The 115,477-nt window shown below is 43.0% G+C and overlaps 1 protein-coding gene across 1 annotated transcript; it reads right to left on the bottom strand.

The window, feature by feature from the left end:
* Positions 1-27,740: 27,740 nt before the first annotated feature.
* CLIC6 (chloride intracellular channel 6) lies at positions 27,741-81,610 on the bottom strand. The gene is made up of 6 exons (XM_065414120.1): positions 80,366-81,610; positions 48,679-48,788; positions 48,002-48,127; positions 40,205-40,311; positions 30,531-30,712; positions 27,741-27,902 (listed from the first exon to the last, which is right to left on the bottom strand). The coding sequence occupies exons 1-6, from the start codon at positions 81,608-81,610 to the stop codon at positions 27,741-27,743; spliced, it is 1,932 nt and encodes a 643-aa protein (XP_065270192.1).
* Between the last annotated feature and the right edge of the window lie 33,867 nt (positions 81,611-115,477).

Raw genomic sequence — 115,477 nt, 5'->3', positions numbered from 1 at the left:
GGTCACAAGAGCTAAGGAGGACACTGAATTAGCTCCTCCCTAAATGGCTGATGCCACTAGAATTCTGGCTACATTTAAGTGCCAATCTGTAATCCCTAGGGAGAGTTCTGGTGACACTGCTGTCCTTATATGGGCTGAATCCCTGAGTGGTTTATCAGGCGCAGAGAGATTTCAGCTTGTAACAGCTTTTCTGAAGCTGGCCAGGAATCTATAGTTCCAATCTTGCACACGCTTACACACATGCTCAACGTTCAGCCGGTGAGCAGTCCTATTGACTTCAGTGAGATTACTCACATGCTTAAAGATGAGTGAGTGCATGTTTGCATGATCAGGGCCTTTAAAAAGAAGTCATTTAATACATTTGTTATAAAACAAGGGCATTTTCCCAACTCTTCATAGGAGAGAGTATATTTTTCTTGCAGAAAAATAAAAAGCCACAATTTAAATACATGGCTATTTAGGAAATTACATTTCTATCTGTCTAAGCTACTTATAGGGCCTCAATCCCTGTCGTATCTGAACTCCTCAATCTTTGATGTATTTAGCCTCCCAACACCCTGGCGAGGTAGGGAAATGTTTTCAGCCCCAAGGGGAATTCAGACACTAAATAGCTTGCCTGACGCCACACAAGGAGTCTGCAGCAGAGCAGGGCCTTGAAACCAGGTCTCCAGACTCCTCGACTAGCAGGCTAACCAGCGGACCATCCCTTTCCATGCTTTATAGGCAGGCATGATATACTGTCTAGAACTCCATGCTTTACCAGATTCCATGTTAGAGTTCAAACTTGTGCTAGATTCTTTGATTCCCACTATCATGGGCAGAACTAGAGAAACTTTGACATCAGCCAGTCTAAAGAGTTACAGTTTAAAGTTCTATCCTGAAAAGTGACTATGTAAAAATAGCCCCTACAGCTCTGTTTGATATGTGTATTCCATAATTACTTATTTAAGTGACCAAAATAAGTTTTCACTGTTTTTGACTCTTGTTAGCCCTGCAGAGCCAACACAGCTATGGGGAGATGAGCTGTAGTCTATTCTATTTTGTGCAGCATCAGAGGATTTGTTTAGTAATTACTGTAAGTTCAAATAACTAAATAATAGCTAAAGTCAGAGGTCAGATTTCTATGCAAGAGTCACAAAAGAATGCAGCCCTGCACAGAATTTTCTTCAGAAGATTCCAAAAGGGTTGACATTCATATTCTGAAACATCAGTAATCTACAATATCCATGCATCAGTGAAGTGCTCCTACACCGTGGAATCCTGTTTGTAAATGCAGTGATCTTTTCCCAGTAAATAAAAGCTAGGTTGCCCCCCCGCCCCATGCCTGAGGCACATCAAGAGCAATTTAGGTTTCTTTTCCCATACAGGCCATCTGGGAGCCTGTCAAAACACTTTGGTTGCTTGTTGCTTTCTAGCTGCTTCCTTAACCACTCAAAAGTGCTGGCTAGTCTGTGCATGATCAGTACTCACACCAGTTATTTCAAGACACAGCTGCTTAATGGATGATATGCGTCAGTTTCATACAGAAAGCACTTGTTTGTTGGAGATCAGTAACAAATTAAAGAGGCGTACAGTAAAACTAAGTAGCCTTTGCAACCATTTGCAAAATGTTACCACAGGGTACTTAAAATCCCTCTGAAATCTGGGGGGGTTATCTATATGGGGAGCTAGTACACGGCAAGTTCCCGTGTAAAGCTACAGCGCACTAGCCTGGCATGAACTAACTGGCCATGCGAGCCCTGCTAAAACACACTAAAGTGCCACCGTCCACGGTGACTTATTGCTGTTTCAAACAGGATCAGAGCATTAGGTAGACATCATTAAAGGCTTTTTGGTTGCCTGTTTTCTTTCAGAAAGGTTTATTTATTTATTTTAGTAACAACAGTGCTTCTCTGTCCAGGAGTATTTATACAACAAGAAGACTTTTTATCAATACATTAGAAGCAGGAGGAAGACCAAGGACAGGGTAGGCCCACTGCTCAGTGAGGAGGGAGATACAGTAACAGGAAACTTGGAAATGGCAGAGATGCTTAATGACTTCTTTGTTTCGGTCTTCACCGAGAAGTCTGAAGGAATGCCTAACATAGTGAATGCTAATGGGAAGGGGGTAGGTTTAGAAGATAAAATAAAAAAAGAACAAGTTAAAAATCACTTAGAAAAGTTAGATGCCTGCAAGTCACCAGGGCCTGATGAAATGCATCCTAGAATACTCAAGGAGCTAATAGAGGAGGTATCTGAGCCTCTAGCTATTATTTTTGGAAAATCATGGGAGACAGGAGAGATTCCAGAAGACTGGAAAAGGGCAAATATAGTGCCCATCCATAAAAAGGGAAATAAAAACAACCCAGGAAACTACAGACCAGTTAGTTTAACTTCTGTGCCAGGGAAGATAATGGAGCAAGTAATTAAGGAAATCATCTGCAAACACTTGGAAGGTGGTAAGGTGATAGGGAATAGTCAGCATGGATTTGTAAAGAACAAATCATGTCAAACCAATCTGATAGCTTTCTTTGATAGGATAACGAGTCTTGTGGATAAGGGAGAAGCGGTGGAAATGGTATACCTAGACTTTAGTAAGGCATTTGATACGGTCGCGCATGATATTCTAATCGATAAACTAGGCAAATACAATTTAGATGGGGCTACTATAAGGTGGGAGCATAACAGGCTGGATAACCATACTCAGAGAGTTGTTATTAATGGTTCCCAATCCTGCTGGAAAGGTATAACAAGTGGGGTTCCACAGGGGTCTGTTTTGGGACCGGCTCTGTTCAATATCTTCATCAACGACTTAGACATTGGCATAGAAAGTACGCTTATTAAGTTTGCAGATGATACCAAACTGGGAGGGATTGCAACTGCTTTGGAAGATAGGGCCATAATTCAAAATGATCTGGACAAATTGGAGAAATGGTCTGAGGTTAACAGGATGAAGTTTAACAAAGACAAATGCAAAGTGCTCCACTTAAGAAGGAACAATCAGTTTCACACATACAGAATGGGAAGAGACTGTCTAGGAAGGAGTACGGCAGAAAGGGATCTAGGGGTTATAGTGGACCACAAGCTAAATATGAGTCAACGGTGTGATGCTGTTGCAAAAAAAGCAAACGTGATTCTGGGATGCATTAACAGGTGTGTTGTGAGCAAGACACGAGAAGTCATTCTTCCGCTCTACTCTGCGCTGGTTAGGCCTCAACTGGAGTATTGTGTCCAGTTCTGGGCACCGCATTTCAAGAAAGATGTGGAGAAATTGGAGAGGGTCCAGAGAAGAGCAACAAGAATGATTAAAGGTCTTGAGAACATGACCTATGAAGGAAGGCTGAAAGAATTGGGTTTGTTTAGTTTGGAAAAGAGAAGACTGAGAGGGGACATGATAGCAGTTTTCAGGTATCTAAAAGGGTGTCATAAGGAGGAGGGAGAAAAGTTGTTCACCTTAGCCTCTAAGGATAGAACAAGAAGCAATGGACTTAAACTGCAGCAAGGAAGGTTTAGGTTGGACATTAGGAAAAAGTTCCTAACTGTCAGGGTGGTTAAACACTGGAATAAACTGTCTAGGGAGGTTGTGGAATCTCCATCTCTGGAGATATTTAAGAGTAGGTTAGATAAATGTCTATCCGGGATGGTCTAGACAGTATTTGGTCCTGCCATGAGGGCAGGGGACTGGACTCGATGACCTCTCAAGGTCCCTTCCAGTCCTAGAATCTATGAATAAACATAGAGTGTAAAAAGAGGAAGAAAGGTCTTGTGGGTAAGGCCCTGTACTGGAGAGATGGGTTCCATTCTCAGCTGTACCATAAACTCCTTGTGTATCCTTGGGGAATGCTCTGAACTTCCATGCCTCAATTTACCCATGTGTATAATGGGGATAAGAACATTTCCCTACGTCACAGGGGAGTTCTGAGGGTAAATGTCTCAAAGTCTGTGAAGTGCTCAGATTTGATGGTGATGAGTGTGTGTGATGCATGGTGCTTGTGGGGAGCATTATCTAGTTGCCATGGTCTTAAGTCCTTCGACATGCGGGGGGGGTGGGTGAGGTTGACTGGGGAGCCCAGGCCCTCCCACTCCACTAGGCTCTGGGCCAGGGCTCTCACGTTTGACACCCAGGATTTCCATAAGGCTGCCCTCCCTGGGACATGTCCTACTACGCCATTATTGTCCAAAGTTTGTAGTCTGTGGCAAGGAGACGTGAAGGAGGTCAGCTCACAGGGTACCTCCTCCTGTGACTCGGCCCTCCAGCCAGGTCAGTTCCAGGTCTCTCCCCTGTCTGGGTAATCCATAAACAATACATGGGGAATTAGCACAAACAAATGGGTATATCTGTAGCAGATCATCCCTTCCCTCAGAGAGGGACCTTCGAGCAGTTGTTGGTGGGAGTTACCCTGCCTTTCCTCAGGAGCTGCAAGTTGCAAGTCTGCTCTCTTCCCTGGCCTGCCCACGAGTCAGCTGTTCTGTTCCCCTTTAACTATTCCTCCAGCCTGTGCATCTCTTGCAGGGGCAGTGGGGTGGGGCTGACTGGACTCAGAGCAGCTCCTTAACCCCTTGTTGCCCCATGATGGGGTTTGTACACCCCATCACAGAGTGCAATAGCAAAGTAAATAAACAAACATGCAGCTATGTGTAGACATTATATAGCATGAAGCTTGAATTCCATTCAGCCAGTGGGAAGAAACCCTCTTGCTGTCCTAAGGAAATTTGTGATACCAAGGTGATTGAATGCCTGTAATACATAACAATGGAAAGTGCTCAGCTGTGAGAAGACTCAAGCTGAGCAAAGTTTTTGGCTTGATAGGTGGAATGATATTAACACCCCAAATATTTAGTGACGTGTTCCCACTTCTGACAAATCTATCCAGGCTGCCTTCATCCTCATGCATCTATCTCATACTTTTATTTAGTCCTGGTGATTTGGCTTACTCTGGAGACTTTGCTGTTTATTCTGTTTCTTGGCTGTTTGCTATGCCGACCGCTGGCGTCACTGGGATGTTTGAAATCTTTGCTCTTTAATTGGCATCCTTGTTAAGATGCAGAAAGGAGACAATGTGAGACCTGGGGCTAGTTCCTGCACTGCCGATAGCTGACCCCTTACTCCATTCCAAAGTGTGCAGACATGTTTGGGAGATTCTCCTGTTCAAGCAGCGATAACACAAAGTTAATGTGTTTGCTTAAGAACAGAAAAGAGCTCTGACGTTGGAAACTCTATTACCAGAATGGCACAAAGCAAACCACCGAAAATAGAAAGAGACATGTCGCCAAATGTCAAAATGCCGGTTAGTAAAGTGGAATTTGATTGGAAATGCGTTCTCTAGGTAATGAGGGGAAGCAGGGGTTTAAAAGTGGGTAGCTGGGATGGCTCGTTCAACCAGACAGAAAACGTGGACGAAGGAGTCTTGACAAGCTTTGTAGAAAGGTGCTCACAGTAGAGACGTAGGACCCAAAAAGATCCTATTTGGCTACAATGGAAACTAGTGTGTTAATTCGCATTCTTCTAGCTGCTGTTGTTTCTACAGCTTTTCAGGCATCTGCTTCCCCAGGGGTGCCTGAAAAACTGCAACTTCAAGAAGGTAAGCAATGCTGCAGTGCCATCTCACACCATGCCGCAGTGCAATACGTTGTCGCAGTGCAATCCTGGCACTATATGAAGCTTTTAGATAGTAAGTGAGTTTGAATGAAGAAAGAGTTCATAAGATTTAATTAAAACAATGACGGGACCATTTGTTTCTCTATAACAAGAACAATGCTAATTATGTTTGGGATAGATTCTCAGCTTCTATACATTAGGATAGTTCCACTGAAGATAATTGAGCAATGCCGATTTATACAAGCTGAAGATCTGGCCCATCAAATATAGTGTATCCTTTTAATGCATGGCTAATATGGACAGAAAGCTTATCATGACTGGACTTTTTATATCCAGTTGTTCAGGTTAGTTGAACTATTAAGAGTAAATTGTTCTAAAACTCTGTTTGAGAATTGCACTTTTAGGAAATGCAATGCGTTCCTTGGGTTACAAGTGTAAGAACATGAGGAAAGGTTAATTTATATACGCAGAGACAGCGTTATGTGAGTTCTTAACTTGAGGATAATCTATATTTTGGCAGTGTTTATATATGTAAGAAAACATTTTAGATAAATCATTTAAAGAAGTGATAACATTCTTCTTTTTCCTAAAATAAGACAAAAGGCATACAGCTTTGGAAAACCCTGCAGTTGATCAACAAGGGAAGATTCTGAAATTTTTATCGGCATTTGACGAGGCACAAAAACGTGCCAATCCCAGATTAAGCCCCAAGACCACTGGACTAAAAGGTAATCGCAAAAAATATCTGTTGGTTCAGAAGGTGTCTCTTAGTTAGGATGCCACTTGTTTTTTTGCTCAGCATGATTGTTATGTGCATCGAAAACAGACAGAGGTTAGGTCCAAAAGTTGTCTGAAATGCTGCCTTGCAATTTAAAAGGTAGACACATAAAGGTAACCTTTGAAATGCTGAGATTTTTTTTTTCTGAGAATTCAGCTTCTGCTCAGATCTCAATACATAGGGTACCAAATTTGTTTCCAGGTAGGTATTTGAAATAAAATATGTATGTGAATTACTGAATCATTTTGAATATACTGTAATGTAGCTATATTGAAATATGTTTAATAGGCTGCTATCTTGTATTTATGCATAGAGGTATGAAAATAATGAAACATTTAATTTTTGGTTAGACTCTAAACAAATTTTTTGGAATTGCCTGCAAACTAAAAATATCTATTATTCACCCAGTTCTATGCATAAATAATGAATTGCAGTCTAGTAAACATGTTTCAATATAGCTACAGTACAGTCTATTTCAAAACTAATTTCTGTATAGAAATGAGCAAAACTGGAGATGGTTTGGATTTTTCAAAACCTTGTAAATCAACTTTTTTTGAGACGCACGGTGGTTCAGATCTGGGGCTTATTTATGAGTCCCCTAGATTCTAGCTGGAGTGTCAGATCATTCATTCATTTTTTACCCACCTCTAAAATGTACGCAATAGCCCTACAAGATGAGCTAGTGGATTAAAGCTCAAGATTGAAGGTCTGGAGATCTATCTATCTATTTTAAGTTTTTATGCTGCTGCTCACTACCACAGTATCTGAGCACCTGCTATATAAAATTGATAACAATAGTGACTTCATGGAATCTCTGATTTGCTTTTTTGGGGAGGGGGTATAAAAAGTCTGCATGGGGTACAGTTGTTTTCTGATTGTTTGGTAGGAGAGGAAATGAGGGAAGGTTGAAGGAAGCGTCAGTGTTTGAGTATAATCTGGCAAGTCACTTACCAGTAACTGCTTGGTGTCTCAGTTTCCCCATCTATAAAACGGGGAACAATAATACTGCCCTAGTTCAAAGAGTACTATGTACAAAAACCCTTCAGTTTTCTCTGATGGAAGATGCTATAGAAGTGCAAAATATTTAAAATGTTAGTGAGGTTTGTTTTCTATGAGATGCTAAAATTGAGGGAAGTGTGCGTAACAAAATATATGCTATTGCCAGCACTTAATGGGGGAAAGTACTGTAGCTTTTCATGGGCGGTATGAGTCCTAGTATTAATTGTATACATTTTACTCCCAATATTATTTAAGGTGTAATTCACATATTAAATATTATTCAAATATTCAATGCAGCTCAAATTTTGCATAATTTAGGGGTCATATCTGCTGTGGATAGTTCAAGTTTAGTCATGTTTGGAAGCATTAATACATTTACGGGAAAGTTTTTAAGAACACACCTAAAGGAGCTAGCAGCACAAGTCCCATTGACTTTCATTTGGCAATTGATGTGGTCCTCCTAAATCCCTTAGGTGCTTTTGAAAATCACACCCACATGTATACCCTTAGAGATTGTTTTCTAACTTCAAGAACTTAAAGTTATATGGTTTGATTCTCATGTACACTGAGTCCATTTTATACCACTCTAGCCAAGTAAATGGACCAAAAATAGTGCAAATGACATGTATGCTCACTTTAAGGCTCTTTTCTGTCACCAGAGATCTATAAAATTATTTTAGTGTTAATGAGAATCAGGGTATTTTCCTTTCTAAAACAAGGTTTAAATAAAGAACTTTTCATTACTGCATCTTAATGTTTCATATGCAGCAAATTGTAGGGTTCAGATGTGAAACATGGAGAGTGCCATTTAAATCACAAACTTCTAGGGCTTGGGTTAAATATTTGTTCACGGTCCTGCTATAAAACTTCTCCACGAAACACGAGACACAAAATAACAGGGACTCATTTTAACTTAATTAATCAAGTACTGAAAGTGTGCAAATGAAACCTAAGAGCGGGATTTATCTGAAGGGTTGAAGTTAACCCTATTGCTGAGATACTGGATGCATTTAAAGGAAGAATGTGAACCTGTGTGCACTGAACACTCTTCTAAATCACTACACGAAGGGGCTGGCATGGGAAGCAGCAATAAATGTTACTTATCCATAAATGGTATAAAGTCAAGGCAACCAAACCATCCAGCTAAACACCAAGCCAAATAAAAAGAGACATTTTCAGCCGTGTTAGTTTGAACCTGTAAGGGATCAGAGCACCAGAGAATAATTAGTCGAGGGTTGAAGCCTCTGCCGAATATGAATTTTAAAATATATATTCAGTTATTTAGAAGGACTACATATATTGTAGTCAACTGAAGTGTCATATACTGTATGTACAATCGTGATCCATGTTATTTTCATAGCTGTCATTATGTTATCCAGCAGGATTTATTGCTTGATTTATTTATCAGGCACAGTAGTTTCTATGTGAATCAAGGATATATGGTCATGGGAACTTAAGAACGGCCATACTGGGTCAGACTAATATATCCGTCTAGCCCAGTATCCTGTCTTCCGACAGTGGCCAATGCCAGGTGCCCCAGAGGGAATGAACAGAACAGGTAATAACCAAGTGATCCATCCCCTGTCGCACACTCCCAACTTCTGGCAAACAGAGGCTAGGGATACTATCCCTGCCCATTCTGGCTAACAGCCATTAATGAACCTATCCTCCATGAATTTATCTAGTTCTTTTTTGAACCCTGTTATAGTCTTGACCTGCACAACATCCTCTGGCAAGGAGTGAGAAATTATCTCCTAATAACAATACTATTAATATCATCGTGACTATTCGTGTCACGGTGTATATTTATTGTCCCAGATTCTCGATGCAGCAAAGATTGGGGGCTGCCAGGGGTTAAAGCTGCAAACTAAATTGATTACTTCTTATCCTAATCTCATTGGACATGGAGAACAAGTGATTACCATCCTCTTTAAAACAACCGTTTACAGATTTGTAGACTGTTGTGATGTGCCCCTGCAGACTTCTCTTCTCTAGACTAAACATGCCCAGTCCTTCCAACCTTTCCTCATGGGACATGTTTTCTAAACCTCATATCAGTTTTGTTGTGTTTCAAGTTTCCAAGTTCACCCCTCTTGGAGTTATCTGCACTGGGGAAGGGGTCATTTTTTAAATAGGAAATCTGTATTTATTTCATCATTTCAGAACTCAAAAAAAGCTGGGGCAATTTTGCTGAAATTTTCCAGTAAAATTGTCTTTGGGGCAGAAACCCAAGCATGGAAGATTTCCCCTCAAAAGGGGCATTTTTTTGCAACGTTATGAGTATGTGAAAACAGGGATTACAACTGAAACTGTTTTGCAAACTTATCTATAGCTGGTGCTGCAAGGTGCCGCACCCGTCATATATTTGCACATATTCCTGTCTTTACAGTTTGAGAATTCAAACATTTCAAAAGTGCTTTAAAACTGAGAATCTCTTCAGCCTCTCATCAACTGGACATGACATTATGATCTGTGACTGCTTGTGTTTTCTTGTGTTAGCTGATTCTCCTAGCTAAGCTATTGTTATCCTGGAGGTGTAATTTTATGACTTTGCCTATTATATGTAATAGTGTGTTTAAATGATGATGATGTCCCTTGACTGTGGTGCTCCTAAATAGAGGTTTAGAGAGGCTAATCATAGATTATCTTCTGGTTAAAAAAAGTAGTGCTTAGGGACTTTGTTTCTTTTTAGTCTTTCTAATTTGGCAGTTTTCTCTCATTCTTGGCATGTGACTGTTTCTTACTTCCTTGCTGCTGAGAACTGTCATTGCAGTGGCACGGTATTGATTGGTTTAGTGGGCTTAATGTCTTGAAACAATGGAAAGCTGCTTCATTTTCCTTTGCACTAGTTTTCTTCCTGTCATACATTGCTCATCTGTCTCGTGTCATTCCCGTATGGGAATGGTCATTGCGTTTCCATGTCTGCTGTGAATTCATTTCTTAAATGTATTCACTCCCTTGCTTCACCAATTTATCTGGCATTGTAATTACTGCATTATTATCCTTTGGGCCATAGGATTTCTAGTTATTCTCCTAGTATTTTGCTTGATTTGGTCTTGTCCCATAATTCTGTTGCACATTTCACTGGTTCCAACTGCAGGTGGCCAATGTACAGTTTGCACACTGCACAATCTGAGTTTGATCCTGCCCTCGCCTATTAATTTGTGGCTATACAGGGGAGTAGGAAAGATTAAGGACTCCCTACTCCATGCACATAAGGGCTCCCCAGATTCACAGTCCAAGCACAGCAACTGTGACCCAGATACTTCCCCTGGGAGCCACTGAGCAGAGAGTAGGTGGGGAATGAGTGGAGCCAGTCTTCTACTCCCTACATGTTGGCCGGCAGTGTGATGGGTGGATGGAGAGACAGCTGCACCCCAGAAAGGGGGGTTGCAAATTGTTCTGTCCCCATGCCAGCAGTACTGCATGTCTCTGAGGCTCAGTTCTTCTGGTGTCTCCTGGGGCAGTGTAGCTTTCATAAGACATAAAAATGACCATAATGGGCCAGACCAATGGTCTATCTAGCCCACTATCCTGTCTTCTGGCAGTGGCCAGTGCCAGATGCTTCAGAGGGAATGAGCAGAACAGGGCAATTATCAGTTGATCCATCCCCTGTTGTCCAGCCCCAGCTTCTGGCAGTCAGAGGTTTAGGGACACCCAGAGTACGGGGTTGCGTCCCTGACCATCTTGGCTTATAGCCATTGCTCGACTTATCCTCCATGAATTTATCTAATTCTTTTTTGAACCCTGTTATAGTTTTGGCCTTCACAACATCCCCTGGCAACAAGTTCCACAGTACTTCCTTATGTTTGTTTTAAACCTGCTGCCTATTAATTTCATTGGGTGACCCTGGTTCTTATGTTATGTGAAGGGATGAATAACACTTCCTTATTCAATTTTTCCACACCATTCATGATTTTATAAACCTCTATCATATCCCTCCTTAGTTATCTCTTTTCTAAGCTGAACAGTCCCAGTCTTTTTAATCTCTCCTTGTATAGGAGCTGTTCCATACCCCTAACCATTTTGATGCCCTTCTCTGTACTTTTTCCAATTCTAATATATATATTTTGAGATGAGGCAACCAGAACTGCATGCAGTATTCAAGGTGTGGGTGTATCATGGATTTATATAGTAACATTATGATATTTTCTGTTGTATTACCTATCCCTTTATAATAGTTCCTAACATTCTGTTAGCTTCTTTGACTGCCATTGCACACTGAGTAGATGTTTTCAGAGAACTATCCACAATGACTCCAAGATCTCTTTCTTAAATGGTAATAGCTAATTTAGACCCCATCATTGTGTATGTATAGTTGGGATTATGTTTTCCAACATGCATTACTTTGCATTTATCAACACTGAATTTCATCTGCTATTTTGTTGCCCAGACACCCAGTTTTGTGAGATCCCTTTGTAACTCTTCGTAGTCAGCTTTGGACTTAACTACCTCAAGTAATTTTGTATTGTCTGCAAACCTCACTGTTTACCCCTTTTTTTAGCTCATTTATGAATATGTTGACCAGCACTGATTCCAGTACAGATCCTTGGGGGACCTCGCTGTTTACCTCTCTCCACTGTGAAAACTGACCATTTATTCCTGCTCTTTGTTATCTATCTTTTAACCAATAGGACCTTCCTTCTTATCTGAGGACAGCTTACTTTATTTAAGAGCCTTTGGTGAGGGACCTTGTCAAAGGCTTTCTGAAAGTCCACGTGCACTATGTCCACTGGATCACCCTTGTCCACAGGCTTGTTGACCCCCTCAAAGAATTTTAATAGATTGGTGAGGCATGATTTCCCTTTACAAAAGCCAAGTTGACTCTTCCCCAACATATTGTGCTCATCTATATGTCTGGTAATTCTGTTCTTTACCATAGTTTCACCCAATTTGCTTGGTACAGAAGCTGGGCTTACTGACCTTTAATTGCCAGGATCCCCTCTGGAGCCTTTTTTAAGAAGCAGCATTGCATAAGCTGTCTGGCAGTCAGCTGGTACAGAGGGTGATTTAAGCAATAGGTTACATACCACAGTTAGTAGTTCTGCAGTTTCATATTTGGATTATTTCAGAACTTTTGGGTCAATACCATCTGGTCCTAGTGACATATTACTGTTTAATTTATCAATTTGTTCCCAAACCTCCTCTACTGACACCTCAATCTGGGACAGTTCCTCAGATCTGTCACCTAAAATGAATGGCTCAGTTGTGGGACTCTCTCTCTCTCATCCTCTGCAGTATAGACAGATGCAAAGAATTAATTTATCTTCTCTGCAACAGCCTTATCTTCCTTGAGTGCTCCTTTAGCACCTTGATCCTTGAGGGGCCCCACTGATTGTTTGGCAGGCTTCCTGCTTCTGTTGTACTTTAAAGAAATAAATTGCTGTTAGTTTTTGTATCTTTTGCTAGTTGCTCTTCAACATTTTCACACTTGTGACTGTTCCTTTTAATTTCTGTTTAACTAGCTACCTCATTTGTTTATGTAGTTCCCCTTTTTGAAGTTATATTTTTCTGTGGTGGATTTCTTTGGTAATCCTCCCCACCCTCCCAAGCATGTTAAATTTAATGACATTACGGTCACTATTACTGAGCGGCTAGGCTATATTCACCTCTTGGACTGGATCCCTTCTGGCTGTGCCTAAAGGGGACAATCTTATTTTTAATTACTATTATTATTATGGTAGTTCCTGTGGACCCCAGTAATGGATCAGGGTACCATTGCACTAGGAACTTGTCAAAGTTAGACCCAGGACTCAGTTTGTCAGGCCACTCTGTTTTATTAGCACAGCACTCTGCTAATAACACTCAGATAATGTGAGCACCATGCAAGATTCAAACAGTCTTATTTATACAGATACAAGGGTGCGAACTAAACAAAGGGACAGAGAGAGCAAAATTGTAAAATTTGCCTGGGGCACAATATGCATATCCTGCTTCCTTGTTAACTCTTATCGATCTAAGGCTAATTCTTCACCAATCGCCCTTAAGTGGAGCAATTGATTAACAGTTAATGTCTGCTTTCCTGACACCTGGATTGCAGCATTTCTCATCTCTACTTAAAGGTACATACAGCATTCTTTAATTCATTCTATTTCTTTAATATAATTCATTTCACTTTCACAAACTGTATGCTGAACAAAAAGACAGTCCCTACCTTAAAGAGCTTACAGTCTAAGTAATGAGTCCTCTGTGGAGAACTGTGAAGCATCTCAGCTCATGGCAAGTCTGTGTGTGCGTTATACCTTTCAGTGGTGTCATAGACTCATAGTCTTTAAGGTCAGAAGGGACCATCGTGATCATCTAGTCTGACCTCCTGCACATTGCAGGCCACAGAACCACCCACTCCTGTTGCCAGGCAGGTAACTCTGGGGCTATAAAGTGGGGAAAAAACATCAACAAATAAGTAATAAACTCTAGTATTGGTCAAAAATGTGAGCTGAAAAAGCGCATTCAAGCTATTAATATTATGTCAGTTATTTTTCACCTGTATACCAATGTATAGATAGACAGATTTTATGTATATGGTCTGATTTCACTCACACCAGTGTAAATTGGAAGTCACCATTGATGTTCGTGGATTTAAACTGGTATAACACTGGTGTAAGTGAGAACAGAATCAAACCCATGGCAACTTAAGGCCTGATCCAAAGCCTGCTAAAGCTAATGGAAAGACTGAATGTCTTTAGTTTGATTTAGGACTATGCTTGTATCACCTTATAAAATGTACTGCAGGTGGGGCTGTTTACTGATGTTTTCTTCTGGTTTTTGATTGAGGGTCAGTTTCTGCCTGAAGTGTCTGGCATGATGTTGCTTGTGTACATTTCAGTAAGATTGGCTAGCTGTGACCCTTTCCTGATAATAAGGCTATCTCAGTGAGCAAAATGATCAACATGTAAATTTCCAAACTGCCAGCTTGTTGTGGAATTTGCTACCTTATTCTGTGGGTGCAGTGATCTGGGGGACCTGAGGCAGCTAGCATGTTCTGCCTCACACATCTTTCGACACATACTACCCAAGATTTGAGTCTTATTTAGCCAGATTGCTTTTTTTTTTAGACCACTGTATGCAAATATTGAGAGCTTGATTGTTCACTGCCTTGTAACTTGTGTAATCATTTATACCTGTGCAAATTAGAATGGTAGCATTTTATGGTCCCTTTGCATGTGTAAAAATGACACAAGGCTCCAAGCAGTGGAGAATCAGGCCCTGTATATTGCATTTCTTGACTCTCTAACTTTAACTGTGCAAACTCAGCATTGCTTTAATACAGGCCCCATTACTATCCTCGCTTACCTGTGAGTTGTGTCTGTTGTAAGAGAGGGACAAAACTAGGGGCCTGATCTAAAGCCCATTGAAGCCAGTGGAAAGAATCCCATTGATTTCAACAGGCTTTGGATCAAGCCCTAGGTGAACAGTCATTTTCATTCAGGATAAAATTCATTCAAATGCAGAGGGCCTGTCCAAATCAATGAAACATCACAGGGACACAGGGATCCGTGCTAGCAGACCCTAATACAAAACCAGGGTCTAAACTGCCCTCCTCTGCCACACTCCCCCATACAGCTTCCTTGTCTCCAACCCCAGTAATCCACAGCTTCAATTCCAGTGCCCTTACATCTCACCCTCAAAACAGTCAACGCTTTCTTTCTGCATAAATGAGCAATTCACTCAGACGATAACTGAGATAAATACATAGGCTAGTTGGTTATTTAATTTCTTGTCTGCAGTAAATTCTCTTATTAAATCTCTGCTGGATTCTGGCCTGCATTCTTTTGTTTTGCCCAAAGAAGAGACATGTTGTTCCTTTCAGAAGGAAAATGTACGTGCTGGACGACATCACAGCTTCTGTGTCTGCTAAAAGGATAATGATGCCCCATCCTCCTTTCACTTTCTAGTTTTACACCAGTGTAACTTCATTGGTTATTCCTGAGTTACACTGGCATGAAAAGAGTCCAGCCCAATGAATGGAAATTTAATTCGTATGTACTTTGCTTATTGCACTGAGACCCAAAAGGACTGGCAGAGATGACACTTTCCTATATCGTTTGCTATGGATCAGGACACATGGGCAAATGGAAGATAGACACACGGGTGGATTTAAGCAGCAAGCCACAACTTTATTAACTTAACCGGGCGGGGGGGGGGGGGGGGGAAACCACCCATCTCATGCACCAGCAAATCCTGCCGTCCTGCAACAAAACAGCAGCACGTGAATGCACACTACAGAGCTTTCAGTGTGTGGTAACACAGTCCACATGGAGAGTTAGTGAGAGCCACACTGCAGTGCTGTAGATTCACACCCTGGCTCGCCACGCACTAACTCTCTGTATAGAAAAGCCCTTACTCTGAGCACTTAGTAGCTTCTGACTCTAGGTTGCTCTCTTATGATTTAAAGCAGATTTAAGAAAAAAAAACCCTATAAATTATGCAATTTTTTTCTGAAATTCCCAGCAAGGCTACTCCACCTCAGTTCCCTCTTCTGGGCATCGATGATGATGATGATTTGTATTGCAGGCTCCATTGTGCTAGGTGCTGTCCAAACATATAACAAAGAGACGGCCCCTGCCCCAAAGAGCTTACAATTTAAATAGAAGATGAGCGACAACAGCTGGATACAACAAACAGGCAGGGGGAGCACAAGGAAACAACAAGGCAGTGCTGGCTAGCATGATAAGCAGTGGCCACTGCACAACGGCTGCGTAACCGTTGTGCTTTGTGCTTTATTCTAAATTTTTTCTTTCAAAAAGTTCTTAAAATCAGGGGTATGGCATGGAGAAGGGCCCCAGACACAAATTCAAAGGGCAGGGGAGGTTCTCTGCACACTTTGAAGCACCCCCTCCCGTCCCCGTTCCTTCTGTCACACATTCAAAATGTCCGTCCCATCTGACAGCATGCTCTCCTTATTCCCCACCCTGATTCCCAGTGCCTCTGCCCTTCTCCTCCAGTTGGAAAGGCCTTCACCCCAAGGAGCCTCGTGCAGTTCTGGGACTGCTGCACTGGGATTTACATCCAGGACTAAACTATATTAACACAATGGATGAGAGTATGAGCTAATGGTCTGAACACAGGCACGGGAGCCACGTACTCATGTATTCTCAGTTTTGACACTAATGTCCTTTGTCACCTCAGTTAAGTCATTTAACATCTCTTCTTCATTTTCCACATCTGTAAAAGGGTGACCCGGCAACTCAGTGAATGACACTTATTGAGGGTGGGCAGTAATATACACCTCAAATCAAAACAGAAAAAGGAGCGAGGGAAATGGCCTTGATGGAAGGCCTCTACTGTGTCGGGGGCCTGTTTTGCAGATCTCTACTCATACAAGTAGGCCTACTGGTTTCAGTGGGTGAGTATGGACAATTCCCACCCATAGGAGCTTGTAGGGTTGATTTCTTGGTGTACTTACATGATGTGCCCCTTCCATCTATATATCCTCCTTACTATCCCCCACCAAAATGAGACTCTTCCAGCAGTTTTGTCAAATGGTGCGTCACAATTAAGTTTGCAAGAAAGCAGATACCATCTCGCAAAAGAAAAGCCGCTAAATGTTTCCCCCCCCCCCCCTTTGCATTTCAGCTTATGCCAAGATGTTTGGGAAGAAAGTCAAAATGGTAAGACCAATTCTATATTTTCTTAATTTCCAGCTCTAGTCATCATCTAATACTTGTAAAATTCACCTCCTCACCCCACAGTTGGTTCACTAATGGCTGGCTATTTATTTCACTGCTTCTCTGGATTTTTTGTGTTCCTAGCTTTTAGAAATTGTATTATTCAAATTGTCCTTCGTGTGTTTCATTTGGGGCAGGAAGGTTTAAATGAAGGGCAGTCCAATCCCCTTGCCCATCGAGAAGGTGCTGCTGAGTTGAGCAAGGATCTCCTGGATATAAATCTTCTAAGTGGGAAGAACTTCAGGAAGTCAGCACCACAATCCCCTAGGAAATCCAAGAAGAGAGGTAGGACTTCCAGCAGTGTGATGATGTACCCTGCTCACCTCAGTGCTGGGTCACTTTGATACCTGATACATTGCAAGCTTATTGTAATTTGGTGCTTGTGGAAGGTGCTAGATTAACCACACTGGAGACTGGACTCTTCTAGCCACAGAAGAGTAGAGCATAGGCAGAAGCATCCCCACACTGCTTCTCACTAATGGATTTCCACCCTGGCTTCAATAGATGAACAGATAGTTCCCTCTCTCTGGCCATCTATTCTTTGGTCTTTGCGGAAAGTGCCAAGTGGCATTCATGACGCCCTCTTCTGTGATGTGGATATCTGTTGCCTAGAAACTGGACTGAAACCACCAAATCCATTCAATATAAAAGCCACTGAACAGTCATCAGACAGTAGCCTTCTGTTTCCTTGAGTCATATTTGGACTTGTGTCCCAGAGGTGAAAGGATTTGTAGCTTCGCTTCCTCAGATCCATCCACAAATTAATTATAAATTTTATACCAAGAAGGTTAGGTTCCAGGGGCCGGGGCACTAGCTTGGGACTCATAGACTTTAAGGCCAGAAGGGACCATCATGATCATCTAGTCTGACCTCCTGCACATTGCAGACCACAGAACCTCACCCACCCACTCCTGTAATAGACCCCTCACCTTTGGCTGAGTTACTGAAGCCCTCAAATCATGGTTTAAAGACTTCAAGTTACAGCGAATTCATAATTTACACTAGTTTACACCTGCAAGTAACTCATGCCCCATGCTGCAGAGGAAGGCAAAAAAACCCCAAGATCTCTGCCAATTTGACATGGGGGAAAAATTCCTTCCCAACCCCAAATATGGTGATCTGTTAGACCCTGAGCAAGTGGGCAAGACCCACCAGCCAGACACCTGAGAAAGAATTTGCTGTAGAGCCCTCCGAATCTAGTGTCCTGTCTGTGGCTGTTAGCGATATTTGCTACTAGCAGTCACAGATGGGCACCATGTCACATCTCATCATACCATCCCCTCCATAAACTTGTCAAGTTCAGTCTTGAAACCAGTTAGGTTTTTTGCCCCCACTGCTCCAGTTGAAAAGCTGTTCAAGAACTTCACTCCTCCAATAGTTAGAAGCCTTCTTCTATTTTCAAGCCTAAACTTGTTAATGGGCAGCTGATATCCCTTTGTTCTTGTATCTACATTGATGCTTAACCTAAATAACTCCTCTCTCTCCCTTGTATTTATTCCTCTGATGTATTTATCGATTGGTTAAGCTAAACAAGCCAAAAAGTTTTCCATTCCTCTGATCAACCTAGTAGCCCTTTTCTGTACCTTTTCCACTCTAAATGCGTCTTTCTTAAAGATGGGGGAACAGAATTGCACACAGTATCCCAGATGAGGTCTCACTAGTGCCTTGCATAATGGTAATAACTCTTCCCTATCTCTACTGGAAATACCTCGCCTGATGCATCCTAGGATTGTATTAGCCTTTTTCACAGAGGCATCACATTGGCGGCTCATAGTCATCCTATGATTGATCAATTCACCCAGATCTTTCTCGTCCTCTGTCACTGCCAACTGATCGGTCCCCAGTTTATAGCAAAAAAAATTGTTTTTAGTCCTTAAGTGCATGACCTTGCACTTTGCACTCTTAAATTTCATCCCATTTCTATTACTTCAGCTTTCGAGGTCATCCAGATCGTCTTGTGTGATATTCTGGTCCTCTTCTGTATTGGCAATACCTCCCAACTTTGTGTCATCCACAGTCTTTATTAACACATTCCTGCTTTTTGTGCCAAGGTCAGGAGACTTGAGTTCAATTCCCTGCTCACACCACAGACCTTCTGTCTGACTTTTGGCCAGTGACACAGTCTTTCTACGCCTCAGTTTCCCATGGGTAAAAGGGGGCTAATGGTGCTTTCCTACCTCACGCGGCTGTTGTGGAGATAAATATACTGAAGATTGTGAGAGGCACAGACACTAAATTTAGTTTTGGGGGGGAAATCAAAATGAAGTATTTCAAAAATATCAGTGTTCCATTTCAACATTTTTGGCACAAAACATTTTGATTTTTCATTTCAAAATGACTTTTTGTTTCAAAATTTATTTTATATAAAAAAAAATTTTCAAGTGTAAAAATCTGACCAAAATGTTTTGATTTTATTGAAACAAAATTATTTGACCCAAACAATATTGTTCAGAATTTTATTTCACAGGAAATTTTGAAATGTTTGTGTTTCATTTTGGAATGATATTTTTTTCAAAATAGTGGATTTTCCAGTGAAACAAAAAATCAGGTTCCCATGCAACTCTAGTCATATAATTTAGCTAGATAGATATGATCAGTTTATGGTCATAGTTGGTGAGAGCAAGCAGCATGCATTTGATAAGCATGAGTATATTTTCTATAAATGTGTGTGTATTATACATAAGTATGTATAGGAGCTTATATAATAGATGACCTGGTGCTCACAGATTGGTGGGATTATAGCATCAGAAATAGCTCCAAGCTCTCCCTCCTCCTTGCTCCCTGTTTTCCTCCTTTTCACTTCCCTGTCCCTCCATCTTCCCCTTTTTCACCCTTTTTCTCTTTTCCAAGTTCCTTCCAATTCCCTTCCTTAGGGTTTATGTCCTCACTAGGTCTAAAAGGCAATAATTAATCACACACAATTGACCTCATGTAAGAATGACATTCCATCCAGCAGAGGGCAGTGTTGTGAAGCTAGAGAGAGACACGTAAATTTTGGTAGTGTATTGTAGACTAGATCATACCTCATCAACTGTTGTTATTTGAAGCATTAGGATAATTCAGTGTGATTTTTATCACGTCTCATATGTGGTGTGCTTCTTAATGTCCCAGGTCTTGGAATAAGACTCTCGGCACTTTCATTTTTCAAAAAATAAGAGTCTAGGCCTTGAGGGGGCAGAGAAAAACTTGAATACATGACCCAAGTGCACCCTGAAGACTCCAGAAATCAAATCAATACTGTTTTTAATATCTGATCTTTTTAAGCCAATTTCAACATTTTGGAGGTCTGATTCATGATTTTTGAATGCATGGGGCTGGTAATACTGGAAGATAAAAACTGAAGCTGAGATGATTGATAGGAGTACCTACTACTGAGTGCAGCTATACAGCACTTCAACACAATGGACTGTATTCCTAATATACGACTAGAGTAAAAATGACAAATGACAAGAAAAACAATTTTTAAAAACCAAAAAATATACTGTCATGGTTCTGAAGCACATTAGTTCCCTTTCGGGTCCCTCTGGGTTTTTCTACTCTGCAATTAGACACCGGTGGCTGGCCCGTGCCAACTGACTCGGGCTCAGGGACTGTTTAATTGCAGCGTAGATGTTCAGCCTGTTTGCTAATCAGGATAGGCAGGATTTTCAAGAGCACTCAGTGCTGACTACAGTTGGTTGAAGAAATTTCACCAAAACATTTTTTCAATGGGAAATGGCTTTTCAAGCACATTTTTTGTTTTGGTTGATTTTTTTTCCCAATGAAAAACTGAATTTCAACATCTGAAAGATGGTTCGGTTTCTTCCGCCCACCCACCTCTGTTTCCTATTTCCTTCCCCCGCCTTCCCTTTTCTAGTGAGTGTGAGTGGGGGTGGGGGTAAAGAAGAAGGGAGAGAAAGGGAGCAATAAAACCAGGGGAAAACAAAATCATTTGTTTGAAAACTGATTTTTTTTGTTCGTCAGTTTAACCAAAAAACTGAAACAATCTGTAAATTTTCAAATAAAATGAAATTTTCTTTTAACTTTTTCACAGACGGTATGTGCTATTTTCTAACCAGCTCTACCTTTGATCTAACTGGGGTCCCATTAGTGATAATACTCCCATTAACTCAATAGGAGCAGAGGCAGCCCAGAGCTTGAGTGCTGTAAAAAAAAAAAAATCACACTCCTGTTTCCTACAAAGCAGCGTGTTGCTAGTCAGGGTGAACAGAATGACTTCATGCCCACATGTGGGTAATTTCACTTCTTTGTTTCATCACTGTCACTCATAGGCGGGGCCTGGAACTGGCCGACACCCCAACTACAGGTCACCTAGAGAAGTTATTCCAGCTGAAGCTGCAGATTCTGTAGAACTGCATAAGAGGCCAGATTGCCCTAAGCCAAGATTGCTGACAGAATGCAGGATGCTTTGCAGCTCCCTGCCATAAAACTCATTATTAAGTAGGGATTGCTTTGCTTACTCTGCCACGAGTTAGAGCCTCTGGAAGGCCTTGGATATTTTCTGATGGTTTGAAACTTAAGAGTCCTTCCTCACCTTGGAAGTTATTAGTGGTCATTTTGTCCTTAAGAGCTTAAAATTGACTATAGATACTTAAACTCTAGCGAGTTGCAAAGAGTCGGTGAGTTTTAAAAATTCAGTATGTTGATTCACGTAACATGGAGAATGGGGTGCAATTAGATACTGTGCAATTATGCAGGGTTTTTTTTTTATTGCTTTAAAGTTATTTCAAAGGAGAATGCACAAGGTGAAATATATTGCAGTGTATTTTAACTATGTATTTTGTTCAATTTCAGCCTGCTTTTGGAAATACTGTGTTCAGAGCAAGTAGATTTTAGCCCTTCAATCAACGGACCATTTTGGTGACTAAGGAATTTGACCCTGACAAAGAAATCTTCAAAATCTGAAGCCTTTTCCACACAAACAATTAAACAGCAAGTAATAAAGTAACTATTTGACCATATTTGCCTTGCGTATGATATGTATTTAAAGGAAAAATGTAAATATTTTTATTTAAAATAATATAATAAAATAATTTTTGTACAAGCAAGATTGTATAACAAAATTTCTTAACCTAATATACACTGTAGGTATCTTTGGAGAAAATACTAGGCCCCTTGCTCTGCACTTTGAAAGAAATAGCAAACCAGAATTTATTTCTGCTTTTATTATAGTTGGAGTTTCACATATACTCTTAAAGCATGATCCCAATGCTGCAACCCTAGTTATACAACCAGTCTGGCTGAAATCAACGAACATCATTTCTCTTTACTGATACCTGAAGGAGGCTCAGGGGATCTCTATGAACAAAGATCCTCTCATGGAGTTGGCATCTCGGAGATTCCCCATGGAGTCCCTTCAGAGTAGTGGGTGGGGTTTCCCTTGTGAAAAGCACTGCAGGGCCCGCCAGTTCCCAGACCAGGCAGTTCCTGGTGCAGGAATCTGAGGGAGACAAGGCTATCCCTGTGGAAGCCCTGTGCTAGCAGGGACTCCCACCACCTGCATTGTCCTCAGAACTGCCCAAGGCTGTCATATCTTTGGGTTTTTTTGGCCGACCCACTCCTTTCCCCCTCCTGCCAACTCTAACCCTCTTCTCCGCTGGGAGCCCCACACAGATGCTCCATGGGGTCTGGAGATGGAGAAATGTGGCAAGGAGGAGACTGATCTATGCTTCCGGATCTAGGGAGTGAGCCAGTGGAACTTCCTGTGTGACTAAATGTTGAAGGTCCAGGCCCCACAAGCCTGATTTTCAGAGGTGCTGAGTGTCCACAATTCTGTTTGAAGTCAAGGGGAATTGCAGATGCTCAACACCTCTGAAAATCAAGCCCTGTGAAAATTTGTTTCAGATGAGACTGTTTCATTTTTCCTTTAGGCTTTTAGCAAGTGACATTACTGCAGCTTTTTGTTTGAGAAGCAAAAACCTAATAATATACGGTACATCGACACTGCAAAAACCCCCCCGAGACAGCGAGTCTCAGAGCCCGAATCAACTGACTCAAGCTTGGACCGCTCATGCTATGGAGCTAAAAGTAACAGTGTAGCTGTAGCCACTCAGGCTGCAGCTGGAGTGGTGATAGATGTAAACAGTGGGTGCCTAACCACTAGCCTTAGGCAGGAGATAAGTGCCCAGTGCCTAGAGGGCAGCAGCAATGCACATGCTCAGCATATGTTTATACTGTGGCTGGGAGTGTGCTTCCCAGTTCAGCTAGGCAGACAGTCCTAGCTCTGTTTGAGTTAGTATGCTAAAAATAGCAGTGAAGCTGGGATAGCACAGGCTAGCCACCCGAGTATGTACCCCGAGGTTCCAGGCATCTTTGTACCCAGGCAGCTAGCCCAAGCTGCCACCTGGGCTATTCCCAGCTACACTGCGACTTTTAGCTTGAGCAGAGCTAGCTTGTGTCTGTCTACCCAAGCAGGGAACCTCACTTCCACCTGCTGCGTAGACAGATGTACCCTAAGAGCCAGAAACATAAGCACCAAAGGAACATTTACCCTGAAAACTTTGGCGCCAAGTGAGTTGAGGCACCTACAGTATTCGGCAGGAGTTTTGTGGATCACGTTGGAGCCTAAAACTGGAAATTTGGTGCCTGAACAGAAGATTTAGGTGCCTGAGTCTTGTGTTTTAAGTTCCTAAGTACCTTTGTGGATCAGAGCCATAAATGTTTTTGCAGATGCTGTAAGACAAGGGAGGAATTCATGTGGGGCCTAGTGCTGCTGGACAAGAAAGAGTAGAGGCAGCGTGATGTAAAATGAATAGCACACCAACCTGATAATAAGGAGCTCTGAGTGGTTCTGTCACAGACCTGTAGTGTGCTCACGGGCAATGCATTTTGCCTGTTTCCCTTGTTTTCTATTTGTTCCCCAGGCTGTGCAGCATGTTCATCCATACTTTATTAATTGCAGGATTGGAGCCTGGGATTGTAAGTTCTTTGGGGAAGGTGATGTCTCTTACAGGGCATTTCTACAGTGCCTAGTAGAATGGGACCTCTTAGCACAACTTTAGTACAAATCATTTATAACAGTAACCAGAGAGTGGGCTGGACCAAAGAGGGAGCTGTTTCACCTCTGATTGCAGTGATATCTGGTGCCACCTTGATGAACAGATCCCAGCATATGATCAAAAACAGTTAAACACAAAACAAGAACTTTTTTATTTTTACAATTACCCTGTGGCTGAGACTGAGACCATACCTTATCACGTATGTATTGCCAGAGCACTACCCAATTCCCCATTAAGTTTGTTCCCAAATAAGTGGTAAGAGTGTTTCTCTGTTGTTAGTTTGGTTTGAGCTTTTACAAGAACGCTTGACTATGCTGCACTGATGTCCCATAAATAGAAAAATTAAGCACTGAAAAGGGCAGCTGAATTAAAGTAGGTTAATGAGGGAGGTGGAGTTCCCAGCCTAGGGCATTTCCTATGTGTAGGATAGTAGAGCACAGCCAGCTGTGGGGAATTTATTAATTCCCCTTGCTAGTGCAGGAGGGAGGTTTATCCCACTGGGAGGTGAATGTGGTCGTGAGAAGATGGATCTCTGAAGGGGACTGGCGCTGAGGTGAGGTCTTATCCCTCCCTCTGGGATTTGTTTAAAGCAATCCTTTGCTTTGGCTGAGGGAAAACAGGTTGTTGTTGTTGCAATTGGCTTTTAAAGGGGCAGGGCATTTAGTTTTCTGTTCTAGCGTGAGGCATGCCCCAATGAGCTGTGTGGAATCCTTTTCTGCCCCAGCTGGCCTGTCACAGAATATGTCTTTCTCATTCTGCTTTTAAAGCCCATCACAAACGTGAAGGCTTCATTTGTTGCAATCTGGTGTATCATTTATATGTATGGGACATAGGATTGTCAACCCTCCAGGACTGTCCCGGAGTGTCCAGGAATTAAAGATTCATCTTTAATTAAAGATAATGTGTGATGAAACCTCCAGGAATTCATCCAACCAAAGTTGGCAACCCTAATTGGACAGACAGCTAATTAGAGTTGATCAAGAACTTTCCGTTGTTTGAAATGTAGGTGAAATTATTTTTGCATTTTTTGTGAAAAGTTGTTGCTATTTTGACCATCATTATATAATATAAATCTTTGTTAAAATTTAAATGAAAATGTTTCACAAAAAATTATGAAAAATTTTCAGTTTTCTACACTTTTTGACCATCCCTGCTTATACTATCATCTAACTATATTTCCTGAAATCTTTAACTCCCGGTTGTATTCTGTTCTTTCAGTAGCACTATATATGAGGCTGAGGTTGGCCCCAATCCTGCAATTTACTCCACCCAGGAGAAATGAAGTGTAGGATTGGGGCCATAAACCTCTTCCTCCAGCTGGATGGAAGAGGAGCATGGGAATAACAAAAAACAGATTTCAGTCTTATCCAGGGACAAAGCCCCTCCATCTCAGCAAACTATCCAGAATGATGTAGGATTTTAAATATATATATATTACTTTCTACATATCCAGGGTATGCCCCCTTTGGCTGAAAGGAATGAGACTGCAGGCTCAGAAGAGCACAGGGCACAAACTTGAGGGTGGTTTGTGCCTAAGTGAGGGCCCCAGTTGACCTAAAGGCAAAAAAAAAAAAAAGTAAAGCACATATAACAGACCGTATTACATAGTAATGTTGAATTTCATATTGATTAAAGGTGGATAATAGCTGATAGTCTTTATTGAATTAAAAAATGTAGCTAACACAGTAAACCATTATCAGTTGAATCAGCAATAAGCCACACACACACACACTTCTGAGCAGCAAGACTGGGGATTGAATCCTGAAATCAGGTCTGTGTGTGCAGATCCTTGCACCCGTGTGGGACTGATTGCAGGACGGGGCCTAAAATGTTCTTCCAGTTCTTAAAGACAAATCAAGGTTTTGTTAATTTCATCTCTCTCTCTCAAAATCCCAGCTAATGATAGACTGCAGGTAGTCAGGAAACTGGCACTGAAATAAACACAGGATATTCAATTTACTTATCAATTTGTGTATTTTCTGTTCAAATTTGTAAGGCATATGAAAAGATTATATAGAATATATATATATGTATGTTGGAAAATACAAAGCAGCAGTTAGTAACATTTGGTGAGTGATTGCTCAGCTATCAACCCCAATATTTAAGTTCTGTACTGCAAAACAGGTTTAAGTGTCTGTTTTCTCTAAAGAAAACAAAATAAAAATTCAATATTTAACACTGTTTAAAAATAACTGAGATACAAGATATGCATCAGAAGTGAGTATTTTTATAATTAAACAGTGCAGACAAAGTATACCTGAAAACTGGAAATATACAATCAAGTACAACTTGTAAGAAAAGTAGATGTCTGCTTGATATGGAATAGGTTGTCTATTCTAAAATAGAGGGTGTTTTTTGTTTTTTTTTAACGTAGCTATTATAGTAGACACTTTGATCTATTTCATATCTATCTAGTATGCATGGATCTCCTGCATCTTTAGATGCACATAACCCTATCAAAAATATATTGTGCAAAAGCATCAGAGACTGACTCCCTGGTGACCATAGGGGTAACACAGCTTTGGTAGCTGGGCTGGAGCTCTTGCTCCCAGGCAAGTGCAGGGGCTGTGGTTTGCACAGGTTGTGCCTCTGAGGGCTGTACCAGCAGAAAGCAGCCTCTGTGGCAGTAGCCCAATCATGTTCCATAGACCTCCGATGGTATGTTCCCTGTTCCAAGGGAATGGGGTATTCTCACTGGTACTGGTTGTACAGCACATTCTGGAGTTCAGTCAGGAAGAAGGAAAGGGCTACCTCCTAAATAGCCCTCCTGCCCCCATATTCATTACTTTCCAATACCAAGTAGGAGTCGAGGAGGGGGCCTCAGTTCAGTAATCGGGGCAGGGAGGTTTTCCATTTCCTCTCCCAGTGCAGGGGGCAGGACCCCTCTCTTTTCACTTATACCAAGTAACTTTATTGCATAGTTCACAGGTCAGCTGCAATATTTATTCCTCTCCACTTCTAGGGCAGGAGGAAGTCCCATGGGTTGTGCAGATCTTAGAGAGATGAGGGCTAGACATATACAGAATAGGGACTTGTGCAGTGTGGGAAACAGGGTTTTTGTTGAACTGATCCACAGCTCCCTGGCATATAGAGTTGTTGCTTTTGAAAGGGGGAGTTGGTTCCACATCAAACCAGATCTTTCACCTGGATAAACCAGCCTGGTGTGCAGCCAACAGCAATAGTGCTGTCTTCCAAGATTTATGCAGCCCAGAAGGTCACAGATACTTTCTGTTAGGTACATCTTGAGAGAAAAATGTTCCTCTGCCTCTCAGACAAATCTCTAGGTCAACTGTCAGTTTTGACAATAGCGCTGAAATAAACTGAGAAATTAGGGGCAGCAATAAGCACGCTAGATGTTTAAGAAGTAGGGAATATTACTCTCAAAATTAAGTATTTTTACCATGAGTAACCAGCCACATTATAATAATTGTGTGCCTAGCCCATTACTGTAATTTCAACAAATGTTTGAATTTTGATCTGATACCTTTAACACAGAATGTGTAACACACGTGTGTGTGTGTGCGCACGCATGTGTAGACACACACAAGCAGATATACATACATATAATTTAAGAGTGAGCTTAATATAATGCAAGAAAAGAAAAGGATTGGCCAGTCACAGAATTTAAAATTATGCTGCATAATGTACACTGTTTTTATCTTGGTTTGTTCCCATCCAGCTCTCTGAAGAAATGTAGAATAGAGATATCTTTTAATCCATCACTTCATTCTCTTTGCAACATCCAAATATGCAAACTCAATTTCTCGATCGGCAGGACAAGTATTTGTGAATTCATCTCTAGCATAAGCACTGTTCAAATATCTCCAGATCCCAGTCATTTCAGGTGGAAACTCAAAATTCTTATATTTTTTTGCAACAACCTTAAAAAAATAAAGAAAAAAAAAGATTGCTAGAGGCATGAGCTGTGTAAACAAAGTGCACACAATGCTTGTAATCAATAGGTTTCTTCAATTCTTCTGTCTTAGCAATCCATTTTTGATGTTTTAAATTTTGAAAAAAAAGACAGAGGAGAAAGATAACAGACGTGGGGAGGCTGGTTAGTTAGGGTATGTCTACACTACCCGCTGGATCGGCAGGCAACGATCGATCCAGCGGGGATCGATTTATTGTGTCTAGTCTAGACACAATAAATCAACCCCCGAGCGCTCTCATGTCGTCTCCTGTACTCCACCGCTGCGAGAGGCACAGGCCGAGTCGACAGGGGAGCGGCAGCAATCGACTCACCACGGTGAAGATGTCAACGTACTTAGATCAACTTACCGTGGTTTCAGCTACATTATTTACGTAGCTGAAGTTGTGTTACTTAGATCGATCCCCCCCTAGTGTAGACCAAGCCTTAGAGAGGGACTGTCAAGTAGTTTAAGCTAAAAAATGTAGGTTTTGGGGTGAAAAGACTTTACAAAACCAAATAACTGAGATTTTCAAAGCTGCCTAAGGACTTTGGTTGCCCAATTCCCATTCATTTCTAACTGCATACCCAAATTCCGTAGGTGGATTTCAAAAGCCCACCGACCATGAACAGAAATCTTTTAATAGATGTTTGGTTGATATTTTAAGGCAAAGAGCTTATTTGGAACATATACAACTTGTGACACATGCCAGTTTTAATTAATACTTACTTCACATACTGAAACTTGAGATAAAAGATATTAGAGGAATATACCCTACCAGAGGTGATCTAAAACTAAGATGGAAGCAAATTTTGAATAAAAAATGCACTTGCGTACTCACAAATGATGTGTCAACTGTACCTTCCCCCTCACTGAAAGACTTTGCCTGCTCAGGTAAAAGCACAGCTCCTGCACCTCTGGGTCCTGCTACCTGACACAGCAGTCAACCTGCATGGGCTTAGGCATTGACAGGAGAGGGCACTACAGAGAGAGTTCATTGCCTGTGAGAAGTACCGAAGAACTCACACGTCAAATTTCAGCCCCAAATTTATGAGGGAATAATGAAAGAGAAAAATATTCAGAATCAGTCCATATATGGCAATTGGGTGGGCGCAGTCCCCACCTCAGGGAACCGGGCAGACTTAGGAAGGCATGTAAGGCCAGAATGTCATTATGTGTGTGAGAGTTGGGGGAATCTGTCTGGCGTCTGATGGATTTCATTTTGTTTTATGAGGGGGTGCATAGCTATTGGGGAGACTTGGGGGATCAGCACTGGTCTTGGGCCTAGGGCCATTGGACCTCAGGGTTCCACAGCCCAAGAAGAGGTACTAGACACGTACTCTGTACCCTAGGAGTCTGCCAGAGAGGCTGGATGCTGCTCTGACCCAGTAGACTAGGAAGCAGTTGGGATCCAGCAGTTGTGTCCAATAAAGCAGCCTGGGCCTGAATGCACAAAAGGCATGAGTCAGGGGTGGGGGCAGAGGAGGACCTCCCTCATAACTTTTAGCCCAATGGTTAGGGTACTCACTTGGGATAAGGGAGACCCCTGCCTCACCTCAGGGGGAAAAGGGATTTGAACAGGGATCTGCTACCTCTCAGGAGAGTGCTCCAACCATCAGGCTATGAAATATTCTGATGTAGAGAGTCCCTCAATCTCGCCTACTTAAGCTGTTGCACGGTGGATAAATAATGAAAGACTCATTGGAGCAGGGGGGCCAGATCCTAGGTCTCCCATATCCTCAGTAAGTGTGCTAACCACCAGGCTACAGAGTCATGATCATGCGTGTACTTTCTCTGGTCCAAATGCCTCTTAGAGTGAAAGCGAGAGAGCGAGTGAGCACATGTACCTTTTCAGGCCCCACAGGTGAGTTAAACAACCAAACATATGACTTCCCCTGGTTTGTGAATCACTCTGGGGCTTAGGCAGAAGCTAGGCATCCAGATGCCCACAAGGAGGCAACAGGGTGCATGCTTAGAGGCAGAAACGTAGGTGCCTAAGGAACTTTTACTGCAAAAACCTAGACATCGAGTGAGATTAGGCACTTACAGGTTTCAGCGAGAGTTTTATGATCACACAGTGGTCCCAAAACTGGAACTAAGACACACAAAACAAGGACTTAGGCTCCTAACTCCTTTTGTGCATTCAGCCCCTTGTGCCCAGCTACAAGGAGGACCTCGGCGATGGCCATAACAATGTGACTGTAGCCAAGGCAGTAATGCTATCCTGGAATCAATAATAGCCTCCACTGCTGCCTAATGTGAGAGGCTGCAGAGCATCTATCTGCTAGCAGCAGCACTCTTAGCTAAAGTATTTATTTTTAGCTAGGTCATCTAACAAGGAGTGTGGAATCTAGACATTAGGAATTATATTGTCAGATAAAAAAATGGAATTAGGGCATTATGCTGTTGTTTGAGTAACCCCAAAGGATATTAGACATGCTAGACTAAATTTTACTCTGACTCACATTCTCACCCTGGGTTGAGATAGCATTTGTGTGTCTGTTTCAGTAAAGATGTGGTATTTTTTTTGTCATTTTTAAATGCACTTGTGCATCAGTGTTGCCAGTCTTTGCACATCATAGAAGAGAAAATCCAAACCTTAATGATGTGGAGCTTTGGTAAGAGGTTGCAGTCTGCTAAAGTGAGCTCATCTCCATCCAGGAATTTCCTGCTGGAAACAGTGATGTCTTCAGTGCTATAGGCATCAATTTCATCAGGCAAGGGGGTATTTAAATAGTTATCCAGCCTCCTTAGAGCCTTAAGTAAGGATTTTTCCAAATCTAGAGTCAGAAAAATAGAGATTAGAGAAAAGTGAACTGAGTTCACTCTAAAAGTAGAAGAAACCCAGGAGATCGGATATTTCCAAACACTAAGCCCACTCACATGGAAGTTCTCCCATGCCAACCTCAATGCATAGGAAAAACTCTTGTCATATTCCCTTATTCTAATTCAAATCCCTCCTGAGAACTACCTGTGCTAGGATGGTTATAAATCATTTCCATCTGACATTAGTTAGTTAGGCAACAGGTGAGCTGTGACTTCTGTTTTTTTTCCTAATCTGTTCAGTTTATTATTACCCCATTCTCTGAAACCATACACATCGTTTATCCGTTTCTGCCATTAATCCTATCTGAAATGTAGGCCTAGTCTACACCAGAAAAGGTTTGCCAGTATAGCATTTACAGCCTACTGTAAATGCAGCTTCTGTTGGCAGAAGAGTGCTTTTTCTGGTATAGCTCACGCTGGTTCCTCAAGCAAAATAAGCTCCATCAGTAAAAGCACTTTTATGCTGGTTTAACTGCATCTACACAAGGGATAGAAATGTCATTAAAAAATCACCTCCCCCATAACCGGTAATACTCTGGAGGCAAAAGTTTTAAGTGTGTACCTGTCCATAGAGCTCTCTGGGATATAATGTTTGTTAAGTACAGCTGCCGTATCTGTACCCTCTCCAGCACAATGGGGCCCTGATCCTTTACTGAGCTTGCTAAGTGTTAATGTAATAAGGGAATAGCAAAAGTGCTAGTGGAGATATACCTATCTCATAGAACTGGAAGGGATCCTGAAAGGTCATCGAGTCCAGCCCCCTGCCCTCACTAGCAGGACCAAGTACTGATTTTGCCCCAGATCCCTAAGTGGCCCCCTCAAGGATTGAACTCTCAACGCTGGGTTTAGCAGGCTAATGCTCAAACCACTGAGCTATCTAAATATTTCAGCCAAAACCCAAGATTTTGATTTGGAAATGCTGCCATGGTGCCTCCGAAGAGCTGTAATTTAGGGTATATGTCTGCACTGCAATTAAAAACCCATGGCTGACCCTTGCCAGCTGACTCAGGCTTGTGGGACTGGGGCTAATGGGCTGTTTAATTGCTGTGTACGTGTTCGGGCTCGGGCTGCAGCTCTCAGACCGTTCATCTTGGGCTCCAGATGGAGCCCAAATGTCTACATCACAATTAAACAGCTCCTTAGCCTGAGCCCCTCGAGCCCAAATCAGCTGGCATGGGCCAGCTGATTTGGGGTGGGTTTTTAATTGCAGTGTAGACATACCTTTTGTTGACTCATGTCTCCATTCGCCTCTATGAGCCAGGCTACCCAGGCAGACTACTTCTCCAATAACAGAATATGGGCAAGAGTTCACATGAATTCCAGGAGGGAAGACCACAGTCCATCAAGGGAGATGTAGTCTGACCACGAAGCCCAGCCTATAAAGGAGAAAGGGGTCATGAAGCACCTGAAATACAAAACTTATGAAGCACTAGGGCAGCATTTCCAAAAACTGTTCTCTTTCAGTTTTTAGCCCAATTTCAGTTTTTGTCCCAATTATTTTGGTATTTTAATTTTTGCTGAAAGATCATAATTTTCCTGTGAGGGGGGAAAAACAAAAAAACACTTTTCGACCAGCTCTAAGGAAAGGCGAAAATTCCCTAAGTGCAGAGGGACAGGTTCAAGTACGAAACATTCCACACCACTCAAGCCCCCATGTCAGGATACCAGGACATTAAGGATAGAGGTGGTTATACTGGAAGGTGTTAATGGCTGACATCAAGTGGATCTTTGAGGCACAGACAATCACAGGTCTAGATAAAGCTAATGGGGTATGCTAAGCACCTCTCTTTCAGACAGAGCAACTAAGCCCCTTTATGCAGTTATATAGCTGAAAACAACAGAAGCCACAGTTCAAGGCAATGGGACACATGGCAAGGCCTGATCGGAAGCTAAGACTTGTGCTTTTAGGGGTTCTATGATTTCAAATGCAGGAGTTAGGGGATTGTTTGTAGCTGTGTGTATGTCAAAGGCAGAAATGCTTGGAGAAAGCCAGGGGACAGCAGAGAGAAGCATGGCCCTGAGAAGGAGCAAAAACAGAGCTCTTTGGGGCACAGAACTGATTAGAGAGGGAGACTTCGAAATTGTAAGCAAGGAAACTGCCTGATGTTGTTGGTTGTTTCTATTGTGTTCAGGGAAACAGGACTCTGTGTACATTCTGTGTAAATAAACAGAATTGCACCAAAGAGATACCTGCTTTGTATCACCCATTTTTTCTCCCAACAGAAACAATCCAGCAAGGCCCTGAATATTGGCTAACAGCTCAGAGCAACAGAGAGATGGTAGCGGGCACCTTCACACTGTGTGTGTGCCCCAGATGGTGGGTGGTGGGTTCCTCACCACCTGACACAAGAAGGGAGGTGTTGAGGAAAGGTTCAGCCATTGGATCCTTGCTTATATGAATGCAGTGGCTGGATAAACAGGAGCTCTGAATTATGGATGTGGCAATGTAGCCCCTCAGCATGCTGGTAGGCTGAGAAAGGTGAATTCCAACCCTTGCTTGGTTTCCCACTTAAAGCTTATTGATTTCAGCTTTGTGAAGGGGGAGGGGAGGGGATTTCACACACAGTGAATGTAAATGGCTGGTCCAGAGAGTGAGGAATTTCTGTCAAATTCTCATCTACCTCTAGGACAGGAAACATGATGACCATTTGCAGAAATATGTACCATAATTCCATAGTCTTAGAATAAATTTTAATTATTTGATTTTAAAAAATTGCATTGGCATAAAAATTCCCACATTTTGGAGCTAGTCAAATTGCTTCAGAGAAAGCCTAGAAAAGTCATTACTACACAAATAGTACTATTCCAAATTAATTCTCTTAGGTATTTCAATTTCACTGTCAAAAAAATTAGACTATATTATACTTATTGTGACAAAGCTCTGTCCTTGTCTCAGTGGGTCCCGCGCTTCCTGGCAGATTTCGCTAGCCTCAGAGACTCACTGTGACCCTCCACATAGCCCTTCTCTCTCTAGGGGCAAGGGTCACAGCCTACTGAGCCATTTTCAGCATAAGCCAGCAAGGGAGGTGAGAAGAAGCTACCTTCCCTCACACAGTCTCTGTTGTCTCCCAGTCTTAGGGTATGTCTACACTACAAAATTAGGTCGAATTTATAGAAGCCGGTTTTATAGAAACCGGTTGTATGCAGCCGATTGTGTGTGTCCCCACATAAAATGCTCTAAGTGCATGAAGTCGGCGGACCGCGTCCACAGTACCGAGGCTAGCGTCGACTTCCGGCGCATTGCAGTATGGGTAGCTATCCCACAGTTCCCGCAGTCTCCGGCGCCCATTGGAATTATGGGTTGAGATCGCAATGCCCGAATGATGCAAAACAGTGCCGCGGGGGGTTCTGGGTACATTGCGTCAGGCCCCTCCCCCTCCATCACAGCAACGGCAGACAATAGATTCGCGCCTTTTTACCTGGGTTACCTGTGCAGACAACATACCACGGCAAGCATGGAGCCCGCTCAGCTCAGCTCACCGTCACCATATGTCTTCCGGGTGCCGGCAGACGTGGGACTGCATTGCTACACAGCAGCAGCAGCTAACTGCCTTTTGGCGGTAGACGGTGCAGCATGATTGGTAGCCTTCATCGGCGATCGGGATGCTGGTAGCTGTGGGGCTGGCAGCCGTAGGGCTGCATTGCACCAGCCCCTTGCCTTTTGGCAGTAGATGGTTTATTACGACTGGTAACCGTCCTCGTCGGACAATCATGGATATCAGTCATAGTATATTATTTTCTGCCAAGTATTGTCTGCTGAGCACCCAGAAGAGGCCGAGGGCGATCTGGGTGCTGGCAGACATATGGCTGGCACACGTGGGGCTACATTGCTACACAGCAGCAACCCCTTGCCTTTTGGCAATAAATAGTATATTATGATTGGTATCCGTCATCATCATACTGGTAAGCGCGCAGTATTTGCTGCCAAGCACCCAGAAAATGCCGAGGGCTATCAGTCATGCTGCACTGTCGTCTTAAGATGTAAAAAATAGATTTGTTCTGTATTCATTTCCTTCCCCCCTCCCTCCGTCAAATCAATGGCCCGCTAAACCCAGGCTTAGGAGTTCAATCTCTGGGGGCATTCTGTGTGACAGTTGTTTGTATTTCTCCCTGATACACAGCCACCTTTCTTGATTTTAATTCCCTGTACCTGTACGCCATGTCGTCACTCGCCCCTCCCTCCCTCCTTCCCTCCCTCCTTCCCCTGGTCTTTCAGATACTAGTTTCACGCCTTTTTTCAGACCAGACGCCATAGCTATCACTGGGATCATGGAGCCCGCTCAGATGACCGCGGCAATTATGAGCACTATGAACACCACGCGCATTGTCCTGGAGTATATGCAGAGCCAGGACATGCCAAAGCAAAACCGGGACCAGCCGAGGAGGAGGCGATTGCAGCGCGGCGACGACAGTGATGAGGAAATGGACATGGACCTAGACCTCTCACAAGGCACAGGCCCCAGCAATGTGGAAATCATGGTGTTACTGGGGCAGGTTCATGCCGTGGAACGCCGATTCTGGGCCCGGGAAACAAGCACAGACTGGTGGGACCGCATCGTGTTGCAGGTCTGGGACGATGCCCAGTGGCTGCGAAACTTTCGCATGCGTAAGGGCACTTTCATGGAACTTTGTGACTTGCTTTCCCCTGCCCTGAAGCGCCAGAATACCAGGATGAGAGCAGCCCTCACAGTTGAGAAGCGAGTGGCGATAGCCCTGTGGAAGCTTGCAACGCCAGACAGCTACCGGTCAGTCGGGAATCAATTTGGAGTGGGCAAATCTACTGTGGGGGCTGCTGTGATCCAAGTTGCCAGGGCAATGAGAGACCTGGTGATATCAAGGGTAGTGACTCTGGGAAACGTGCAGGACATAGTGGATGGCTTTGCTGCAATGGGATTCCCAAACTGTGGTGGGGCGATAGACGGAACCCATATCCCTATCTTGGCACCGGCGCACCAAGCCACCGAGTACATAAACCGCAAGGGGTACTTTTCAATGCTGCTGCAAGCCCTGGTGGATCACAAGGGACGTTTCACCGACATCAACGTGGGCTGGCCGGGAAGGGTACATGATGCTCGCGTCTTCAGGCACTCTGTTCTGTTTCGAAAGCTGGAGGAAGGGACTTTCTTCCCGGACCAGAAAATAACCGTTGGGGATGTTGAAATGCCTATCGTGATCCTTGGGGACCCAGCCTACCCCTTAATGCCATGGCTCATGAAGCCGTACACAGGCAGCCTGGACAGGAGTCAGGACCTGTTCAACTACAGGCTGAGCAAGTGCCGAATGGTGGTGGAATGTGCATTTGGGCGTTTAAAAGCGCGCTGGCGCAGCTTACTGACTCGCTCAGACCTTAGCGAAAAGAATATCCCCATTGTTATTGCTGCTTGCTGTGCGCTCCACAATATCTGTGAGAGTAAGGGGGAGACATTTATGGCAGGGTGAGAGGTAGAGGCAAATCGCCTGGCCGCTGATTACGCGCAGCCAGACACCAGGTTGGTTAGAGCAGCACAGCAGGGCGCAGTGCGCATCAGAGAAGCTTTGAAAACTAGTTTTGTGACTGGCCAGGCTACGGTGTGAAACTTCTGTTTGTTTCTCCTTGATGAAATCTCCGCCCCCCCACCCACCCGGTTAACTCTACTTCCCTGTAAACCAAACACCCCACCCTCCCCTACCCTCCCCCCTTCAAGCACCACTTGCAGAGGCAATAAAGTCATTGTTACTTCACATTCATGCATTCTTTATTAATTCAGCACACAACTAGGGGGATAATTGCAAAGGTAGCCCGGGATGGGTGGGGGAGGAGGGAAGGAAAAGGACACACTGCACTTTAAAACTTATTGCTCTGGAAATCATCTAGGGTGGAGTGACTGGGTGGCCGGAGGCCCCCCCACCGTGTTCTTGGGCGTCTGGGTGAGGAGGCAATGGGACTTGGGGAGGAGGGCTGTTGGTTACAGAGGGGCTGTAGCGGCGGTCTCTGCTCCTGCTGCCTTTCCTGCAGCTCAACCATACGCAGGAGCATATCAGTTTGATGCTTCAGCAGCCGGAGCATCGACTCTTGCTTTCTGTTTACAAGCTGACGCCACTTCTCCTCTTCAGCCCGCGATTCAGCACGCAACCTCTGCTCTTCAGCCAGCGATTCAGCACGCCACCTCTCCTCTCGCTCATATTGGGCTTTTCTAAAATCAGTAACTGACTGCCTCCACGCATTCTGCTGTGCTCTGTCAGCGTGGGAGGCAGTCTGTAGTTCAGTGAACATTTCCTCACGCGTCCTTCGCTTCCGCTTTCGAATATTCACTAGCCTCTGTGAAGGAGAAACATTTGCAGCTGGTGGAGGAGAAGGGAGAGGTGGTTAAAAAAGATACATTTTAGAGAACAATGGGTACACTCTTTCACGTTAGATTTTGCTGTTCACATCACACAGCACATGTGCTTTCGTTACAAGGTCGCATTTTTCCTCTTATATTGAGAGCCTGCAGGTTTGGTGTGAGAGATCACTCACGCAGTGCCAGGCCACAGATTTCAGCTTGCAGGCAGCCATGGTAAGACACAGTCTTTTGGCTTTTTTAACCTTGTTAACAAGTGGGGATGGTTTAAAACAGTACTGCTCTCATTAACCATACCAAGCACCCGTTGGGTTGGCCATTTAAAATGGGTTTGCAATGTAAAAGGAGGGGCTGCGGTTTCAGGGTTAACATGCAGCACAAACCCAACTAACTCCCCTCCCCCACACATCCAATTCTCTGGGATGGTCACTTCACCCCTCCCCCCCACCGCGTGGTTAACAGCGGGGAATATTTCTGTTCAGCAGAGCAGGAAGGGGCACCTCTGAATGTCCCCTTAATAATATCGCCCCATTTCAACCAGGTGACCGTGAATGATATCACTCTCCTGAGGATAACAAAGAGCGATAAGGAATGGATGTTGTCTGCATGCCAGCAAACACCGGGACCATACGCTGCCATGCTTTGTTATGCAATGATTCCAGACTACGTGCTACTGGCCTGGCGTGGTAAAGTGTCCTACCATGGCGGACGGGATAAGGCAGCCCTCCCCAGAAACCTTTTGCAAAGGCTTTGGGAGTACATGAAGGAGAGCTTTCTGGAGATGTCCCTGGAGGATTTCCGCTCCATCCCCATACACGTTAACAGACTTTTCCAGTAGCTGTACTGGCCGCGATTGCCAGGGCAAATTAATCATTAATCATTAAACACGCTTGCTTTTAAACCATGTGTAATATTTACAAAGGTACACTCACCAGAGGTCCCCTGTGTGCCCACAGGGTCTTGGGTGAGGTCGGGGGTTACTGGTTCCAGGTCCAGGGTGATAAACATATCCTGGCTGTTGGGGAAACCGGTTTCTCCGCTTCCTTGCTGCTGTGAGCTATCTATGTTATCTCCATCCTCATCTTCCTCATCCCCCGAACCCGCTTCCCTGTGTCTTTCTCCAGTGAGGGACTCATAGCACACGGTTGGGGTAGTGGTGGCTGCACCCCCTAGAACGGCATGCAGCTCCGCGTAGAAGCGGCATGTTTGCGGCTCAGCCCCGGACCTTCCGTTTGCTTCTCTGGATTTGTGGTAGGCTTGCCTTAGCTCCTTAATTTTCACGCGGCACTGCTGTGCGTCCCTGTTATGGCCTCTGTCCTTCATGGCCTTGGAGACCTTTTCTAATATTTTGCCATTTCGTTTACTGCTTCGGAGTTCGGCCAGCACAGATTCATCTCCCCATATGGCGAGCAGATCCCGTACCTCCCGTTCAGTCCAGGCTGGAGGTCTTTTGCGATCCTGGGACTCCATCACGGTTACCTGTGCTGATGAGCTCTGCGTGGTCACCTGTGCTCTCCACGCTGAGCAAACAGGAAATGAAATTCAAACGTTCGCGGGGCTTTTCCTGTCTACCTGGCCAGTGCATCTGAGTTGAGAGTGCTGTCCAGAGCGGTCACAATGAAGCACTGTGGGATAGCTCCCGGAGGCCAATAACGTCGAATTCCGTCCACACTAACCCAATTCCGACCCCCTAAGGCCGATTTTATCGCTAATCCACTCGTCAGAGGTGGTGTAAAGAAACCGGTTTAAAGGGCCCTTTAAGTCGAAAGAAAGGGCTTCGTTGTGTGAACGTGTCCAGGCTTAATTCGATTTAACGCGGCTAAAGTCGACCTAAACTCGTAGTGTAGACCAGGCCTTAGTGATTAATCGGGGAGGGGAGGGGGGGAGCCTAGGCCCGCCCTCTACTCCGGGCTCCAGCCCAGGGACCCTAATAGTAGCAGCTATGGTAGCTGACTTTTTGGAAATAGGACGTATACAATTCCCTGGGCCACTTCCCCACAGCAGCCCCCACTTTCTTAATATCTACTTCACCGTTACCTCGGGGCCTCCTTCCTTGTGCCTGATATGGTTTGTCCTGCTTTGTTCCTCCAACAGCACAGCTTCCTCCTACAGCTCCTGACACACGCACCCAACTGACTAACTGGGAGGCTTTTAACTAGTTTCAGCCAGCCCCTAATTGGCTTCAGGTGTCCCAATCAACCTAGCATCCTCCCTGCCTTCTGGAAAGATCTTAATTGGCCCCAGTGATCTTAATTGACCTGGAGCAGCTGCCATTTACTTATCCCGATAACAGGGATTTGTTTAGCCTGGGGCTAATTTATCTGTCTCCCACTACTTTTCTATAGCCATCTGGCCTTGCCCCGTCACATTATATATACTTACTTAGTATGTTCATTTCATTAAATTTATACCACTTCTTTTAAAGTTGAAGAAAAAAGCATTTGCTTTTTTGTATTCCATTCATAGGTCTGATCCTGCAAATTCTTAGGCACATGCCTAGCTTTTTGGACATGAGTAGTTTTATTGAAGTCAGTGGAACTACTCACCTTCAGCAAGTTAAGCATTTGCAGGATCAGGGCCTTAAATACACCTCTACCCCGATATAACGTGACCCGATATAACACGAATTCGGATATAACGCGGTAAAGCAGTGCTCCGGGGGGGGGGGGGGGGGGGGGTTGCGCACTCCGGCGGATCAAAGCAAGTTCAATATAACGCGGTTTCACCTATAACGCGGTAAGATTTTTTGGCTCCCGAGGACAGCATTATATCGGGGTAGAGGTGTACTGTTCAGCCAAGCCATTGTGATATGGGGAAGTTTGTTGACAAAAACAACAAACTACTAATTCTTCCTTTCACCATAGTGCATATGTGGTGTTGGTCTTTCTCTTGAACAGATTACCCTCCTCTAGAATCAGGATCTGCAGCTTTCCAGAGCTTCCATGTGCTGGAAAGCCATAGATAGCTTTTGCTTAGAATGAGTCCTTAGTGCAAATACAGATAGGTTTTGTTACTCTAGATTGAACATTAGTGCAAAACGTTAGTGGAAAACTTTATGCTGTAATTATGTAACTCCAACTCATTCCAGTTATCAATGGTAATGATGCAGAGATTGCAGGTACTTACTTTCATTAGCATCTTTTCTTGTGTTCTTTATGAAAGCAGAGAATTTTGCAAACACATCATTTCCTGCAGAATTAGATTCGGGGTGCTTTGGCCCAAGTTTGGGGTATCTGAGGAATTAAAAATACAAGGATGTCATACAATTAGCTTCTTTTATGACATTCAGCTACTTCTGTATTATATGAACAGCAGTTTATTCCACCCCATTGCGAACAAAGTATGGCTAAGTATTTTTCATAGGAAACATTCCTAAAATGGAAACCACTTAGACCATATAAAATAAATACTGTGTCAAATGTTTTTCAATTACTCCTAGTATCCAGAAGTTTAATTCTATTTCTTGCCATAACTACTCATCAACTTTCATTATTTTACAACTTGAAGAAAATGAGGGAAATCTCAAAGCACAAACATAGAGAAACAGTAGGTTACTATAATGGTGTGGAGGTCCTTGCATGAGCCCTCTGCACTTGAGTGAATTTCACTCTTTGAGAATTACTGTAGTGACATCATCAGTACAGTAACTCCTCACTTAAAGTCGTCCCGGTTAATGTTGTTTCGTTGCTGATCTATTAGAGAACATACTCATTTAAAGCTGCGCAATGCTCCCTTATAACTTTGTTTGGCAGCTGCCTACTTTGTCCACTGCTTGTAGGAAGAGCAGCCCGTTGGAGCTAATGGTGGGGGCTTGGAACCAGGGTGGACCGGCAGCCCACCTATCAGCTCCCTGCTCCCCTAAGTTCCCTGTGCGGCAACCTCCCAGCAGGCTATCAATTGCCGGGCAGGTCAGCTATCCCACCCACCACTGCGGTGTGCTGCTCCTGCCCTCTGCCTTGGAGCTGCTCCCAGGAGCCTCCTGCTTGCTGTACAAAGGGGGAGGGGGAAAGAGGGGGCGCTAATGTCAGGATGTCCCCATCCCCCCTGCTCCTGCCCCCCACTTACCCCATCTCCATAGAGCAGGGGGGAGACACGACAGGGCTCAAGACAGAGGGAGCTTGCTGGCAGCAGGGGCTGTCTGAACATGCTGATCTACTTAAAAAGGCAGTGTACTTAGGGTATGTCTACACTACAGGATTAATTCGAATTTATATAATTCGAATTTAGGAAACCGATTTTATAAATTCGAATGTATTCGGCCACACTAGGCACCATTAATTCGGTGGTGTGCGTCCAAGCTACCATAGTAGCATCGATTTCCAGAGCGTTGCATTGTGGGTAGCTTTTACATAGCTATCCCATAGTTCCCGCAGTCTCCACCCCCCTTGGAATTCTGGGTTGAGACCCCAGTGCATGATGGGGCAAAAAACATTGTCGCAGGTAGTTCTGGGTACAGCCTCCCCCTCCCTCCCTGAAAGCAACGGCAGACAACCATTTCGCGCCTTTTTTCCTGAGTGAACTCTGCAGACTCCATTCTGCATCAAGCATGGATCCCGTTGTGCTCCAGAACGCAGTCTTGAACATTATAAACACCTCGCGCTTTCTCGTGGAGTTTATGCTTACACAGGACCAGAAAAAAGAGGCGAGGAGGAGGAGGAGGCGGCGATTGCAGCGCAGCGACCAGCGTGATGAGGACATGGACACGGACACAGAATTCTCTGAGACCGCGGGCCCCGGTGCTTTGGAGATTATGATGTTAATGGGCCAGGTTATAGGCTTTGAACGCCGATTCTGGGCCCGGGAAACAAGCACAGACTGGTGGGACCGCATAGTGTTGCAGGTGTGGGACGATTCCCAGTGGCTGAGAAACTTTCGCATGCGTAAGGGCACTTTCATGGAACTTTGTGACTTGCTTTCCCCTGCCCTGAAGCGCCAGAATACCAAGATGAGAGCAGCCCTCACAGTTGAGAAGCGAGTGGCGATAGCCCTGTGGAAGCTTGCAACGCCAGACAGCTACCGGTCAGTCGGGAATCAATTTGGAGTGGGCAAATCTACTGTGGGGGCTGCTGTGATGCAAGTAGCCAAAGCAATCACGGAGGTGCTGCTACGAAAGGTAGTGACTCTGGGAAATGTGCAGGTCATAGTGGATGGCTTTGCTGCAATGGGATTCCCTAACTGTGGTGGGGCAATAGATGGAACCCATATTCCTATCTTGGCACCGGAGCACCAGGGTACCCAGTACATAAACCGCAAGGGGTACTTCTCAATGGTGCTGCAAGCACTTGTGGATCACAAGGGACGTTTCACCAACATCCATGTGGGCTGGCCGGGAAGGGTTCATGACGCTCGCGTCTTCAGGAACACCAATCTGTTTAAACGGCTGCAGCAAGGGACTTACTTTCCGGACCAGAAAATAACCGTGGGGGATGTTGAAATGCCAATTGTTATTCTTGGGGACCCAGCCTACCCCTTAATGCCATGGCTCATGAAGCCATACACAGGCAGCCTGGACAGGAGTCAGGAGTTGTTCAACTACAGGCTGAGCAAGTGCAGAATGGTGGTAGAATGTGCATTTGGCCGTTTAAAAGGTCGCTGGCGATCCTTATTGACTCGCTCAGACCTCAGCCAAACCAATATCCCCATTGTTATTACTGCTTGCTGTGTGCTTCACAATCTCTGTGAGAGCAAGGGGGAGACCTTTATGGCAGGGTGGGAGGCTGAGGCAAATCGCCTGGCTGCTGATTACTCGCAGCCAGACACCAGGGCGATTAGAAGAGCACACGATGAAGCGCTGCGCATTAGGGAAGCTTTGAAAACCAGTTTCATGACTGGCCAGGCTACAGTGTGAAATTTATGTTTGTTTATCCTTCCTGAAAACCCGCCCCCTTTATTGACTCATTCTCTGTAAGGAACCCACCCTCCCCCTTCCCCCAGCTTGCTTTCAAAGGAAATAAAGTCACCATTGTTTAAAAATCATTTATTCTTTATGAATTGATTATAAAAAGAGGGAGAGAACCTGAGTGGGGTTTGGGAGGAGGATCAGCGGGAAGGAAAAGCCCAGTAAAAAAAGGTTAAGAAAATGGCAGCCTTTTGCTTGGGCTGTCCACTGGGGTGGAATGGGAGGGTGTACGGAGCCTCCCCCCCCGTGTTCTTACACATCTGGGTGGGGAGGCTATGGAAAATGGTGAGGAGGTAGGGGGGTTATACAGGGGCTGTAGCGGCACAGAACCTGAGTGGGGTTTGGGAGGAGGATCAGCGGGAAGGAAAAGCCCAGTAAAAAAAGGTTAAAAAAATGGCAGCCTTTTGCTTGGGCTGTCCACTGGGGTGGAATGGGAGGGTGTACGGAGCCTCCCCCCCGTGTTCTTACACGTCTGGGTGTGGAGGCTATGGAACATGGTGAGGAGGTAGGGGGGTTATACAGGGGCTGTAGCGGCACTCGGTTCTCCAGCAGCCGTTCCTGAAGCTCCACCAGACGCCGGAGCATGTCTGTTTGCTCACGCAGCAGCCCCAGCGTTGCTTCCCGACTCCTCTGATCTTCCTGCCGCCACCTCTCATCTCGAGCGTCTCTCCTCTCCTCACGTTGGTCCCTCATGTCCTCACGTTGGTCCCTCATGTCCTCACGTTGGTCCCTCATGTCCTCACGTTGGTCCCTCCTGTCCTCACGGTCACTGGCTTCTTTCCTATACTTGCAAACCGTCTCCTTCCACTCATTCAGATGAGCTCTTTCATTCCTGGTGGATTGCATGATTTCGGAAAACATCTCTTCTCTCGTTTTTTTTTACGACGCCTTATCTGGGATAGCCTTCGGGAAGGAGGAGGGAGGCTTGAAACATTTGCACCTGCTGGAGGGAGTGAAAAAAGGAGAGAATTTTTTTAAAAGATACATTTTTCAGAACAATGCTTATACTCTTTCACGGTGTATACTATTCACATTACATAGCACATGTGATTTCTGTGCAAGGTCGCATTTTGCCTCTTAATATTGAGTGCCTGTGGCTTTGCTGCTAGAGATCACAGACGCAGGTCGGGGCAACAGAATTCACCTTGCATGCTGCCATGGTAAGCCACTGTCTTTAGGCTTCTGCGCCCTGCTTTCCCACATACCAAGCAAAGCCCGTTGTGCTGCAGTTTTCCTGTTAGCTTGTTTTCTGCTGCTGAAGGTTAACACCCCCCCCCCCATCCAATTCTCTGGGATGAGTGCTTTATCCCTCCCCCCACCGCCTGGCTGGTATCAGGGAAGATCCCTGCAGGAACCAAACTAACACCCCCCCCCCCCCCACCCGCCATGAATTCTCTGGGATGAGTGCTTTATCCCTCCCCCCACCGCGTGGCTGGTATCAGGGAAGATCCCTGCAGGAACCAAACTAACACCCCCCCCCCACCCGCCATGAATTCTCTGGGATGAGTGCTTTATCCCTCCCCCCACCGCGTGGCTGGTATCAGGGAACATCCCTGCAGGAACCAAACTAACACCCCCCCCCCCCACCCGCCATGAATTCTCTGGGATGAGTGCTTTATCCCTCCCCCCACCGCCTGGCTGGTATCAGGGAAGATCCCTGCTAGCAAAACGCGAAAAGCTCTGGGCCAATCCTCCCCCCCCCCCTTGCACTTGGCTAAATGCAGGGAAGGATTTCTTTTCAGCCACAGGCAAACAGCCCAGTAGGAACGGCCACCTCAGTCCCCTTAATTAAATTCCCTTATTTCAACCAGGTTACCCTAAGCGATATCACTCTCCTGAGGATTACACAGCAAGATAAAGAACGGATGTTGCTTGAATGCCAGCAAACACCGGGACCATACGCTGCCAGGCTCTGTCAGGCAATGATACCAGATTACTTGCTACTAGCATGGCGTGGTCAAGTGTCCTACCATGGAGGACGGAATAAGGCTGCACTGCCCAGAAACCTTGTGGCAAGGCTTTTGGAGTACCTCCAGGAGAGCTTCATGGAGATGTCCCTGGAGGATTTCCGCTCCATCCCCAGACATGTTAACAGACTTTTCCAGTAGCTGTACTGGCTGCGAATGCATCCCAAGTGCTCAGGGCAAATTAATCATTAAAAATGCTTGCTTTTAAACCATGTTTTATATTTTAAAAGGTAAACTCACCTGAGGTCCCTTCCATGGGGTCATGGTCTTGGGTGCTGGCTTGGGAGGCTTGGGAGGGTACTTCAGTCAGGGTGAGAAACAGTTCCTGGCTGTTGGGGAGAACGGAGAGCTGGGTGCTCTCTGCCAGCTCGTCCTCCTCCTCCTCCTCTTCCCCTTCCGCGGAATCATCAGGTGTCCCTGATGAGATTATCCCCAGCTCGGAATCCACAGTCAGAGGTGGGGTAGTGGTGGCGGCCCCCCCTAGAAATGCATTTAGCTCAGCGTAGAAGCGGCATGTCCGCGGCTCTGACCCGGAGCGACCGTTTGCCTCCTTTGCTTTTTGATAGGCTTGTCTGAGCTCCTTGACTTTCACGCGGCACTGATCTGTGTCCCTATTGTGGCCTCTCTCCATCATGCCCTTGGAAATTTTTTCATAGGTTTTGGCATTTCGTCTTTTCGAACGCAGTTCAGCTAGCACTGAATCCTCTCCCCATATAGAGATCAAATCCAGTACCTCCTGTACGGTCCATGCTGGTGCTCTTTTTCGATTATCAGCCTGCATGGTTACCTGTGCTGATGAGCTCTCTGTGGTCACCTGTGCTCTCCACGCTGTGCAAACAGGAAATGAAATTCAAATGTTCCCGGGGCTTTTCCTGTCCACCTGGCCAGTGCATGCGAGTTCAGATTGCTGGCCAGAGCGGTCACAATGGTGCACTGTGGGATAGCTCCTGGAGGCCAATAACATCGAATTGCGGCCACACTAACGCTAATTCAAATTGACAAATTCGATTTTGGCGCTACTCCGCTCGTCGGGGTGGAGTACAGAAATCGAATTAAAGGGCCCTTTAATTCGAATTAAATGGCTTCGTTGTGTGGACGGTTCCAGAGTTAATTCGAATTAAAGCCACTAAATCCGAATTAAAGGTGTAGTGTAGACCAGGCCTTAGAGTGGGGTCAGCGTACTTAAAGGGGCAATGCACGTCTCAGGTGAGAGTCTCTGTCTGCCATGCTGTCTCTCCTCCCTCCATTTGTGCTGCCTTGTAGAGCGTGAGGCTACATTAACAACATGTTAACCCTTGAGGGCTCAGCTGTTCTAGTTCATCATTTAGCAGTAAGGCATTCCCTGGGAAATATCCCTCCCTCTTCCATCCTCTGACTTCACCACCTCAACCAAGCTTCACAATCCTCATTGCTGTGAACAGTATTAAATTGTTTGTTTAAAACTTATACTGTGTATATGTGTATATATAATATAGTCTTTTGTCTGGTGAAAAAATTGCCCTGGAACCTAACCCCCCCCCACCCCCATTTACATTAATTCGTATGGGGAAATTGGATTTGCTTAACATCGTTTCGCTTAAAGTCACATTTTTCAGGAACATAATTGCTAACTTCAAGAGATCAAAAATGGTGAGTCGGACCCTCAATAATCATGAGATTTTTTTTAAAAAAAGATAATATTGTGGTGTTTTAGGTCAGTCTCTTGATTTTTGAACTCCACCTTGCCCTTCGCCAGGGTGTGTGCATGTGACAATTAGTGTTGCCCACTCTCCCACATGTACTGGATATTGTGAGTTTGGCCCCTGCTGCAGAAGCTCTTACCTCCACATCTGTCTGTCTCCTGCCCAACAATTAATCCTGCCCTCCAGTCCCCCCATCAGTTCTGTCTTCACCCAACCCTCCTCAATTCAGCCCCCCTCAGTTCAGTCCCCCAACCCCCATCAGCCGCCCATCAGTTCAGTCCCCATTGACCCCCACTGCACTCAGTTCGCCCACCCAGCATTTACCGCATCTGCTCAGAACCCACCATCAATACATGCACACACACACACACACAATCAGTGCCCCTGCAGCCTCCAGGCCATATTTCAGCCCTACCAGCCTTATCTCTGCTCCTCTTAGGGTTCTTCTCCTTCCCCAGGCCTAGGGTGAGCTGCAGTGGGGTCCCCTCTCCTATTTCCCAGTCTGGCAGTGGGAGCCAGGCTTAATTTTAATTAGAAATTGCATCTCTCACCATCAATTCGCGAGAGTTGGCATGTCTGCATCATGACAAACTTGCAGGATATCATCAGTTGATTAGTGCTATAAAGGACAGTTCCTATTGACTTAAATTGGCACGGGAGTCTTTTCATTGATTTCAATAGGTGTTGGCTCAGACCCTTTATTAGCTCTAGGGAGCTGCTATTTTTGCCATCTCTTTGAAAAGGAAATTTTGATACTGAAATTGCAGACAGTTATTGCACATTACACAAAGCAAATTAGTAGTTAATCTCCATTGCATGGACTGTAAAACCAAATAATTTCTGATGACTTGCCCTTAACTAACAGCACATGCAGAGAGCCAGATCCTCGGCTGGTGTAAACCAGCAAAGCTCCATTGAAATCAATGGACCTGTGCTAACTGACACCAGCTGACGATTTGGCCCAGAGAAAATACTGCTGGAAGAGCACATTTAAATAGAGATTTTTTAACACTGAAAAAGTTTCTTTAATTTACAGTAATTGTGTCCAAACCTGTGAGGTGCTGAGCACTGTCAATTCCCATTAACTTCAGTCATTGGGAGTCGAGCAATCAGCATCTAACACTCACGATCTCACAGGAACAACACCATTATGCTAGGTCTCACTTCTGCTTCCAGTGGAGTCAACAGCAACGCTCATTGAGTTCAAACGGAGCAGAATCTGACTCTAATATATTTCATACATATTTTTTGAGGCAGGAAAGTAACCAAGGACCTGATCCTGCTGTCATTGAAACCAGTGGGTATTTTGTCAGGGAGTGCAGTGAAGGCAGTATGAAGGACTAAAAGCAAAATATGAAACGCAAGAGCACAGTACCTTGGTGGTGTTAATTTTTCCTCTAAGAACTCCTCGATCTTATTGACATCAATTTTCACTTCACCATCAAAAGTCATAAAGGGAGGGTTTGTTCCTGGGGCTAGATTCTGTAAGTCTGCAGGTTTTCTAAAAGGGTACAAACGCCTTGGGTAAGTAGCTATGTGAGAGACATTTTAAATTCCTATACTTAGTAGTAGTAATCTGTTCCACCTTCGCAATAGTATACTGGTATTATTTAAAGCAAATAAAATAGTTTAAATTATCCTTGCAACTACTGGGTAACCATGGACAAATCACTTCCCCTTTTCTATCTCAGCTTACCTCTCTGTAAAGGTAAGACGTAACCTCATGCCTCATAGAGATGTTGTGAGCATTCATTAGTATTAATTAATTAATATCTGTTTCATGCATTGACATATAGAACATGAGTCTCCTCTCACTTACACCTATTTTACACCATGTTAACCCCATCGATTTCAGTGGAATTATCACTGTTTTACATCAGTTTAAATCAGATAAAAATCTGGCCTACAAAGAGCTATGAAAATACCAATTAGCTCTATAAATAATGTCAGTCAGTTTGCATGTGTATTTCAAAGCTACCACAAGCAATACAGTCTTTAAAATAATTTTTGCTAATGTTCTTCTGAAAATGAAAATATATATTGTAATCTTACCTTTTCAAGTCTACAGTTGTTACATTAAATATAACACCTTTCAGCCACAGAATCATAAAGAGACGCTGAGAAAATGGGCAATTTCCAATGCTTTCCCCGTCACTACCAGCCTACAATGAAAAACAATAATATATGCTTTTAGCTAAACTATTTTTATAATGGCAAAGTCAGTCAGCTGTCTGCTGTTTAAAGAATATGGACAAAATTCAGATCTGGTGAAAGCAGGTGCAACTCACTGTAATCATTTATAATGAAAACAACAAGGAGTCCGGTGGCACCTTAAAGACTAACGGATTTATTTGGGCATAAGCTTTTGTGGGTAAAAAACCTCACTTCTTAAGGTGCCACTGGACTCCTTGTTGTTTTTGTGGATACAGACTAACACGGCTACCCCCTGATACTTGACACATTTATAATGAAATAGTTTTATACAATGTTTCTTTATATACTCCTCCAAGCACTTGTAATGTCTCCTTAGAAATGGATGTTCTAAAATGGTTTTTTTCAGTGTATAACTAATGTTTTTTATAAACTAGAGAACAAAATTCAAATCATAGCATTACTTTAAAAGAAAGATTCCATGTTAACATAAATATCTCTAAATAATTATATGTATTCTTAACATGTTTATACCAGTTATGACTCCTGGAAACAGAACGAAAAGATGTAGCAAAATATATTACATCATTAATTGAGATGTAGTGCCAACAGCAGTTAGGAGGCTAATTCAAATAAATCTCGCCTGCATCCTGTGCTCATGACAACTGTCAGAGTAGTGCCGGCTCCATGCTTCTGTCAGAGACGGTGGACAGTGAGGAGGGTTGTGCAGGTTCATGGGATTTTTTTCAAAAGGCATGAAAATGGTGGGATGCAGATGACAGTATGGGAGGGAGAAAGTTGCATGCTGGGAAGTTGACCATTTGCTCCCAGTGACCTCTGTGTGATTTGTTTCTGCCTCACCATGCATTGCAAAAACTTCCCAAAGATAGTGTACTGGATGGTGGCGAGTTGCACCTACTCATGGTGCACTGCACTGTGAATCAACACAAGCGCTCCTGGTGAGTATGAGCAGCGCCGATGCAAGAAGCCAAGTATGTACGCGCACAAGCAATATACTAACTGTGGTGGCTTTATGCCAATGTAACTTGTGTTGGCAAAAGTTTGTAGTGTAGATATGCCCTCTGTCTTTCCTTATACCAGTGGCTCTCAACCTTTCCAGACTACTGTACCCCTTTCAGGAGTCTTATTTGTCTTGTGTGTCCTCAAGTTTCACTTCACTTAAAAACTACTTGCTTACAAAAATCGGACATAAAAATACAAAAGGGTCACAGCTCACTATTATTGAACAACTGCTTACTTTCTCATTTTAACATATACTTACAAAATAAATCAATTGGAATATAAATATTGTACTTACATTTCAGTGTGTAGTGTATAGAGCAGTATAAACAAGTCATTGTCTGTATGAAATTTTAGTTTGTACAGACTTTGCTAGTGCTTTTTATGTAGCCTGTTGTAAAACTAGGCAAATATCTAAATGAGCTGATGTACCCCTTGGAAGACCTCTCCATACCCCCAGGGTTACACGTACCCCTGGTTGAGAACCACTACTTTATACAGCTTTGGCATAACTAGAACAGGATAAATTTGTATTTACCTCCCGCTAGAGATTCCCTCTTAACTCTGTCATTCTTGTCTGGCCCATTGTTCAGTATAGTTCTTCGAAGCTTATAACACTTTCCAAGGTTTACACTGGCCATGTTTCCTCCCTAGAGAAGTTACGTACAATCTCACAATAATACATAAACTTTGCATTTTTAATACAATGGACTCCATACCTGTCACATGAGGGTTTTACAAAAACAAGATAGGAGTTACTGGCACACCTAACTTCTTGACTTTATTATGCTCCATTACTAGGATGCATCAACATTAATAAAGGCTAGGATTATCAAGCTGATAAACACCACCATAATATCATGGAGAATTTTGTTTGGAAGCATTAGTTAAATAGGATATAAATATTGTAATACAAAGTTATACATCACTCTAAGCTCTTGTTTTCATGTTCTGGCTGAAGAAGGGTGCTATTGTATAACAGACCTGGGGATGCCTATCTGCCTACCCAGGCTGCTTTTAATTTCACCAGCTCAGCTGGCTGTCAGCTCCTTCAAGTGAGCAGTCTGCCACGACTTACCAAAGTAAGGACAAAACACAGGCGCCAGCTTCCTCATTTCCCCCGGGGTGCTTGACCCCTCTCTGTCCCCCAGGCCCTGCCCCCACTCCACCCTTTCCCCCAAGACCCCACCCCTGCTCTACCTCTTCCCACCTTGTTCCATCCCCTCCCCTGGGCGCCCTGCCCTCACTCCGCCCCCTCTCCCTAGCGCCTCCTGCATGCCACTGAACAGCTGATCCGTGGCAGGCGGGAGGCGCTGGGAGGGAGGGGCAGGAGCTATTTGGCAGGGCCGCCAGTGGGTGGAGCACCCACGGAGTCAGCGCCTATGGGACAAAACACTGTTTTCTATTAAAAAACTGATGGAACTGGCCCTGAAAACAGGGATATGCCTCTCTTTAGGGACACATGTTTACCCTATTTATTTATTTAAAAAAAACAGATAGTGCAGAGGGAGGTGTGAGAATGGTGAACAAGTCAGTTAATTTTTATTTTATTTTGGGATGGTGGGACACCACACCTGTCCCTGCTACTAGGTAATGATCAGTGGTGGCATTTCAAAATGAAACGAAAATGAAAATGGAATTTTAGAGTTTTACAGATAGTGCTGAAAAGTAAGGTACAAAGGCATTTAAACTCATCAAAAGCAGTTGTATATTTATGACAAGGGAATTTGATTTATACAGAATAAAAAAATAATTTAAAATAATCTCTAATGATAGTAAATTGTTGCACCTTGAGGAAATAAGGGGCATCTCTCCTGAAAAGCAATACATATACCCATTCTTTCCAAACAATCGGACATTCACTCTGTATTCACTAGGGCTTTAATAGCAAAAGAAATCCCCTCGTCAGGCTTACTGTTGCATTCAGAGAACTTTACAGATCGTTAAGTGATCAACAATCACAATGGAATGAACTTCTTTTCATGATCCTGTACCAATTTCCCTTGACATAAAAGTTAGAAGCTTGGGTCCCTCTAACTTTTGCTACTGAAGCTGAGGGAATATAGACAGCCAGGCTGTCAGTTTGTTTTGTCTCCCATCACCTTGGTAACAGTAAATTTCAGGGACTCAGAAGAACAGCTTCCATCCTGCTCTTCTGTGTAACTTTCCATAAGGTGGAGTCAGGGATCCAGATGAAGACAGACACGTTACCATGACAAATGCAGAAGCGAAGTAGACAATGAGTCCATCAATTTGTTATTAAACTGGAATGACAAATAGTCTACCAACAACGTAGTTATCTGTTTGCTTAGGAATCGGCAGCTTTTGGAACTGCTATAGAAGCACCAGGATGGTTTTTTTATAAGTGCAATGTTTTAATGATTGAGAAAGTTTTATGTTCTGGGGGCATCAGCTTGATTTAGGGGAATAATACTGATTTTCCCATTTGTCCATTTTGCAATAGATTATGAATACAATAACGAATAGCTGACCTCTTTCCTTTTTCTCCTATACATCTATCAAGTTGCTGGTAACCACCAGTGAGAGATGTGCTTAAAATAATGGGGAAATTGCTAAAATGAAGGACAAAACATTGCCAAAGAATTATACAACAAGCTCTAAATGTCTTGAAAATAATGTAAATATTTTTTTCAATAATTTTAGGGCCCAGTCCTGTATGCTGTTGGGCTCTTTGGTTCCCACTGAAGTCCAACAGTTTGCAGGTTTTGTCCCTTTCCATATTATGCAAGATGAACACCAAGGTATGCTAGCAGCATGATATTAGTCTATATATTTTCAGGAACCAACTATGAATTTTCTAGTGAATGTAGTTTACTGTGTTTGTCCAGTGGTGCTGCCTCCTGTGGTTACAAAAACAGCATTTTGATTTAAAACCAAAAGTAAATTAAATTGTTTCCCAATGTCTCTCCATTTCCCTCTGGGACACTAGTTTTATAACAAGTTAAAAAGCTCCCAAGCTAAAAAGTTTTGTGGGAGTTCCTTGTTAAAACATTGGCATCACATCAATTCACCCCTCCTGACCCAGAAGCCTGGGCATACAGACTGTGCAATAGGGGTGTCATTTGCTATGGGGCAGAGGGGGCATTTGCCTTATGCCCCCAGACCTTGGTTTTGTCCCTCCCCCTCACTTTTCATAGCTCCTTGCTAGCCAGTGATGAGGTGTCTCCCTCAGGTCTCTGGGGCCCACTGTGGGGCAGGCTCCTTATCACTGTGTTGTCAGCACCACTCCCTCTCCACACTGGCTGGACAGGAAACAGCGGTGGCGCCCTGGGCTTGAGCTCAGCTTGGAGAGGGCCAGGCCCCAATCTCTGTCCTGCGCCGGCCATCGATGACACACACACACACCTCAGCCCATCTTCCTCCCAATATCTGACATAGGACCAGCCTGCCACCTCCCCGTTCCCCTCCACACCCCCAGGATGGGATCAGCCCTCTAATCCCCCAAGAGCAGCCATGAAGTGAGAATGCTGACCAAACTTTCCCTGTCTCTCCTAATTTTTTCTAAAATGATGGCCCTGTAATGCAACATGTCCTGAAGGTCCACAAACTCTGGCTATGTAAGCCCAAGTCAGGGAAGTGAGTTCTAGAGCTAAGGGCCCCAAACTGAGAATACTCTGCCAACAGCTGTCTCCTACTTATACCAGGGAACTACTCACTCAGATGTCCCAGCTGATCTCAACTACTGCAAGGAGAGAGGAAGTCTCTTCCTATTACTGGGGAGGACTGTCATGTAGACAGCACCATATTTAAAGGCCTGAAAGACTTGTAGCTGCAGAGGGCCCCAACTTCATGGAATGGGAAGAAGACCAGCTGTCATGGGCCTTCAGGGGCTCTGCATTAGCCACCTCTGATACAATTATGGATGCCAATAGCTTGCCTCCAACTCTGCAGGGACAGCCTCTAACAACAGCAAAGTTGGAGGCAGGAGACAGCAAATCTTGAAAGCCATCAGCAGCACAAGAAACTACTGACCTACAGCTACTGCAAGAGGTGGAACACAGGACCTGAGGCAGATGACCCTAGGCTGTCTAAGTTCTTTCCTGTCATTTTAACAGTCTATGAATCTGATGCAGAACTTAATATCCTTTGAAACCTGAACTTCATTTTTTGTGCTTCAAGGTTCTATTTGGGGATGGCAGTAAAGGGTTAATGGAAAACCTTGTGAAGACTCCATTTTCCTACATGTAGTGGGAAATATTATGTTGTACACTCACAATAGGTTCCTAGGGACCTTAGAAAAACCTATGATAGATACCAGAGATCTCCAAAATGCCATAGCAACTCGTGACTTATTATAAGGTTAGGATGGCGATGATCAAGCAGAAACCTTGATTTTGAATCTTTTTTCCCTTTAGTTTAAAGGTGCTGTGATGGAGCATCTGCCCCAGACTGACTTGTAAGGGGTTAATGGATCCCTAGGGATGCTGTGCAGAAAGAAGCCAATAGGAGAGGGGCTCTGAGGAGGAGCCAATGAGGGCTGGGTAGGCCCATATAAGAAGGGCTGCAGGGCAGAGCAGCCTCAGTAGCTGCCTGGAGCGTGAGGTGGGAAGTTCAGGCTCCTAGTAGGAGGAAGGAGTGCCAGCAAGGATTGGGGAAGCTAGAGAGAGCTCCTGGCTAGCTGCTAAGACTGGCAGGCTGAAGCCCTGAGGTTAGGATGAAGAATGTGGGGGGGTCATGGGGAAGTGGCCCAAAGAAATGAACTGAGGCAGTGGCTGGACTGAGGGACTGTGGTACATTCCCTGGAAGGGAGGGAACACAGAGTGCAGCATAGCCAGAGGGTTGTGTCCTGAAGAGGACGCCATGATCCTTGGAGTGACGTGGGTCCTGGAGCAGACATGACTGTGGCAAGCCATCACCAGAAGAGGGTGCATTGGTGAGCAGAGCTAATCCCCAGGACAAACAACAGGAGGTGCTGCAGTGGTGAGTGAACGCTGTTACCAGTGCATTTCTATGTTATAAGCAGAAAACTCAACAGAAGATACCATCCAACCATATAATTTCTAATAATGATAAAATCATAATCTTCAGATTGTAAATATGAATTTTAAATTCTTTCTCCAGATAAACTTGCCCAATACATCTTCTAATATATACCAATCTTTAGACACTGGAACAAATTAGTACAAATATCTTTACATCCAAAGTGCAACAAAAATGTTCACATTTTAGTGAATCAGAGATGCCAGGCATGCCTGATTCTCCACTGCCTTGCACCTTACATAGTCATACATACCAGTGCAAAGAGCGTGAGAAATGCCACCAAATCAGATATCATTAGCTCTCTCTCAATGGCCTGAACTTGTTGTCTTCAGCATTCCCTGTTCCTATCACCCCTGGTGTGAGACTCAGGGATATGTCTATGCTGGAGGTGTAATTTCCAGCTCAGGAAGATGTACGTGTGCTGGCTTTGATTGAGCAAATATCCTAAAACTAGAAGTGTAGCCATGGCAGCGCAAGCAGCCAGAGGGGCTAGCCACCTCAAGCATGAGCACGTCTGAGACCCTAAGTATGTAGTCAGGTGACTAGCCCCTACTGCCCTTAGTGCCTCCATGGCTCCCCTTTTAATTTTTAGTATGCTAGCTTGATCAGAGTTAGCTTGGTTATGACTGCCTGAGTTGGTAATTACACCCCCAGCCCCAGTGAAGGCATACCCTCAGAACCGCAAACATCTGGGGCCCCCGTGTAACAATACAGAATGCTACCACTAGACATTGTACCCCAGTCTTCACAGAAGAGTGAGACGCAAATGAAGACTCAGTTCCTAGCTGCATAGGGGAGCTGAGTGGCAGTGGAGGGGAAATAAAATGTTGGTATAGTGCCCTACTAAAGATGTTTCTCCTCATTTCATTTTCAATCAGCTTAATTCACGGTACCAGTGCCTGCCAAGGCTCTGTACAGTCCAGACTCCAACCCTCTGATGATAAAGTTGTTAAAATGGGCCCCTGCCTTCAAATTTCAATCTATGTGCAATACTGGTTCCAGGGCAGCTTGTCCTGAATCTGGTAGCAGGAACTTTTGTATGCATGAATCCACATTCTAGCTTGCCACAGTGCTAGGACAGCCTAACAGCCAGAATCAAAAGCTGGTTTAATTATTCTAATTAAGGTCAACACACTGCCCGAGTCTTTTCCTCCCCATCCCCACGCCAACCCAACCTCCACACACACACACATACAGCTTCCAGAGCAACCAAAGCACAGAACAATTACATGTTATTACCCTCACTAAAATGCTAATGCAATGTTTTCTAAGCTGCCCCCAAAGAAGAAAATCCCATCATACATACAGTAATATCACAGGTAACATACTGTACAGTGTACTAATCTGTACAAGAATCTTATTCTAACATGTTTTGGGTATATCTGCACAGCCTAACAGTGTTTACAAAGTCACTTTCACAAGTTAGAAACAGGTTAACAAATAAGTACATTCAACACAGTAAAATAAAACCTCCATCATTCATTTAATCAGTCAATCAGATATTTTGGCTATTAAGGAAATCCTTAATTATGACACTGAGGTTTAGTAAATAGAGGATTAAAATTGTCAGGGGTAAAGTACAAGTTGTGATTGTCACAAAATTATGGTTCCTGGAGCTGAGACTTTAAGAAAAGCACCAAATATCAGGACCTGTAATAAAATAAAATTAAGAGACCTGACAACACATCATGCTCCTCAAGTCGCCTTGTAAAATAGTATAGCCCATATTCACCTCTGTGTAGGTCTACGCAAGGCCCATGCGTCACCTAAGCCCTATTTTGAGGGTCAAAGTGGTATATAGTCCTCTGCAGGCCCTCTGCAAAGGACTGAATTCATCCACAGTGCCTGTACACTTCTTATTAACCATGGTTTTTTTAAAAATATGTCTGTCTGTCTATGGATCAAGCAATCCAGCTTTGACTGAACCACTCCATCCTGACATGAAGGATTTTTCTGTATAGTAAGTGCTGCTTCTTTTGGAGAATAAGACTCTTTTCCTATGTCACATTGCAGGAACCTGCAGTGGTAAGAGAATCAAGTATGGCCCACCTGCCTGACTTGCTAATGGTGTGAGACACGTAGTGTAGCTATGGAATTTTGCAGCCTGTGAGTAGAAATCCCTGTAACTTTCTCTGCAGTGCTGATCAGTGCTCTACTACTGCAAGCTCTGCTTGGTGTGTGTACAGAACTTCATTATACTTTCTCACTGTCCTCTTAAGGACTGAATGGGTTTCCCCATTTTGCTATCACCGTGACTTACAGCTGGTTAGGAAAGGGGGGGGAAATTGCTAACATTTTCTTTTTTTTTTTGTCCATAGAAAATAGTTCATGGAAATTTTCCAAGCAGCTATAATTTTAATATCCATGTAAATATAGATAGAATACCAGGTGGTACTGCAAGTTGCCTTCTACCCGTGAATCACTGTGATTGATGTAACAAGCCTAATCTTTCAGTTTTGTCCATGAGGGTGAGCTAATTCATCAGGCTAAGTCAAAAGCTGTTTTTTATGTTGTTCTGCTACTTAAATAAATGATTCCAGCTACTATCTTGAACAAATGGCATTCACGTTTTAATTATGATGGGTCATGGGGTAAGTATGTCTTTCCTAGTCATGTCAGGGCTTAATGAGTTCATTAATCAAACATTTATGATGGCTGTGTCTGCAGACAAGGAAAATATTAAAGCCCGTATAAAAGCTTTCATTAAGTCCCCTTTTAGGCAATGATCTGTATACTGTGATGGTATCATTTGATTATTGCTATTTGTAATCACAAGCCATTGCTTAATGGGATTAACAACTTATGCTCTACTATTTTCATCAATTTTTTACTGTTCTACTCTCCCATTGTTTGCTTTGTGTATGGGACCAGCACAAAGGTCCAAAGTGGAGGGAAAAGTTCCTTGCACCATTCTTTCCTCTTCTATTTAAGCTCACAGGGCTGGATGTAAGCCTGTCTTAAGCTTTTTTTTTTTAATATGGAGATATACCTATCTCATAGAACTGGAAGGGACCTTGAAAGGTCATGGAGTCCAGTCCAGTCCAGTCCCCTGCCTTCACAGCAGGACCAAGTACTTTCCGCCCAGCCCAGCCCAGCCCTGCCCTGCCCTACCCTACCCTACCCTAAATGGCCCCCTCAAGGATTGAACTCACAACCTTGGGTTGAGCAGGCCAATGCTCAAACCACTGAGCTATCCCTCCCCCCCTCATGTTTCAACATGCTAACAAAGGGGCTTTTACTAGGCAGTGTGGCCTACTGAATAGGGCACTGGAGGGGGACTCAGAAGACTTCAGTTCAAGTCCTGGCTCTGACATGGGTTTGCTAGGTGAGCTAGGGCAAGTCATACCATCCCCATGCCTCAGTTTCCCCATCTGTAAAATGGAGATTTTCATAGTGCACTCCTTTGTGAAGCATTTGAGATCTACAGATGAAAAGTTCTACATAAGAGTTAAGTATTATTATTATTTGTTTTTATATTGTATATATGGTATGATCCAATAGTTAAGGTTTCATGTATTCTGCAGTTGCATGACCACAGAAATTGCTGCAGCTAAAGTTCCATAACAGCTTCTATCAGAACCTCTCAGATTTCAGTCACTCATAACTTTCTGAAACTTTCACATATTGAGCTAAAATTTTCCATGTGTCTCGCAAATGCCTGAGGGCAGGGGTGAAAGTAGAAATAGGGACTTACCAGTACGGGGCTGGGTTGGGGACGGCTCTGGCCCCTGGAAGGGGCGGGGCCTCGGGCGGAAGGGGTTGGGATGGGTGGGTCAGAGCCAGCCCCGGCCTGCCCTGTAAGTGCCCTCCCCCGCTGGGGTAGCAGCAGCAGCCGGGGGCTCCGGCAGCAGTTTAAAGGGCCCAGGGCTCAGCCGCCGCTACCACCCCGGGCCCTTTAAACCACTGCCGGAGCCCCCGGCTGCTGCTGCTACCCCAGGGCTCCGGCAGCAGGGCTCTGGGGGCTATTTAAAGGGCCCGGGGTTCTCCTGCCTCTACTGCCCTGGGCCCTTTAAATAGCCGCTGGAGCCCTGGGGTAGCGGTAGCGGGGCTTCGGCGGCTATTTAAAGGGCCCAGGGCAGTAGAGGCAGCGGGAGCCCCGGCCTTTTAAATAACCCCCGGTGCCCCGCTGCCGCTACCCCAGGGCTCCAGCAGCAGGGCTCTGGCGGCAATTTAAAGGGCCTGGGGCTCCATCCACTGCTGGGAGCCCCAGGCCCTTTAAATTGCCGCCTGGGGAAGCTGGTACGCCGTACCGGGGCGTACCGGTTTACTTTCCCCTCTGCCTGAGGGTGAAATTTTGTATTTCCTGTTTTTTTGGTTTGAAGTTTGAACTAGAGCTGTCAAACCATTTTTTAAAATTGCAATTAATCCCTAAAGTAAAAAAATAGTTACGATTAATCACAGTTTTAATGGCACTGTTAAACAGTAATAGAATACCAATTTAAATTATTTTTGGATGTTTTTCTATATTTTCAAAAATATTGATTTCAATTACAACACAGAATACAAGGTATATAGTGTTCACTTTATATTTTTATTACAAATATTTGCACTGATAAAAGATTTTTTAAAAATCTACAAGTTGAAGCATGAAGGGGCATATGAATGTTTGGCATATCTGTCATGTAAATACCTTGCAACGCCAGCTACAAAAGTGCCATGCAAATGCTTGTTCTCACTGTCAGGTGACATTGTAAATAAGAAGCAGGTAGCATTATCTCCCATAAATATAAACAAACTTGTTTGTCTTAGCCATTGGCTGAAGTGGGGTTGAGTGGACTTGTAGGCTCTAAATTTTTTTACATTGTTTTGGTTTTTTGAGTACAGTTATGTGGGAAAAAAAATTCTACATTTGTAAGTTGCACTTTCATGATAAAGAGATTGCATTACAGTACTTGTATGAGGTGAGTTGAAAAATACTATTTCTTTTATCATTTTTGCAGTGTAAATATTCAAAAATAATATCAAGTGAGCACTGTACACTTTGTATTCTGTGTTGTAATTGAAATCAATATATTTGAAAATGTAGAAAAAATCCACAAATATTTATAATAAATTTAAATTGGCATTCTGTTTAATCGTGATTTAAACTGATTAATTGCGATTACTTTTAAAAATCTAGTTAACCTGTTTTGCTTTAATTGCTTGAGTTAACTGCGATTAATTGACATCCCTAGTTTGACCAAAAATGGTTTGGTTTTTGAGGGGGAGGGGGGCATACCTTTTCTGCCCCTATTTTCAAATATTTCATAATAGGGTTCATGTAAGGAGGAATACCTGGCAGCACAACTTCCCTTCCTTCACTGAAGGGCACAGGGGCCCTTCCCCTTCTACTTTCTCCCTTTAGGATTAGGGAGTTTAGTTCTCTCCCCTCCCATCGTCCAGTGGCTGATGAAATGAGGCTGCAGGAGGTAGAAGAATCTGAAATGGTAGCAGGAAGAGCTGGTGCCTGGCTGGGGAGTTCCACCAGGAGGTGGAGCAGAACTATCACCTGAAGGATTGTCCCAGTTGGGAGTTGCCCTCGCTGGATCTGTCCCCCTGCTTCTTAGCTCAGACATTGATTGCAATTTTTCTGGAAGTGCTTTGCTTTAAACCCCAACTGTTAAACAACTTTCTATGTAATCTTCCTTACTGATACCAAAGTGACAATTCTTTTTCATATAGGCTTCTATAAATGCTTCCACACTTTCTCCAGGTCTTAGCAACTTTGGTAAAAGCATGACCATCCATGTGTTACGTTCCTTTTGAAAAGAAATTCTCTTCAAACTTTTTAACAATGCTATCCCAGTTATTCTTATCTCCTCATCACTACCAAAGGTAAATGACTAATAGATGGTCTTCTACTTCACTTGTTGCATAAGGGCATATCTTCACTAGCAATATTAAAGCACTGCCACGGCAGAGCTTTAACGTGGTTTGTGTAGTCGTGGAAGAGCGCTGGGAAGAGAGCTCTCCCAGCACTCTAAAAAAACCACCTCCACGGGGGGAGTGGCTCCCAGCGCTGGTGCACCGTCTACACTGGCACTTTACAATGCTGAAACTTGCAGTGCTCGGGGGGGGGGGGGGGGAATGTTTTTTCAGACCCCTCCTAAGCGAGAAACTTGCCGTGTTGTAAAGTGCCAGTGTAGACAAGCCCTAAGCTAACAGGATGACCAATACTTTGCTACTCTCTGTATTTAATCTTCATTGTGGTTCTGGTGAAGTGTCCCTTTCATTAGCCAGTCTGTTGGCTTCTCACCATGAGTCTTTTGAAAGGCTGAAAGTATTTCCTAGTCCTTACTTATGCTGGTTCAAAGTGAATTGATTTCTGACAGTGTCACTTTTTCTGTGATTCTTTATTTTTGTAATGTAACTTTGTCCTAATTCTGAGCAAGGATTTTTATTAGAATAAGAAACTGTATTATCCCTAAAGATACACTGTTTGCTTCACTGTACAGTTTCTGCTTAGAAACTTTCCCAGCCCCCTCCTGCCTAGCTTCCTACTACAGTGATAAAGAAACACTAATGATAATATCAGAGAGAGAAACAATTCAATCACAATCTCTACTATTACTCCTGGCACAAAAAATCTTTTTTCTGGTAAGAGTCCTATATGATCTTGAGTTATATTATGAGCTCCTAGACTGCTGGGAGATTTTTACAGTAACTGGTAACTTACACTAACATCTGTCTAAAAATATATATATTCCTCATATACACCTCTACCCCGATATAACGCAACCCGATATAACACGAATTCTGATATAACGCGGTAAAGCAGTGCTCCGGGGGGGCGGGGCTGCGCACTCCAGTGGATCAAAGCAAGTTCGATATAACGCGGTTTCACCTATAACGCAGTAAGATTTTTTGGCTCCCGAGGACAGCGTTATATTGAGGTAGAGGTGTATCAACAATAATTCTATCTAGAAATTTGTTCTCCAGTATAAATTATTGTAACAGACATTGAATAATATGTGAAATATAGTTAGTCCTGAGTTTACAAAACCTTATAAATATTTGTAGATGTTTATACAGTACTATTTATGCAGGTAGTGATAGAATTGTACCATTCCAAAATGCAAAATGTACCATATTCCTACAGTACTAATATATGAAAATATAGCTAGAAATCATTTTGGTTCACTTGGCTGCAAATATAATGCATATTAGTAGCATGTAATACGTTGTGATGATCAGAAAGGCATCATATAGGCTTGTCATCTGTGTAATATCATGGTCAGACTAAAGTTTTTTGTGAGGCAGAGGCAAACAATCTAATTTTTTCTGTATGTAAAACATGTTCATTTGGGGGCTTAGGGCATAAGTGCTCTGTAAATTTTGCCAAACTGTTTTGATGCCACCTAGTGGTTTTATAATGAACATCTTTACTTCCTTGAATGCAGTGTTGCTGTAGCCATGTGAGTCCTAGGCTGTTAGAGGGACAAGGTGGGTGAGGTAATATATTTTATTGGGGCAACTTCTGTTGGTAAGAGAGACAAGCTTTTGAGCTACACAGAGCTCTTCCTCAGGTCACCCACCTTGTTATCTTTACTTCCATTCATATGATACCCTGTACAATGGTAACCTTCAATATTAACACATCGTAACAGGTTTTATCTGTCATTTGGGAGCAAAGTCCCAATGTAGATTCTTTTCCTTTTTTTATTAAATTCCCTCTCAAGAAAACCTTAGATGTTGGCCTTGAATTCCATATATAAGAGCTAATACTGATCTTAATCTGTAGAAATTTTAAATTCATCATAAAACTTTTGAGCTAAAGCAGTCAAAAAACATCCTGCTGAAGGTTAAAAATATTTTGTTGAAATAGCTAGGAGTAAAATTGTTTGGGCTTTTTAGCTATCAAAAATTATTTTAAACAGCCATATATCTTCATCTACTTGATTAACATCAATCTTATGTAATACAGATTTGTGCAGCTTCTATTTATCTAATGAATTACAAACTGTGAAATATGACTGGCAGGTCATGAAACACTTGCACATAGATTGTGCATTGTGGCCTGCTAGTGTGGACCCCTGACTCATGCACTGACTCTGCCTGGGCACAGGGATCCACACTAGCAGATTCCAAGGCAGGATAGAGGCCTTGCTATGGATTGGATTGACATTTAGGGAAAAGAAGGCATAGAATAAGAACAAACATACAAACAAACAAACAAAAATTATGCCATCAATTATTTTTGTTCCTGTATAATGTTGAAAGGGAGTATGAAAGGCTTTGCTGGTGGAGTTGTTAAAAGGCTCAGAGAATGTATACTGTTACCTCTCACAACTTGGTTGAAGGGACAAGGGTGTTGAATTTAACTTTAACAAGAGAGCCTGTGTCCCAAATGTTAACTAGCAACTGAAGTTAAATAGGCGTTAACAAAACAAAATTATAAACTGTCTGATTAAAAATCTCTCCTCCCTCTAATTGCTGTCATTGACACTTGTAATGTGGACATTTCATTAGCTGTCCAGTCATCCAGGCTAGTCGGAATCAAAATTTCTAACATAAAAAAGGCAGAAAAAAAGAACTTTTGACAGAAAATCTTCCAGTTTCCCTTTACAGAAGGTCACAAGCTCACTTTCTTCCTGTATAGGGTCACTTTTAAAGACCTTGCTCGCTGCTAAAGAGGGAACGCTTCTTTACCTTCACTGAATCAAATGCAATAAGAAGCAAATCTTTCCAAACATTGGCGGGGGGAAGGGGGGCAGAGGAAGGAGGAATCTTTAAGCCTAGAATAAGCACAAGTAATATCAACCAAATGTTTTTAAGTTATACTCACCAGGATATACGGATTTGTAATGAAAATATTTCTATAACAATTAATGATTATAGTGTTGCTAGCATGAAGGTATAATTCCAATTAAGTTAATAAGGAGCCTTTATTACTATTTCTTTTCTAGAAATAAGAGGCCTACAGCTGCTCCTATTTACTTAAATGGGAGCTGGATTGGGACCAGCATTTACCTTTGATGTTCAATATTTACCACCTATCCAGTGCTCCAGCACCTACCCAGCCTGTCTACAAACAGGCTATCCTATTCTGATCTGGATTACATAAAGCAAACCAATAAATGATTACTCCATGAAATACAAAGACAAGACAGTGTAAGTAAAACTAAAAAATGAATAATAGTACGTAACTTGTCTATTTACTATTAAAACATGTGCTGCTCTCAAATATACACCTCCCACACCATTACAAACTGAGAGATTTTTCCAGAGAAACAAGAAAAATGAAATATAAACAAATAAGTTGTGTACATAGTAACCTTGGGGCCAATACTGTTCTCAATGATGCCAGGGGAGTTTTACCAATGTCTTTAATCAGAGCAGGGGCCCTAAATATTGGGGCCCTAAATATTGTCATACAAATAGGATATTTTCATTTAAAATTGTGGCTCACAGCAGGGCTGTGACAATAATTGCAGGCAGCTTTTAAAAGATTTAATCCTGCAATAGAATCAGATTATTTTACAGGTTGAAAAGGAATGTGATTTACTAAATTACTTTTCTTGGACATGTTGGTAATCCTACAATGTGTGAGTAATGATACCATGCTAGCTATGGTACTGTTATACGAGCTAGGTAAAATGTATGGGTTGACTTAAACCCCCATTGAGATTGATAGGTGTGAACTCACCCTTTAATTAGCATAACTGTAAGCATAAACCACCACCTAAGACAAAAGAGGTGTGTGACCCACCTGTCAGCTGTGGCTGAGTATTGTTTTGGGTGTGGGGGAAGAGACCACACAGAAACTGAGAACAGGCAAAAGCAGAGAAGGAGAGGTGCACGAAAGCCAAGCAGGAGCCTGTAAGCACAGTGTGACCGGAAAAAGCTAGGAAGAGTGATTGCGGGTCTGGTGTTGGCTAAGACTTGGGGGCTGTAAATGAAGTAAATTGCTCCTTTTGTTCTTGATTCCTTCTACATTCAGATACCAGGACTTCGTAAGTTTTTTATAAATAAACAAGATTGCATCAAAGAAATACCAGGCTTCAACAATTTCTGCTTCCGGCTGGAACATCCTCAGGGCCCCAAACTTTGACTGGCTGCTCAGGTCAAAAAGGGTCAACATTGTGACATACTATGTACTGAACATGCAGAACTTGCATTGGAATCACGTTGGTAATTCAAGAAGAAACCCCCAGTATATCACGATGGGAGGTCAAACTAATTGAAAGTGGGTGCCTCCTAATTCTGGTAGCTGAAATCCAACGTTGTACGTGATGCAAAAGTAATCTGTATGCAGTCATCTGCTGCTTTTCTGACCAAGAAATAATTAATTAGTAACTTATATAAATAAGTAACTTAAGCCCAGATCAGATCAGAGGGCTCCCGTTACATGCAGATTTCTCTTGCACTACATTGGGGAAGAGGGGCAATCAGCGGCCTCTGTGACAGTGCTAGCCCTTCTCAGGAACCTATAGGGTCAAGATTCATTTTGGGAATGAATCTGTCTCCATCATTCTTAAAGAGATTACTCAAAAAAGGTCATGCAGCCTAGGTCTGAAGTACATTTTAGGCGGTCTCCCTCCCTTTAATGGCAGTCCGTGGGCAGCAACAGCCAGAAGACACTAGGCAGAACACCTCCAGTGAAGCCAGTCTGCCAGAGAGTAGTGGGGAGAATGGGAGCGCAAGAGCATGAAAGCACTTCCCATTCTGCAAGGGGAAGAGCCAACCTGTGAGAAATTCCATGCTCTGCAGAGATTTCCTCTCCCAAGTCTTGTTGCTGAGAATTGTTCTGTTGTCCTGAGATTGTAAACTGTTCAGTGTGTTTTCTATGGTCTGGTAGGTGCTGAGCAAACTGTAATAGTAAGGTAATCAGTTACTGATTACCCCTTGGATCTAGTAATCAGAAGCTTGTAATATATTGCTCTTTCTCAAAGCAGCTTTTACAATCCTGTCCACAAATAAAGTATTTTTCTCCCATTAGTAATTTACATAAATTCTTTTATGGACAACTCCTGAATTAAATAATTATGATTGCTGTTACAAAGATGATTTTATGACTATATTTAGGAAATGTGCGTGGAATATTTTAAATGTAATAACCTTATATTAATTTGCCAGTAAGTTAATAAAGACTGAAGACCTCAAGTACACCTCAGTGCTGATTAAACAAATATTGCCAAACATGCAAGTATAGTTTAATTACAAAAAAGACTTTGTACACCATGGTAATGGTGCTTGTTGTAGGTCCTGTCATAAACCAGCATTTCTTTTAAAGACTGTTTTCAACATAGTTTACAATGGATTCCATAAGTGTTTAAGCACAGTGGTTAAGACTTCTTCAAAGCAGTGTAGTTGAAAGAATGGCTAAATCATCACAGACAATTTTAAATCAAGACTGGATTTATTAAAAAGTGTGTTCTAGTTCCAACAGGAATTATTTTCGGGAAGTTCTATGGCCTGTGTTAGACAGGAGATCATACTAGATAATCATAATGGTTCCTTCTGGCCTTGGACTCTATGAATCATTCAAAACAGAAGCCATTTCATTTTAGTGGAAAATGTGGCTAAATTCCTTAAACAGCTTAAAATGCAATCCGCTTCGTAGACTGCTGGGAGATTCATTCATAGAGGCAGGTTTAACATAAGAGTGGTGGCAGCAGCACAACCACCTTCTTCTCCCTAGCTTGGTAAGCATTGCTTCCCCACTGCTCCTCTCTTAGCTGCTGAGATGGGAGTCCCTCTTGTTTCAATCTACTTTTAACCACTGCAGAAATAAACCTACTGGAAAAGAAAGTTGTGTTCTTTTTAAGAACCACACTATATTGCTTTGTTTAACTCTTCTCTTCACCTGGCTGTATTCTTAGATTTCAAAACCTACAGAAATATAGGCAATGATAGCCAAAGAAACCTGAATGCTCTGAATCTGCACATAGCTAGCAATCTGTGGTTTTGTGAACACTTGGAAATGCTGTACCCATTTATAGATCACTGAATTAAAGGGTCTGGTACTTTTACCCCACATAGTTCAAAACCTGAATACCCCTTCACAATGAATGCTGGTGAGAGACATTGTTTTGTCTACGTTTGTGTTAAATTGACTATAAAGCAGGTCACAAGTACACAAGCAACAAACCAAATGCTATTAGCTATTTATCCTGTTACAAGAATTATGGTTTAAATGCCTCAATGCTATTTCTAATCCGTATTTAATAACATGGCAAAATACCAGCTGAACATTTTAAATCGAGACAAAAAACTTATATCCTTGTTAAATTCTTACAGGGAATTATTGCAACAAAAGAGCATTATATTCTGGAACACATTATAGGTCTGGGAAAAACAGATTAACTGATATTTTAATGACACATCCTGTTTAACATTTTAACATGATATTTAACATGTTGTATAGCCACATTATTTTAATCTACAAGCAAAACTACATCTATAAAATATCTATAATTTGTCTTGTAAGGGGAAAAAAAGCATTTAATAAGCTACGGAGTGGAAAAAAGCTGGAGGGGGTGGTGAGGTGGACAAGAAAGCAATCTTGCAATGATAATCCTAATTCCTACACTTTGGCCAAATAAGGAAGATGAAAGAAGAGGCTGGTTGTGTGCTGCGCTTTTTTTTTTTTTTTTTTTTTTTAATTGTGTGTGGGGTGTTTGTTTTGTTTTTTTGAGTAGAAAATAAATTAAACATTCATGCAAAATGTTACAAATAAAGAACCCTGTTGGCGCAGAACCTCCCGCAAATCATTAATATCTGGGTACATCACCTAGTGAAATATTGGTAATGAAAAATACCAGCCCAAGAAGCAAAATGGTAATGGGGATCTGGTAGAAGTGATCTTCTTTCCTCTCCTTCCCACTGGAGGCGCCCAGTGCTGGGTATCTTCTCTCCCCCCCTTCCCCTTCCCCCCAAACTGAAATACTTTGTAATCTGTGGGAATCAATTATTGCTAAATAAACAATTTTTTAAGTAAAAACATGCTCTAGAAATCCTGCTACAGACTAACCAACCCCAAGTGTTCAAAAATCAGAATTCAAGCCTCAAAACATTGTAAGTTTGGTTGTAAAAATGGTTTGGGTTTGTTTTCTCTCCCCATCTCCCATGACTAATTTTGGGGGGAAGGTGTATTTGCCTGCTGGTTTTTTAATCTTTCAGGTGCATTCAACACACATTTTTAAACTTTTGTATACAACCATAAGGGCTAGGAACCTTATTTATGTAATGAAATCTCAGATTCTCATGTAACTGCTCCACTCCAGGGGCTGGAGCTTCAAGAAAAAAACACCAGGTTTTGCAGAACTTGGAAACACTGCAAACCCCTCACACCTTCAGTCTACTACATTGTATACAATAGCCTGTAGTCTGCTGGTGTGAAACCAAATTGTATTACAACTTGGTTTGGGGTTAAAAGTGTTTGAAAATAATTCCAGACATGATTATATGTCCTAATGTGAACAGGGCCTCAAGTAAAGAAAGTGGCAGGCTTCTTTTTATTTTATTTTAGCATTTCTGAGAAACCATGTCCCATGTTGATGAGGTAAATTTAAGATATTCTATTCTGCTGTTGTTGAACTCATTAAATAACCATTATAGTCCTGTTCCACTTCGGTCCCAGATGAAAAATGTAGTATTGTTATATTCTGAAATGCCAGTTTATGAATGGAAACAGAACCAGAGAGGGAAACATCATGACCACAGCAGCTTCAGTCTGCCAGTGCCAATACTACCCTTCCTGATGAATAGGAAAAGGAAATAAGTAACCTCCAGTCATTAAGCTAATGATACAAAATTGTTCTGTGTCTCTAAGGTTTTGTAAAAGGAGAACTGGAAGGGGCAATTCTCCTCCCTGTATGATCTGAGCAACAATTTCCTTCCCACACGTGCTACGGCTCACCTAATACATAGCCTGATAGCTGATTCCTCCATGGAAAGGGGCGCTTATTTCTGAGTAAGGCCCTCTCCAGGGAACCTTGGGCTTTCTGCTTCACACATATAACCGCATATCATGTGTCACACAATGTCAATGAGCATCAAAAGGCTCAAACTATTCATTCCGATAAAATGCTATATAAATTTAAATGTATTATCATAAGCAGATTTTAAACAACTAATTAAAATGGCATGCACTGTGTAAAGCATTAACATTTTGTTTACAAAACTAGAGACACTTTTTTTTGAAAACTAAAAAAAAGTTTGCTTAATGGCTAAAAACGTTGAAATTACTGAAAAATCAATTAATATGTAATCATTCAACTTCTTCAGTCTTTTATCAGTAAATAAACATAGCAAATGGAAATGCAAACAACTCCTTATCACATCATGACATTTTACTATCAGCAGCAAAAAAAATAAATCATACAACCTTCATATGCCATTTAATTATGCTCCTTACAATAACCTGTGTTCTAACCAAGGGATATGTGATTTTTTTTCTTCAGCTGGGGTTACATTTTTATTTTAGTTCAAAGAATCAAAATATGCAGAAAACTATGTGAAACACTAACAATGATAGAAAGTCAGTAAGGTCCAGAATTCTCAAAGATATTTAGGCTCCTAACTCCCATTGATTTGGACATTTAAATACCTTTGAGGATCAAGACCTAAATCTCTACTTGTTATCCACATTTTACAGATGGGGAACTGAAACAATATTTGCTTGTATTAAGATTGTACTCTTTGGAGTGGGGACTGTCTCTTGGAGTGCACAGTACAATAACGCCCTGATCTCAGATGGACTTCTCAGTTCTACTGTCATATTAAGAATAATAATAATAATTGCAAGGCTGCATACCCTCACAACCACTAGAAAAACTTTGGGTTTTTTTACTTTCAAAAATAGGGCTCTGTGTGTACGAGTCCATGAGAGATAATTGGGTTTTTGGTTTTTTTACACAATCATAGAACCATAAAAAAAATGCAGCATAGCCACTGTGCATGCTATGACTGTGAGTAATGCCACAGCCACCATGTGTGTGAGACACCTGTAAAGCAAGATAACGTTGTGTGAAATTCTGTAGTAACCATAAGGCTACTTAACTTTCTCCCCAGTAATAGAATAGTGATGCTGTACATCTGAAGGCCAGAAGGAGTTGTGTCCACTGGTATTTTTTTTTCTACACAAATAAAAAGTGGCTCCTCTCCTCCCTGCCCTAAACTACAGAAACATATAAAATTAAACAACTAGCAGAATGCAAAGCTCTGAGCACAGCAATACAGCTGTTTTCTGCCGCCACAGGACATTAAGTAGGGCTGCAGTTACCCAGATGGATTTACAAAACCAAGGCTAGTCCCTGCCAAACTCAGGGCACTGGCAGCAATGAGATAAGGAAAACTCTTTTCTTTGCCCTTGGGAGTCTTGTCTGTAAACAGTGTAGAATCAGACCCATAGTGAGGTCAATAGACGTTCTTACCTGGGAGAAGAATGCTCACATGAGGAGCAAAGGTTGCAGGATTGAGCCCCTAGGGACTTCATCCTGCATTCCTTGAACATTTAAAACTACCACTAGTATCAGTTACAAGGAACATAGGATCAGGCCCTAGACCCTGACTCTGTTCATCAAAGTGTTTAAGGCCCATGTGACTTAAGCACATGCTTAAAGTAAAACACACTAATTCAATAAGTGAAAGTAATAAATGTTTAAGAACATAGTTGTGAGGACATAAAATGTTTAGTTTTTTATTTTTAATACTTTCTGACTAAAATAATTCTAGACCAAGAAGTCATTTGCAGTGACATTACAGAGGATAGGTGCTGGAGAATGATAGAGTATTGTGTGCATAAACCACTCTTGGGGCCTTTACAGACTTCAAACAAATAAACAAAATTTATACATCTTATAATTTGCAATCCTCAAATTACAGGACAGAAAGGGAACTCAAGATGTTTGGAGGGATTGTGGGGAAAAGAAAAAATCGACCCAGTGGTGGATTCAGCTTTACATATGTGACCACATTATGATACCTCTATAATTTTGTGGTTGTGTCTTTTAATTTGTCTATTTTTGGAGCAGGGTTTGGGTTGTATGTTGTCAGAATTGGCATTAGTATACCTAAACAAAGCACTAAATTACTGCATAGTGTCTAAGCATGCCTTCAAGATCAAAGTTGCAAAAAAGAGTTATTTCAGTGTATAGCTTTTAAAGCTATTTTTCAGTGAACAGGTTCAGGAGTACATTTATCTGTATAATTTTAAGTTCTAAAACAGCTATGAATTGCCCAAAAAAAAGGGGGGGGGAGGGAGAGTGAGAGCAATTGTAACCATAAGTAAAGCTGAACCTCTCCCCATACTTTTAGAATTAACTGTTTTTTTGATGCCATTGAAACAGGCTTTCAGTTTCATATCTCCTTAAAATGTGTAACTTTTGTTTGCCAAATTTACATTGGTCCTTTTCTCTAAAAGCGTACCACTTTAATAAACTAAAAAAGACCTCTAAATAAGTAGTCAACTTTATAAGCATCTGCAACCGGTGCATAGAGTATACACAATAACCTGAAGAGTTATGAAAGGAATTCATAATGCCGCTCCTCTTAAGCTGTATTATGGCATCCTAAATTGCCATACTGCATCCAACAAAATAGCTGAGAAAGGGCAAATGCTTGTAGGAAGTTGGCCAGTTTCCTGTTTTGTGAGTCTTGGGAACGAAACAGAATCCCTCGCTAATGTGTTTAACTACTGCACACAATTGTCTCTGCAAACTCAGCACTTCAAAATATATACAAGATTTGAAACTGCAATACAAATATTTTATAAATGGCTACTTTACAGGAATTGCCCTGCTTGTGATGGATAGCAGCAGGTGGCCAGTTTGAATGAAAGCACGGTTTGGTTTGGTTCTGGTTTCATTAAAACAAGCTAGTTGATGGATAGTTACCCTTTCCTCACCCATTCCCTGATATAAGGTTGAGCTGTGTTTGTGCTCTGCCTGGGGCAATGACTCTTTTCTGGCTACTTCCTTTTTAAGTTGGACTGGCTGCTATGATATGAAATATGGGGTGTGACTGGAAGACTCTATAATTAAGGCTACGTTTTAGTCATGGGTATTTTTAGTAAAAGTCATGGAGAGGTAACGGGCAGTAAACAAAAATTCACGGCCCGTGACTAAAAATACCTGTGACCAAAACTTGGGCGGGGGGGCCGCAGGTGCTCTACGGGTGGTGGCCCGGGACCCCACTGGTGCTTGGGGGGAGGTTGGGGGGGCTGGCAGGTCTCCCTACCTGGCTCTGCATCCCTGAAGCTCCTAGGTAGTGGAGGAGCACAGGCTACTGGGAACCACAGCCAATGGGACCTGCGGGGGCAGGGCCTGCAGGCGCAGGCAGCGCGTGGCACGGAGCCAGCCCCCCCAGCCTCTCCGCTGCTTAGGAGCTGCAGGGGCATGCCAGTGGGAGCCCCCCACCCCAAGGTAAGCACCACCCCCCGCACCCTCTGGGCCCCCCCCCCCCCCCACACACCCAAACTGCTGTTGCTGGTCCAGGGGCTGCCCGGCTGGGGCAGCTCCTGAGCCAGCACCAGCTGCTGCGGCAGCAGAAGTCATGGAGGTCACGGAATCCGTTTGCAGTAGTGCTGGGAAAATATAAGAAAGCAAACTGGGAGAGGGAAGGAACACACGAGAGCCCAACTGAACTTAGCAGCACCAGGAAGAAAGGAAGTACAGAACCAAATAAAGGCATCTTGTCCCTGGAGGTTTGGTGGTTTTAATTAAACACATAGAGAACAGGTAGGATGCAAGACAAGTAGGGATGGGCTGTATTCATTGAGGAAAGCATGTAGAATGAGTGTGGAAAGAAGAGGGAATTTGGAACTTTAGGGTGTAGGGTTGCCAGGCCTCCGGTTTTCGACCGGGACTCTGGCGGCTCCAGTCAGCACCGCTGACCGTGCCGTTAAAAGTCCAGTCGGTGGCACAGCGGGAGCCTGGAGCTAAGGCAGACTCCCTACCTGCCCTGGCTCTATGCTGCTCTTGGAAGCTGCTGCCAAGTTCCTGCGACCCTTGGGCGCTGGGGCAGCCAGGAACTGGGAGGCTCCATGCACTGCCCCCACCCCCAATGCCGGCTCCGCAGCTCCCATTGGCCTGGAACTACGACCAATGGGAGCTGCGGGGGCAGCGCACACCGTGCAGAACCACCTGGCCGCCCATGTGCCTAGAGGCCGCAGGGATCTGGCTGCCAATTCCTCAGAGCCATGGTAAGTGCTGCCAGGACCCTGCACCTCCTCCCGCAACCCAACCCCCTGCCCCAGCCCAGAGCCCCCTCCTACACCCTAAACCCCTCATCCCTGGCCCCACCCCCAGCCAGAGCCCTCAACCCCCAGCCTGGAGCCCCCTCCTTCACCCCAAACCCCTCATCCCCAGCCCCACTCCAGAGCCTGCAGCCCCAGCTGGAGCCCTCACCCCCTCCCACACTCTGAACCCCAGAGCCCCAGCCCAGAGCCCCCTCCAGCACCTCAAACCCCTCATCCCCAGCCCCACCCCAGAGCCTGCACCCCCAGCCCAGAGCCCATACCCCCTCCCACCCCCCAACCCCCTGTCCCAGCCTGGTGAAAGTGAGTGAGTGTGGGGAAGAGCGAGCAATGGAGGGGGGGATGGAGCGAGTGGGGCCTCAGGCAAGGGGTCGGGGCAGAGTGTTTGGTTTAGTGTAATTAGAAATTTGGCAACCCTACTCTCACACCCTAACTCCCTCCCAGACCCCGCACGCCCACCCGCACCCCAAACTCCCTCCTGAAGCCTGCACCCCAAAACCCCTCTTGCATCCCAATCTCCTGCTCCAGCCCTGAGCCCCCTTCTATACCCCAAACCCCTCAGCCCCAGCCCCACCCCAGAACCCACACCCCTCCTGCATCCAAGCCCCTGCCCCAGCCCTGAGCCCACACTCCAAACCCCTTGGCCCCAGCCCAGAGCCCCCTCCTGCATCCTGAATTCCTCATTTCTGACCCCACTTCAGAGCCCACACCCCCAGCTGGAGCCCTCACCTCAGACCTGCCCCAGCACAGCAAAAGTGAGTGAGGGTGGGGAAGAGCGAGCGATGGAGGGCTGGAGTGAGTTGGGGTGTGGAGACTCAGAGAAGGAGCATGGCAGGGGTGGGGCCTCAGGGAAGGGACAGGAAAGGGATGGGGCAAGGGTGTTCGGTTTTGTGCAACTAGAAAGTTGGCAATCCTATTAGGGAGGCAGCTGAAGAAAAGAAGCAGGGACCTTTCTACTGCTGTCTAAACGTAATCAAATGTTCCTCTACTCACTCCACAGTGATGTGTCCTGGCTTTGCATTTAACAAATCTGGTCACCTTAGGTAAATCTCAAATGATTTGCCTTGCTTTGGATCAGCATGCAACTTTCCCAAAACCTTTTAGTCTGCAAAATGGGCTGGAAGCTTCACAATAAGAGGCCTTTTGTGAGATTCCCCATATTTCATATTTTAACAAGAACAGAAATCCATAAAAAACAGGGCAATGTAACCCCACATAATTGAAACTGTATTTATAACCTTTAAAGGCGATCTAAATTCTGGCCCCCCAATAACAATGTGTCTATAGTATAATGATTAACAGTGATTTTTTTTTTTTTTTTTTTTTTTTACATATTTTTGTTTGGGTACCAGAAGTGATTTTCACCCAGGGACAAGCAAAAATCCAAATCTGAGATATAAATCTTTCCTCTGTGAGTTTTTCCTGGAAATCTGCATGTCAAACATCAGACACAGTACATCAGATGGAAATACAGGCTGTGATTTTTTTTCAATGGAATTTGAGCACCTAATTCCTAGGGGCTCCTTTGAAAATCACAGCCAGAGTACTTAAAGAAAGATACCAAGCCCAAATAATTTAATTTTAGAATAGTCTTTTTTTTTTTTATCTTAATACATAGGCTAGACCACAGTTCCATAACTGGATCCTATAAACATTTCATGGAAAGTAAAGGTTCCTCCTCTTCTGCATTATGAAGCATGCATCAGGTGTGATATCTGTAAGCATGGTGCAGTATCTGACTTTTTTCCTACTGTTTCTTTCAGTGGCCAAAATCTCTCTGCCTTGTTTACTTTCTTGTGTATCAGAATTTCTGATAATTCAGCAAATCTCTAAGAATATAGGGCCAGATCCTGAGAATCAGCTATTTGGTGCACAACACATCTCAGGAAGGGTGCAATGAAGGCTGGAAATCAATGGAGTTACTTCAGATTACACAAATGTAACTGAGATCAAAAACTCACGCATTGGAAGGATGAATGAAATGAATCACCCTGTGAATAAGAGACCAAAAAGGTCACAAAGATTGGGTGAAGTCTGTTATTTTAATCTTAGCCTTTTGAAGAGCTCTTAAGATACACCATTTATTGTTAACCCAGAATCTGAGCAAGAACTCTTTTGACATAGTATCAGAGGGGTAGCCGTGTTAGTCTGGATCTGTAAAAGCAGCAAAGAGTCCTGTGGCACCTTATAGACTAACAGACGTATTGGAGCATGAGCTTTCCTGGGCGAATACCCACTGCGTCGTCATGCATCCGACGAAGTGGGTATTCACCCACGAAAGCTCATGCTCCAATACGTCTGTTAGTCTATAAGGTGCCACAGGATTCTTTTGACATAGGATTAATTTGATGGAAGATCTCATACTGAAATGAGTAGTCCAGCTGTTTGAGTTCTGCACTTACAGCCAAATTACTAGACCCTCTGATCTTCAGAATTACTGAAATTTGTAGTTAAAACTAGGAGGTTTAATTCTGATCTTACCTGAAATATCTTAAAGGTGACCTGCAAGTATGTTTTTAAATGAACCAGGTATAGAATTATGTCCTGAATATCCTAAATAGTAAAGTTAGAAGTAGTATTCAATTCCTAGGCAATTTTAAACTTACCAGAGAAGATTTGCAAAGGCACATATGGTGGTTAGGTGCCCACATCCCACAGAAAGTCAATGGGAGTTAAGTGCATCGCTGCCATTTGTGCCTTTGAAAATCTCCTTCACCCTTCTTTATGATTGTTTTATGGCCCCTGAAGTCACAGATCCCTGGTTCCCATGAGTGATATCCCAGTATACCTGAGGATGGTGACAGTACAACCACCAAGGAATCCAGCTGAAGCATGAAGGTTCCCTAGAAAAAAATAGGTGGTGGTTTTTACTACACTGGGCAGGTTGGCAACTTAATTTTTAAATATGATGAGGTGTCATGTTGGGAGACGATGGTGCTGGTAATTCAGAAAAATAGGTAACAATGGTATCTTTTTAATCCTTTATGTGAAGATATGGTTCAAACTAATGTTTTCAGGTCTGCAACAGACTTTCTGTGTATCCCTGGGCAAGTCACTCAGGGACATTTTTTTAACGATATTTAGGCACTTAAAGATGCAGATAGTTGCCTAGTGGGTATCAGATACCTAGGCACTTTAGAAAATCCTAGTATGCACCTATCTGCATCTTTAGGTGCCTAAATAGCTTGAAAAATCTTGCCCTTAAGACCTGGCCACAAAATTATTGTCTATCTGGTCTATCCCAGGACAAGGTGGAGCTAAGCATGATGTCATATTGGTGGAGGCTTTTTACAGAAATCCAATTTTCAGGTAGGAACAAATGTCCTTGTTTCAGTCTTAAATTAACATCACAAATCTATTTGCTTGTAATGTTTAGGCTTAGTGAGCCAGACTGTTCTCATTTGCACTAGTACAAAACTAGAGTCACAAGGAGTTCTCCTGGATTTACAGTGCGGCTAAGAGCAGAATCTGGCCTGGGATATTGCACTGGTTCATGCTCTCACTAGTTGTTGTTGCCTTCAGTTTTCAACAGAGAAGAGTTGAAATAATTTAGATTAATTTCATGCTTCCTTAACACCATTACACTTTTACCACAGTGCCAAAATAATTTCTGGCTTGATCCTGCAAGTTTACAATCTAAGTATAAAACATGAGACAACAGGTGAATGCAGCAGACTGGGGGAGCACAAGGTAACAATGAAACAATAGTGGTCAGGATGACAGGCAGCAGTCTCAGCCTAACTGTTAGCGAATTTTCTGCAGGCATCACAAGAGCGGAAAGTTTTAAAGAGGAATTTGAGAGAGGGCAATGAGGTGGTTTTATTTACAGGGAGCTCTTATTATACATAACGGGCAACAAAGTTTGTTGGGAAAAAAAATTTAAATGGTAGAAAAGAGGTGGAGGGCAACAGCCCAACAGTACAGAAGAGATGACAGGCTGGCATAATGGTATTATTTTGAGCAGCAGTGGGCTGGAGACGTGCACTGGGATGCATTGGGTTGGGCTCTTTTCGGGGGGATCATTTCATGCTGGAAATAAAACACATGGATTCAATTTGCTTGCTTCTCACTTTTTAACTCTCTAGTTTTGGCAATAAGCATTTACTAATTGGGGGAATACCATGTCAGACTCTGCTGCATCACCACACTGGGACCATCCCCGACTACACTCTATATGGGCTGATGCAGTCACTCAGTACTCATTTTTGGTATCCACTCTGCCTCTGTTTAGTATTAAATGCTTACGTAACTTGGTACAGCCTAAACATTATACCTGTGTTTTTTAAATATCTTGAGCCCACTCTGAGCCACAGTGGGGACCCACCTTTTCTATCCCATCCCTTCCCAGTGGGCAGGAGGAGTACAGAGAAACAGTGCAGCTCCTCATAGCAGCAGGGAGAAAGAGGCATGATTCCTTCCAGCAGTAGGAAAGGGAGGGGCTCCCTGTCCTCTCAAATGCTGTGAATGGGGAGGTGCTGGGCTCCCAATACAGAGCTGCTCTAGGATGCCAGCCTCAGAGGTGGAGAAACAAGAGACCAGTCTTAGCTAATAAATTTAGTCATTTACCAAGTAGGTGTATAGTAAAATGTTCAGGTCTGGTTATGTCCTGCCAGTGAAGTCATTAGAATGATGAATGCATTATTTTCAAAGCAGTCGTGAATTACTATTGTTAAATCAGTCGTGAAAATGTTCCTCCTTCCTTTTAGAAGTTCACAAATATTTCAGTTAACTATGCTTAAGCCTTATTTTTGGAATATAATGGCACAATTCACATTCTTATCCTTATTATGTCCTGCTCTCCAATTCTGATCCCTCAGATATTCTACAAGGACTGGAATCATGTTCCAAGTGTGGTTTGCCTTTGCAAAGTGACTTTATGAAAGTGACGACATTTATGTCTCAATGATAATCCATATAAAATACTATCAGTTTTCGACACACAAAAAGACGTTGTTGTTTTCTGATTGCCAGCCCTTCAATCTCTGCTTGGGATTTGAAAATCAGACTGGGCTCTTTCTGCAAGACAGACATTGTCCTCATTTATACTGGTGAAACTTCTGCCACATTATGACTTTAGTTACACCCGTGCAATCCTGCTCCGTTTATTGATGGATCTATGATCACAATACAAAACAAAGAGGAGGTTGCATAAGTGGCCCTACAGTTGTTCACTCAACCTATGAGCCAGAAAAGAATGGAGTTCTCTCTCCCAGATCTGAGTTGGCCCTGCAGGGCTCACAGTAGTAAAAATGAAACTGTCATTAAAAAAAGCACACCCGACTGAACATGCACAGGGTGCAGATCTACTGAATAAGAAGGTAATATTTTTTCATAGTCACTTTTCAGAGTAAAACTGTACTATACAACTTCTGCTGTATAGATTTCTACTTTGTCCCAGAAATATTAATTTCAACTCTAGCCGCCGCATTCAGCTAATGGAAATCAATATGCTAGAGCTAAGTTATTTACAGTAAATTTAAATAGCAATCAAGCTTGTATTTTAAGAAAAAGCTATGGGGGGAGGAGAGGGGAGAGAGCAAGGGGACATAAAAATAGAGAACAACATTTCCAGTATGGCAATATACAGTACATTGGATATTAAAGACTCAATAGCACTTGTAAAAATAGGGTTTTTTCCATGTTTTTGTTTGGTATAGAGCTAGCTTTACGTATGCAGTCCTAAGCTTCAAGAAAGGGGGAGAAATCAAGGCATAAATTGCGTGGTTTTCTGGATTCATTGCCAAACAGAAGGGGGAGATCAAACTGAGTTTTTTCTTCCCACTTCATTCTTGTGCTCATGGAGGAGACCAGGTCAACCCATGAATGAGTTGCACATTCTGCATTGGAAATATGACTTCCAGTAGCGTAAGACCCAAAGTGGCCCCTCGTTTTCTTTGTTTATAAGGCTGACCCTGCCTCGGTCAAATTGTTCCATGCTGCTCACTGTTGTGCTTGCTACATTTGGTTGTTGCCCTCCAACCCAGTGGGGGACTTGGTTTTCATGGTGCTGACCTAAGGGTCCACCCATGCTGATCTGACTTCAGGATCAAGGCTATACTTTGTAGAACTGAGCAAGTAGGCAGAAATTAATTTCAGAACATTTCATAAATGTTAGTTTTTTATTTTGCCTGTTTTTTTTTCTAAATTAAATTGCACCTGCTTGAATTATAGGTATTTTGAATGTATGTAAATTGTGTATCTTTAACTGACCTACTAACACATTACATAGCAGCATGGGGTTGTTTGTTTTCCCCAAAAATGTCTGAATCCAGAATTGCCACATTTGTCTACATTTATTATCTGAAATTAATTTCAATTCTCAGTATCTGTCAAGTACTTCCTGATCTTTTTAGCATAAAACATGCTGTATAAATGTGACATCATATTATCAATGCTCTTAAAAAGGAATTTTCTATTTTCTTCCAAGTAAGTTCCTATAATGTCACTCCTTATGTATTTTTCTCTAGGGGTAACGGTGGTGCATCTTCTATCTCCTCCTACTTTGGAGATTTTAAACTCTCCGGGGACCTTTAACAAGTATTTCTCTACTTCACAAAATGTTGTGAGAATGAATTATGTCATGTGGTCAGACACTACACTGATTAGCACAACAGAGAAGCCCATGAACAATCCAGAGTGACACGTAGATTCTCATACACTTTTCATTTAAACATATAGAGATATCTAGACCAAAAAAGTAGAACATGTCAAAATAGTTGTGGGTGAAAGCACATTTTCCTTTGGGAAATTGCCTCACTGACAGTTTTGCACTTTTCCTTTTCTTGCTGGTGTTATTATTAATTATTGTAACTATTAGAATAACAAAACCAGGATTTGCAGCATAACGGAGAGTGGAAAACTTTGCAACATGTCTATGTTTAACCAAGAAGGAATGAAAAGTCAAAGGAGATTAATCTCGGGATTAAATAATAACCAAACCATTTTAACAAAACTGGATTTGCGTCTGGCAGATTTAAAGGACACTAGTAACAGCAAATGCACAACCAAAGGCTCCCTCCCTTACAGCTGCGCTCTGTAAGGAATATGGGGGGAGAAGGGGGAACTAGATGGCGCTCCCTCAAACTACTCCACGTTATTGTAACGCTGAGCTGCACAGTGTCACTTTTTGGGGTAAAACTCCATACACATATGGTTGGGCAGAGGAGTCACTACATTCATTTAGGCGGTGTGACAGGGCGACCGCTTTGTCTAGATCTCCCCCAACCACCCATGATGCTAGGAAACTGCTAACACCAGCCCATGACCCGGTCATCATGATCTACAGAACAAATCTTCCCCAGGCTTGAGGATCGCCGCCGGCAGGGAGCCGGCTATTGGTCTAAGGGAAGAGCAAGGGTGCGAGCGGATTGACTGACCAGGCAGTTTTACCTTGACGAAGAGGGAGATGTCATGCTCTTGCGTCTCTTCTCCGGGTTCACCAGGTGTGCTCGCCTCATCCTCTTCCTCTCCCTCGCCCCTGCCCTGCATGCCGTTCAGGTTCATGGCTTCCTCGCCTCTCTCCGCTCCCGCAGGCTCACCGGTTGCATGTGGCTCTGTTAGGTGGTTGCTCAGTTCATCCCCACCTGGGGTGTCCTCTGGGCTTTCTCTTGTAGCAGCGTCCTCTGTGTGTTCTGCTGCTGCTGGTATTTCCTCGGTTGCATGGCCTGCGGCGTCTCCTGCCGCGGGGCTTTCTTCGCTTGGCTCAGTGTCTTCGGGATTTGCTCCCGCCGGTGCAGTGCTTTCCGGACTTTCTCCTGCCCTAGTTTCGTCCTCAGCTGCATCCTCCCCTTCCTCGGGCTTTGCTTCTGCCGTTGCATCTTCCTTGCCATCCTCTTCCTCTCTCTCCTCCTCTTCGCGCTCTTCTCCCTCGGGGGCTCCTTCCTCCCCTGCCACCTCCCCAGGCTTTTCTTCCTCTCTCGCGTCCTCTCCAGAGTCTCCTTCAGGCTCTTCTTCCTCCCCGGCAGCCTCTGCAGGATCTTCTGCCTGGGGGGTTTCTGCCCGGGGGGCAGCCCGTTCTGCGGCTCCCCCTTCCGCGGAGCTTAGCTCCGGGCTCCCTCCTCCGGTGCTCTCCTCCTCGGGGCTTGGCCCCGGGCTCTCTCCTCCGGTGCTCTCCTCTGCGGGGCTTGGCCCCGGGCTCTCTCCTCCGGTGCTCTCCTCTGCGGGGCTTAGCTCCGGGCTCCCTCCTCTGGTGCTCTCCTCCGCGGGGCTTGGCCCCGGGCTCTCGCCTCCGGTGCTCGGCTCCGGGCTCTCGCCTCCGGTGCTCTCTTCCGCGGGGAGCTCTGCAGGTCCTTCGCCCTTCCCGCTTCCCCCTGCGTCTCCTTCGCCCCTTTCCTCCGCGCGCTCCCCTGCTGGGCTGTGCGCGGGGGCAGGCTCCTGCTGCTGCCCCTCGGGGCTCCCTGCTCCTGCCTCCTCTTCCCCCTCTCCGCCGCTCTCCGCGGCGCCCCGGTCCCCGGGCGCCTCCTGGCCCTTCCTTTCAGCTGCATCCTCCTCCCGCCAGGGGCCGGGGGACTTCTCCTCCGCCGCCCCTTCCTCGCTCCCTCCCTCCTCCGGCTCTTGGGAGCCCTCTGCCCCGAGCGGCTCCGGGCTCTGCGCCCCGCGGGGCTCTTCTGCAGGAGAAGGGGGGCTGCTCTCCATGGCAAGGGACTGGAGTGTGGGTCCTGCGAGAGGCGCCGCCGCCGGGGACTCCTGCCGCTGGCTATGGCGACTCCTCGCTGCACCCGCGGGGATTAGCGACTGGCCCGCGCCCAGGGCCAGCAGCACCTGCTCTGCGCCCGAGAGCGCCACGGGGCCGTCTGCGCATGCTCCGTCGCGGCGGCTGAAGCGGCTGCCCTAGCTCGACCCTGGCTCGCCCTCAGAACATGCTCCCCGAGCCGGACGGGGGGGGGAGGAGTGGCAAAGCCAGGGGGCGATATAGGTTCTGGAACTAGCGGTGCTGGGGGGTGTTGCCGCTGCCGCACCCCCCTGGCTTCCCATTATAGACCAGCTTTGCAGTTTGGTTGAATGGCTCTCAGCACCCTCATTGTACAAATTGTTCCAGCACCCCTGGGGGGAGAGGGGAAAAGGGAGACACAGTAGAGAAGATTGGGGCGCGGGGACAAAAACGGGGATACAGGGGCAGGAGTAGTTGGGCTTGCGCTCCTCCTTAGACGTTTTATCTCTGCACTGAACTGTTGCGGCAAAGCCACTAGCTATCCCCCAAAGACTCAGCACTTTCTGCCGTGGGGTTTATGGTGTGAAAAAGGATTCCCGGCCAATGCCCTGCTGGGATTCACAGGGCTACAACAACACTGCTTGGGGGGGAGGGAGCGGAGGAGCCAGTTGCCCCTCTGCATGCAGAGCAGAGGCAGGAAACTGGTGGGGAACTGCTGCTGGCACAAAACAGACGTGTTTCTCCATGACCAAACCTCCTGGTTTTTCTCACCGGCGGGTCAGAGCTCTCAGTGGGCAACACGGGTTCGCTAGAGCAGCCAAGACACTCCCGATACTTCAGGAGGATCTATGTACGGCCGCAGTCAACTCTGCGCAGCCTGGGTTGCTCTGCTCCCAACTCCGCAGCTAAATACCCTCCGGCTCAGCGCAGCACGCTCCTTCGGTGCTCTGACGCTCCCTCCCCAGCAAGCTCCCAACAGGGGACCAAAATCCGCTCGCTGTGCTCTCCTACGGCTGCGCAGGCTGCATTTGCTTCTCCGGCTCCCGCTCTGGCTTCCCCGTGCCAAGTTTTAACAACTTGCCCTTTGCAGTCCTTCAAATATCCTGCCCTTGCCTGACTATAAACGTATCCTGCTCACAAGTCCTTGAAGAAACCCTCATACCTTCATTGCGTTTTGGGCGGGACGTAACCTCTTGGGTGGCCTGACATTGACGAACGTAAGAAAGTAGCCCAAACTGTAAAACTGTATCCCAAAATGCTTCACCGAGTTAAACAATACAGCGGTTGGGCTACATTATAAACAACAGCCAAGGCAGAGAGAAATGAAGTAGGAGAAAGGAAGAACGCTACCTGCACATATGAGTTTTGAAAAGAAATGGAGAGCTAATGCTGCGGAGACAGAAGAAGGCTGTTCCAAAAGGCAGGAGGAGGTGATATTGGAAGTAGGGGAAGATTAGGCAATTTCTACTTGAGAAAGAGGTTTGTGAGAGAGACACCTGCAAATCCAGGGAGGGTTTCAAAATTAAGGAGAGAAATCTTGGACTGGATTCTGATCTGCACGGGGAGCCACGGGAGTTGTTGGGGGATGGAGATGATGGAGTTGTGCCCTTTGTATGGGTGAAAAAACTCCATTCTGCACATGCTGGAGTCTGAGAAGCTGGGTCTTAGGCAGGCCCTATAGAAGGAAAGAAATTGTTCAGAGTGGGAAAGAGGATATAAAACATGGGTAAAGATTTCTGCATAGATAGTGCTGAATGCAGATAACGTTGCAAAAGTGGCGACAGGCAGACTTGCGGGCATAGCTGATGTGGGAAGAGGGTACAGAAGAAAGAATAGCACCAAGGTTACTGTGATTGATAGCTATATTGGGATATCTGATTGATCATTCTGATTACATTTCTGAACTCCTGTATGGGAACTAAACTCAAGGCTCTGGATAGTATGGCCAAGGATAAGAAGGTGGATAGCAGAAAGTAGAGAACTGAACGTCGTGGGCTAAGGATTGTGGTGCAGAAGTGGACCCACTATAAGAGAGTGGTTTGATAGCTAGAGGGAACCAGAGTTGCCTGCATAGCTATGTACATGGTCCAGCGGTGTTCCACAGTGCCACAGGCTGCAGTGAGACCAAGGAGAATGACTTCATTTGCATAAATCCAAGTTTATCAAACGTACCAGTATCCATTAAAATTGTTATCTATTTGGCAACATGCAACAAATTCTCAAAATCCTTGTACCAAGAATAACCACTTGATCACCGAGTAGCGGAACAGCGCACAACACCGCAGGTCCTAAGCAAACAATTATTTAAAAAAAAAAAAGAGGGAAAGAACACTTACAGAATTTCAATAGTTACTTCGAAGCTGAAGTATATTCCCAAACAGTTTGTGGGCTGCTTTTTTTTCGGAAGCAAACCTACTTTTATATTAATATTAACCTTGCATAAAGCCATTCAAGTATTAGTACCAATTTGCATGCAGTCATAAGAATGAGCATTGCATCATGCTGTGAAAACATAAGAACATAAGAACATAAGAAAGGCCGTACTGGGTCAGACCAAAGGTCCATCTAGCCCAGTATCTGTCTACCGACAGTGGCCAATGCCAGGTGCCCCAGAGGGAGTGAACCTAACAGGCAATGATCAAGTGATCTCTCTCCTGCCATCCTTCTCCATCCTCTGACGAACAGAGGCTAGGGACACCATTCTTACCCATCCTGGCTAATAGCCATTTATGGACTGGATTCTGATCTGCACGGGGAGCCACGGGAGTTGTTGGGGGATGGAGATGATGGAGTTGTGCCCTTTGTATGGGTGAAAAAACTCCATTCTGCACATGCTGAATGAAAAACACTAGCTCTGCAATCCTTACTGTAAGTAGCATTCATATATTATCTAGCTATATATTATAATAATACTCTATAAGAGTTCTGAGTTTACGACTGAGTTAAAATGGATATAAAATATATAATAAGGAGGGATTACCAGTAACTTTAAATTATGGTAGGGATACGGAAAATTCAAGGTGCATAAATTCGGTTATATAGCACTGATTTAGGGTATCCCAGCGGTTTTTTGTTTTTTGTTAGGAGGTTGTTTGTTTTTTGTTTGTTTTTTGTACTTTTGTACATTATTGCTCATGGCATAATTTAAACTTTTTACAAAGATTTTAGCTGTTTTTTGTTATAAAGATAACCTTCCAATTAATGTGAATTGATGTGAACATTTGTTTGTAGACGGTCTGAAATTACGGATCTCAGAGAGTTGTGACCAGAGAGAGGTGTGACCATAAATCTAGTGATGACAATTTAAATGTCAATGTTAACTATTTCATGGCTGATCAATTTAGCAGAAACATCCTCTCATCTTCTTATATGCACGGCTGGATTCATTAGGAAGAATGCACACCAGTCACATGCACACCATACATTGCTCCCCTAATTATTTTGCAAACGTTTCAGGTGTTACATGGAGTGCAGCTGAAGACAATAGTGAAGGTAGGCCACTAGCCTTAGCCATCATGTTGTCTGATCTGCTCTGATTAAGGTTAGATGGCATAGTGGCTAAAAGGATGATGATTAGTCTACAGTGGTGCTCCCACCAGAGCTACAAATGGTGAAGCAGCAATCAATGGTACAGGAATGGTGGGAAATTTGTAGACAAATGCTAGTGTACACACAGCCATTGAAGTAAACAGATTGACTTCACTGAGAGCACTAATGAGGCCCCACTTGTTTAAATATATAATTAAACATAGAAGAAATTCTCTTGCCAAAATAGGGTCCCCTTCACATATTAGCACCACTGTTACACACAAGGAGAAACAAGATGTTGAGATAGCTGCCCACTGATTGTATCCTTGTTCCCTTTTTGCTCATAGGCACATATACATATACTACTGTCATAGAACAGAAAATCATTCTTTAGAAGAAAACAGTTATCTTATGTTAAAACAATGACTTATTTTTGTATATCACATCAAAACCCAGTTGTTTGTATTACCATCCATATCTTCCCTTGCACTTTTATCAGTTTATTATTCTAGAAACCTGCTTACTTTCCCTTTTAAAATTTAAACTTGAACAATATATCAAACAATTTGAACTCTGAATTTTCCTAAATGTTTATTTTCTTTTCTAGTCTATTTCTCTGAATCCTGGGTCTTCCCCTGTCGCTGGTACTTCTTTACTGGCTCACTATCTGGGGGGAAGAGGGAGAGGCAGAATTTGCTAAATCACCTCTGGAGATTTTCTTCTGGATCTTGGACCTTGCTTTTCACTTTCATGGACCACTCCAATGTCCTTTCGGATGTCTTGTTTGCCTTTCAGTGTGACTGTGTGTGTTCCTTCACCTTCAGCACAGCACTTCTCAGCTTCTGTCTGACTTCAAAAATCCACTGTGTTCATCAGTGTTCTCTTGGCAGCTCCTGAATGGTCCCTTTGCTTCTGAAAGCTGGTATTGCATGCTCTGTGCTCTTCTTAAGTGGTGATTCCTTACCAGTGTCCATGACAATCCACTTTCAATCAGCACGATTCTCTAGTTTTGTGTGGCAATAGGCATCATAGCATCCTGTTAGCTCCTACTCCTTTGTTCTTAGTAGTTATAGGAGACTTCTTCTTTCAAACTGTCCTTTGGATAGCAAATCTTCACTTGTCCAGTTGTCTATTTTAGTCTTAATTTCAGTTTGTCTTCAGATTGCCATTCCAACATGGGAGCTTGGAAGCTCAGATCTGGACCCAGTCAAGCCCTTTGTTTATAATGGATTTAGAACGGAGATGAATTTTGGCTAATGGGCCCAAATTCAATAATGATATAAATTATGTGCCCAAGTGTAAATCAGCCAAAGATGGGTGAGTTGGAAGTAGGTTAGTAGTGGAATTTACATCATTTAGTAACGAGTGGGTGACTGAAAAGGGATAATTTACACCAGTTTGGTATTCTGGGATGGTGAGTGTGTGGCAAATTATTCTCTGCTTAGGTGGATGTAACTCCCATTGTTTTCAGTGGAAGTTGAACCCACCTTCTTCAAGCTGATTTTGGCCTTCTACATGAAAAATAATTGGCTCTGGCCAATGCTCATTCATTGTAGATCAGTTTTAATTTCTATATTACCCATACTTCTGTATCTTTCTGAAGGCTGGTCTGTGGGTCTCAAGCCATCACTGGCTTTCAAGGTCAGCGCAAAAACTTCCAAAGATTAACACTGTTTGCTTACAAATGTTAGGCAATTTTATGTGCAACAATAGATTAGCTACTTAAATACTTGTGAGAGTGAGACAAAGGCAAAGTGGAAAAAGACTACAAGCTGACATTGGAAAGCTGTTAATTATTATCTTTGTACCATGGGGAAGAGCGTAGGTACCGTATAACATTTAATAAAATTGGCAATTTTATGGAGAAATGAATAAATAACTTGTGTCAGATCCCATTGTGTTCTCCTTAATTATAACCCAACAAATGTTTCTAACCATGACATAATTGAGGTCTGGCAACGATATTTTCAAATATCTAGTGAACAGTTTTCTTCGAGTGCAAAGAAAATAACTTTTTGGATGGGTTGTTGGACAGAGTAAGTGTTGAGTCAAGATCTTTTGTGGATCCAGGGTAGATACATTAACAATGTGGTTTGTGTGGGTTGTTTTTTTTTTAAATTGATTTAAGTACTTTTCCTCCATTCTTTCTACACTGAAATCAAGTGATCTTAAAATGCACATAATTTTTCATTGAAAAAATATTTTGATAGTTTCTATATTATCTCTTCCTAGTATCTACAAGTGAAAGGACTCTAAATGGAGGGTTGATGTGATATATGTGTACCTACCATATACATGGTGACAGTCATGTGATAAATTGCAGACCCATATGTTAAATATTTGACTGCCAAGTTGGAGGAGCAGGATGGGCAACATTTAATCCTGGACCAGTAAGAGATGTGAAGACTAGTATCTGTCAACACATCACAGCTGGAACTGGAGATTTATAACATTAGAAAGCCAGAAATCCTCCTTTTCCAAAAGGATAAGGTTTTTGGGTTTAGTCCTATTAGACCTTGAAATATCAGTCTTTAAATTTGCCCCATGCTTATATATGGAGAAGGTACCTTTGTACAGGCATATGGAATATGTTAGTGAGAATTCTCCCCCTCCCCCCACAGAGGTCTCCCAGGAGTAAGGAAGGCTGACATAATGGGCCAGATCTTCAGCTGGTATAAGTTGGTTTTGGTCCATTGAACTACAAGGAACTATAGGGATTTACATCATCCGAGGATCTGGTACCAGATTCCACATGAGGAGAGATGAATAAAAATGGGACTTTTCAGCTTGGAAAAGAGATGACTAAGGGGGATAAGATGAAGGTCTATAAAATCATGATTGATGTGGAGAAAGTAAATAAGGAAGTGTTATTTATTCATAACACAAGAACTAGGGGTCACCAAATGAAATTAATAGGCAGCAGGTTTCAAACAAACAGAAGGAAGTATTTCTTCACACAATGCACAGTTAACCTGTGGAACTCTTTGCCAGAGGATGTTGTGAAGGCCAAGACTATAACAGGGTTTAAGAAAAAACACTAGGTAAGTTCATGGAGGATAGGTCCATCAATGGCTATTAGCCAAGATGGGCCGGGATGATGTCCCTAGCCCCTATTTGACAGAAGCTGGGAATGGGCGACAGGGGATGGATCACTTGATGAATGCCTGTTCTGTTCATTGGTCTGACCCAGTATGGCTGTTCTTATGTTTTTACCAGTAAAAATTTTGTAAGATAGCACTGAACGCCATGTTGATTCTTCAGAATCAATGACATCATTTTTTGGAAGGCACTTGGGGCAGATACGAGACCCTATGGAACACGTTTAAAATGGAATAGTCCCTCATGTGTAATAAATGCTGTGAGGTCTCTGCTATCTTCATGCAACATAACCTGGTGGTATGCACTCTGCAAATCAAGAGTAGAAAACATCTTTGCTCCACAGAGTTCTGCAAATACTTCTTCTATGTGAGGAAGAGGATGGCTGTCAATCACAATAGCTTTATTTGGCTCCCTTAAGTCCACACAAAGGTGAATGCCTCCGCCTTCTTCTGCATCACTACTATAAGTGAAACCCATTCCGATGAGTCAATCTCTTCAATAATGTCCTTTTGAACAAGTTTTCCAAGTTCCTCTGAAACAGCTTCCCTGACTGAAAATGGTAAGCACCGTAACTTCTGTCGTACAGGCATCACATTATTCCACATTTTAACTTTATGCAGAAACCCATAAGCACAGCCGAGTTTCTCCTCAACCTGGTGTTGGGTCCTAGCTGAAACTGGTGTGTGTACCGCAAGAGTGCTTTGCTGAGGAAGATCAATTCGTCCATTAACTACCCTGAGATTTAAAGCAGCCAATAAATCTCTGCCAAGGATAGGAGTGCCTTTGTGGACAATGTAGAACTCTGCAGTTACACAGCAATCACCAAAAGTAACTATTGCTGGCAGGCAGCCATGTACTGAAAAATGTTTTTTTCAAATAGCACACCAAGTGAAGTTTGGGTTCAGTAAGAGGCACATCTTTAAAATAAAGCAAATAGATGGAATCAGGTAGTATAGATACTGCTGAGCCAGTGTCCAACATTAGCTGAATAGAGTGTGATTTGCTTGAGAGTATGGCGGAAACGTTTACGGTGTACTTTATTTGTTCTGGAATATGTGCAGCAATGATTTTGTCCACGCTCAGCACAGTAACATCTGGTATTGTAACTGCATGCACCTGTTGATTGAACTGGCTACTGCGACATACTTTAGCAAAATGCCCAATCTTTTTGCAATGATTGCACTGAGCTACTTTTGCCAGACATCCTGTGTAGCTTGCAAGGTGTTGTGGGGATCCACAGTGAAAGCATGCTTTTACTGTATTTTGAATTTGCTGATTCAGTGGCTTTTCATTAGTTTTCCTCTTGCAATTGTTTGTCTGCAGCAATAGTGAACTTTTCTGCAAAGGAGTCACAGCCTGGACTGTGCCTCCTGTATCCCTGCTCATTATTTTGGCTTCAGCTGTATCTGACTCAATCTGAGTAGCAATGGTTATTGCTTTTTCTAGTGTAAGTTGTGGTTCTAGAAGTAAGCGTTCTCTTACACGAAGCATAGTTGTTTTCTCAATGAGCTGGTCTCTAATCATCTCATCTGCCATATTCCCAAAGTCACAAGTTACAATCAGACTCCTCAGGGAAGCAATATACTGCATTATAGTCTCCCCTGGTTTCTGCTCACGCTGGCGAAATCTGTAGCGATTAGCTACTACATTCACTTTTGGCACAAAAAAGTTCTTTAATGCAGTGAGTGCAGTCTCATATTTATCATCTGCAAGGGGAAAAGTGTAAAATATATGCTGCCCTTCTGCTCCAAGGCAGTGGATTAGCAGAGCACGCTTTCTTACTTCAGAAATCTCTGTAGCACTGATTGCAAGCAGATAAGTCTCAGACATATGGATCCAGGCAGTAAAAGCAATTGGAGGCTCACCTGGGCTTTGCAGAAAGGGTGCAGGTGGGTTCAGAGGCAGAAGATCCATCTTCGTCGCCAAAATGTTGTAGCTGATTGCCTTTCTCGCCTGCCTTTGCCTTCACCAGATGGTCCACCGGAGGATGAGGATGTAGTAGCTGCGCTTATTACAAGCACTCTCACTGCAGTTACAAGAGAACAATTTCAAGCTGCTTGTTCAGCGTGTCCAATTCAACAAAAACTATGGAAATTTCTGACAAAGAGATGGCCCAGTAACCCTAAAAACCTTGACCCAGTTTTGCTGCCTTATTTTAGAGTTTGGGATGAACTTTCTTTGCTCGATGGCTGTGTGCTACGAGGTACACACCAGCTACTTGTGACAGACGAATTATAGTCAAAACTCATACACCTGGCACACGATACTCATCAAGGAATTGTCCGAACCAAACAATGACTACGGGATCTGTATTGGTGGCGGCCAGAGATGGACTCTCAAACGGAAGCATTCATAAAATCCTGTCACTTGTCAAATGCATGATAAGACAGCAGTGACATGTACCCCTCCATTACAGCCTGTTCCTCTTCCTGAATCTGCATGGGATAAAGTGGCAATTGACATTGTAGGACCTTTTGATACTGCTCCAATTGACTGCTGTTATGCCATCACTTTAATACACTATTTCAGTAAATTGCCTGAGGTAGCGTTTACATCGCAAATCTCTTCTGCTACAGTAATTAAGTTCCTCTCTTCAGTTTTTAGCAGGGAAGGTAACCCCAAAGAACTGGTTTCAGATAATGGTAGTCAATTTACTTCCCTGGAGTTTGAAACTTTTCTAGCACAGAGGAACATTTTACACAGAAGGTCATCCCTATATTACCCTCAAGCCAATGGGGAAATCGAATGGTTTAATAGAAGTTTGAAAGAGAGTTTGCAAATGGCTAAACTGGAAGGGCGATTGTGGATACCCTTCACTACTGATTTCTTGCAAGCATACAGGGCTACACGACATGCCACAACGCAAAGATCACCCGCAGAGTTACTGCATGGGAAACAGATGAATACTAAACTGAACATTGCTGGATTGTTAAAGGCATGACCTAATGACCCAAATAAGGATGATGTGAGAAAAACAGTTGAACAGAACCAAGCAAAGTCTAAGGCTTTCACAGACAAGCGGCGGGGTGCTAAGGAACCAAAGTTTGAGTGTGGTTCCTTCCTTAGAATACGAAAACCTGGAATTTTACACAAAGGGGACCATAAATTCACAGCTCCTCTTAAAATCATAGAGACGAAGGGACCTTATGCCTATCGACTTTCTGATGGGTGGGTATGGAATGCTTCTTATCTTGCACCTGCCTATGCACCAAGAGGAGATTATGCCAACACCCAGTCTGCATTGGATGACTTCACTATAGTACCAACACAACAAGACATTGCACTGGAACCGGGGCTTAAGAGACGGCCTGTCAGACCCAGACGACCACCTCTCTGGACTAGAGACTATGTTATGTAGTATCTACAGTGTTTTCAGTGTAATATTTCTGCCAACAGTATAGTGTCTTGTTTCCTATTTGTTCCTGTGGTTAGAACAACAATGTTTATTTTAATTGGGAACATTTCTTACAAGAGGAGGGAATGTGGTGTTTAGATGCTGCTTGTAATTATTAGAACTGGGAGCACTGGCTGTTGGGAGTCTGAAAGGACAGGAAACAGGAAGGAGGGGGGAGGAGTTGAGGAGGCTGAGTGAGAGTTATAGAGGGTGCAGCAGCAGCTTGGTAAAGAGGTTTCCACTTTAAAAATAAAGTCCTGTTGAAGTTTGTTAGTACCTTGCCTGGTTGTTACAATTCATAAAATAGATTTTCTGTAAAAGATGTGGTTTAGAAGGGGAAAAACACAATGATGGTATGGTACACTATAAAGCAATGTGGTACAGATGGTGTGTTAAACTGCTCACACACAATGTAACCATTCACAAGTAATGCAGGATTCCCTAACTTATGCCAACATAGTCTGTATATCATACTCCACTATAATGTATTCTTTCTTACATTCATCCATGATAAGTGATATAATATGTATAAGGAGGGAAGGGGCATGGCTTCCTTGTTAAGGTTGAAATCAGGGGTTCACTACAAGCCTTAATTTAGCACTCACATCCCTCTAATGTTTTCCCCTTTCTCCTCCTCTATACCCACAAACTCATACATGCATAGATCTTAAAACACACTGGTACACAGTACAGATTATTTGAAAAATTATTTTTAAAGGAAAGATTTTTTTTGCAATGTTTGTTATAGTTATTGACTGGCTCACTGTAAGTGGCATGCTGTGTGCCACAGGCTAGCTGGTGCCTGAGGGGATCAGGCACCCAGCCTTTCTGTGGCTGGCTCAGTTAAGAAGAATGAGCCAACCCAGATCCACCTGTGAGTAGTTAATTACCTAGGTGGCTGGGTGCCAGTTAATTAGTTAAGGAACACCTAGGCCTAATAAAGGCGTATGAGGGTTCAGGCAGGAAGCCAGAACAGAGGAGACTCCTCAGGGGAGCTAGTTAGGAAGCTACTCCCAGCAGTGCCTCCCTGGAGAGTAGAGGCTCACAGACAGAGAACAAGCCTGGGGAGAAAATGTTCCCAGGTAAGGGACTGGTGCTACCCAAGAGAATGAAGTAAATTTAGGACGTCCTGGGGAGCTAGTAGAGACTTGCTTGCCAAAGAACAGTGAACTGTCAGGAGAAGAATGGCATTTGGCTGAATGCCCAGCAGAGGTACAAGCTCCAGGCACGGAATTCAACCTTGGAGTCCACCAATGTTATATATGCCATCATGTGCCAGCAATGCCCCTCTGCTATGTACATTGGCCAAACTGGACAGTCACTACGCAAGAGGATAAATGGACACAAGTCAGATATCAGGAATGGCAATATACAAAAACCTGTAGGAGAACACTTCAACCTCCCTGGCTACACAATAGCAGATGTAAAGGTAGCCATCTTACAGCAAAAAAATTTCAGGACCAGACTCCAAAGAGAAACTGCTGAGCTCCAGTTCATTTGCAAATTTGACACCATCAGATCAGGATTAAACAAAGACTGTGAATGGCTATCCAACTACAAAAGCAGTTTCTCCTCCCTTGGTGTTCACACCTCAACTGCTAGCAGAGCACCTCACCCTCCCTGATTGAACTAACCTCGTTACCTCCAGACTGATTTATACCTGCCTCTGGAGATTTCCATTACTTGCATCTGAAGAAGTGAGGTTCTTACCCACGAAAGCTTATGCTCACAGTACTTGGTCTTAAAGGTGCCACAGGACCCTCTGTTGCTTTTCCCATGGCTAGAGGAGCAAGACTTAAGACCGATTAACCCAGAAGAGAGAGTTTTTGGCAGAGTAGGTGACTGAAGCTTTTATTTATGTTTTTATTAAAGAAATGAGACCCTCTGAAGAGGGCACACTGTAATACTAGCAAGGCCTGCTTGGACTTGTTTATATTCTGAATGAGGAGAAATTGAGGCAAGGGCTCACTTGTGGTATCATGCCTGACCACAGGGGGCATGCTGGGGTAATCTCCATGCCTACACTGTGTAAAGATTTCAGATCAGTCCTCTATTCTTTCCTACCCCATAGATCCTAGATGCTTCCATACTTTCCCTGATCCCCCATTTATCTTTCCCACACTCCCTATCACTTCTACTTTTCTTTTCTCTATTTCACTTTCCCTCTGGCTTCCCATCTCTCTTCCTTCTTCCCCTTTGCCAGCTTTTTTCTGTCTTCTACTTAGCCCTAGCATCTTTTTGTCTCATCCACCACAAACTTGTTCCCTATGTCTCATGCTTTTCCTACCCCATGGGTCTTCTAATCCAGGGATTTCCCTATCCCTCCCGCCCCGGGTGGTGGGGGTGTGTACACCCCCCCTGAATTTCCCCAACAACACCCCCCCACACACACAGTTTTGTGAACTAGTTACATTCAGCGTTGCCAATTTAGTGATTGTTTGGAAATTTGAATTGAAATTGAAACATTAATACACACTTAAAAGTATATAAAGTGTATAATAAAATACGTGTATCTGAAAAAAGTATAATAGATTTGAAAAGTATGAACATAGACTAGCTTCCTTATACAGCTGTTGTTTTTTATGACCTCATCAGTGCATTCATTTAGGTGATGTTGGCCAACCTAATAATTTCAAATTATGATTTGTAAGCAAAGTCTAAATGAGCTCTCCCTGACAACTAGTGGTGAGCTGGGGGCTGGGGGGAAAGGCTTCAGGACCAGATTGTATTTACATTCACACCTAATCTACCTAGGTATCCAGAAAACAGAGCTGTGTTGCCCAAGTGATAGATTTTGGCTGGGGTTGGGTTACAAATCACTTGAATGCGGGGGGGGGGGGGGTAATGAAATGTTGTTGTTCTTATTGTATGAGTAAAGGGCAGTAGAACTGTACTTAGTCTGTGCTGATTGAGGACATCAAGAGAGAGGGTGGACACAGGTATTTTGCTTGATGGTCTGCCTGAGTCACAAGCACTATTTGACCTGCCCCTCTCCACTGTTTAAAGACAGAGCTGATTAGGCTCCATAGATCAGGGGTTGGCAAACTACGGCCCAAGGGCTGCATCCGGCCCTTCAGATGTTTTAATCCAGCCCCCGAGCTCCTGCCGGGGAGCGGGGTCAGGGGCTTGCTCTGCACAGCTCCCAGAAGCAGTGGCACATCCTTCCCCCTCCCCCCCAGCTCCTACGCATAGGGACAGCCAGTGGGCTCTGCATGCTGCCCCCGCCAAAAGCGCTGCTTCCACAGCTCCCATTGGCCAGCAAACGGGGCCAATGGGAGATGCAGGGGCAGTGCCTGCAGACGGAGCAGTGAGCAGAGCCACCTGGCTGCGCCTCTGCATAGGAGCCAGAGGGGGGACATGCTGCTGCTTCCAGGAGCTGCTTGAGGTAAGTGTCACCCAGAGCCTGCACCCCTGACCCCCTCCTATGCCCCAACCCCCTGCCCCAGCCCTGATCCCCCTCCTGCCCTCCAAACCCCTCAGTCCCATCCTCCTGCAACCCAGAGCCCTCACCCCCAACCCTCTGCCCCAGCCCAGAGCCCCCTCCCGCACCCTGAACTTCTAATTTCTGGCCCCCACCCCAGAGCCCGTACCCCCAGCCAGAGCCCTCCCTCCTGCACCCCAACCAATTTTGTGAGCATTCATGGCCCACCATGCAATTTCCATACCCATATGTGGCCCTCAGGCCAAAAAGTTTGCCCACCCCTGCCATAGATAGTCTTTTGTTTTGTTAAATGACCACTACAGCTGAAATCACTGATAATCAGGTCTAAATGCTTAGACCTGCTGTGGGACAGTGTTTCTGTGGAAGAGCCGGCCCAGTCTGCACTAGCAGCGAGGTTCCCCCATTGAGAGCTCAGCTGAAATCACTGAGAGCTGGGTGGAACCTCAAGAGACCAACGCACAGAGGTCACAGTGGTAGGTGACAGCAGAAGGTGATGGCGCAGGGCCATTGGCAATAGAGTGATGGAGTGAACGGTGTCACAATGAACAACAGTGGCCAGAGCGAACAGTGAGCAGCTGGAGGAACAAGCAAGGTGCCTTCTTGCCCCCCACCTGGGAGGTGAACTCATGTGAAAGCACCTCTGAACTCTGAGTCTCCACTGACCAAGGACAACACTGGTGAGTGTTAATGAGACTATTAAGAATGCTGGAAACACAACACAGTTCATGCGAACAAACATGGCTGTGGAATCATACTTCCTATTTAAGCAAGAAATACCACACACTACAAACTGGAGGCCAATGTTAAATGCATTGTCACTTGTTCATCCTGAAGTCACTATCTTTCTGCAAGAAACTCAACTGACTGGCTAGAAGCATGTGGTGCAACAGTGAAAGACTCAATAGTTGAAAAAGTGAAGAACTCTCTCACCACATTCAAAAAATGTGCATACATGGCTCATGAATGCACCGATGCAAATGGGCATAAAGTATTAAGTCATTGTGTACGTTATCTTGATGTCAGTGGTAGGCCAGTAGATGCATTTCTAGATGTTCAAGTTATTGAAGACACATCGGCTGCATCTGTGACAACCCACATCTTAGAGGTAAATGCTTGTCAATTGGACCCCAAACAGATGGCTGCTTGTGAATTTGATGGAGCTGCAAACTTCTCTGGAAGACATGGTGAAGTACAAGCTTTGCTCAGAGAAAAGTGTAACCCTAATCTCTCCTATACACACTGCAGAGGCCAACTACTCCAACTAGTGGTAGTACGAGCTGCAGACTCTTCAAAAGACATTTAAAAAGCTGTATAGTTAATGTCTTCATTATATTCTTTTTTCAGCAAGAGTCCAAAAAGACTGAATATCTTGGAAAATATAGAAGATACACTGGGACTGAAGTTCAAATTAGTCCAACCTGGGAAAACCCTCTGGCTTTCTCATGAACGATCCTTGGCTGTTGTCTTAAAATTACTCCTGCAATCATTACTGGCTTTGGAAAGTATCTACCAAGATGGGATGGATCTAAGTAGTGAGGCTGGTGGGTTACTTTTGCTACTACATTCAGAGAAGTCTATTGCCATTCTCTGTCTTGTAAGTCTACTGTTGAAACCACTTGGGTCATTAAACAATGCCATCCAGGCATCTGCTACAACAGTAGTAGATCTTTGTCCAGCAATAGAAGCTACATTTCGATCAATCAGAGAGCTATCCATTGAAAAAGTACTGGAAGAAGCAAAGACTTCAGTCCAGAAGTTGACTAATGAAGGCATTTATATTGAATCCTTAAGTGAAGAGGACAAGAAGTATTTGTTAAGACAACTGAAAAAGTACACAGACTTGATTCTTAAAAATATACAACAGCGACTTCTAGATTCTACTCAACTTCCTACGTAGCTTTTACAGATCCCTGTCCTATAAAACACCGACAGTTGAGCGGAGTGAGGCACTATGACGAATGGGGCTGCCATGTACTCAGGACAGAATAGAGAATTTGAACACAGAGTGGAATATCATACGATGAATGAATGAAGATTTAACTTCAACTTCTTTTGTATTATCATAGTGGCTCGAACCAATCTTTGTGTTATGTTTCCTGGGATGAAAGAAGTAGGAATTCATCTCTTGCTACTCCCAGTCACAGCTAACAGTTGAGCGTTCTTTTTCATCATTGAATAGAATTTTGTGTTCTAAAAGAAGTCACCTTCTGCCTGATCATGTGAATGAACTAATGAGCATATCAGTTGAAGGAATGGAAGTACTGGACACATGAGAAGCCACCAAAGATGAACGCATTGCATTCAAGAAGTTCATTAACAGAGTTGTGCAAAATTATAACAAGAAACCAAGAAGGATGTAGATGTAATGCTTCATAGAAGGTTTGAGTAGCCAACTTTAATTTGTGTGATGATTTTAAAACATGAGTTAAATCTAATAAAATAGTCATGAAACATTTTTCCATTTTTACTATGGTGCCATACAGCCCACCTTCACCCTCATGGTCTTACCCCTCATCGGCCCTGACCCCCTCCACCCCCCCGTAAATTCAAACCCCCCCCCATTTCAATTCCTGGGGAAAACACTACTCTAATCTCTTGACCTCCCAAGCATGGTCCTGCAGTGCCTTTTTCTTTCCTCCTTGGAACCCTTATTTATATTTCACTGCCTCCTCAGCCTTTTTCTCCACTGGTCCTTTCCCCATCTTCTCTCCTGTCACTGAAGGGCTTTTTCAGTAGCTACTGCTATGTCTTGCTTTTTTTTTTTTCCCTAATGCTTCCCAACTCCCATGACTCATAATTACTTGCATATACCTCTAAATGCAAGCAAATGGCTGAAGCAGAAGGCATGTGGGAGCTGGAAGGCAGCTATGAGTCAACCAGTCAGCCCAGTAGAGGGCCTCCACATTCCTTGGCATCGTAGATTTGGAGATGGATCTGATTTTAATAGACCAAATCAATGAAATCTAGCACTTGTACATAGAGCATAGAATGACAAACTATGTTTACTGAAAGACTTAGTCCTATATCTTCATGGCTTGAAGATTACTCTGCTCCTACTGCAGACTCCCTTTTTGCACTGCTATGTAACCTTCACACTCTTTATGCTCCATCTGTCTCTAAAACATGCCACCGCAAACCTAATGAAGGTTTTTTCTAATATATATTGCCGTTATGATTCAGCCATCTTGGGTTAAGAAAAGATTATTGCATCATTATGTTCATTTTGAAAATAAATTAATACAGCAGTTAATACATAGCCAAGAGTATGGGCAGACATCCCAATGAAAGACCTAATGAGGGATACTTTCAAGATCCCTTTTCAATGTGTTGTAGAATGCATATTATATCCCTACGGAGACCTGTCAGACCACACCAATTTGCTCTTGGAGTGAGATACAATATTTAATCTCAAAACTCTATTCAGATTTCTATTGCTCATGGGAAGGCTTTCAAACTTAAATACAGCAAATTAGACACCTATTGGGTTCTGAGAGGTGCTGTGGCTGCCCAGTATCTCTGAAAATCAGGCAATATTTGGTTAGGTTCCTCAGCGTCGATTTAAGTGATTAACTTACTTAAGGATCTGTGTGAATACGTTGACCTTAGTTTGGGAAACGCTATGGCTCATAGCACTGAGTAGTACCTAATCTCACAGGTAGGCCCATTGAAGTCAACACAAGTTACTTATGTTGAATAGTACTCTACGCCAGTGGTTCTCAACCAGGGTATCGGGTATGGAGAGGTCTTCCAGGGGGTACAGCAACTCATCTAGATATTTGCCTAGTTTTACAACAGGCTACATAAAAAGCACTGGCAAAGTCAGTACAAACTAAAATTTCATACAGACAATGAGTTGTTTATGCTGCTCTATATACTATACACTGAAACGTAAGTACAATATTTACATTCCAGTTGATTTATAATTATATGGTAAAAAGTAGAAAGTAAGCAATTTTTCAGTAATAGTGTGCTGTGACCGTTTTGTATTTTTATTAGGGCTGTCGATTAATTCACGTGATTAACTCAAAAATTAATCGCGATTAAAAAAATTAATCGCAGTTTTAATTGCACTGTTAAACAAGAGAATATCAATTGAATTTTATTAAATACTTTGGATGTTTTTCTACATTTTCATATATATTGTATTCTGTGTTGTAATTGAAATCAAAGTGTATATTATTTTTGATTATCTTTTACAGTGCAAATATTGTGAACAAAAGAAATAGTATTTTTCAATTCACCCCGTACAAGTACTGTAATGCAATCTTTGTCATGAAAGTACAACTTACAAATGTAGATGTGGTTTTTTTTGTTTTGTTTTTTTTGGTTACATGACTGCACTCAAAAATAAAACAATGTAAAACTTCAGAGCCTACAAGTCCACTCAGTCCTACTTCTTGTTCAACCAATTGCTAACACAAACAAGTTTGTTTACATTTACAGGAAATAATGCTGACCTCTTCTTATTTACAATGTCACTAGAAAGTGAGAACAGGCATTTGCATGGCACTTTTGTAGCCAGCACTGCAAGCTATTTACGTGCCAGATATGCTAAACATCCATATGCCCCTTCATGCTTCGGCCACCATTCCAGAGGACATGCTTCCATGCTGATGACACTTGTTTTTTTTTTAAAAATGCATTAATTAAATTTGTGACAGAACTCCTTGGGGGAGAATTGTATGTCTCCTGCTCTGTTTTACACCCATATATTTCGTGTTATAGCAGTCTCGGATGATGACCCAGCATATTGTTCATTTTAACAACACTTTCACTGCAGATTTGACAAAATGCAAAGAAGGTACCAATGTGAGATTTTTAAAGATAGCTACAGCACTCGACCCAAGATTTAAGAGTCTGAAGTGCCTTCCAAAAATCTGATCGGGACGAGGTATGGAGCATGCTTTCAGAAATCTTAAAAAAGCAACACTCCAATGCAGAAACTACAGAATCCGAAACACCAAAAAAGAAAATCAACCTTCTGCTGGTGGCATCTGATGCAGATAATGAACATGCATCAGTCCCCACTGCTTTGGATTGTTATCTATCAGAATCCATCATCAGCATGGATGCATGTCCCCTGGACAGGTGGTTGAAGCATGAAGGGACATATGAATTTTTAGCACATCTGGCATATAAATATTTTGTAACACTGGCTACAATAGTGCCATGAGAATGCCTGTTCTCACTTTCAGGTGACATTGTAAACAAGAAGCGCGCAGCATTATCTCCTGCAAATGTAAACAAACTTGTTTGTCTGAGCAATTTGCTGAACAAGGAGTAGGACTGAGTGGACTTGCAGGCTCTAAAATTTTACATTGTTTTACTTTTGAATGTAGTTTTTTTTTATACATAATTCTACATTCATGATAAAGAGATTGCACTACAGTACTTGTATTAGGCAAATTGAAAAATGCTACTTTTTTTTTTTACAGTGCAAATACTTGTAATCAAAAATAAATATAAAGTGAGCACTCTATACTTTGTAGTTTGTGTTGTAATTGAAATCAATATATTTGAAAATGTAGACAACATCCAAAAATATTTAAATAAATGGTATTCAATTATTGTTTAACAGTGTGATTAATCATAATTAATTTTTTTAATTGGTTGACAGCCCTAACTTTTACATATGACTTTTGTAAGCAAATAGTTTTTAAGTGAGGTGAAACTTGGGGGCATGCAAGACAAATCAGACTCCTGAAAGGGATACAGTAATCTGGAAAGGTTGAGAGCCACTGCTCTACACCACATGCATATCACAATCTAGCCCTTTGGGATGAAAAGTGCTATATACACAAAGTATTATTACACTTATATTTAATCCATGTCTGCCCTTCTCCCGTCCATGTTACGGTGTTACTGGTAGGGAAAAGAGTCCCATTTAATAGCTTTAGATTACTCTAATTTTTACGTATCAGAGGGGTAGCCGAGTTAGTCTGAATCTGTAAAAAGCAACAGAGGGTCCTGTGGCACCTTTAAGACTAACAGAAGTATTGCAGCATAAGCTTTCGTGGGTGAATGCCCACTTCATCAGACACAAGTAATGGAAATTTCCAGAGGCAGGTATAAATCAGTATGGAGATAACTAGGTTAGTTCAATCAGGGAGGGTGAGGTGCTCTGCTAGCAGTTGAGGTGTGAACACCAAGGGAAGAGAAACTGCTTCTGTAGTTGGATAGCCATTCACAGTCTTTGTTTAATCCTGATCTGATGGTGTCAAATTTGCAAATGAACTGGAGCTCAGCAGTTTCTCTTTGGAGTCTGGTCCTGAAGTTTTTTTGCTGTAAGATGGCTACCTTTACATCTGCTATTGTGTGGCCACCCCGGACACACCACACGATCCATAGTCTACAGCCAAGCGCTGAGGTACAACCGCATCTGCTCCAACCCCTCAGACTGAGACCAACACCTACAAGATCTTCACCAAGCATTCTCAAAACTACGATACCCACACAAGGAAATAAAGAAACAAATCAACAGAGCCAGACGTGTACCCAGAAGCCTCCGCTACAAGACAGGCCCAAAAAAGAAACCAACAGAACTCCACTGGCCATCACCTAAAGTCCTCAGTTTAAACCTCTCCAACGCATCATCAGTGATCTACACCTATCCTGGACAATGATCCCTCACTTTCACAGATCTTGGGAGGCAGGCCAGTCCTTGCCCACAGACAACCCGCCAACCTTAAGCATATTCTCACCAGCAACCACGCACCGCACCATAACAACTCTAACTCAGGAACCAACCCATGCAACAAACCTCGATGCCAACTCTTCCCACATATCTACACCAGTGACACCATCACAGGACCTAACCAGATCAGCTACAACATCACCGGCTCATTCACCTGCACGTCCACCAATGTTATATATGCCATCATGTGCCAGCAATGCCCCTCTGCTATGTACATTGGCCAAACTGGACAGTCACTACGCAAGAGGATAAATGGACACCAGTCAGATATCAAGAATGGCAATACACAAAAACCTGTAGGAGAACACTTCAACCTCCCTGGCCACACAATAGCAGATGTAAAGGTAGCCATCTTACAGCAAAAAAACTTCAGGACCAGACTCCAAAGAGAAACTGCTGAGCTCCAGTTCATTTGCAAATTTGACACCATCAGATCAGGATTAAACAAAGACTGTGAATGGCTATCCAACTACAGAAGCAGTTTCTCTTCCCTTGGTGTTCACACCTCAACTGCTAGCAGAGCACCTCACCCTCCCTGATTGAACTAACCTCGTTATCTCCATACTGATTTATACCTGCCTCTGGAAATTTCCATTACTTGCATCCGATGAAGTGGGCATTCACCCACGAAAGCTTATGCTGCAATACTTCTGTTAGTCTTAAAGGTGCCACAGGACCCTCTGTTGCTTTCTAATTTTTACTTTACCAATGAGTATGTAAATTTAGATTTGCCACTCTTTGGTTGATTCTTTCAATTTTAGTCAAGTATTTAATGTGGTATTCTATCATCTTGTATTTCATAGTATTCAGTTCAGCCAAACAAAATTAAAACAGATATCTCATTTTTCATAGAGGAGGTAACAGGGAAAAAAGGATGCCATCTGTGTTTAGTGTTCTCAGCTCCCCAGCATTAAGCTGATTAGGGGCAATCAGCTCCCTTCACAGCTGCTTAGAGGCAGTCTGCTGGGGAAGAGCTAGCTATGTGCAACAGAAGAAACATTTGTGTAAACAGAGATTGGAGGCAGACTGATGCTAACAGGAAGAAAAAGCAGTGTGTTGGGTAACTTATTTGAGGCAAACAGGTTTTGTATCCTTTATTTCTACTTTGGTTTTAATTTTCCTTGCTTACTGGTACAGCTTTAGTAAAGCAGTATAGTGTCCTCCGTGCACACAGATAGATCCTGTATGTGGAAATCCTTTCTGCATTACTTCAAAAAATTAAAATAGACAAACATCAACAAAAAATAATATAAGGCACCTCTAACAAGCTGGTGGTTGTCAAGGATGAGATGGAAATCTAGAACTCAAGTTGCCTCCATCTCAACTGACAAGGTAGAAAGAAATAGATGCATTTCCTTTCCAGATGCCATATGTCCCACCTGCCTCTCACAAGCTCTTGATACCTCCAGCTCACCACAGAACATATACAACAGAGTTTTATTTTCAATACAAAATTCTGCAGCACATTGAAAAAATGGAAATAGAATACATTGAAAAACAGTCTAAAATCTCTACTGCTTAATGTAAAAGTAAACTAATAAAATCTCCACTAGAACTGTACTGTTTCTCTTGTCCCACATCATACTTAGAAAACCATTATTTTATTTTATTATGTGCTGCAGGAATTTCAATATTCTGCAAAGCTTGTAGTAGTAGCCATTCCTTCCTCATCTTACCTCCTCCCTTATGCAAATAATGCCAGCCTCAATATTCCCTTCTGCCACCACATCCATATCCCTTCTGAAAACTCAATTGTCCTGTCTTGCATACAAGAAGTGAGGGGAAGAATGGGTACCAAACAAATACTTCTCCTCCCTGGCTCTACAGACCATGGAGGTCCATGGCTTCACAACTTGCCCTCACTCATCCCTTTCAGTGAAGGGTGTATTGTTCCCATTGATGGTAATTCACATTAAAAGTCCTCCACAAATAATAGCAACATTATTTAAACAAGCATCATGATTTGTACATGAGCTCAATAGGACTATTCACATGCTTAAGGTTAAGCAAGTACCTTGTTCTGAGGTCCAGAAGGAGGTGAGAAGCAGACCACTGGGAAGTTTCTAGGTGAAGATAAAAGGGGGAAAATAAAGATAATGTTATGGTAGGGCTCTACAGAAGACCCACCAGATCAGGAGGAGGAAGTAGATGAGGTATTTCTAGAACAAATAACAGAAATATCCAACACACAAGACCTGGTAGTAATGGGGGAGTTTACATATCCAGATGTCTGTTGGAAAAGTAGTATGGCAAAACACACTGTCCATTAAGTTCTTGCAATATATGGGGGGACAACTTCTTGTTTCAGAAGGTGGAGGAAGGGGGACAGCCATTTTCGACTTTGTTCTGACTAACAGGAATTGGTTGTGAATCTGAAGGTTGAAGGCAATTTGGGTGAAAGTGATCATGAAATGATTAGAGTTCATGATGATTTTAATGAAAGAAAGGAGTTGGAGCAGTAGAATAAGGACAATGGACTTCAAAAAACAAATTTTAACAAACTCAGAGAATTGTTAGGTAAGGTCTAAGGGAAAAGAGTTCAGGAGAGCTGGCAGGTTCTCAGAGGCAATATTAAAGGTACAAAAGCAAACTATCCCAATGCAAAAGAAAGATAGGAAAAATAGCAAGAGGCCAATATGGCTCCATTAAGAGCTCTTGAATGATCTGAAAATCAAAAAGGAATCCTACGAAAAATGGAAACGGGAACAAATTGCAAAAGATGAGTACAAAAGAATAGCACAAGCATGTGGGAACAATCAGCAAGGCTAAGGCTTAAAATGAGTTACACCTAGCAAGGGGCATAAAAAAGCAATAAAAAGAGAAAGTTGAATAAAAATGTAGGTCCTCTCCTTGGCAGAGGAGGACAGGTAGTAACAGAAAACATCAAGAAGGCTGAGGTGTTTCATGCCTTGCTTGCTTCAGTCTTCACAAAAAAGGTAAATTGCAATCAGATACTTTTATTGATTGTGTTAACAACAAAGGTGAAGGAACACAGCCCAAAACAGAGAAAGAAAATGTTAATGAATATTTAGATATGTTAGATGCATGCAAGTCAGCAGGGTCTGATGAAATGCATACTAGGATATATAAGGAATTAGATGATGTAATCTCAGAACTGTTAGTGATTATCTTTGAGAACTCATGGAGGACAAATGAGGTCCATGAGGACTGGAGAAGGGCAAATCCTGTACCTTGTATTTTAAAGGCCATTTTTAAAAAAGATCCTAGAGATTTCTACACCAATATACCATCTTTTGATACCTGGAAAGAGAACAAATTATTAAATGGTAAATTTGTAAGCACCTAAAGAATAAGGGGGTGATAAGGAATACCCAGCATGGATCTGGCAAGAACAAATTATGCCAAACCAGCCTAATTTCCTTCTTTGACAGGGTTACTGGCCTAGTGGATGGGGGAAGCAGCAGATTAAAAATATATCACTTGATTTTTTAATTTTTTTTTTAAGTAAGGCTTTTAAAACACTACCACTGAGCTTCTCATAAGCAAACTAAGGAAATGTCGTCTAGATTAAATGAATATAAGGTGGGTGCAAAACTGGCTGAAAGGCTATACTCAATGAGTAGTTATCAATAGTTTGTCAAACTGTAGGGTTGTATCTAGTGGGGTCCCACAGGAGTCTGTTACTAGTCAATATTTTCATTAATGACTTGGATAATGGAGTGGAGAGTATGCTTATAAAATTTGCACAAGACACCAAGCTGGGAGGGATTGCAAACACTTTATAGGATTAGAATTAAAAATGATGATGACAAAATAGATAATTGGTCTGAAATCAATGCAAACAAATGAAAGTATTACTTTACAGAAAGATTCTGGGGGTTGTAATGGATTACAATTTGAATGAGACTCAACAATGTCATGCAGTTGCAAAAAAGACTAATATAATTCTGGGGTATATTAACAGGAGTGCCACATGTAAGACATGGGACGTAATTGTCCCCTTCTACTTAGCACTGTGACTGGTGAGGTCTCAGCTGGAGTGCTGTGTCTGAGTGCCACACTTTAGGAAAGATGTGGAAAAATTAGAGACTCCAGAGGAGAGCAACAAAAATGATAAAGTTTAGAAAACCTGATCTATCTTTTGGGTTTTTTTTTTTAAAGGACATTTTGGTTTTAAGAAAAGAAGACTGGGGGTGGGAGAAGGAACATTTTATAACAGACTTCAAATATGTTAAGGGCTAAATAAAAAGGATGGTACATTCTCCATGTCCACTAAGGGCAGAGCAAAAAGTAAAGGGTTTAATTTGCAGCAAAGGAGATATTAGGTTAGATATAAGATTTTTTTTTCTAACTATAGGGCAGTTACGCTTGGGAATAGATTTCAAAGGGAGGCTGTGGAATCCCTATCACTGGAGGTTTGCAAGAACATGTTGGACAAACACTTGTCAGGGATGGTCTAGGTTTACTTGGTCCTACCTCAGTGCAAGTGGCTTAACTAGATGACCTCTCAAAGTCCCTTCCAGACCTATATTTCTATGATTCTATACATCTTTGCAGGATTAGGGTCTTACTAAGTAACTGTATGATCTTAATATTGCCATCTTTCTCTTTCCTCTCTTCTCCTGTCCTCTTTTTCTGTTTGAGTCTCACCTCTTGTGTCACTCATGTTAAATGTAGAGCTTGATTTTTTTTTCCAGAAGCACTGAGCAATCACAACTCCACTTGAAGTCAATTTTATCTGTGGGTGCCTAGCATCTCTGAAAATCAAATCTGTAGAATGTAAGCTATTTGGGGGCAGGGAACATGCCTTTACTTCTTTTGCAAAGTGTCTAGCATAGTTCTGGGTTCTCAAAAAATTTAAACAATGTACAGTAGGATTTTGTACCTATTTTTAACTATGTAAAGGTTTCCCTTCCTAAATTAGCTGACACTTACAACCATACATGTTTGCCCTAACACCCTAATTAGATGTATTAGAATATTAGTATTCTAATATTCTAATACTAAACTTGGAAACAACTGGAGGTTGATTTTTAAAAAGACAAGATACTTCCCCACCCAATAATGCTGGTGCTTTTTCTGACTCTCCCTTGTCACATTAGTCCTATTGACTTATATTAATAAAATTCTGGCTTACTCTAGTTCCAGTTTCTCATCTTACTGCTGCCTCTGTTTCTTGCAACAATTGCTTAAAATTTCTACTGCTCAGCATCCCCATCACTGTTCATTTATACCGTTGTTTGTTATGGTTACTTCCAAAGCTAAGATTTATGTTCTAAATTTTAGCTTAGCTCTTACAAGCTTTTATCCCTTGCAGAATTGGGTTCCTCTCTATCCCTTTCAATTTAATTTGGCTTCTGATGAAATGCTCACACCTCAGTCTCACCATCAGTATGAAAAAAATCATGCTTTTTAATTTAAAGTTGTGCTATAACATCAAGTATAAAATATTACAAAAAAAATTACATGATCAGATTGGAGAGTTAGTAAGTTTCTAAATACTTGAATTAAATGGGTTATATAGAAATAAGGTGCACATGCAATGAGATGTATATTAAATATTGGTCTTATGAGTTTATGGTAACTAAGAAATGAATTACTGAATATCATACATAAAAATAATTAAAAAGTTGAATAGATCACTTGTAATTCTCAATATAAATGTGTTAAAGTTGTTGAAAGTTAGCATGGATTGTGAAAGTTCTACTTAAGTGAATGCTATTTGATACGCTTATTGCTAAAATCATAGAAATAACTTTAAAAATCTTAATTTTAAAACATCCATGATTCTGCTCATCTGACATCGATGTAGAATTCCCATGAAATCCATACAGCTGACTCTTGTTAGGTTTCATTTTATTATTTTTTTAAATTCAATTCAATGAGACTTTATTGGCATAACAAGTTACACAAATGAAGCTGAAGTGTAAGAAAAAGGCAGACCCTTTAGTTGTCTGTCAGAGACAGGTATGACACTCCCAGACTAGGGTTACACTCATTGTTTGAGATCTAATCCTCTATTTATCATTAATGTCCAAACCAGTGGCAGGTTACTATGTAGCATGATGCCACCTATTTTTCCCCACAGGATCAGGCAGCTGAGAACCCAACTTTAGCCTTTCTTTTAACAGCTTTTAACCTGGTCTTTGCTATTATAGTCTTATTTTATTATGCCTTTTCAAAGGTGTCTACTGATCCAATTTATTTGCTCAATAACATTTTGTAAAGGTGTGCTATAAAGTAAATCAGTAACCAGAGATCATCTTATTGATTGCCCCTGAAGTCAGTGGCTTGTTTACTTCCATATCAGCTTTGCCTTTCTTTTCCTAATTTAGAAAGTAACTTGCCAATAGCATATTTTGAAAGTCAGTAAGGCATACATGCTAACCTGGTATGTTCCTGTAATGAAGAGGTATTGACATGTCACTACTAAATCTGGTATGGGATACAAAGCTGCCAGTGACATTGGTGGCTTCATGGTGCTATTCACAATACAGACTAATACAGGAAGACACATTCCATGCCCAGATCAGCTTCCAATCTAATTAAAGACAAGTTGCAACAAGTGTGCATAACAAACAATAGGAGGGAACTGAGGATGAGGGTAACAGTAACGTGATCAGTTACATAGGCTAGCAATACAACTTGATGGTTCTGAATCAGTTACTTAAACTTTGTATTTTAATTTCTCTTTTTGAAGACTCCTTAACCACTTGTGCTCCCTTAATGTGTTCTACTTCTTCCCAGCCTTGATAAAGGGACTCTGGGCTTGCTACCTATTACTCCATTGAATTTGTATATTTCTGCCTTGTCCCCCATACAGATGACTTCCACCATACCTAATATTACTAGTCCCTTTGAAAAAAAAATTCAGCAATTCCCACATTTCCCTCAGATGATACAGCCCCTTCCAAAAGATCTAATGTGGAACTGGGAGCCTACCAGGTACCCAAAGTTGTTCCTGACTTGGGGGCAGGAATAGGTCCTTGTAAGTGCTAAGTGTAAGAGGAAAGAAAGTCTATTGATTATGGATTGTGTGCTGTATTGTCATGGCTGTCCAGTTATGAAGGTGCTGGGCCCTGCCCATTCCCTAACTTCCTCATACCAGGTACCCCTCTTTTCCCATGCTTTGCCCACCCAATGGTAACTCTTCCAACCCCACAGAGATCTTACAAAAGCCTGGAAATGCTCACATCACTGAAGCACCTACACCTATATAGGCGCTGCTAGGAGAGGAGAGAGTTGGGCCCATATGTAGAAAATTCTTGTTCTGTGGGGGCACAATGGCATCCATTAGAGCTGTCTGTGCCTTAATCTGGCTCTGAACCCCAATGAGGCAGAATCAACCATGAGAAGCCAGATGGGGGTCTAAATCCCTGTCACAGAAAGCTGACACCAGGGGGACAAATGGGAATTGGCATTAGACCTTTTGATATAACAAAACACTGCAAATCCTCAACTCTTCTGCATTCTACATGTGGCATATAGTTAGCTGAACAATCTGATGACTGAGGTATGAATTTGGTGATTTGGTTGGATGACATTTGAATCCCAAAGTAAATGAACTGATTAGTTGCAGAAAAGGGGTAGTGTGCTGGTTTACTCTAAGTTTAAAATCTGGATGACATTAAAAGAGGAATAACGACAGACCCAATACACATAGATAACATGTTACACCGTACCATTTACCTGCGTACATTCACTGGGTCCCATGATCTGATTTCACAAAAAATTCACTGAATACACTTAATGAGAAGTAAGAAGCATAGGTATATTGGATTTGTTTGTTTTTGCACATGTTAACATAGCCAGTCAGTCTGCATTTGAGAGGCAAGAACTTTTTGTGATGTCATTTGGAATAAAAACAAATCTTACAAAAGATTTCCATTTCTTTTTTCCATCAGCCACTAGGTGGTGGTGTTTGCTATCCATACTGTACTTAAAACAGAAAAAAATTGTAAGTCACTTGTTACTGAATGTGACATATTTTATGATAGAAAGTTTGCTTCTCACCCTAAAGGAACCTGTACCATTGATCATCTTATTTTCTCTTAGATGTATCTTCTTCTAGAGATGCACTAAACCCCAGATCTGAACTTTGTTGCTCAAGGGTCTATCTCTATTTTCCCCTCTGGGTTTTACCAGATTCTCTCAGCCCACCCATAGGTTGGTGTTCGTTGCATATTTAACAATAAAGAGGAAGAATGGTTTTGTGGTTAAAGGCATGGGACTGGGATTCAGGTGACTTGGGTTCAATTTTCAATTTTGCTGCAGACGTTCAATATGATGTAGGGGCAAGTCACTTAATCTCTGCCTCAGAGCCCTATTTGTAAAACAGGGATAATGCTTCCTTTTTGTCTTTATATATATATATAAAGTGAGGGGAAGAATGGGTACCAAACAAATACTTCTCCTCCCTGGCTCTACAGACCATGGAGGTCCATGGCTTCACAACTTGCCCTCACTCATCCCTTTCAGTGAAGGGTGTATTGTTCCCATTGATGGTAATTCACATTAAAAGTCCTCCACAAATAATAGCAACATTATTTAAACAAGCATCATGATTTGTACATGAGCTCAATAGGACTATTCACATGCTTAAGGTTAAGCAAGTACCTTGTTCTGAGGTCCAGAAGGAGGTGAGAAGCAGACCACTGGGAAGTTTCTAGGTGAAGATAAAAGGGGGAAAATAAAGATAATGTTATGGTAGGGCTCTACAGAAGACCCACCAGATCAGGAGGAGGAAGTAGATGAGGTATTTCTAGAACAAATAACAGAAATATATATATATATATATATTTAGACTAAGTTTCTGCCCCACAGACCTATCTCTTACCATGTATTTGTATAGTGCCTAGCACCATGAGGCCCTGATATCAGCTAGACCTGTAGGTACTACTGTAATACAAAAACAATAAATAATATGGCTGCTTTGTAGGAATCTGGAATTTGAGTTACAATTACCAAACAGTGGGCACTCAGAATAATGAGGAGTGCAGTAGAAGACTAAGTATCTTGTAATATAATACATAATAAGCAAGATGACAGGATTCATGCCCCAGTATGATAAATGTACAAATGTTATGATAATATATGATTTCAGTCTAAGCATTATGAAGCTGAACTGCTCAATCACTCTTTACTAGTGAAAGGAAAAAACATTCTTATTGAGGAAAATGCCCTGTTCATTTGTATAAAAGGAAATTATGATTTGAATTAAATTCTAATATAGTTACAGAAGAGGCATTTTTAGATTTAAGAAATATGCTTGCCTTGCTAAATCTCAAATCAGATTCCATTGTTCTTTGCAGGTGAAATTGCCCCTGTGCAAAGGCCTAGGACCTAAGTGGTGCATAGATTTTTTGTACAAGTTGTCTGCACAGTGATGAATTTCACAATTTGTGTCAAGAACTAACTCTGACTTGACTGGTTGAGCAGCTATGCAGGCTTACTGGAGAACCAAGAGGGAAAGTGAGAGAGAGAAAAATGGAGTTAGCTGTTTAGAGGTTGGAGCAATTTTGCATTTGAAAGCAAATCATATCAACTTTGGCTTTTTAAAAATACTGATAATACATACTGCTTGCTGGAGTCTGTGAAAACTGGTGGAAACGTATGTCCAGACTGGATGAAAGTACAGTACATGACCACATGGATACTAGTGAAAATATGATGTATCTAGGATGTGAGTTATCTCCAAGAGGAAGATGATTTAAAAACTGGCTTTTTTCCTGGATAGAAGACTGAGTAGGACTAAATTTACCTTTTTAAATGGCAAGAAATTACCATACTCTGTTTTCACTACAATCTTCTTTACCTTCTTGCTGAATATATTGCAATAGGATGAAGTTGGAATTAATTTAAAACCAGTAACTTATCAGTTTCAAACACAGTACTATGTTCCACTGTAAAGTCTGTTGACATGTAGTTCGTTTAGAAAAAAGACCAACAGTACTGCCTCAGGATGCAGTAGCTGAGATAAGTCAAGCAGTGGGGCTGTTGTCTTTGCCATAAACCTTACACAATGCTGATCATTAGTGGCATGTGAATGCTATAGTCGTTTTTCAGAAGTTCATTACTCTGGCATAAACATTGGCTCCATGCTGCATTTTGGAAGACTAGATTTGCCTACCATAGCAACAACATATTTTAAATTATGGTTTCACTGTTCACCATACCATGATTAATAAATTGATTTTTTTTTAAAGAACTGCGCCATAATAGTCTACATTAACTTAGGCTTTTAGCCTGGTTATGACACCCGGTGGTATATTTTACATATGTAGTTAGAGACTTTAATGTGCATTAACAAAAAAGTATGTTTCTGTAGTCAGGAGTTAAGGAGAATGATCAAAGAACTGAACTCCAGAAGTCTGAATTGAAATAAAATATTAGTTTAGTTTGGGAACAGGTGATGTATTGACTTGTGTGTATATATCAATACCCTCTACACAATGGAATGTTTGATGCACTATGGCGCCTTGATCCATAGGACCAAATTGTCTCCTTATTCATGTCTCTGGGAATTTTGCCTACTTTAAGCCTATAAAGAGCCACTATTCCCTACTGGAGCTAGTTATGAAGGAAGTTGAGGTACTTTGCCAAACTAAGAGCTCCATCTCATCTAATTCATTATAAGAAAGTAGGTAAGTTCAGTTAATGGCCAGGTATTCAGGATTAGAGGGGTCCCTGAAGTGAGAGACCAGTCTAATGTCCTTGGACTATTAAACTGTTCTTCCACTTTTTATTTTTATTTAAAAAAACCTTCTCTCCTCTTACCTGTCATATGCAGGTGTAGAAAATTAGATGGATTTATTAACGTACTTCTTCTATCTTGTACACAACATTAAACTTGTGCTGGGATAAGTTGCTCAGACTATGTAGTTGGACACCCATGCAAATTTTGTGAAGAGGTGTGCTTTTAAAACTCCTGGTCTTTGGCAGCTCCCCTGGAAATTGATCCCACTTAAATATCTGTAAAATCTATTTGTTTACTTAGGTTAAACACATTTCTCAATTAGCCAGCTAATCTATGGGAGATGCTAATCACTCAGGTCCATTCCTACAGGCCAGAGGAGCAGTAAAGCACCTGAATTCTCCTACCTATAAGGAGCTGTTTTCTCTTCAACAGGAATGTCTTAAACTAGCAGTTGTATGTTTGCACACGGAAAACTGTGTGTATTTGGAGAGAGATATGTAACACATAGCTGAGATTTTTTAAAAATTATTTTGATAAAAAGACTTGAATTCCAAGCAGAGTCCAGATGATGAGGGGGAGAGAGGAGAGCATAAATAGTGCTCTAGTTTGGCTCCATTTTAGGGACAGTGATGTTTACATGCTTGGGACTTTGTAAGGAAGGGACAGGAAAGAAGTGAAGGAGATGTAAAGATACTGATGCAGATCCTCTGCTATTACATTGCTTCACTTGGTATAGCTGCATATCATCGTGCATATCAAAACAATCCATCCTCGGCGGCAAAGAAGACTGCCTTTATCAACGTTCGCAGAACAGTACAGAACCGATTGCGCAAAATGCGGGACTTGTGGCTGAGCGCCAAAGCAGATGAAATACAGGCATATGCGGACAGGAACGACTATAAGCAGTTTTATGAAGCCCTTAACACACTCTATGGTCCACAGTCTTCTGGGAGCTTTCCCCTCCTGAACTCTGATGGTACTGTGCTCCTTACAGAGAAGATGCAGATTCTCCAGAGATGGGCTGAACACTTTGAAGCAATTCTCAATCGCCCCTCAGTCATCAATGATGAGGCCATTGACAAGATGCCCCAGGTTGCAGTCAATGACTCCATGGATGCTTCACCAGAAGAGGACGAAGTGAAGAAAGCTATCAATCAGCTGTCGAGTGGCAAAGCCCCAGGGTCAGATGCCATACCAGCAGAGGTGTACACAGTCGGTGGACCCGTGCTGTTACGGAAACTCACTGAGCTGTTTCAGTCCTTCTGGAAGCAGGGAACCATTCCACAAGAATTTAGAGATGCGTCCATCTTGCACCTCTATAAGAGGAAGGGCAATCGCCAGGTATGCAACAATCACCGTGGAATCTCGCTGCTTTCTACAGCGGGGAAAGTTCTTGCACGGGTTCTGTTGAACCGACTGATCACTCACCTGGAGAAGGGCTTACTGCCAGAATCACAGTGTGGCTTCCGCAAGGGACGTGGGACTATTGACATGATCTTCGCTGTGCGTCAGCTACAGGAGAAATGTCAAGAGCAGAATCGTGAACTCTACACAACTTTTGTGGACCTCACGAAAGCATTTGACTCTGTCAGTCGCCAGGGCCTGTGGAGGATCATGTCGAAATTTGGCTGTCCAGACAGAGTTATACGAATGGTACGTCAATTTCATCACGGTATGATGGCTCGTGTCCTGGATGACGGTGAAACATCTGAGGCCTTCCCAGTCACCAACGGCGTCAAGCAAGGGTGTGTTCTAGCACCCACTTTGTTCAGCATGATATTCTCTGCCACTTTGACTGATGCCTTTCAACACTGCTCTGAAGGAGTAGGCCTGAAGTATAGAACTGATGGGAAACTATTCAATCTGAGGTGACTGTGTGCCATCACCAAGGTGAAGGAAACTGTACTTCGAGACTTTCTCTTTGCCGATGATTGTGCTCTGAATGCTAGTACAGAGCCAGAAATGCAAGCCAGTATGGACAAGTTTTCAACTGCATGCAATAACTTTGGTCTCACTATTAACATCAAGAAGACTGAGGTCATGCACCAGCCAGCTCCCCACACTCCGTACTCAGAACCGTCCATCACTGTAAATGGACAGAGACTTCAGATAGTGGACCACTTCACGTACTTGGGCAGTACCCTTTCCCGAGCAGTGTCAATCGATGATGAAGTAAACTGCAGAATTGCTAAAGCCAGCTCTGCATTTGGCTGATTGCGCTTCAATGTTTGGGAACGTCGAGGGATCAGCCTACCAATGAAGCTGAAGGTCTACCGAGCAGTGGTGCTTCCAACTCTGCTGTACGCCTGCGAGATGTGGACTGTCTATCGGAGTCATGCATGAAGGCTCAATCACTTCCACATTTCCTGTCTGTGAAAGCTTCTAAAAATCAGATGGCAGGACAAAGTGCCCGATACTGATGTCCTTACTAGAGCCAGTCTGCTGTCAGTTCACACATTGCTGATGAGAACCCAGACCAGGTGGGCCGGACATGTTGTGAGAATGTCAGATGAACGCATTCCTAAACAGCTCTTCTACGGAGAACTCACTCAGGGAAAGCGCTCCCATGGAGGACAAAAGAAGCGGTTCAAGGACACGCTGAAGACCTCTTTGAAGTCCTTCGAGATCAACACCACCACATGGGAAACCTTCGCACTGAACCGTTCAGCATGGCACAGCCTCATTCACACAGGCAGTAATACCTCTGAGGCGAGGCGTATTGCTGAGGCTGAAAAAAAGCGTGAGCTGCGCAAGTCCAGAGCTGCTCGTACATCATCGACAGTGCCATTACATGTCTGCCCGACGTGTGACAGGACGTTCCACGCCCGAATCGGACTGATCAGTCATCTTCGGACGCACAAAGCCCGGTCATCGAAAGAATGAGTTGTTGAGGTCTTCATGGATAACGATGGACGAACATCATAGCTGAGGTTGGAAGGAAAGAACATAAGGCTGACTTTAAATCATATTTACACTCCCCCCTACAACAGCTATTTAAATCCAAAATATCATTAAACAAATGTCAAGCAAAGAGTTC

This window comes from Emys orbicularis, chromosome 1 (genome assembly GCF_028017835.1).
Source record: "Emys orbicularis isolate rEmyOrb1 chromosome 1, rEmyOrb1.hap1, whole genome shotgun sequence".
NCBI lineage: Eukaryota > Metazoa > Chordata > Testudines > Emydidae > Emys > Emys orbicularis.
Note: the sequence above shows the minus strand (reverse complement) of the source record. Positions and strands in the feature narration are given on the sequence as shown.

Bases quoted from the DNA above. Each gene is read 5' to 3' on its own strand.
- CLIC6 (XM_065414120.1), bottom strand. From the start codon at position 81,610: ATGGAGAGCAGCCCCCCTTCTCCTGCAGAAGAGCCCCGCGGGGCGCAG. The intron at 48,128-48,678 runs GTAAGATTACAA...GTACCCTTTTAG, and splicing joins ACAACTGTAGACTTGAAAAG to AAAACCTGCAGACTTACAGA. The intron at 30,713-40,204 runs GTAAGTACCTGC...TTCTGACTCTAG, and splicing joins AAGAAAAGATGCTAATGAAA to ATTTGGAAAAATCCTTACTT.